The sequence below is a fragment of the Emys orbicularis genome, chromosome 1 (assembly GCF_028017835.1).
Source record: "Emys orbicularis isolate rEmyOrb1 chromosome 1, rEmyOrb1.hap1, whole genome shotgun sequence".
NCBI classification, from domain to species: domain Eukaryota; kingdom Metazoa; phylum Chordata; order Testudines; family Emydidae; genus Emys; species Emys orbicularis.
Window position 1 is genome coordinate 83,474,709 of NC_088683.1, and position 144,179 is coordinate 83,618,887.

Sequence of the window (144,179 nt, forward strand, 5' to 3'; positions counted from 1 at the left end):
ATCGGACTAGCAAAGACTGTTCGACCATCAATCCCTGGATGGAATGCAGAGATCACTGCCAGGTGAACCTTTAAAGACGACACCGCCAGACCTAGTTGTTTCAACAGCTGTTTTAGTCTGAAGTCCCTCTTTTTTAGTCCTTGGTCAGAATCCCTTGCAAATCCTGCACTGGTCTGTCTGATGGCACTTCAAACAGGATTTGTGGGGATCGCCTTTTGGCATAGGTTTATGGCAGGTCCTGCACGGCTTGAACCCTTGGGACCAAGGCATGCCCCGGTCCCAGGGAACAGAAAACATGATGGGGGGGAGGGAACCCCCCAAACAGAAACATAACTAAGTACAGCTAAACTACTATAAAAACACTAATTCTAATCTAACTATTTCAGGTTTCAACAATAGTGACCACTAGGTGAATATTTGCTGAAGCAAGAGAAGAGAAACGCCCAATGACCGTCATGGTCGGGAAGAAGGAACTGAAGAGATGGCGGGTTGGCAGGGTGCCATGAAGGCACAACTCCAGGGGACACCTGAACCAACTCGATGGGTACTGCAAGGGGAAAAACCTTCCGAGGACTGTGCACGCGGCGCACACCCACCTACTTGGAATCAACACGAGCAGGCACTCAAAAAAGAACAGCATCTTAGAATGGCAAGTGTTGGACAACCTTAATAACAGGTGGTGTTACCAGCCCCACCAATAAAAATCCCACCGACGTAGAGTTTTCTGGGTAAAAGTATTTGAGACTTCTTACCCACCTCTCTCTCTCCCTAGGGGTAAAAACTCTCAAATGAACCAAGTAATTCAAGGTTACATAATGCTGTCTGAACTGTAATTTCAACTCAAAATCCTCCTGCCGACACAATCCTTTGATTCAAAGTTAATTCCAGAGCTGCAAATTGTGTCCTTATTATGTAACTTGTTATCTCATGACAGCTCGCAGAAACTCCCTTGGTAATTTCAGTTACCAAGAAGTTTTAAACTGAAGCTACAGGTTGATCCAAAGCAAATGGCTAACACTAAGGGAACCAATTTTCTTCCTGCTGTAATTACATTGAATGGAGATATGCCAATGATATGCCACGTGAACGTGAACAGAATCAAGATTTCTACCACATACTAGGCAGTAATCAACCCAAAGAGAGATTTGCAAGCACAGTATTTTGATGCTGTCTCTAACTTTTACAGCGTTTGGCAAGCCTGTTGTTTATACAACATTAATACTGAATTGACGCTTTTGGGAAACTCCACCCATCAAGGATCAGGAAAGCTTCTTGATATGCCCAACAAGGTAGCAGCCAAGTGCACGACTGCAAGCTCCAAAATATTTTCAGAGGAAAGGGATGGGAGAGAAGACTTGGTGAAAACAGAGAGGGGAAGAGATAAGCAGTGAATTGGTAGACTGAGAATAGGACACAGCAGGGAATCAGTTAAAGGATTGGTAGGCAGGGAAGTAGAGGCTGTGCTTGAGAAGAATAAGAACTATGATCTTATAGACTATGTAGAGTGACTAACTATGATGAATACAGACTAATCCGGTTGGGTGGGCCTGCTTGATGGACAGTCTATCTTTCTGATGAAGCAGTTCTCCTGAATAAGAAAATGCCAATCTAAAAAGTGGTGGTTAAAATACAAGACTAAAAATGATATTCACTGCAAGCTTCTACATTGTTTGGTAACTACTGTGCTAAAAAAACAGAGCTTAAATTGTCACAGCCACTCAGCACTGGCCAAATCATCCCCATTAAGTGCATTTAAGACACCAAAAGTGGAGGTGCAAATAAGTGGGTAGAATTTACACCCTGATGGGCAGACGTAGTTGGCTGAAGCAAGAAAAACAATCAACTGTAGGGTGTTAGAAACTGAGAGATAGGGGAACTAGTGTAAGGGGCTGAACTGGGATGGCTGTCTGAAGCCTGAGCCATCAGTGGATAGCAAAGTAATATGTTTCCATTGATCTCCTACATCTCATTTTCCTATCCACACAAGAGTGCAGAGCACAAATTGCAGAGAATGCCCCCCACCGCCAAAGAAAAAAAAAATCAGAAAATTAAATACTAAATAAACCTCACTAAGAAGAGCGTTTCAGGCTTGCACATAGGCCTCTCTGACTCTAACTGAAGACATGGAGGTCAAAACTGGCAGAAATCACAGGGCAGTAAATTAACTGGCCACAATGGCAGACATCAGGGAGTTCATCTCTGAATTTAAGGCCCTGAGAAACAATCTGATGTCCAAGATTCTAGCAGTAAAGCAGGAAGTTACTGACTTGGGAAGATCATGTCACTGTTCTAGAAAATGGCCTACCAGAAACGAGAGAGAGAGAGAGAGAGAGAGTGAGAGAGAGAGCTGAAGAGCTGTATGGCACTGCTGGAGCAGAGAAAAAGGGAGATGTATCTTAAATTAGACGATGTAGAACAGGGATCGGCAACCTTTGGCACGCGGTCAGCCAGGGTAAACACCCTGGCAGGCCAGGCCGGTTTGTTTACCTGCCATATCCGCAGGTTCGGCCGACCGCGGTTACCACTGGCCGCGGTTCACTGCTCCAGGCCAATGGGGGCTATGGGAAGCGGCACGGGCTGAGGGATGTGCTGCCTGCTGCTTCCTGCCATCCCCATTGGCCTGGAACGGCGAACCGCGGCCAGTGGGAGCTGCGATTGGCTGAACCTGTGGACGAGGCAGGTAAACAAACCAGCCCGGCCCGCCAGGGTGCTTACCCTGGCGGGCCGCGTGCCAAAGGTTGCCGATACCTGATGTAGAAAATAGAAAGAGGAGAAGCAATATCAGAATTAAGAGATTGCCTGAGAATACTGAAGGAGAAAACCAGATCTTGTACAAAAAACTTTTATTTGCAGAAATGATCACACCCAAAGAGATGAAGAACTAATCTCTCATCTGCTAGTAGCTTCTAGGCTACTGACATTTATTCCAATGAAAAGCTGCCCACAATTAGATAAATGTTTTTTTTTAAATATAGAAAGTTATTATAGAAAAACAAATTAATCAATTATGTATCTAGCAAAATAGAGAGAGGACAAATAGATACTTAAATATTTTGTTACCATTTATTCACTATTCAGACAAAATACATTTGTCTGCAGGGGGTGGGGGTGGACCCACCCTCACCCCCACCCCCACTGTTCTATTTTTTGGAATTTTAATGTTTGATAGGCATGTTTGGTTTGATTAATATGAGTTGAGTCAATAGTTTAATTTAATTTAATAAAATCACCAGAAACACCATGTCCTGAGTGGTGTAAAGAAGCTCACTCTTCAATATGGTAAATAATCTGCTAAACAGAGAGATTTGATGATTATATTACAGCCTGTTTCTCTAAACCAAATTGTAAGCTCTGTGTTATAACGGTTAACGTTTTATTTCTGATGTTTACATGGCAATGATTTGTCAGCCCGTTAGAACTTCCTAAATAGTTGCATATAGAAAAAGAAATTATGAGCTAATCAGTGGGTCAGTGATCATTTTATCCTGATCAATAGTTTGTTCTATGTAGGATCTTTCAAATCCTATAAGTAATTGGGTTTATATTCTCCTTCTCTGGCCCTGCCAAATCTATTAAGTAGAAGATACGCATTCCTGGGTATTTCCCTTCTAAACTGCATGTAGAACTCTCAGATACTCAAAATACAGAGCAAAGGCACAACTCTCCCATCTTGAAATTCCTACCGTAGCCACTATTCAACACAAGAAAAGAGGAATAAATCTCAGAGTGTAAATTATGCACGTATAACTTATAATTGCCGAGCAGCGCAGTCTCCAGAGCATTTTTCTTCCGTAATAAAATCAGGGCAAAATTATTGACATGTCATTTGTTATAATTTTTAATTGCATTGGAAAATCCTTATATGTCTGCATGTCTTCCTAAAGTGAATCCAGGAGGATTCAAGTTAAGGGCCCAATCCTGCATGCTCTCCATTCAGTTCAGCAGGAGTTCCATGAGCCAAGAGCTTGAAGGACCTAAATCAGTTAACTAAGAAGCAAAAAACCAATGACTGTTTGTTATGTAGATATCAATAAAGAAAATAGGAATTTAAGTTCTACTTATAAATCGGTCTTTAATTTACCTTATGGAAAAGTTAGTCTTCAATTGCTATTAATTTTTTTGAGTTCAGAGAATGTAGTGCTCAGTATGATGGCAGACTCAACAAAATATTTAAGTATGCGGGTAACTTTAAGAATGCAAATAGTCCCATTGACTTCAATGGAACCATTCCTTCAATGAGACTACTTGTGCCAAAAGTTACTTACTTGTGTAAGTACCTCGTTGAATCAGGGTTATAATATATTAGCACTAGCCAGAATTGAGCATAACAAGTGCTGTCCAAGCTTCTCCAGTGAATCTCACTGCTGTCCTGTAATACTGTGGCTACTCCATAAGTCGTGCCAAAGCATGTGGTGTTTTTGAGATGTAGATAAATAGGCACCAGTTACTGGACTGAGGGCACCAAGTGTGGTTAATTGTGCTTAAATCTGTATTCTATTATCCCGCCGTTGTTTACATTTACTTTTTAACTACAGATTACTGCAAGTGCAAAACTCTCTGGGGAACTGTGAATTTACCAGGATAAGTGTTTGCAACAAATAAAAACTAAGGGCTAAATTCTGACCATAGCAACAACACTGTAAATCTAGTATAGCTCCATTTAACTTTAATTGAATTACTCTAGATGTACTATGGTGTAACTGAATGCTGAATTTGGTCATAAATTAGGAATTTATCCATCTTAAATTGCCCTTTCTCTTTCAAATCACTCTATTTATGTTCTAACCCAAACCCTGGGCTCTGTGCTCACAACATATATTTTAGGGTAAAAAATAAAAAAAAAATGATTAAAAAGCTCCTAATGTGTTAGACAGGTGCTCTCATGAGGAAGAAATGCTGCCTGGAGTATTTTGTCCTTTTCATCTCCCGAGTATTGCATCTTTAATGTTTCGTTTTCCAAAATGTGCAAGATGAAGGTAACATGAAGCAGCAGGCCTTTTGCATGTGACTATTCTGGATTTCACCTACTATTAAAAAAATCAGCTGGCAGAAGGTTTGACAGCTTTGAACATCACATAATTCTATCTCTGACACAGTTGTTTGTAAAGCCCTAATAAATAATGGCCCCTGCAAGCACGCTCTGCTTCTAAATGATTAATCTTATCCCAGAGCTTGATATTCAATACAGGTGTAGGAATAAACACCGTAAGCCTTTGGGTTCCATCATCAGGGCCTGGAAAGGCTTCAGTGAAATTCTATAGTACAGAGACAGGCAAGTTCCTGCTACTTTCCCTTTGTTCTAATGTTTTATCTCTCTGAAAGGAATAGGGATTTCCTCTGGGGATTAGAAGTAGGAAGCAACCTGAGATAGAGGTCATTACAAGACAAAGCACGAAAAGATGAAAAAGGTGACTATATAACAGAAGTCTTTTTTTCCCCCTGTCTTGGCAATTACTACCTCTTTGGCAGCTGAACGGGAGAAGCTGCTGCATTTGTTTTAATCAAGTCTGTAAATCCTTGTTGCTCCTAGGATTCGCAATTGGGATTTTTTTCAAGAAAGTGATCTGAGAAATTTAGTATAGCTGAGGATGTTTTGTTGAATAAGAGTCTGATCCAAAGGCTCTGGACACTGAGATCAGCAGGAGTCTTTCCATTTACTTGAATAGGCTCTGGGTCAGGCTCGAAGCTCCTTTTCTTTTCCCACCCATACCATGATGTTATACCTCCTACCCAACCCCATCACTCCTTTTGCTGATAAGGGCAAGAACTGAAAGGAGGTTGAGAGAAGAGATTTAATTTAATTTTACAATGTAGAGGCAGTAAAGCACAAAGATGAAAATGAACCATTTTCTGATTATTTATAAACACACCTGTAATGTGCATTTATGAATATGTTAAAGGTAACTTGTTTAGTACTGCCCAAGGAACTGCTAACTTCCATGGCAGAATAATCAGAGAGGAAAGGGAAAAAGTCATTTTGTGTTGTATTAGCTGCATCAATTCTAAGTACCGTAGCTCATCAATATACGGTTAAATAAAAGAAGGCCTCGTATCTTTATTATTAAAAAGACACTAAAATAACAGCAACTACATTAATGTGTCATGAACCTGCCTTGTAACACAGAGTAGTAAATGCAGCTTATTTACCATTCACTGAACTGGCTTGGGAAGAAATTTTCCAGCTTAATTTTAAAATCTACAATAAAATCAATATTGTACTTAGAGAGCACCTTTTGTTACACAGATAAAGGGTATTGGGGTTTTGCACCTGTTCTAGGAAGTGAGTCACAACAAATGCAATCTACGTTCCTTGCAAAGAAAAATACCTTTATGTGCTTTTTCCAATTAACAGCTGCCTTTGATTTTCCCACAAAGCAAGGGCTTCTATTGTATTATCTGAAGCATGAAAAATTCCCAGAGGGGACACTCTGACAAATACATGGTGTTCCTGGATCCAGTGCACATAAACGCATTCTTTAACCATTTGGGGCAAAGAGTCCAGAATTTCTCTACTTCACAAAGCTTGCAAGTACATAGAGTAGAAATGAGCGACGATAGTCTGGGGGCTAGATTCTGATCTCACACCATTGCAAATCCAGGAGAGAATTCAAAGAGGTGTGTGAAAGACAATGGTCAGATCAATGGAAAGGTCTCTGTAATAGAATATTTAAGAAGGAAGTTCTACCTGCTTATATGGACAGTAAAAGTCCCAGAGCACTTTTTAAAAAAAAATTTTTTTTTTTTTTTAAAAGGTAGGCATTTGCCCAGATGTCCTTAATCAAATTCCTCCTTCTTCCATACTACTGTGACCTGCTCAGGTTAGTTGCCAATCACCTCTCCAGAGATAGCTGTATTTCAGGAGACTGTGCTGAGTGCATAAATTATTATAATTGAGCTATTTAGTGCCAGATGATGCTCTCCCATGGAAAATCACAAGTAGAAAAATTTCACAGGGAAACTCTAAGAGCTAAACATTCGGAGTTTGTGACTAATCATCATGTCAGAAAAGTGAGGAGTTGCCAGACTGCAGAAGGGTAAAGAGACCTGACCTTTCTATCAGTGGTCGGATTGAGCCAATAGCAGTTTGTAAACTCAACCAACACTTTTCTCCTGGGCTTGTTAGTTTCTTCAGAATTTATACTTTCATTGTAAAAGTTTCTAGTTTTAAAGATTATGAATGTGAAACGTGCAGTGTTGGTCTTAATGAGTCTGCAACTAAGCACAATCAATCCCTAAGAGATGTGGGAGTATCTCATGTACCTTCGTCTCGAGAAATTGTAGCTCTGAAGCCCAAGGATGATAACTGATACATTGACAATCGTGTTGAGTAAATACTCAGGTGCCTTGGAGGAAGAAACTGCTCTGGGTCAATATAATATCTGACACCATATAACGTTTCAGGAATCAGGTTTGCCAGGAGCTGGGTGAAAGATTTTTGGTGAATAATAAATTAGCCAAAAATGCATTTGGGGGGCATTGAAACTATTTGGGTTCAATTCAGCGAATAATTTAGGCAAAAACTAAATGGAAAAACTGTTTCAAAAAAAGCCAGAATTGTTCATTTGGGCCATTTCTAAATGAAATGCATGGAGCATTTTGAAACTAAACATTTAATTTTGACCACTTAGAAACTAGGCATTTGACTTCATTTCAAAATAGTGTTTTCATATAGAAATGTAGCTTTTTTTTTTTTTTTGAAAAGGGTGAAAAACACCCCAAAATGACCAAAAATGAAACATGCCCCCCCCCAAAACCCCATTTGTCTTGGGTCAAACAAAATGTATTTTTTTCCCCCTTTTTGGTGAGAAAATCTGAAAAGTCAGATATGGTCTGAAGCAAACCAAATTTTTTTCCAGATGTTTTTAGTTCGGCCCCTGAACCAAATTTTTCATCAGCTCTAGTCAAGAGAAAAGGCACAGTACGTTTTATTAATGGCATGAACAGTTACCTCAGTCTGAATTTGCTGTGGTATCTAGAAACATCTAGTTCACATTAAGCATGGTTAGAAGCTTAAGATAGGCTGTAACATAGTCACTTGGTGATGCTTCACAGGGGTGATGCACCTTGCTACCATCTGCTTTTAGCATGAGACAGCCTTGTCTGTACCTGCCAAGGGTCAAGCTCTCAGACAACCCTGGCCACAGGCAGCACAAATACTCCCCTCTCAGCCCCTGCAGGCTACACTGTCCCTTTGCAGGCAAGTAATAGGTACACATCAACGTCTGAGCCCTTGAAGCATCCCACCGGAGTGCCCAGCCCCTGGCCCACTGACCACTCACAGAACTATGATCCACTGCTCCCAAAGGAATAGTACACACCAGCTGACTAGTTTTAACTCTGGATCACCAGTCTGCTTAACACACAGAACTTAGATATATTTATAGTGAAAACAAGAATCAGTTTATTATCAAAGAACAGAGATTCAAATGATAGTAAGTAAGAATATTGGAAACAAATGGTTACATTTAAAACAAAATCATAACATGCTTTCTGGAGCCTAAATTTAAACTCACTAGACATTCCCCCGTTTCCTACAGAATCACTTACCCCAAGTCCTTTTCCGAGCGTTTTCAGCAAGGGTGGTTGACATCCCCCTTTCATAAGATTAAGCCCAATGGCAGCTTGTCCTCACAGATGGAAGGATGCCAGAGCATCTCCAAATACACTAGCCCAGCCCTTTGATGTTCATCTGAAAATAAGGTACCTGTTTCCTCCCGCTATTTACCTTTTCCTGTTAATTTTGTTCTGACCTCTCCATAACTACTTCGTTAGCATTTGACTCACTATTAGGGTGACCAGATGTCCCGTTTTTATAGGGACAGTCCAATTTTTTGGGACTTTTTCTTATATAGGCGCCTATTACCCCCCACCCCCTGTCCCCTTTTTTCAAAGTTGCTATCTGGTCACCCTACTCACTATGCTAATAAACTTCTTATGTGAGACGTAGAATACACAGAGGTCCACTCAGGAGATAACTGTCTCCCACCTCCTGCCTGGAGAAGTTTTTCTCCAGGCATGGTACCTTTGAGTGACCCAACTTTAGCTATAAAGCTTAGAGAACATAATTTTCAGCATATATATATAACTTCTTATATATTTTCCATACATACACCTTGCAAGGACTATGATGACCAGTGACACAGGCTTTCATTAGAAATCTTACATGACTTTTTTTTGTGAATCCAGGGGATCCCAGTATCCTTATGTAGGCCTGTGCCCTCTGCCAATTGGCATCAAAAGGTCCTTGGGTCACGCACTCGCATACTAAAACTCCTTTTTGTGCACTTGTTATTTGAGACCTATTCTTGTACCCTCTTTACTTCCTCTAAAGTAACACGATTAACTTTAAAATAACATGTAACTGATCAATATATTTTGAAATATTTTTAAAAAGTCACTTAATTAGTCAATTACAGTTTATTCCAATCCTGAATGTATTTGGCTGTTTTTTTCCCCCAAGACAAACTGCTAACATGACTCACTCCAGTTAGATTATATTGCGGTCTCAGAGAGATGCAACTTGGACTTGGCAACCTCATCATTGCTAGTGACCAATGATTCTGCTTGCTCCAGCATTGACACATGCTTTCTAATTATCTTGACTGTTGCTTAAGGAATCATTTCCCCCCGTTTTTTTTTCCTGGGTCAATAGGAATCTAGGAATCTCCAGTATTTAAGTATTATTATTATTTTTGTGGACACCCAAAGGTGTGCTAAATGTTTCCTATAATGAAAAGAAGGCATGATTCCTGCCCATAAGAGTTTACAAATGTAAATTATTTGACATACCAACAGTGAAACACATAGTACCTAAAGATAGTTTAAAGAAACTTTTATCTAACTTTCAAACTTGTGCTGGGATTACAAATACGTAGACAATATTTAAGGTAATCTAGCAATTTACAGCATCTCTGTCAACTTGGACACAGTTGCGTTCTGCCTTTTTTTAGGGAAATGTAACCACCTCTCTTCCCGTATCTGACAATGCAATTGACTTAGTCAGTCATAATATTGTGAAATTTGTAGCTTGACCGGTGTTTTTCACATTCTTGTTTTTGTCTGTCTTCCCAGTGATAATGTTACTGTGACCGTAAGTAGAAGTGAAATTAACTTAGAAGTGAAATTGCCAAATAGTTTATCAGTGCACTAAACTTCTGAGGAGCCATTGGGCAGTTTAAAATGGACACTTCAATGATTTGTTTTATTTTACTTGAATCTGCAATTAAGCCATTTTTGCTCAATTTATACACAACTACTGTTAGACCAATATGTCATTTCATATATTTCAGTGTTAGGAATAAGAGCTCTTGCTCTCTGCACAATTTGCCTAAATCATTGTATTTTTAAGGCCCCTACTATTAAAACATCATCCATTATAACTTCAGTACTTAGTGATCCCTCAAAGATCTGTGCAATTACTCTTTGAAATACCCCAAGAGCAGAACTAATGCTAAACAGCAATCTCCTCATAGATGTCGACATTTCTGTGGCTGGTTTGGATCTGTGCCGGCACGGATCTGTGCCGGCACAGCCTCTTCTCCCCACAGGCCAGGAGAGCCAATATTGTCTGTCTACTCCAGGCAAGAGCATGTAGCCAGCGCAGTAAGCCGGGCAGTACATTCAATAATGGAGAGGTGCTAGGTCTGCTCACTAGGCCAGGCAAAGGAATTTCAAAAATTCACAGGGCTTTACAAGGGAGGGGGGGCTTCTGCTCTCTGTGACCCTGGGCAGTGGAGTTCACAATGGTGACTAGAGCAGCGTGGGGCATTGAAAGACAGCGGCTGGAGGACAGTTAGGGTCCATATAAGTAACGCAGCATCTACACTCGCACTGCATAGGCCTAAGTACATTGACTGTGGCTCTATGCCAGGGGCGGGCAAACTTTTTGGCCCGAGGGCCACATCGGGTTTCCAAAATTGAATGGAGGGCCGGTTAGGGGAGGCTCTGCCTCCCCAAACAGCCATGCCTCCCCAATCAGCCAGGCGTGGCCCGGCCCCCGACCCCTATCCGACCCCCCCTGCTTCTCGCCCCCGACGGCCCCCCCGGGATTCCTACCCTATCCAACCTCCCCCGTTCCCTGTCCCCTGACCACCCCTGGACCTCTCGCCCCTGACTGCCCCCCGCCACCCCATCCACCCCCCCCTTCCTGACTGCCCCCTGGGACCCCCTGCCCCCATTTAACCCCACTGTTCTCTGCCCTTTGACCGCCCCGACCCCTATCCACACCCCTGCCCCCCATCCCGAACTTCCCTGCCTTCTATCCAACCCACCCCGCTCCCCACCCCCTTACCGCGCTGCCTGGAGCACTGGTGGCTGGAGCATTACAGCAGCGCTGCCCAGAGCACCAGGTCAGGCCGCGGCTCTGCAGCTGCGCTGCCCGGCTGCCCAGAGCATTGCACTGGCGGCAGAACGAGCTGAGGCTGCGGGGGAGGGGGAACAGCAGGGGAGGGGCCAGGGGCAAGCCTCCTAGGACAGGAGCTCAGGGGCCGGGCAGGAGGGTCCCGTGGGCCGGATGTGGCCCGCGGGCCGTAGTTTGCCCACCTCTGCTCTACGCTGCTTGGGGAGGTGGTGCTACTATGTCAGCCTAACAGGGCACTTACATCAGTGGGAGACCAATTTAAGTGTAGACACATGCATGACTAGGTCGACATAAGATGCCTTGTATCAACCTAACATTGTAGTGTAGACCAGGCCTAAGGCAAGAGATTGTTGAGGTGGGGGGGAAAAGAACTCTCTTGCAGACACTGATTAGGTCTATCCACCAAGTTAGGGAGGAGAACAGATGACCTCGTACATGCACTAACAGGTTTACGTGGTACCTTCTTGGAGAAAACAACTCTGCTACACAGTACACCCTCTGAAACATAGGGTGTACTGAACTATGTAGGTGCATGCTGCCATATGCCCCAGAAGCCTTAAAAAGTTTCTCACCGTGATGAGGGGATAAGCCTTTAAGTCTAGAATGAAGGTTTCCATTGCACGAAGCCTTGCCTGAGGTAGTAAGGCCCTGGCCATTGTCAAGTCCAGGAGCCTCCAATAAATTAGATTTTCTATATCAGAGACAGGACTTACTTGTCTAGGTTGATCAGCAGGCCAAGTGCATCAATTGGATCAGATTATGCTTATGCTGGACATCACCTGTGACCTGAATCAACCTCTTATCAGCCAGTTGTCTAGGTAAGGAAAGATATGGACCCCTCACCTCCAGAGGAATGCTGTTACCGTTGCCATACACTTTGTAAATATATAAAGGGCAGCCAAGAGATCAAAGGGAAGGGTCATGAACAAACAATGGCGAATGCTGATGATGAATCTCAGAAACTTTCTGTGGTTCTGATGAATTGCCACTGAAAGTAAGCATCCTTTAAGTCGAGAACAGAATACCAGTCCCCTCGCTCCAGGGAAGTAATAATGGAGGCTGGAAAGACCATCCGGAATTTTGATTTTTTTAGGAAGTTGTTTAACTCCCTTAGACCTAAAATAGGCTTGAGACCCCATTTTGCTTTCAAGATCGGAAAGTGTTGGGAGTAAAAGCCCTTTCCCTGGAACAAAGGAGGGACCTCTTCTATAGGTCCTACCAGGAGAAGCGATTGTATTTCTTGCAGTAACACTGCCTCATGGGAGAGGTTGCTGAAGAGGAAGGGGAGTGGGAGGCAGGTAGAAATAAATTGGAGTGTATATCTCACTTCCACCATGCTTACAACCCACTGATCTGTTGTGATGTGGGTCCCAAGCACAATGGAAGTGGGACAGGTGGTTTGCAAAAATTGGAAAAGAAAAAGATGGCACTCTAAGAACTGGTAGTGAGCTCTTGGAAGATGCCACTTGTGTAGATGACCACCGGTGGCTGCTGAAGCAGAGAGTGCTGGTGGGCATCTTTCATAATCTCTGCTCTTTCTCCTTGGCAGGTCCTGGGCTCAAGGGGCAAACCCTGGGAAATGCTGGGACTGATGAGGACAGAATATCTTCCGCTTCAAATGCCCAGGGATTTTAGTGTTGCTCTAGTCTTTGGGACTATGCAGAGTTTCATCAGTCTTTTCTGAAAGAGCAATGGCCCTTCAAAAGGGAGGTCCTGGATGGTCTGCTGAATCTCTGGAAGGAGGCCAGAAGAACGTAATCAGGACAGCTCTTCATTATGATGGCAAAAGGGCATGCTGCGAGCTACAGAATCTGCTGTATTCAGCCAGGCTTTCAGAGCTGTTCTGGAAACCAACTTGTTCTCCTTTAATAATGTTTGGAACTCCTGTTTAATCTCATCTAGGAGCCTGTCTTTGAACTCTGAAACCATATCCCATAGGGTGAAATCATAGTGCCCCAGCAAAGCATGCTGATTTGCAATATGAAGCTGTAATTTGTCTATGAAATAAAGCCTCCTCCCAAACAAGTCCAGCCTCTTAGCCAATTTATTTTTAGGGATTGATGCCTAGTGCCCCTGTCTTTCTTTCTCATTGGCTGCAGCTTCTACAAGGGAGCCTGGAAAGGGTAATTATATAGGAGTTTGAACCTTTGACGGGGGACATAGTACCTTCTCTCCACTCTTTTTGCAGTCTGAAAGGGAAGCTGGGGTCTGCCTGAGGACCTTGGTAGGCTCTAAAATAGCATCATTAATAGGGAGAGCTATTCTATCTGGGGCTGCAGATGCCAAGATGTCCACCAACCTGTGGGGTTTTTTCTGGAACTTCTTTGGGTGGATGTCAGGGGCCACAGCCACCTTCCTCATCCTAATGAGTCTTAAATCATCAGGAGGTAGAGAAATAGTTTCTAGCACAATTGTCTCATCAGGGGATGAGGAAGGGGATGCCAATGGTACTGGGAGCCAATCCAGTTCCTGCTCCTCTTGTGGCTGCTCGTGAAAGAGATCCCAAATCTGTTCAGTGCCAGGCTCATTACACTAGGGTACTTGTGGCATCGATGCTCCCGATGGCCAGTAGATGGAGCCAGGTGCGGTGACTGTGGGGACACTCTTGATTGAGGGGAGAACCTCTTGGGTTCCAAAAGGGACATTGATACAGCCCCAGTCCCCAACTGTGTCCCCCCCAAGGCCCTTTATGTCTGCACATGAGGTACAAAACACCAGAGGGTGCTCGTGCCACCCCAATGGGTACTGCTCAGGGAAAGACTCTTCAAGAACTGCACTGGAGTGCTCACACACCTACAGTGGAATGGACATCTGCAATCACTCAAAGAACAACAAAATGATTCTGTTGATAAGGTTGATTTTTATTTGTAATAAAGGATAGCTCATTAGGAGAAAATAGCAACTGCATGAGATTTAAAGGGCTACATTTCTACATGGTGGGGTAATAAATCCTATGGGGGGTGTGTGATTTCTATTTCAAACAGCACTTTGTTAAAGTGTACTCTAGGGAACCTTTAGTGCACACCAGCAGGGTCTACATGGACCAATTAATGTGAAACATATTAGTGTGCTTCAGAAATCACACCCTGTAGTGAGCATTGCTGCTCTGTGTAGACAAGCCCTTAATCCTCTCAATCAAATGAGGAAAACTCAGTGTTAAGTAAGAATGTGAAAATATTAAAATATAATAAGCAAAGTACATTGATCTAAAAGCTAGCATTTATGTAGCCACACATTCTATAGTGGTATAAATAGTTGCATAATCCAAGGTCAGATCTATCTTAAACCTATAGATACGACTGCAACAATGACTTTCATTATGGAAGACATTTTATAAGTACATATTTGCACAGAAATATATATGCACCCAGACGACCAAATTGAAAGGCTAGTTCCCTATGAAATATCTCTTCCCCCAAATACAAGTGCAGTTCAAGACCAAAATGTAAATATGTGATCTGATTAGTTTTTTTTTTTATATATATATCGATCGACCAAATTCACAGATTATTATGTGTCACAGATTCCGGTGATGCATGGTCAGAAATGAGTGATCATGACAGAGTTTTAAATAACAATGTTTGAGATATGTTGTTTGCCCCTTTGACCCCAGTTCTGCAATCGAATCTCCATGGGTGTGCCCTTGTGCTTTAGTGATTTCAGTGCGGCTCAACGCAGGAAAAGGGGTTCAGCTATACCAGTGGTCTCCAACCTTCTTACGCCCAAGATCATTTTTTGAATGTAAGGGCAACCCAGGATTTACCCTGCCCCGTCCCCGAGCCCCCACCCCTTCCCCGAAGCCCTGCCCTGCTCATTACATCCACCCCTCTCTCCGTCGCTCGTTCTCCCCACTCTCACTCACTTTCACTGGGCTGGGGCAGGGGTTCGGGAGGGGTGCAGGCTCTGGGTTGGTGCCGAGGGGTTCACAGTGTGGGAGGGGTTCCAGGCTGAGCCTGGGGCAGGAGTTGGGGTGCAGGAAGGGGTGAGGGGTGCAAGCTCTGGGAGGAAGTATGGGTGCAGGAGGGGGCTCCGGGCTGGGGCAGAGTGTTGGGGTTCAAGAGGGGGCACGGGGTGCTGGCTCTGGGAGGGTGGTCAGGGCTGGGGCAGGGGGTTGGGGTGCAGGAGGGGGTATGGGGTGCTGTCTCTTGGAGGGGACTCAAGGCTGGGGTAGAGGCTTGGGGTGCAGGACGGGCTATAGTTCATATTTGTAATAAAAAATCTGCTTACCCTTAAAAAAACAGAATTCCCTAAAATCCCCCTGAAATTTCTTAGGAGTTGGGCAGGTCTTGTCACTTCTCTATGTGTATAATTTCTACCTGCTGTTCTTAAGGCAACTTCATTTTAAGTAAGTCTCACTTAGGTTGAAAAAGCTGCCTTACCTCCTTTCACAATAAATGCCTTCCATCTAAAATTGCATAGTTTGTTGTTCAGTGCTTTTAAAAAAGTTTCTTAGGCCTGGGAAAATATTTAAGTATAGGCTGCCAACTGGTAGAATGTAATGAGGATGAAAGGTTGAGAGGTAACAAACAAAATAAAGAGTGAAATCCTCACTCTATGGATGTCAAAGAGTCACCCAAAATGTGTATTAAAACTGTATTAATCTTCTGCTAAACTGCATTTTATTAAATAGGTTAACCAAACGTTAGTTTGCCACTATATTTTTAAAATATACTGCATGTGCTTTTTCCACTTTTTTCTCCTTACAGCAATAGGTTAAAATAAGAGACAAAATTTGCTTTTTGCTTATTGTGAGATTAAATAAGGCATCATCATTTATTAGTTCCCTGAGAATGTATGAAACATATTCATCAGTACAGATCAACTACATTTGTACTTTTTATTCTCCTTGCCTGGCTTGAAGTAACATTTTGTGTTGATTTTCTAAGCATTCTTTCAGTTTATCTTCGGTCAAAGTCAATCGCTGCTCCAGGATTGAAATAGTCTGCAAGAAGAGGACAGTCATGTATTTTTTACATATTTCTGCAATATCATAAATGTGCACAATGCTTTATTCACAAAAACAATGGCTTGTACTGAATAACAGAAAAGACTATGGATGCAATACTGGCTTTAGATAGTCTCCCATTTAAACCCAAAATTAATACTATGGCTTTTTAACTAAGAGGATTGTCAAAAGGCATAAACCTGCCTCAACAAAACTTACTGAAGGGTATTGTATCCCTGGATAATTATTCATCTACACAAGCTTTAATATAAATAAAATATCATCCATTAATGGAACATATTGTTTGGGTCTCCAGCTACAAAAACAAGCACTGCAGAAACAACCAAAAAAGAGTCTTTTTTTTTTTTTTTAAAGTACTAAATAAAAGGCATCCTCCAAGAATTCATTTTATTTCTAGAAAGGTAACTTTCTAGACTGTTCTGCTTTAATCTACATTATTCCACAATTAACTGATAGCCCTTTTGAGTCTTCTGATAAATTAAGCATTTTCGCTCTGCATTTCTTTCACTACATTTATCTGACTACCCCATTTCAATTAGGCACACTTTTAATAAATTACCAAGTAAAGTGCAATATCTAAAATATAAATTGGCTGGAGCTGAGTTACTGAGAGGAAATGATGAGAATTTTCAACTGAATCAGAAGCCATTGATTAATGCTGGTATTTGCTCTGTCTCACACTGATTTTTAGAATTATGCCTGTGCCTGGACTCTACCTTGATACCTAGAACCTGGAGCCCTCAGGCTGAAAATGTCTATAGTCCTGGAACTACCAAAAGATGGGGATGCTCTTCTCTCAACTGTTCTGCCTTTCTTACTTTGTTCATCCTCTGTCAGAGCATGATTGTTCAAGTTGGAATCTAACACTCTCTAGTCAACAGCAGGCTTCTGGTAAATCAACATTAGCAGTTACTACTGAAAAATCCCAACTTCCCAGCCAAAGAGTTAAAAATATAACAATAGCCTTTCAAAGTTTTAAAATGCCATTGGCAGTTGCATAACAAGAAAAAGCTTTTTAAAGAACCTTCTATGTTGACTTTAATGAACTTAATTCATATGGCCAACATTTCATGAGATTGAAAGAATTCAGCAGGACTCTAACCATCTGTAAAGTCAGCCCACACAACATTTTAATACTTCGGGTTATGAGCGTGGCTCCAGGTTTTTTACCCAGTAATGAGGGAATTACCATATTAATTAAGGAAGCATTACTAGTCCATTGCATACTCACTAAAGTCAAAACATCCAGCTGCTCCACAATGTGCTCTAAAGCATTACCCAGAGCTGGCGAGATGCCTATGCGCTTGTCCACGGTACACACAGCTGGTTCAACCTCGTCCTCCAGCCTCCTTCTTGAGCTTGCGGGTGAGAACAAAGCAGGACGATACCGCAGATCTTCACTGCTCATATCATCTTTGAATGGGGAAACTCCATTTGAAGAGCCAGTTGTCCTTGACTTCATTTAGTTGGAATCATAGGGAAAGGAAGGTATAAAGATCTACTTTTTTATGCTTCAAAAATATATTGGCACATACATAAGCATATACAAAAGGGTCAGTTTTGCTTTCTGTATAAGGTCCAATTTTATATCACATCCATTCATTCTCACCAAGGAGAGAATTTTGGCTGTGGCAGATATATGAGGGAACAAAAGTTCACAGTATATGGAGAAAATTCAGCAATCCTCACAGATGATGTCAACACCAACTACTATATCTTGGGTACATATGACTGAGGGATTAGAGGTTTTACGACTGGGGATTAAAGTCAATGTAAATCTTTCTTTAATAAAAGAGAAAGGTATCCTATACAATGAAAAACAGCCATAGATATTTTTTAGTTACTCATTCAGCTACATTTTCCTGGGAAACTGACTTCCCCAAAGAACAAGAGGAGGAAAAGGTTGAAAGGGTACACACAACCTCAAGTCAAGGGAGAGAAAGGAGATTAAACTATCAAACAATGCTGATATATGAGCATTGCCTCAAGATCAGAGTGACAGTATCAGTTCCTTTCATGCTGCTTTATTTCTGTTTTTCTTTGCACCCTCAGGAGTCCTAATGGCACTCTCTTGCGAGGAGAGGCTGCAAAGTCAGCAGTCACCAGATGGTCACTCACATCAACTTTACCTGGCTCTATCAAGATGCCAAGGGTCACATTCTTTTAATGTCTCAGATATCTTCCCCCAAAATAAACTAATGATAGCAGCCACATTTTGTTTTCTTACACAAATTAGCCTTGTAATATCCATTGGATTACAAAAGAAAACAGAATACACGAGAAGTTAAAATTGTAACTGCCTCTCTAAAGGTTCTTTAAGTCTTGTGAAACGACCCTATAAGCTTAGCAATGGAAAGAGAAAATTCTGATATTTTACCTATCTAATCCTCCAAAATGCTAATAATTTAAAACTGGATACACTTTCAAATTAGAGAATCGTAAAATACATCTTAATTCATAAAAAATCCTTCTCATGACCAACATAATTTTCTAGAACTTAAATCGCTGAATTGATTTAGTGTCCAATTTTCAAAGTTGGGGCGCTAGGTGTTGATTTAGGCAAATTAATCAGTAGTTAGCTAAAAATTGGATCTAAATTCCATTGAAATCAAAAGGCGTCTTTACACGGACTTCCATAGGAATTGGACCGGAACAGTAAAAAAAAAACAACAACAAAAAAACAGAGAGATTTAGGTGTTTAAATAAAGATTTAGGTGCCCAAATGTTAAGCACCAGAGTCTGAAAATCTGGCATTTGGAATGTAGTTTATTTTAAAGTTGTTTGCCAGTCAAGACCTTGTCTGCAAAGCTTGAACCTGCAGCAATTTCTCGCATGTGACTGTTTATAAACTCAGGAGAGAGAGTTTATAAAGGATACACTGTACAGAACTTTCAGTATAGTGTTGCTAGCTGTTGCTACCAGATAATCCATAACATTTATACGCATCAACACTGTATATTTAAGAGTATAGTATTCTAGTTGTACACTGGAGATCTTTAAAAAAAAAAAAAGGTTAGTATCTGTATTTCTCCCCCTTGCTTTTTTCCTTTATTAACCCCCTCTTGGACCGGGGCTGATTATAAAGATCACTTGGCAGCCATGGATATGGCAGGCTTACTGCCATAATGTTACAAGTCTGCAGCCATCTCTGGTGACATCACACTTGAACTACTCCAATTACCTTTATTTTGGGAAGGAGCTGATCTTCTGCATGCAACTAAAGCAGAAAGAAATGGCTCGATAGTTGTCCAAGGTGGGCAGGGGAAAATTTGGGTTCCCACTTCTTTGCATCAGCTGTCTGTTTGGGCATGGATTCAATTTTAGGTTTCAATTCTAAAATGTTCAAAGCCCTTAACTGACTGGGTCCTGAATATCTCACTGCCTTCTGGCTCCTATATAATTTTATGCATAGGCGCCGACTCCATGGGTGTTCCAGGGCTGGAGCACCCAGGGGAAAAAAATGGTGGGTGCTGAGCATCCACCGTTATACATCTTTCCCCCTTCCTCCCAAGCACCTCCCGCCTGCTGGCGGCCCCGCCAATCAGCACCTCCCCTTCCCTCCCAGCTCCTGCTGCCTGCTGCAGATGAGCTGTTCTGCAGCGTGCAGGAGGCGCTAGGGGGAGAGGGCAAGGAACAAGGGTGGGGCACGCTCAGGGGAGGGGGCGGAACGGGATGGGAAGAGGAAGGGCGGGGGTGAAGCGGGGGCATGGAAGGGGTGGGAAGAAGTGGGGTGGGGTGGGGCTTGAGGGAAGGGATGGAGTGGGGGCAGGAAGAGGCAGGGGTCTGGGGGAAGGGGTAGAGTGGGGTCAGGACCTGGGGCAGAGCTCGGGTTTTTAGCCCCCCCCCCCGCCCCCACCGGCACATTAGAAAGTTGGTGCTGTTGACTTTATGTATTTTTAGACATGTAAGAAGAAAATGGGGCTGTTGCAGCTCGAGAATTGTTGTGGAAGAAGGGGTATTGTTCATATCTTGCCTCTGTAGCTTTGGGTATGCGGAATGCCCTTCCTCCAGATCATAAAAGTACCTCAAACTCACTAAGATGTTTTTAGCTTTTTAGGATCCTTAGGAAATAGGATTAATAAGGCTCTTCTGCATGTGTGCCAGCCTACCAACTGGAAAAGTTCTCCAAAATTGGTTAATGGAGAAAAATAAGAAAAATAAATTGTGGTGCTATATACCAAAAATCATTCTCGTCTTACAACCTATTAATATAACAGAAGAAAGAGGATTCTCATGTTTAATTATAACAGGAAACTGCAAGAACGTTATTTTTTTCTGATAATATTTTTGAAAAGCAAATTCATTTTCTTGCTGCATGAATAATACATCTTTTTATGAGATAAAAACGAAAGGATTATAAATGTGTTTAAGCAATATAGAACACAATCCTGGTCTTTTCTGAATGCTTACTGCTTTATAAATCAAGTTTTTTGATAAGCTATTAAAATGATTGCCAAGTAGTTCAAAACAAAACACACACACATATTCATTTTTTGGGCGTGGGGGAAGAAGAATTCTAAGAATATTAGATGCTGACAAGTCTACCCTAAACCAGTGGTTCTCAAACATACTTGATCGTGCCCCCCTTCTTTGGTCTGTAGTAGTTAACGCCCACCCCCCGCACTATACAAGTACATATACTGATTTAAAAAAACAGGCAACTCTTACTAAATATTAAAAACAGTAAGGCATTGATTCAAACAGAGCCATTTAAGTATAGAGTAATATACATTTTAAGTGAGATCTTACTTGCATCACAATGCTGTTACCAGTGTGATGGGTGCACCTGTTTTTTGGAGCACAGTAATTCCATACTGGGTAGTATGCTTGAGACAGCTATCCAGAGATCCCCTTCTACCTTCAATTAAATATCCACACTGCATCGTAGGAAACGGATTAATGTACAGATGGCAATGACTCTGTATAATGCTATGCAAGCTTAACAGAAATCCATCAAAACGCACAGCGTCATCTAGAGTCAAATGCACAGCGCAACCTGAGGACCTGATATATTTGGAAGAATCAGCTTAGCTAGTTATTCATTGCTGTGGGAAAAATGTGTGCAGTACATTTTCCCCCCCTAAAACTTCACGCCCCCCGCAGAATACATTCCACTCTGCCTGCCCCAGTTTGAGAATCTCTGCCCTAAACAGTGACCTACTTGGTAGCTGAGGTTTCCTGTTAGTCTCGGTGCTGATACAACAGATGTATTTTTGAATTTCTGCAGACTGTAAGTAAATCAGACAGAAATTTCATTATGAACTCCCACAACTTTTGTTACTAAATCCAATACAAATGTATCCTTAAAACTCTAGGGAGAAAAAGCTGTCAACTTGAATAAGCAGCATGAGGAAATAAATAAAAAAGATTTTTTTTGTTGATTTAACAACAGAACAATGCTCTAACATTCTAGGACATTAGCAGTTGAATGGGCAGTGGAGAGTGTTTTGCAGCTAGGTACATCAGTGCCTCTGGTCAATTCAGCATGTACCGCTTCCTCAGGCGGAAAGTCTTATACTATCTTAGTGTCTTGAGTAGGACCCCGGGACACTGAAATTGTCTGCAAAGACTTCAGGACATGACATGGCAGGGAAGGGCTACATAAATAAGTGGAAGACAAAGAGACTTAATAGTTGTCAAACTTGAAAGGACCAAATGCTGATAAGAAAACAATCAATGCAGAGGAAAGCCACAAAAATAAGACAAACCAGTTTTCTAAAAAAAAAAAAAATTATCATAAATTGTGCCCAAAGAATCTGTAACTTAGTTATAAACAAGGAAAGAGCACTGGTAAAGGTTTACAAACTTCAATCAGATAAGTTATGATTATGACTACGTACCTAACGATTAATGGCATTAAAGACATCTAGATATGTTTCTATCAAAATATGACCCACATTACATGATACAAGAGCAGCAATCTTCTTCACTTCAGTGAAGGAGCCATAATTGTAGAAATGAGAAATCTTACCTAATTTTCTGTTTGCAGCTTCTCTCCACATTCATTACTCATGGGCCAATGATTCCCACCTGTAGAATTTGGAGGCAGTCCCATGTTGCTGGAGGCTCCAGGACTAGGCCACCAAAAGAGTTCTTCCACAGCCAAAGAAACACTCCAGCAACCAATTATTAGCATTAAAACAACTTGATCTAATATATTAAATTAACCTTAAGGCAACATATGTCTGTCTCCTTTTAGAGAAAAATTTCAGTGTATATTCTGGCCATTTACCAGACTGCCAGGGTGGGTAGAATCCAGAGAGAAGTGCTAGCAGAAAGAAAATCATCACGTAAGACATTTCTCATTCGGTTGCACAGCTTCTCTACTCATTCATTATTCACGGAAAGTAGCAAGCGAATGCCAGAAGGAGGAAAAGGATAAACAGAGTTTAATTATTCCAGAAGAATAATAGGAAGGAACGGGAGCTCCCCCCCGATAAAGCAAGATCTTTATAAATTAAGAAGTTACGTGGAAATCAAAGGATGCTTTCTGCAGAGGAATGGAAACTTACTTTGCAAAACTTCCTGAGATGAGGTTCATATAGTTTTCCACCCAGTGCCTCTGATGGACTTCTCTGAATAGTTTCCCAGAAGCCTAACATGCCAACTGTATCCTTTATGTGAACTGTCTTGAAAGGTAACAAATTCTTCTCTAATCAGGACATTATTTCCTATGCCACAGAGAAGCTGTGACCTATGCTTACTCCCTAGTTTTCAAAGGGATATAAAAACTCATGCCTCAGTCATAAGCCAACCTCTAATGGGAAGTAGGGGGAGACTTCCTCTGCCAGTATCATAATTGCCCATTGTGTGGTTTCTTCCACCTTTTACTGTTGGATCTGGTATTGGTTACTGTCACAGAAAAGATACTGGACTAGATGGGCCATGGGTCTGACCCTGTATGGCCATGTTTGCAGGTTTTGATTTTTTTTTTTTTAAAAGACATCCCAACAGAGGTGTCTAATGAACTAAAATGATGTGTACTATAAGGATGGAAAATTGTCTTGAAAGCATGTTTGCTTCCACAGTGAGTATGTAAGGGTCTAAAGTGAAAGCTGGGTTGGCTTTCAGCATATTGTTTGTAGTTATCTACCCACAAAGGGCATGTCTAACTGCATTAAAAAACCCACAGATGGCCCATGCCAGCTGACTCAGGCTTGCAGGGCTCAGGCTAAGGGGCTGTTCAAATGTGGTGTAGACGTTTGGGCTCGGGCTGGAGCCTGAGCTCTGGGACCCTGTGAGGTGAGAGGGTCCCAGTGAGCCTGAATGTCTACACCACAATTAAATAGCCTTTTAGCCCAAGCCCCTTAGCCCAAATCAGCTGGCACAGGCCAGCCGAGGATGTCTAATTGCAGTACAGACATACCAAAAGAGGCATTTGGATGTTATCTGAGAATATTTAATTTTGCATTGCATCAAGTGCATTATTCTATGTCCTCAGAAGGTTTTGTTGGTTTGGAGAAAAATTTATCTAGGTTTTCTTGGAAGCTTTTGTTCCAGATTTTTCCACCTGCCAGAGTAATCTTGGATACTCTTGGTGTTAGTAGCAACCAATGGATTGCTATGCTAGCTTTGACAGTGAGAGTTGAGGCCTCTCTGCAATCTCAGCTACTAATTTCTCTAATATTTCCCCCAATAACTCCACACCAGCAAATCTGCATTCACAGGATATCTGTTTAGAATGAGTAATGGCTATTACTGCGTATAAAATGGCTTCCTTATAGCCACCAAGTTAGAATCCATTGCTCATCACAAATCACATCAAAGGTTTAACCAAGAGAAAACCAGAGATGTCTCACTCCAAGCCAGGCTCGTACCTTTAGACAATAAGCCACTTGTTTATCACAACGGAAGCTTTCCTTACTAAATAGATGAAAAAGCTTTCATCTGAAAATCTATAGCCAAGGCTTTGAAATTGCTGTGCAGGGTGTCATCACCCATACAGTCTATGGGGTCCTTTATAAGGAAGTCCCTTTCTGAAGGTATGAATGTGTCTTTCACTGGTAAAGCTATTGCTGCACCAATTTTAGGCTCCCCAAATGTACACCATTTCTTTGTTTTTACATAAACATTTTGGTTAAACATTTAGTTTAGTCAGATGTTCACATTTGGATTTTATGATACACCTCTACTCCGATATAACGCGACCCGATATAACACGAATTCGGATATAACGTGGTAAAGCAGTGCTCCGGGGGGACAGGGCTGCACAATCTGGTGGATTAAAGCAAGTTCGATATAACGCGGTTTCACGTATAATGTAGTAAGATTTTTTGGCTCCCGAGGACAGCGTTATATCGAGGTAGAGGTGTACCTTCAAAGGCATTAATAATTATTACTTTCGTGTGTGTATGTGTATGTGTGTGTATGTGTGTGTGTGTGTGTGTGTGTATGTGTATGTGTGTGTGTGTAGGGGGGGGGGGGCGGGGGGGGGGTGATGCATATGTCGTACTATCTTGCCTGGCTGTTTACAGGGGGAAGGCAGGACTCTATTCATCTTGGCATGGGAACCACACAACAGAGAGATACCTGTAAACCTATCTCAACTGGGAAGTAACTTGCTAAATGGCCAGGGCCGGCTCTAACTTTTTTGCTGCCCCAAGCAAAAAAAAAAAAGAGTGCCGCCCTCCATAGCGCCGCCATAACACACCCCCTTAGCACCGCGCAGCCACCCCCCCCGCACGCGGAGCGCTGCACCGCCGAACCCCCCCAGCGCCGCGCTGCCAAACCTCCCCAGCCCACCGCGGAGCGCCGCCGAACCCCCCCCAGTCCCCTGCGGAGCGCCGCCGAACCCCCCCGGCCCCCCCGCGGAGCGCTGCCGAACCCCGCTGCCGAACCCCCCAGCCCCCCGCGGAGTGCCGCCCAACCCTCCCGCCGCCACACACACCTCCCGCGGAGCGCCGCCGAACCCCCCCTGCGAAACCCCCAGCCCCCCGCGGAGCGCCGCGCCGCCGAACGCACCAGCTCCCCGCGGAGCGCTGCCGAACCCCGCTGCCGAACCCCCCAGCGCGCCGCCGAACACCCCCCCATGGAGCGCCGCCGAACCCTCCCGCCGCCACACACACCTCCCGCAGAGCGCTGCCGAACCCCCCTGCGAACCCCCCAGCCCCCCGCGGAGCGCCACCGAACCCCCCAGCCCCCCGCGGAGCGCCACTGAACACCCCCCTCCACCACAGAGCGCCGCGCCGCCGAACCCTCCCGCCGCCACACACACCTCCCGCCGCCACACACACCTCCCGCCGAGCGCCGCTAAACACCCCCCCCGCCGAGCCGCGCTGCCGAACACCCCCCCCCGCGGTGCGCTCCGCCGCGCCGCCAGCCCCCCGAGCGCTGCTGCCGAATCCCCCCACCAGCCGCCAAAACAAAAACAACCTACCCCACCCCCAGCGCTGCCCAACCGTACCCCCCCCCAAAACAAAAAACCCTGAGCGCCCCCCGCTACCCCAAGATTGGCCGCCCCTTACCAGGTGCCGCCCCAAGCACGTGCTTGGTCGGCTGGTGCCTGGAGCCGGCCCTGTAAATGGCCCTGGGAGCCTGAAAGGCTGTCTGCCTGCTCCCATCGGCTGGCTAACACCCAAGAAAGTACTGTAGGAGTAACTTAGTACCACTTAGGGTTTTACTCAGTAAATCAGAATCATTCTGAATATGGGAAGAGATTTCTCACTTACCCCTCTGTAATCCCACAAAGGTGCAATTTTGTTGGGAGTGGGATCCTCATGTGCTGCCCCAAGCAAAAATCACTGATTGCCTGAAGTGCCAGCTTTAAGGAAAAATGAGGTGGCAGAGTTTTCAGACTGTACAAAATTACTCAAGAAAGTTAAGTCCAAAGCTGACTGTGAAGAGTTACAAAGGGATCTCACTAACTGGGTGACAAAATGGCAGATTAGAGAGAAAAGATGGGTGAGGTAATATCTCTTTTTGGACTACTTCTGTTGGTGAGAGAGAGAAGCTTTCAAGCCATATAGAAGCTCTTGCATTACAGCTAAACACAAGGTGGAACAGATTGTTTAGCATAAGTAGTTAGCACATATTGCAAGGGACTATTCAAAGTAGATTGGACTGTTAACACCTCTGCAGTCATAGGACAAAAAAAGGGATTAGCAGTTTACAGATTGTTGTAATAAACCATAAATCCAGTGTCTCTGTTCAGTCCATGATTTTTAGAGTCTAGCAAAGTTATGAATTTAAGTTCCCAGGCTCGTCTTTTGAAGGTGTTGTGCAGGTTTCCTTTGAGGATGAGGACTGACAGGTCAGATATAGAGTGATCGCTTTGTGAAGTGTTCATCCACAGGTGATATGGTGTTTTTGTCTTATTTTCCTGTGTGAGTTCATTTGAGAGCATGGTGATTGTCTGGTTTCACTCACATAGTTGTTATTGAGGCATTTAGTGCATTGGATGAAGAATACCACTTGTTGTGATAGTCATGTGTAGTATCCATGGATCTTGAAAGGTGTGTTGTGGGGGGTGTTGATCACTGTAGCAGTGGAGATATGTCTGTAGGTTTTGCATCTGTTTTTCTGGCACGGTCTGGTGCTGCTTTGAGTTGATGTCCTGGTCTATGGAGAGCTTGCTTCTGATGATGAGCTTGGAAAGGTTGGAGAGTTGTTTGAAGGCCAGAAGTGGGAGATCAGGAAAGATTTCTGTCAGGATGGGGTCCTCATGGAGTATGGGTTGTAGTTATCTGATGATCCCCCATATGGCTTCCAGTGTGGGGTTGTAGGTAACAACTAGGGGTGTGTGCTCAGAGAGGGTTTTATTTCAGTATTGATAAAGTTATTCTCAGAGTATTTGGGTGGCCCATTCCCTGATGTGATCTACTTCTCTGGTGGAGGGTCCTCGTCTGGTGAAGGGGGTTCAAGTGTGTTAAGATGTATATTGCAGATTTACTCCTTGGAGCATATTCTGTGTGATCTGCGTGCCTGGCTGCAGAAAACAGATTTCTTGGTGTATTTGGGGTGGTTATTGGATCTATGAAGGTAGATGTGGTGATCTGTGGGTTTCTTGTATATGGTTGTCTGTATGTCATCTCTCTCACCAACAGAAGTTGGTTCAATAAAATTTATTAACTCATCTACCTTGTCTCTCTAATATCCTGGGACCGACATAGCTTCAACTACACTATGTACAAAAATGACAGATGAAATTCAGTGTTGATAAGTGCAAAGTAATGCACATGGGAAAACATAATCCTAACAAATGATGGGATCTCAATTAGTTGTTTCCACTCAAGAAAGAGATCTTGAAGTCATTAGGGATAGTTCTCTGAAAACAACTTCTCAATATGCGGCAGCAGTCAAAAAAAGCTTACAAAGTTAAGAACCATTAGGAAAGGGATAGAAAATAAAACAGAAAATATCAGAAAATCAGTATAGAAACCCATGGTATGCCTACACCTTGAATACTGCATGCAGTTCTGGTCGCCCCATCTCAAAAAAGATATATTAGCATCAAGAAAGTTGCAGAGAAGGGCAACAAAAATGATTAGGGGTATGGAATGGCTTCTGTATGAGAAGAGATTAAAAAGACGGGGACTGTTCAACTTAGAGAAGAGATGACTAAGCAGGGACATGATAGAGGTCTACAAAATCATTAATGGTGTGGAGAAAGTGAATAAGGAAGCATTATTTACCCCTTCACATAACACAAGAACTAGGGGGTCACCCAATGAAATTAATAGGCAGCAGGTTTAAAACAAACATAAGGAAGTACTACTTCTTCACACAATGCACAGCCAACCTGTGGAACTCAGTGCCAGGGGACATAGTGAAGGACAAAAGTACAACTGGATTAAAAAAAGAATTAGGTAAGTTCATGGAGGATAGGTCCATCAATGACCATTAGGCAAGAGGTCCTTAAACCTCCAACTGCCAGACTCTGGAACTGCATGACAAGGGATGGATCACTCAAAATAATCCTATTCTGTTCATTATCTCTGAAGCATCTGCCACTGGGCTAGATGGACCATTTGGGTGACCCTGTATGCCTGTTCATATGTTTTTAATGTGGAGCCAGCCTGTGGAGCAGGGGAGGGGTAGAGAGAGACAGAGAAACTCATTTCTGCCTTACAGACTCTGAAACTCTTTCCCTGGCAGACCAAGGGTTTATGATGATCAGATGGCACAATTCCCATTCCATTGATTCATGAAATTCGAGCCCCTTTCCATGGCACAACGAGGTTCCTTGGGCTGAAAGCCAGACAGGCACAATTCCCATTAGGATGCAACCTGAGATAGGGCTGCACAGGAAGAACAGGTTTCTCTGAAGCCCAGATTTCCTGCAGGGTGGGCAGCGGTGGTGACAAGATACAGAGCACTGAGAGAACCTCTGTGTAGGAGAAAAGCCCCAGGAAACACTCCCTCAAGGGAGAAGGCAACAGAGAAGGGTGTTAACCTCTCATTTTTGCCCCACTTGTTCATTAACAATATTAATTGCTGCCTTAGGAAGGAAACACAAGCTTTTTCCTTTTTGGACCTGGAACATAAGAATGGCCATACTGGGTCAGACCAATGGTTCATCTAGCTCAGTATCCTGTCCTCTGACAATGGCCAGTGCCAGATGCTTCAGAGGGAGGGAACAGAACAGGCCAATAAACAAGTGATCCATCCCCTGTCATCTAGTCCCAGCTTCTGGCAGTCAGGGGTTTAGAGACACTCACAGCATGGGATTGCATCCCTGACCACTTTCCTAATAGCCATTGATGGACCTATCCCCCATTAACTTATCTCATTCTTTTTTCAACCCAGTTATACTTTTGGCCTTCATAACATCTTCTAGCAATAAGTTCCACAGGTTGACTGTGCATTGTGTGAAGTACTTCCTTATGTTTGTTTTAAACCTGCTGCCCGTTAATTTCATTGGGTGACCACTGTGTTATGTGAAGGGGTAAATAACACTTCCCCATTCACTTTCTCCATATCATTCATGATATGAGACATCTATCATATCCCTCCCCCCCCGCCGAGTTGTCCCTTCTCTAAGATGAACAGTCCCAGTATTTTTAATCTTTCTTCCTATGAAAACTGTTCCATACCCCTAATCATTTTTATTGTTCTTCTCTGTACTATCTCCAATTCTACTATATCTTTTTTGAGATGGGGTGACCAGAACTGCATGCAGTATTCAAGGTATAGGCATACTATGGATTTCTATAGTGGCATTATGATATTTTTGTCTTATTTTCTATCCCTTTCCTAATAGTTCCTAACATTGTTAGCTTTTTAGACTACTGTTGCACAGTAAACAGACATTTTCAGAGAATTTTCCCCAATGAGTCTAAGATCTTTTTCTTGAGTGGAAACAGCTAATTGAGATCCCACCATTTTATACATATAGTTGGGATTATATTTTCCAATGTGCGTTACTTTGCATTTATCACCATTGAATTTCATCTGCCACTTAGTTGCCCAGTCACCCAGTTTTGTGAGATTTCTTTTAACTCTTTGCAGTCAGCTTTGGACTTAACTATGTTGAGTAATTTTGTATTATCTGCAAACTTTACCACCTCACCGTTCACCACTACTTGCCTCTCTCCACTGTGAAAACTGTGGAAAAACTGTGAAAAATATAGTGTCCAAGTACACTATATCCACTGAACCACTCTTGAACACACGCTTGTTGACCTCCTCAAAGAATTCTAATAGATTGCTGAGGCATGACTTCAGTTTACAAAAGCCATGTGGACTCTTCCTTAAATACCACGTTCATCTATGTGTCTAATAATTCTGTTATTTACTATAGTTTCAATTAATTTGTCTGGTACTGAAGTTAGGTTTACCGGCCTGTAATTGCCAGGATCACCCCTGCAGCCTTTTCTAAAAATAGGTATTACGTTAGCTATCCTCCAGTCATGGCCGGCTCCAGGCACCAGCCCAGCAAGCAGGTGCTTGGGGCGGCCAAGGGGAAGAGGCGGCATGTTGGGCTGTTCGGCTGCAATTTGGTGGTGGGTCCCTCTCGGAGGGAAGCACCTGCCGCCGAATTCCTGCCGAAGAAGAAAGCGGCGCGGTGGAGCTGCCGCCGGAGTGCCGCCGATCGCAATTGCGATCGCGGCTTTTTTTTTTTTCTTCCACCGCTTGGGGCGGCAAAAACCCTGGAGCCGGTCCTGCCTCCAGTCATTTGGTACAGAGGGTGATTTAAGTGATAAGTTCCTTCAGAACTCTTGGTGAGTTATTACTGTTTAATTTATCAATTTGTTCCAAAACCTCCTCTATGGACACCACAATCTGGGACAGTTCCTCAGCTGTCACCTAAAAAGAATGGCTCAGCTGTGTGAATCTCCTTCACATTCTCTGCAGCAAAGATTGACACAAAAAATTCATTTAGCTTTGTCTTGGTCTTTGAGTGCGCCTTTAGCACCTTGATCATCCTGTGGACCCACTAATCTTTTGTCTTACTTTCTGCTTCTGATGTACTTAACATTTTTTATTTGCTTAGTTTTTGTTTCTTTTGCTAGTTGCGCTTCAAATTCTTTTTCGCCTGTCTAATTATAGTTTTACATTAAACTTGCCTGAGTTCATGCGCCTTCCGATTTTCCTTAGTAGGATTTGACTTCCAATTTTTCAAGGATGTCTTTTTGTCTTTAACCGCCTCTTTTACTTTGTTGTTTAGTCATGGTGGTATATTTTTGCTCCTCTTGCTTTTTAAAAAAAAATAATTTGGGGTATACATTTAGTTTGAACCTGTATTATGGTGTTATTTAAAAGTTTCCGTGAGCAGAAGGTGGAAGCCTTGTCCTGGAGTCTCCAGCAACAACAGTGGTCCGCCACTGAATTCCACAGGTGGCAGGAATTAGCTCATGAGTAATGAACCCAGAGAGAAGCTGTGCAACAGAATCCAAATTAGTATTCAAATGGCTAAGGTTTGGTGTCAAGGAATGACACCGAATGCTATTAAAGTGGTAAGGGAAAACTATTGATTATTAGTCCATATGCATCATTTTTAGTACATATCCATCATTTTTACTCACTGTCAAGTGATCTTTAATAAACAATTTTTTCAATTAACTGCTTCCATCTAACAGTGCTGTTTTTCATGGGATGGTTTATATAATGAAGTCTGAGTGTCCCCATCCCTTCAAAGCAGCCTCTTTCTTTAGAGCACACAGAATACTAACAATTCATAAACACTGATAATTCAATTTACTGCAAACTACGTTGGGAAATTAGGTTACTGTTCAAACAACTGACTGCTATGTAAGACTTTAGAGAAATAGCTTGTTTTCAATTAATACAGTTGGACTAGGCAAGAATTAGCCGTATTTTGAATTATTACTTTTAAACAAAACTAAAAAGAAAATTAAAATAGGTACAGTATTTCCATTCACTGCCTGTTAACAGTGAAACTGATTCACATTTGAGCAACTTAATGTAACTGACAAATTAGAAGGACAAGGAGCAGAGATAATGAATCAATAGGAAGCTATTTCTATAGCATTACCAAGCGGATGTTTAGTAGGAAATTAAATTTAGACTATGAATGATGTCATAGTCAGCACACGATAATTGATCATCTTCACTTTTTGTCAAGCAAAATGGCCAAAACTCTGTGGGTGGCACTCTGTGAAATCTGTGAAAGGAGCTTTCATGTAACCTGATCACCCTTGCATACCCCTGCATGTTTTCCCATGGAGCTTTGGCACTTATCAACTATAAACAAATATTGAAAAGACTCTCTTTCCCTCATATATCACAATAATTGATTAAGATGGATGTATTCATATGTATAGTTGATCTGATCATGTTCTTGTTTATTGAAAAAGAAACTTTAAAAAAAAAAATTCTTTTGGAGAAAGAATGAGAAAAACACAAACCCAACCCACACAACTGCAAAACATCTGCCTTTAATCTTCTGTAAATCTTCACATATAGAAAGCATATTCAATAGCTTCCTGTGGAATATCCTAATCGTCTTATAATAAGGATGGAATTGAAGGTAGAACTTACCAATGTGACAAGCTTTAATGAATCCCAAAGTTGGCAAGGCCTGTTATTTAATAATCATCCTTTCAGTTATGAGCATATGGTCTACTTGCCTGTTAACATTAAAATAACTAAAAACAATGCGTCACAAACAAGACAAGCCCAAATAGATTAAAGAACAAAAGCATCACAACCTAGTCTTCTATCTCCCACATACAATGAACAACCCATCAATAAAATGGGCTTATAATGAGCAAGAATTTCAATGTTATTTTTGTATTTGGCAGTTTACAAAACTCCCTCCCTCGCATTATTACAAGATCTGGACTATCCTACCCAGTCACATTAATGGCAATCCTGGAGTTCCCAAGATAATGTACACCACAATATAACACTTTAGTTCAGGGGTAGCAACCTGCGGCGCGCAAGCTGATTTTCAGTGGCACTCACACTGCCTGGGACCTGGCCACCGGTCTGGGGGGGGCTCTGCATTTTAATTTAATTTTAAATGAAGCTTCTTAAACATTTTAAAAACCTTATTTACTTTACATACAACAATAGTTTAGTTATATAGTATAGACTTATAGAAAGAGACCTACTAAAAATGTTAAAGTGTTTTACTGGCACGCGAAACCTTAAATTAGAGTGAATAAATGAAGACTCGGCACACCACTTCTGAAAGTTTGCCGACCCCTGCTTTAGTTTATTAAAAGTTGTCGATAAGCTGAATACAAAAGAATGGAGAATATTGTGGGACCTAGGTAAGAGCTAGCTAGATGAAGTGCAGCTGGGGGAAGGGAGGTAAGGATAGGACAATATTTTTGTTAACTAGGTTCATATTTTGGGGTCTTTTGTTAGATTCTCAGTCACTTCTGGATCATCATGCAGTAGTGGCAGCTACATTAAAGGTGCCTGCTTGGCCAGGAAGCTGTGACCTTTCATCTCAAATGCAGATCTTGTCGGCATTATACATGACTTTGTCACCTCCAAAATGGATTACTGCAGTGTGCTCTCCGTGGGGCAAGCTTAAAAGATTATCAACTGCTGTAGTGTGAAACGTGTATCCCCATTTAACAGTTTCTCTCACTTGGAACATATTACATCTGCACTGCACAGACTGCACTGGCTTCTTTTTAGTTTTGTGTGCCATTCAAGGTACTGATTTTAATCTTTAAAGCCCAGTATGGGTTAGGCACTAGGTATCTTACAGCTCATTTACAAAGGCAGTCTGAAATGGGGGAGTGTATCATAAGCCACAGCAGCCCACAAGTTGCCCTCTGAAGTTTTTGCTAATATATTATGTGGTTTAGTTCACTCAATAGAGACAAACCATGCTGTGTTAACAGCATGGTCAAAGCATTACTATGTTATAACAATCCTTCAGCATGGTCAATTTGGCTCTTAGACTGTGTTTTACTTTATGTTCTGTCCAGACATTTGAGACCAGCTACATGGCTCTGTATGTCTGAAGCTGGAGACAGAGCAGGCTTTGAGGAGGGTCCTTTTTTCTGGAACTTGCTTTCCTCATTCACTGGACAAAGCCAGAGAATTTGTTAATCTTCAAAGAAGTGATGCAAGCTGTATCTATTTACCCAGGCTTCTGCTTGACAACATGGCTTAAGAGAAGTTTGTGTTTCTGTTATTGAAGAATTAGTTGATTTTTCTATAGTTGAGTCAATATTGTTAAGTTTTAATTTATTTGGCTTTAGTGATTACCTAGAGAATGTGACAGATGCATTCCTATTTAAAATGATAAATAATGTAAAATGATGTTGGGTCATGGTGGTATGGTCATTAAAGACCCTATAGCACTTGTATCAAGTATAAGGGTAACCCAAGTATCCTAATCAGAATCCATATTAAGTATAATCTGTTGACCTAAACTTCTCTGTAGTTTCATTCTCACTTCCTTCTCCATGTTCCAATTTAGAGATTGCTGCATTTCACTAGTTGGTGAGGCAGTTCGTATATTTAGTTTGTGTAATCAAATCAGTTATTATAGTTTGTAGTCATACCAATAAAACACAAGTGGGCTAAATAATTTGCCCAAAATCTGGCTAGATATTCCTAGTCTAAGCAAAACTCTCTTGGTACCGGACCATAATACAGAAATTCAGGCCAAAAATTACACGCAGAGTCTTGCATGGTCTTTTATCCATCTTAGTCATCTCCAAATCTTAAAAGAGCACCTGAATTAAATAAGTCATAAGAACCAAAAGAACTCTGAACTGTAGGTATATCTCATATTACCCACGCAGAGAGTAAACATTTGGCCTCTTTCACTCCAGTGTGGCAACCAGCACTGTAAGTAGTACGTGTGTTAATTAAGAGCCCAACTCTGAGTGGCAGTATCGGAAACCACAGTCAACAAACTGTAAAGGGTTAACAAACTATTTTCCTTAGTAAAGTAGATAGTTTCACCTAAAATTGCTGAGCACTTTATTATTCATTCAACTAACAAATTCAGCCTTAAGCGGACTGAACTTTTAGAGGTGACTGGGTCATTGGAGAACAAGAAAAACTGGTGGCTTGGTTGTATTAAAAACAAATTTAAGTCCTTGTCGCATCTGCAGCTGTGCTCTGATAAATCAGTTTTATTTATTTATTTTTTTGCCAGGATTACAGCTGTGTTAAATTTAGCACAGCTGTGACAGCATCAAATAGCAAGCTTCTCTGAGCCACGTTCATAGCAATAAGTAGATCTAGGAGTATTCTGAATAGATGTAGTTGCATAGCAGAGGGATTGACCCTTCTTATATGTCTGGAAAGTGCACAGGACATTGTGAGTATTATTGCAAACAAGTATTAAAACTAATAGTTTTCTATTGTTAATTTCCCCACGATTGTGACTATACTCAATACTTATCCAGAAGATACAATACGCTTGCCTATAATCAGTGCATGGTATATTGTGCGATTCCATGCCTGCAGAGGTTACTGCAGAATCCATCAAACAGAATTTTGCTCCAGCTTCCAAGCTTTCCTTACAAAAATTATATTTATAGCCCCTATGATAATGAAACCTTCCAAATGTTAACCAAGTGTAAACAATATTCTCTTCCTAAGACCGCAGGGTATTCACTCCGAAAGCAAATGAGGACAAAATGTTAGCATTGTTAAGTATTTGACAGAAACATCAAGTTGTACTTATCCCATAAACCCAAACTGCACCTCAATTTTCTAGATGCCAAGTCCCTAAGTGTCCCCTGTATCCAGCTACTAAAATCTCCAACTTCACACTGACAACTTTACAATGCAGTTTTGTACAATACAAGACCTGGCAGCATATTGAAAAACCAACATTTTAGGGGGAGAGTAAAACAAATTGCATTTAACATCAAAATATGCAAAAAGTATTTTCATATTTAACTCAGTAAAACGTCCATTTTTTAAATTTTGCTGCAATAGACTGCTGGAGAAATCAGGGGCCTTGTGGTAATGTTTATGTTCCGCTCACGGTAGAGTGCATGAGGTCTAGGTTGTAATGGATACACTAGTACAGTGTAGATGTAGATAATCAAGTATATATAATTTATTTCCCAAATAAAAAGAAATGCAGTTTTGCTTACAAATAGCAAAAACTTCTGTACTCCCTGATTTCTGTTCTCTCTCTCTCTCTCTCTCTGATATACTTTAGGATCAAAGTCAACTTAAAAACAAATCACTTATGTCTGAAGTTTTGTTTTTTTAAAACCTCCTATAGTTACCACTAACACCCACAATTTCTATAGCTGTCAGAGATAGAGTTTCTTTTTTCCCCACTCTTTGTTCACTTTGTTCAACTGACAGCACTTTGTTTATAGCTTGAATCACAGTTTTCCCTGTATATTCAGGCCCCAATCCTGCAAAGAGATCCTCATTCATGGACTCAAATGCTTCATATCAATGGGATTCCCTGGATGAATATAGATTTACACATGCAAATCCCATTGCAGGATAAGGGACCTAGTTAGTTTCTTTTGTTATTTGATTCCATTTCCTTAATATTCTTATTTTCCTGATTCATCCTACTTATCATCCTTGATAAAGTTACTGCAAGTATACAAGTGCTATGTAAACATAGTATTATTGGAATTAGTAACAGGAAAAAAACCCACCATTTTAATCAGATTTCGCCATTTACTGAAGTGTTTAGAGAAAAAACAAATTGGATAAGGTTCCGTTTTCTTCCACCAGCGAAGAACCACAGGTAAAAAAACAAAACAAAAAAAAAATCAAACAAAAAATGCAACCATCACACAGGAGATTGAAACCATTAAAGGTTCCATTTCCAAAGGTGAGAAATTCCCTACCAGACAGTCAATTCTAAATATAACAATTCAGGAAGAAGCATATTGAAATACTTTCATAAATTACAAAAATACTTATGCAGACCTCACAGACTAAAAATAACAATGTGCACACCATGGTAAAAAGGTAAAGGAACGTAGTAAAGGCTGGTCCTCAATTTATCTGTAAATAGCTACAGCAGGAAGCTCTTAAAACTCAGGACAGATAACATGAAACCACTGAAACATTCCCACTATTCACAATCAAAATAAACTAGCCAATTTTAATTTACAGCGAATTATTTCAGACTACATATGTACACATTCAAGGAAACATCTTATAGGTAGAATTAACAGTAAAGCGTTATATGATGAGTTGGCTTTGTCGATATATTGAACTTTGTTCTAAAAAGTGCTTTGAAATATCAGACTCAGCTTACAGAACTTTCTCTTAGCTGTGTGAGAAAAAGAATGTTCTTTTTCCAGTAACTGGCAACATAAGAAAAATATCTGAGTCAGAAAATTATATCTACTTGGCACCAGATCCTAATTTCCAGTACTGGGAATGGTATTTTGTCCTGTCTTGGATATTAGAAAGGGATAAGCTAAAAATAAACCTTAGACCAACTACCACATAGACCAAACTAGACACTGCAAGGAAACAGAGGCTGTTGAGCCAATGATTCATTATGAAGAGACAAACCTCTACATAAAATGTCAACTAATGAAGGGCCCCACTTTGATAACTAGCTAATACTAGGGAAGACAAGCCAGATACAATTCATTCAACTTTATGTTCCAAAGCCAAATCACATAGAAATTAATTTTTTTTAAAAATTAACTCTTGGAGTTAATAAGCTCATAACCTTTTGATTTCAGGTAGCTGGGAAAAACCTGTCTTAACTAGTTTGCACTGTACTTGGAGGGAGGAACTAATGAAATATATGTATCTGGAGCACCAAACCTTAGTGGGGAAAAAGGTAGTAGAAAATCACTGAAGGTCAGTTTCAGCCTTGCCCTTATGTGGGTGAGCAGGGGGTAGGAGAAGAAGAGGACATGAAGAACCTACCCCTCACTTTGCACTGCATGCATAAGGGGGCCAAGCAGAATTGCAGCCCATGTACTCCAGGGAGTGCAAGAGCTCCTCGTGCTCTGCCATCTGTGGAGGGGTATGGTGCTCCAAATGGGGTGGGGAAGAGGTGGAACCACAGCTCCAATCCCTGTGCTTCTTATAAAACACACCAGCAGAGCTGGCCAGCTGCATAGGAGAAGACTAAGTTGCACCCCTCAAAGGGCCATTAGCAGGTGCAAAGCCACTGTACAGCCACTCCAAGTAGCTATTCTACCTCCCTAAGGCAAAATGCCTTCTGGTGCTGCTCCCCTGCCCAAGACCAGGCTGTGTCTAAATTTCACAAACTGAGCCATTATCATGCATATTCAATACACAGCTTTCCCTTTACACTTTATTTTTTCTAAGGACATTTCCTAAAAACATAGCAAGTGTGACTCATCCTGTCATCCTTCTGCTTCTCTGCACCACCAACTGAGCAAGAAATTCACAGCTCAGTTTCTTTCTCTCTGAGGTGCCTGACAGCAGTTGTTCCCTAGCTATTAGTCTACACAACTAATACACAAGTAGTTCCAGTTATCTTAAATAATAAAAGTTTACTTGGTTTAGGGTAGAAAGCAAAGAGAAAAATCAAACATTATATAGCACATAAAACAGCTAGATTAAAAATATTTCCAAAGTCTAGCTAGCAAGACTCCAAGCTTAATAACAGAAGTTTGGACGTTCTCTATAGACTATATATTACTCATCTGTGTCTTCTCTTTTGTAGCCCAACAAACTGAATTCCAATATTTCCCTGAAAGAAGAGGAGCCTTTGGTCTCTAGCCAGTGTCTCTCTCTCTAGCTCCATTTCTCCCCAGTGTATCTTTAAAGTTATGTCCACACTAAGAAAAAGCATTGTGTTTTAAAATGAGGTAAGTAACCATGATTTAGCACAACTTTCCTGGTCTACACTAAAAGCCAAATAGTGTTTAATATCATATTAGTTAACACTTTTAAAACATGATGCTTTTTTCTAGCATAAACATGGCCAACAAGTTTAGGTGTTAGTGTTCATTAACATGTTATATATTAACTTATTCTTAGGCCAAGTAACAGCACATAAGTAGAGTGACACTTCCAACGTATTGGATTCATATTTTCTCCAGATATGCAATGTCTTCCCTTCCATTAATTTATTTGGGTTTGCAGCTGCATTTCCATTCTTTCACCAATTTTCAAAGATGTCTTGGAACCTGTTTAAGTAGTGATTCCTTTAAATTGGATACACAAATGTTCTGTATAAAAACGAATCCAGTAGTTCATATGATTTAACTTCAGTACTGTGGAGCACTTCAAAGTATACGCCACACCTCTTGTGTGTTTGAGGACAACTTCCTTGGAGCAGTTTGCTAGCATGCTAATGAACATTTTCACCCTAGGGATTCTCCCTGTTTCCTTGGTTCCTACAGTTTGGAAAGTAAAAGTTCACAGAAAAAGAATTATATTCTTATAATGGTATATAATTGGATCTGCTACAGCAATTCATTATGTTATTATATATACAAATAACCTGGCTCTCAGTTCCTATGTCCTATGTCAGAGTGGCTCCAGGAGAAGCAACCGTTGGCAAAACCCTGCTCAGCCCCACGTTGCTCAGTTGCTCTACAGGACCAGTCTAGTCACAGATAGGAGCTGTGAGTTCACTGCAGATGAAATTTTCAGAAAATTTAGCAGCCAAAAATCTAACAAGTCTCTACTGATAACACGCAAACACTGATTTTCAGAGGTTTATAGTTCGGGCACATTTGGGAAATTTTCAAACGGATGGCAAAAGGCAAATCCTGACATCAGGGGAAACCCCTGGCTAAATTTCAAGGATAGAGGCATTAGAGTTTCTCAGTGAAATGGTTCTAAGCTTTTTTAAAACCTGGGCAAAACACATTTTCCCCTAATTGTATTCTCAGAAATGGCAGAACTGTTTAAGCTGAAACATAAAAAACAAAAAACCCCACAAAACTCTGCCTGCAGTTTAAAATGGTTTAAGTTTGGCAAAATTATAAGTACAGCTGGGTGAATAATGGATTTTTGTATTTACTAGCAAGAAAAGAAAAAGAAAGAAAAAGGTTAGCTTTGGATTGAACCAAAAATGAAAATCAAATCAAAGAGTAAAAAATAAATTCATTTCTGGTCAAAACATTTTGTTCCACCAGCAACAAAATGTTTTGTTTTGATTTCTAACATTTTTGGTTTTATAGTTTTTTAAATAAAATTCAAGAGAAAATTTTGAAACAAAGTTGTTTGAATCAAAAATCAAAACATTTCATTTCAAAAATGTCAAAACAAAACATTTCAATTTTTTTTAGATTTAAGGTTGGTTTTTCTAGCCAAAATAATTTAGCAAAATCAACAGGAATTTGCTACATGTTTCAGTGTCACCAAATATGCATTTTTCATCAAAAAAAGTTTTGGTGGAAAAACTTCATTCAGCTCTAGTTATATGCAAATAAAAACAGGCTCAATAAGAACTTTAACAGGGTTTTATAACTTTAACTACAGGCAGCACTACTTGCGTTGCTTATCAACACACACACACACACACACACACAGAGTGCTATAGCAGCTGCAATGACACAGAACAACAAAGCATTGATTATCAGAAAAAAGTATGACTCATCACTGAGGCTAAAGTCCATAGAAAGACTGACATTTCAAAAAGAAGCCTTTTGTCATTTGTCAGAGTACAAAAAGTTTGTGAGAAAAATTATAAGTGAGAAAAAACTCCCTTTTTACTTGCTTAGAAAACATGATGATTGATGGCTTAAGAGAATTTTATCAGGCTCCATGAGCAAGTTCACATTTGGGCTGAGAACCAGAAAAACGGTTGCAAACCTCTTCTGTAACTGTTCTTCGAGATATGTTGTACATGGCCAGTGCATTGGAATTGGATAACTTTTTCCCATAGTGGTACCCTTTGGGGAAGAGCATGCACCCTCTATGTGCTTGTGCTGTCTCCTAGTAGCATAAAGGGCAGGCTGCCCCAACCACTCTCACTTCCTTCACACATTGGAAGACCGTATGTGTGATAACTCAGATGAAGAGGAAGAAGGGTGGGTTGTAGAATGGATGTGTGCAACATATCTGGAAGAACAGCAGTTATGGAACAGGTTTATAACTATTTTGCCTTCCTCAAGTGTTGCACATGTCCATTCCACTTGAGTGAATCACAAGCAGTTCCTGATGGAGGAAGGTATCAGAGTCTATCTAAACAAGGACTGCAACACTACTCTCCCAAATTAGCATGGTCTCTGGAGGCCTGGAAGATGGTATAATGCAGGGGTCGGCAAACTTTCAGAAGTGGTGTGCCGAGTCTTCATTTATTCACTCTAATTTAAGGTTTCGCGTATCAGTAATACATTTTAACGTTTTTAGAAGGTCTCCTTCTATAAGTCTAATATATAACTAAACTATTGTTGTATGTAAAGTAAATAAGGTTTTTAAAATGTTTAAGAAGCTTCATTTAAAATTAAATTAAAATGCAGAGCCCCCTGGACTGGTGGCCAGGACCCGGGCAGTGTGAGTGCCACTGAAAATCAGCTTGCGTGCCGCCTTTGGCACGCATGCCATAGGTTGCCTACCCCTGGTATAATGAGTGGTAAATGTACAAACCAAAGACCAAGGGGCAACAATGCAAATGTCAGAAATGGGAATATAAGCTAAGAAAGGTGCTGAAGCCTCTTAAGTCCTTGTGGAGTGACCTAACGCCCCATTAGCTATGTCATAACAAATGAATACAAGTGGAAATCCAGGTGGAGATCCTTTGGGAGGTAAGTATCAGAGGGGTAGCCATGTTAGTCTGAATCTGTAAAAAGCAACAGAGGGTCCTGTGGCACCTTTGAGACTAACATTCTGTTAGTCTCAAAGGTGCCACAGGACCCTCTGTTGCTTTTTGGGAGGTAACTGGTTTTCCTTTCATTCAATCAGCAAATGAAACAAACAGTTGAGGAGATGCCCAAAAAGTCTTTAGTCCTGTCCAAATAGAAGGCCAATGCCCTTTTGATGTCTTGCATACATCTTTGTGAGTGTGAGGCTTCAGAAAGAAGGTTGGCAAACAAACAGTCTGATTCAAATGAAACTCCAAGACCCCTCCATAAGAAATTTTGGGTGAGGACATAGGGCCACTTTGTCCTTGTTTTAAAAAGTTGTATATGGAGAGTCAGTCATGAGAGCCTGGAGCACAGCAACCCTCCTAGCTGAGCTAACAGCTATTAAAAATGCAACTTGGGTTTCAAAGGAAGTCCCATCAATCCTGAAAGAACCTAGGAATGAATTGTATCCTTTACATAAGGGAAGAGTCTGTCCAAACCTTTCAAGAATCTGATAGTGATAGGGTCGGAGGACACAGGCTTGCCAGCTATAAGAGGACAAAATGCAGTGAGGTGTTCCCTCAGTGAGCTAACTGACAGCCCCATCTGTTTTAGGTGAAGAAGGTCATCCAGGACAAACTGGATAGTAGCCTTGGAAGGAGATGTATTCTGTTTTACAAAGTATGTATATCTCAAGGTATGTATATCTTCTTACTACTTAAAAGAATGTACTGATCTGCCACAGAACAGGCAGACTCCAGAGACTCTAACCATTGAGCATCCAGGTGGTTAGATGCAGACTGATCAGGTTGGGATATTCAGCCTGGCCATAATTTTATGATATTATGTCTGGATCCAAAGGAAGGGAAACTGGATCTTGAATGGAGAGGTTCTACAGTGGTTTGAGCATTGGCCTGCTAAACCCAAGGTTGTGAGTTCAATCCTTGAGGGGGCCATTTAGATTTTTGCCCCAGATCCCTGTCTGGGGATTGGTCCTGCTTTGAGCAGGGGGTTGGACTAGATGACCTCCTGAGGTCCCTTCCAACCCTGATATTCTATGATTCTATGAACAGATTTGAAAACCAATTTTGACGAGGCCAGGGAGGGAGAAGTCTGCATGAGTGGTTTGCTGCCCTCAACCAAGAAGTCAAACAGACTACTTGGAAACTGATGGCTGTCCTGATGTAATAGATGTAGGACAGCAGTTCTCAAACTGTGGGTCATGACCCCATTTTAATGGGGTCGCCAGGGCTGTCTTAGACTTACTAGGGCCCGGGCCAAAGCCCAAGCTCCATCGCCTGGGGCTGAAGCTGAAGCCTGAGCCCCACTGCCCGGGGTGGCGTGGCTCAGGTTACAGGCTTCGGCCCTCTTACCAGGGGCAGCGGGGCTCGGGCAGGCTCAGGCTTCAGTCCCCCTTCCAGGGATCATGTAGTAATTTTTGTTGTCAGAAAGGGGTTGTGGTGCAATGAAGTTTGAGAACCTCTGATGTAGGAGGTGGGGGCAGAGATCTCCTTTTAAACTTATGACGTGTCTGAGGTGTCAGTCTGACTCATTGGTTAGTATGATGGATATTTCTGGTGGATCGCAGGCTTAAACTTCTTCTTTTTTATAGCAGGAGTATAAATGCCCAAAGATTTTAGGGTCACCTCATCCATTTTGTCCGAGAACAAACGTGGTGGCGGTTTGCCATTCTAAATTGTAAACTGGCTTTCACCCAAACAAATCAATTTTTTTAGGCTCTTTGTACTTGGGAGTCAATTTTATCTGGCTTTGCCTCAATTTTTTGTTTATAACTGTCACCACTAAAGACACTTGGATAACATGCAAGTCAAAATATTCATGCCCCTGAGCTTGATACCTCTTCTCTGTTCTTTTGGCCATGGGTGCTAAAGAAGAGGGAGTCTGTCAAAGGATTTTGGTGAGCCCCAAAGCCACACTAGTAGGGGCATGAATGGTGGTCATTTTGAACCAACGCACCCTGAATCCCCAGAGAATTCCCCAATCCTCTTCAAAGGCTCCTGGTAAATGTTGTAGTCATCAGTGACAGGAGATGATGACTCAAAGACAGTAGCCTCATCAGGGGGTGTATTAGTGTATCAGGCTGGTTTGTTAGTATAAGAACCTCTGAGGAAGGAAGAAGAATAGCTGTAGATAAATCCTTACGTAGCTGATGGATACCAGAGGCAGTACCAAACTGGGGAACAGCATCTTGTTGGTGAAGCTGGCCTATCATTGGTATCAAGGATAGTCCCAGTTGGGAAACAGCGCTTAGAAGGTGGTCTAGTGTCACATTAGTACCGAGGATGGCAGGACTTTGGATGGCACAGGCAGGACAATCTCGTTGTCCAGTACCAACAAGAAGAGGACCTCAAATCTGGGGGATGTCCCCATAACTTCCAGAAGGGCCAATTTCCTACAATATCATTGAAAAACCTTATTGAATTAAGTTTATGTATCTTTGGGGTCCATTGTAATAAATGCAAAATTTATGTATTATTGTGGGTTAGGATTGTATGTAACCTCTCTAGAGGAGAAAAGTGATCTGAGGCCTGGGAGTTCAGAGGACTATATGGGAAATGTGCCAGAAAAGAATAGATTTTTGGGACAATTAGGTGAAGTGGATTTCCTGGGGAATACCTAGGGAGAGGTTAATGCAAATCCCCCAGCTCTGGCTATGCTAAACCCCAGCCTTCTAAAGCTACATCCTGAGGAGTAGGTCATTGTCTGCTGATTACGTGATCCCTGAGACAAGATCAAAGGCCCAAGCTGCATGAAGAACAGCTGAACTTCCCAGTCTGAATTCTGGTTCTGAATCTGAGACAGTTGTGAACTTGCAACCATGGGGGAAACCCAGTTGTGGGTTTTCAAGGACTGACACCTACTACAGTTGGGGTGACCTCTGGTAAGCCTTTTAGCTCATGGGTATGTTTTTTATTGTTTTTAGTATGCTTTTTCTGTAATGCTTTCACCTTAAGAATAAATACGCTTGCTTAGAAAGAGCTGTGTGATAATTTGCAACTGTTTGCAATTACACTGTTCCTAGCCTTCAAAGAGAAAGCAAAGCAGTGGCCTTTTAGGCAGTCTGGCTGGTTGCAGATATCACAGTGTAAATCCAGGGAGCTGTGCAACTTAGAATTCTCTGGCCAGGAGTGAGAGAAATATAGGTCTTTGCCCAAGAGGTAGCAGTTGGGAGCTGGAAACCTTTAAATAGGTGTCCTTGGTGGGTTATGGAGGAGAGGAATACAGGTGCTGTTATCCTGAAACTGTGAGAGAGTCATCCTGCATGACGCACGAGCAGCAAATGCAGTACTAACAAATGTAAGAGATCCCATGCCACCACTTACGTCTTGGCCGTAGGTGGTACTGATAAAACAGCTGGGGGAACAAAACTCAAAGCCTCAGACAAAGCAGGAAATTGAGTCGTTTTTGATGGTATCCCTTGACTTGGCAGAATTGACAACTTGGTACGGTTTACGGCAGAATGCAGTAAAGGGGATCACCTGGCCAGTGATTCCAACCTTGAAATTGATTTCTCCTTATGGGAGTCTGACAAGAATCTAGCCCTTGAAGGAGAAGAGACTGTGGCTGCACGAAGTGAAAACCCCAGATTTCTTATGGCTAGACAAAGCCAAATCACCAGACTTCTTCAGGTGCTTACATACCACTGGAAATGGGGAATGGTGTCTTCTATCCCACTCCCTTTGGCACAGAGAAGCTGCTAAGTCTGGCAGCGCCCTCTTGGAGGGGGTTTAGACAGAATCTTCCCATATTGAGTAGCTGGGTACTGAGTGAGGGCACATAGTTGCCTCCATCAAAAGATCTCTAAAACAAACCGCTCTGCTGTTTTTGGTTCAGGGTTTAAAAACCTTGCAGATGGGGCACTTATACCGAACAAGGCCCTCAGCCAGACACTTTAAGTAGCTGGCGTAAGGACTGCTGATTGGCATCCATTTACTGTAGCCAGAACAGTGCTTGAAGCCTGGAGACTTTGGCATACCCGGATACAGAGCAAAACTCAATAAAAACAAAGAAAAGGGAGGTAAATGGAAACAATTCTAAGAAGAGCTGTTTGCAAAGTTAAATTTTTAGGAGAAAATTAAAGTTTATTTTTGTCAAAAATTTTCATTGGCAGTTTTTGGATTTTTCCAAAATGCCAAAACTGAGGATTTTTTTTTTCAATGAAATCTGAAATTTTTTGACAGAAACAGAATATTCCTCATGAAAGTTTAATTAAAATGGCATTTTGCATCAGAAAAAAATAGCTGGTAAAAAATTTTCAGCCAGCTCTAGTTCTAAGTGCATTCCCAGTCACAGCTATTTTGAAGCTACTGCAGATTTCTATTAATTTAACTATTTTCTCTTAACACTCCCCCCCCCCCCAAAAAAACAACAACAACCAATCTCTTCCAGAACACAAAGCCTGATTAGAGCCACAACTACATTTAGGAAGACTTCCTAAAATGTGGCGTCTAGATTTGGTGTTTCTGATCATGTAGATGTGCACGTGCACACGTGCACACACAAAATAGTCTTTTGGGTAAGGCACTGGATTGGGATTCAGAACTGTTCTCTTCCTGATATACTAGACACTTCCCATGTGAATGTGACTCTCTACAGTCGTACTATGCTAGAGTGTAGTTTTACAATCTGCCCTGAGTAAGGGGTAGTGCATAGTTGCACCGGCTCAGGAGCAGACCAGGAGTGACTCGGAATCACAATCTACTCTGCATTGGCCAGTACATGGGCGTGGAAGGAAGGCAGGGAGCTAAGGTTCACCTATGCCTGCTCATTCTTCAGTATAGAAAGAAGAACAGCAGCCCTGTGGCTCCTGCTTTCCCTCCAATGCTGCTACTTGTGATATGGGTAGCAAGTGCAGGGGGAATAAGATGGTTCCTTGGATCCCTGCATGAGCAGGCAGCAAGCAAGGGTCACTAGTACGTTAGTTCCTCTTGTGTATAACAAAGATAATACTCTCCCAACACAAGAGTTTTTGAGGATAAATTAATGAATGTTTGTGAGGTGTTCAGATACTCTGGTACCACGCCATACAACAGATAACTCTATAAAAATAAATTCACTGATCATTATCTTTCTAGAATTCATTTTTAGCTGCTGTCAGGAGGGAGCCTGGCATCCCAGTTCCTAACTTTCCATACAGAGAGAGGGAGAGAGATTCCCCTCCCCCCCCCAAAAAAACAACCCATGCTTCTTTGGCAGATCTGAGATTGTAAAAGAGCTATCAGTCTCTCTCCCCTTATGATGTGGGAGGGAGAATTTAACAACAGGAAGCTACCTACAACAGCACAAGATATGTTGCTCTACTTCTGTGGAGAAAAGCAAATCCCTCCAAGTCAAATCATTTGCAAGAATGTGTCATGGAGTAAGAAGCACAAGAAACCCATCTGCAACACAGCCACATGAGACCCCCAGAGACAACTCCAATGCTGCCAGCACAACTGATTGAGGAGTCAGCCAAAGAGCCAGATGCTAGTGCCAGAAAAATAGTATTTCACAGCTTGCCATCTAAACCCCTGACTGCCAGCCAGGAAAATGAGAAATAGTACTATGTAATGGTGACAGCACTTCAGTACTTGACTAAAACTTTATTAATAAACATTACATTTAAAATGGCGGATGAAGTAAGGTTTCAAAAGGACAAAAAGTGCTCTAACAATACTTGTCCGAGAAAACATTCCAAGTGAAAACATGTTTGAAAATTTATTTTGAAAAACTATATGTATATGGAAAAAGACCATGTTAATCCATTTCATTGGGGAGTTTTAGTAATGCATAGACCATTTGGGACATGCACTCTAATTTGTATGGATAAATGTAACACTCAGTGCAGCCTAGTAGAACACAAGGGTGGGATTTTCAGAAGTGCTCAGCACTGGCCTAACCTTGCTTCTACTGCAGCCAATGGAAGAAGAATTAAGCCATTGCCGAAAGTTTTGGAGAATCTCATCCTAAATGTTCAAGAAACATTTCTGTAGGTTGGTCTGACATACCTGGTATATTTTTGACATCTCATTTATTGTCATTAATATTCTATTATACTAAGCTTTTGATACAGTCTCCCACAGTATTCTTGCCAGCAAGTTAAAGTAGTATGGGCTGGATGAATGGACTATAAGGTGGATAGAAAGCTGGCTAGATCATCGGGCTCAATGGGTAGTGATCAATGGCTCCATGTCTAGTTGGCAGCCGGTATCAAGCGGAGTGCCCCAAGGGTCGGGTCCTGCGGCTGGTTTTGTTCAATATCTTCATTAATGACCTGGAAGATGGCATGGATTGCACCCTCAGCAAGTCTGCAGATGACACTAAACTTGGAGGAGTGGTAGATACGCTGGAGGGTAGGGATAGGATACAGAGGGACCTAGACAAATTAGAGGATTGGGCCAAAAGAAATCTGATGAGGTTCAACAAGGACAAGTGCAGAGTCCTGCACTTAGGACGGAAGAATCCCATGCACTGCTACAGACTAGGGACCAAGTGGCTAGGCAGTAGTTCTGCAGAAAAGGACCTAGGGGTTACAGTGGACGATGGATATGAGTCAACAGTGTGCCCTTGTTGCCAAGAAGGCTAACAGCATTTTGGGCTGTATAAGTAGGAGCATTGCCAGCAGATCAAGGGACATGATCATTCCCCTCTATTCGGCATCGGTGAGGCCTCATCTGGAGTACTGTGTCCAGTTTTGGGCCCCACACTACAAGAAGGATGTGGAAAAATTGGAAAGAGTCCAGCAGAGGGCTCCAAAAATGATTAGGGGGCTGGAGCACATGACTTATGAGGAGAGGCTGAAGGAACTGGGATTATTTAGTCTGCAGAAGAGAAGAATGAGGGGGGATTTGATAGCTGCTTTCAACTACCTGAAAGGGGGTTCCAAAGAGGATGGAGCTAGACTGTTTTCAGTGGTACCAGATGACAGAACAAGGAGTAATGGTCTCAAGTTGCAGTGGGGGAGGTTTAGGTTGGATTTTAGGAAAAACTTTTTCACTAGGAGGGTGGTGAAGCACTGGAATGGGTTACCTAGGGAGGTGATGGAATCTCTTTCCTTAGAGGTTTTTACGGTCAGGCTTGACAAAGTGCTGGCTGGGATGATTTAGTTGGGGATTGGTCCTGCTTTGAGCAGGGGGTTGGACTTGATGACCTCCCGAGGTCCCTTCCAACCCTGATATTCTATGTTTCTATTAGAAGTTCTATCAAAACATGTACATTGTCCAGCAACAATTAAAGTGTTAAACATGGTGGTACACAAGCTTGGTAGATATAGAAAGACAAGTTCTGTTTGGTTCCACTAAGACCAGAGAATTCACTGGTAATACTTTGGATGTAATTTTTCAAGGTTGCTGTAAAGAACTATGTTTTGAAGCACTTTTATAGCTGACTAGAGCTTTTTGGGCTGCTATTGTTGAAACTTAAAGAAAAAATAAAACCCCAAATTGAAATAGATACCTAGGTATCAGGAGAAGGGTCATGGTTCCAGCAGCCCATTAAAGAGCACCAGGATGCAATTCAAGTCACAACTGTGACAAGACAGCAAATGTGAGCAAATGTTCAGGGAACTTGTTGGCTACTGGAGTTTGAAAATCAAATTTACATACTAACTAATGCCACTATTGGTATGTTTAGGAAGTTTTTGCCTAGCTGAGGTGCCAACATTAGGGAAATAATATTAGAGACTAAGTGTTAGAACCCCTCAGTTACTTTTAATATTCAAGTTACAGTTTTAATATTCAAATTATCTTGCACATATAATCATATAAGCAAATATAAAAATATGTAATTTTATTGCCCATCTAGAAGTAATTATAAAATGCTGTTTGTACCCCCCCTCCCCCTTCTATGTAGGGAAACGTATCACTGAGTGGACTGGTTTATTTTCTAACTGCCAACATCTGACATTCATAAATTATACTTGGTAAACTGAGAATAATTCTTTTCAATTTTGTGAATTAAAAAGCAGTCAGAGTGTGCATGTTTTTGGCCTGAGAGGGAAAAAAGTTAGACCATAATCCCTATTAACTAAGTAAAAGACACAATGGTCACAGCCATTTAGTGAATATAACCTTAATTAGTTCTGTTAAACTCAAAGAATAATACTGGTGAACTACCCTCAAAATAAGTACAAATGTAGACTGCTAACATGTTTAAGGCTTTGTGCGCTTTTCCACATCCATAAGTGGCACTGGAGGAAAGCCAAAATATGCAGACATGGGCCAAGGAAACGGGTGAGATGGGTGAGGGAAGAAATGGGTCCACAAAATGGTGCCCCTTTTCTGAGATCTTGTAGAAGCCCAGTATGGAAACTCCAGAGGGATTCAGACCCGCCACTGATGTTGTGAGATGGCTGGACTGGCTGCAGTGTGGTCTCCTCTCTCCAAACCCAAGAAGAAAAATCATGCACAAGTTCCCCTTCTCTCTGCAACATGGCAACAAAGTTAGAGGAAGTCCTGCCTCAGGGCTCCTACAGGAGCCATGCTGTCATAGAGCTGCAGAAAGGCAAGAATTCAGTTGATAGAGCAGGATAGTGATCCACACAGATAGTTCTTTCCTCCAGCAGATCCCCAGAACTCCACAATTTTAATGAACTGAAACATAGGTCTCAACCCTAATGTAAGCATAAACAGGAAAGTCCATGTTTTGAAATGTGTGGGGTTTCCATTCCCTTATGTGGTAATATTCCACATAATAGATATAAATGGGATGCTACAAATAGGCATTATCAGGGATGCTGCAGATTTATAAAAAAATTATAACCAACACAGACATTCCCATTCTATCATTCACCAACATGGTAATTATGTGGTAATTTAGTGCCACCATTAAAAAAAAAAAAAAGATTAAAGAACAGATTCACTGTGGATTGATTAGTATTTAGAAATACACTATATATTCAGTGTACCTTCCACATAATTAAATGCGTGTAAATGTAGCGTATCAATTAAATTGTGTGCATAATTTTAACTGTGTGGCAATATTGCTGTTAAGTGAAAAATTTAAACCTTATTACCTATAATGTAAATGGCATAACACTCTGTATTGTGTAGAATGAGAGTGTGTGTGTATGTGTATATATATATATATATACACACACACACACACACACACACACACCATAAATATAAACTTAAGTACACCTCTACCCCTATATAACGCGACCCGATATAACACGAATTTGGATATAACGCGGTAAAGCAGTGCTCCGGGGGGGTGGGGCTGCGCACTCCGGTGGATCAAAGCAAGTTCGATATAACGCAATTTCACCTATAACGCGGTAAGATTTTTTGGCTCCCAAGGACAGTGTTATATCGAGGTAGAGGTGTATAAAGAAAATAGGAACACTGAATAGAATGCTTATCATTTAAAGCTAAGGTACTATATCTAATGCAATATTATAGATGTGTTTTATTCATACCACTTACCCAGGCAAATTCACTTCCCAAACATTGCTGCAGATCTTTTACACAAAACGCCAGCATCACAAAATAATAAATATATCACTGGACAATTAACAACTTTTGGAGGTTAGGGTTTAGGTAAACACACAACTACAAAGAAAAATACAGTATTGGTATAAATTAGCATTCCCTTTGTGCTCAAAATAGAAAACAAAGTTAAGTTTATACACCACTATATTCACAAACGTTGCTCAACCCTTGTAAACTCTTCTGTTGCTCCACAATACAGTGGCATGCAATGTTATATTCACATCAGTGACCTCCAGATAGGAACTGTCAAGACTTATATTACTCAATGTCAATTTTTATTAGCTAGGTCTGCACAAATTGGTGCATCCCCCTAAAAATGCCATGTCAAAGCCTTGACAAAAAATTTCAGATCGAACATAAATCATTTTTTCCAGTTTAAATGAACTTACTTTTAATGTGATTAATTTACATTGGCAGCTGAAACACAAATACAGGTACATACCGAGACTAGGATAGAAAGTCAAAGTGTGTGGTACCTCATATTTGAGCTTTGTACAATATGAGTTTCTTGTATTGGTATACAATAAGAAACAACTGGAGATTTGGTCTAGAAAATTGTGCTCTGATGGTTAGAACAGGACAACTGGAGTCCTGAAACTTGGGTTCTATTTCTAATGGGAGCTTTGCCACAGATTTCAATGAGTGTGGGATAAGGCATCTGTAAAGTAGGATAATGCTCATCCATCTTTTTATAAGTACAAGAGCCTCTGATGAAACTAACTATGTAAGTGCAAGGATATTATTCACAAGAAAAGCACATTAACCTTGGAGTGCACTGTTTTTGAATTAATGCAAAAAGCAGCAGCTGCAGCATGAAAGACTCAAGAATTTTAGGTCTGGGCTACTGATTTTAATTATTTTTAAGGCTGGTGCAGACTGTAATGCTATATGCCATCTACATGCTTCCCTATATCAGAAAGTAAAATACACTAAGCACTTTTTTTAAAATGACGATGAAACATACGCAAAGACCATCTACAAAGATCAGATTAAATGCATAGCTTGTTTACACACAAGAACTTGTTGGTACAAACATTGGTCCAGATCCTGCCATTCATTTGTGTAAGCATAAGGGTCCACCCATGTAGCAGTACCATAAAAATGAATGGTCTCTGCACAGGCACAAGGGTCTGCCTGTGCTGATTAGAATGCAGGCTTAGGGTCTCATTTATATTTAAAAGACATTTTAAAGCTGAATGTGAGATCAATATGTCAAGGTGCAATTAAGCATGCCAACAACATTTAATTGCTTTACTAAAGTAATTATATTAATAGTACATTATACATCACATACTAGGGGAATAACTAAGAGAATCATTAAGATCGACTGTGGTAGAAGACAGACATGCATTAACAGGAACATTATACTACTCCCCATTTATTACTACTTTTCATTTGTTGAACGCTGACCATGTTTACAACAGGACCAAATAATTAATTTGAATATTGAATCAGGCTATCAATTTTTAATTATCATATATGTATTGCATGGCATCAGATGTTTACTTTAAAAAAAAAAATCACCCAAACACTACAGTAACATCATGAAAAATGTTTTGTTTTTACTTAGCAATGTGGGAAGAGAGCCTGCTATGCTGGATCAGCCCATCTAGCCTGATATTCAGCCTCTAACAGCAGCCAAAACCTGTTGCTTCAAGAGAATGTGAAAATGATAAATTGCACTTATCTAATTTTGTACATGGAGAGAGAACTACTTCCTGATCCCCACAGATAATCAGTTCACATACTGAAATACAAGATTTTACTACCTACTTCATTGCTGTAAATTGCAAATGTATTCTGATTTATTTAAAAGTTTAGAACTGTAGGTGCCTGATATAAGTTGAGAGTTACCTAGAGGTGAAATATCAGGGGCTGAAAATAAGCATCTAGGTTCTGGTTTAAACTGTAAACAAGATTTCTTCATGTCTTGTCTCCACCTGCCCACTTCCAAGTTAACTGAGGAGCCAAAGTCCTCATAAAACCCCATCCCATAACCCCTGTAAATGTCAGCACTGTTCCATCTTCACAACCACCTGAAGGTGGCCAAAGGATGCAAACACCACAGCTAGATGCCAGAATGGAAACACCCAGGGGAGACTACAATGGCCATTGAATCATCCTACCTACCCAGTTCATTTCTCAATCTCCCTGCAAGCACTTCCCAAACAAAATAAATCACACTGCCATTGATCTGTAACCTCACCCCCATCAAATCATCACCATCAAATACAAACTCCCCTCTGTTTGAGATTCCAGAACAGGAACAGATTACTTTTAACATCTATATTTAAATTGAAGGGAAATTGACAGCTTTTGTCCTTCTAAGTTCAGGCCTTTATGGTGTGTCTACGGTGCATTAAAAGACCTGCAGCATGGCCGCAGCTGGCTCCCATCAGCTGTCTCATGCTTGCGGGGCTCGGGCTGTGGGGCTATGAAATTGCAGTGTAGACATTTGGGCTTGGGCTGGAGCCCAGGCTCTAAGGCCTGAGCTTGAATGCCTACATTGCAATTTCATAGCTCCGCAGCCCGAGCCCTGCAAGCTCAAGTCAGTTGGCCCAGGCTGTGAGATTCAGTGCTGTGGATGTTTTAACACAGTGTAGACATACCTTGAATGCAAGTCTTCACTCAAGAATTAAGTCAAGTTATCTACTGTTCTTGAGTTAGTCTACCTCAAGAGAGAGCAACCACACTGTGAAACACTCACATTATTGTGTCCACACTGACATGGTATTCACTTGTTTGTGGTGCAGATCCTCTGGCTCTTATCACTGCAGTAAGCTAAGCTGCTTTTGAATTCTTTCCCAGTAGCCTATGGGGGAACTTGTCTGTCTTTTTGGTCACATGGGTGGAAATTGTGGGATGGCATTAGAGGGCTTGCAGCACTTGAGTGGCACTGACCTTTGTCTACATTAGGATGCTTGTGTTAGTAGCTGAAAAGTTGTGCTCACTTAAGTTTTAGTCTATACCCCTTTTGGACTGGCCAGCTCAAATTAATAGGACCACAGATCCTGAGTTAAGGGTTTTTGTGTGTAGACAGCACTGAAGTTAGGAGCAACAGTTGTATTAACTTTGCAGTGCAGACAAGCCCCAAGAGTGTTGTGTATGTTTGCTTTTTGTTTTTGCATCTCCTGCAACAGTTGTTGATATCACTAAAACACAAAGCCTGCATCTAACAACAAAATAGCAGGGTGATGGCTGCTCTCCCTCCTGCTTTCACAGTTCCCCACACAGGCTTGGTAATTGGCTGCTTAAATCCTGTCATGAAGGACAGTGCAATTCCAAGCTTCTCCTCCCCTCTCTGGGGGCATGGAGAGGTACACACATGCCCTCTACAGAGTCTGGAGATAAAACACTCTCTACTGGTCAGGAGATGGTATCAGATAAACCCATACAGTATGTTACAGAATACAATGATTTTTAAAAAGCATTGTTAAAATGATAATAAAAAGAAAACCTGCAGTCCCCAGAAATAGTAGTTGGCACTATAATCTCAGATCAACAGCTCAAAGTGCCACTCTGCTGGCTGGGGGCCTAGTGCCTTCATAGGCATTATAAAGCAATAATATATTATAAATATAAACAAAGGGGAAGTTGACATGTAGACATTTGATACGGGAAGCTAAAGGTATCAAGGAACATGTCTATGGCTATTAGGGCAAAGGACAATAAAGATTTTTCTTAAATATTCCAAAACAAAACAAAAAAAAATAGTAGACATAGTATGGCAGTGTTAAGATTGTTAATAATGATGCACAAAAAGCATGTTTTTAATAAGTGTTTCCGTTCTTTATTTTGAAAGATGGATGTATATTTATATCTTACAGTGGTAAAGAAATAATTTCTATTCCAACAATAACTAAGGAGAGTGTTAAACAACATCTATGTTTAAACATTTTTAATTCTGGGGAACTAGATGACTTGCACCCCAAAATCTTAAAAGTTGAACCAGTGAACCACTGATGTTAATTTTTTAATATATCTTGGAATACTGTTTCCAGTCCTCTGGAATTTCTCCAAATCTAATGCATCAATATTTAAAATGGGCAAACAGAATGACCTGTGTAACTTTAGGTAGGATAGCTTGATAGTGATGTCGGGCAAAAAAAAAAAAAAAAAATCAAGTGAACAGCTGATATGAGATGCAATCAATGAAGAATGGTAGCATAATTAATGCCAATCAGGGAGCTTTAATGAAAAATAGATCTTGTCAAACAAACTTAATACTCTTTTTTGATTAGACTGTAATCTTGGTTGAAAAAAAGGAAATGTGTTGACAAAATATACCTAGACTTCTGTAATACATTTGATTTCATACTGCACGATATTCTGATTAAAATTAGCACTATAGAAAGTCAGTGTAGCGCATGAAATAGGTTAAAAACTGGTTAGTTGATGAATCGTCAAAAGTAAATGGAGAATCACCAACAAACGGTGGTGTTTCTAGTAATTCCAGTAGAATCTGTTACTGGCCCACTGCTGGTCAATATCTTTCTCAATAATCAAGAAGAAAACAAAATAATTTCTGAAAAAGTTTACAGCTCACAAAGATGATGGAATGGTAAATAATAAAGACAGGTCAACGCAACAGAGTAATATGGGTCACTTGGTAAGCATGGCTCATTCAAACACCATGAATTTTAATATAGCCAAATACAAGGACACACATCTAAGAACAAATAACGTAGATCAAACTGGCAGGATGTGGGAGTGGATCTATCTTGGAAAGCAGTGACACTAAAAAGAACTAAGGTGTTATGGTATATAATCAACTGAACAAGAGTTTGCAGTGTGATATAACAGCTGAGAGTGCAAATGTAATCATTGGCTGTATAATAAGTAGGGAAATATCAAGTAGGAGGATGAAGTTGGTATTAAATATGTATTACTGCATTGGTAAGACCATTGTCTGATTACTTTGTCCAGTTCTGGTGTCCACACTTCAAAAAAGGACGTGGAAGAACTGGAAGAGGTTCAGAAAGAGAGTTACAAGAATGATTCAAGGTCTGGAAAACTTACAGTGAGAGTCTTAAAACACTGTTTAGTTTAATGAAGAGAAGATTAAAACAGTTCATGTGGTCTGGATTCATAAACACCTAAAAGAGGAGAAGTTTTCTGATAGTAACAGATAAAAGCATAACAAGGGATTCTCCATCACTTGAAATCTAAGTCAAGATTGGAGATCTTCCTTAAAAAAACATATGCTCTAGCTCAAGCAGATGTTAGCTTCATGCAGAAATTAGTAGGTGAAATTCCATGGCCTGAGATATGCAGGTGGTCAGCCTGGACAATCATAATGGTCCCTTCTGTTCTTAACTATTAATAAGTACTTTTTCCTCATGCACAGAAACACAATAGGCACTGCAATGCTGCTTTTATTGCTAGTTATTGACCACATAGGGAGTACCAAGACAGCAGCAGGGAGAGCCACTGTAATGGAGCTGACATGGACATAAGTCACTTTCATCATTTAAAGTGGAGCAGGTGGCTGCATTCCTTGACTGAACGAGATGTTAGCAGTGTAGTCAGTAACAGGATAAACAGAATTCTACGGCCTTGACTTGAGAGCTGTCAGATAAGCAAAGGAGGAACAGCTTTTAAAACAGTTACAAAGAGAAATACACTTTAAAATAAAGTGCTTTATTACTCATTTTGAATCTTAAATATTTTTATTTTTTGTTTTGTTAAATAAGCATTTCAGTTCACATTCAAATTTTGCAGCACACATGGCTGTCAGCATCCTGTACCAACCTCAGACTCGTGCAATGGTTAGGAATAACAGGGTAAGTCAAGGGCACTGTTCCAGACTCAATGTCTTGTTCCCTAGCTTTGTGTCAGTTTGGGTCACAGGCTTAGCACACAACTTCAGATAAAATATAACCCATTAACTTTTAAGGGAAGGGGGAAAACACATATTACACACACTATAAACACAACCACCACCAAACATTTTCATCATTTTTAAATTCAGTTAAATTAACTGAATAAAATATTCAACTAAATTCACTTGTGCCACTATATCCAAAACAAGAGGGGTTTTAAAGATTTACAGAACTGGTGAATACTAGGTTCTTTATTTTCCATTGAACTAACAGACTCTCAAATGGCATTTAGACCAGTAATAAATCATATTCTATGTCAGCAGAAAGATCATTACAAGCTGACAGTCCAAGTGAAAGAAGTGCTTTTCTGAAAGCGCTTTAGTAGTTATTTCCTGTGTGAAAGACTAGCTGCTGGTTTTTGCATTCCTCAGGGTACAGTTCTTCTCAGAGGATGTTACTCTTCCACAGGAAGAGGAAGGAACCAGTTGTTATTGGATGCGTGGGTTGATAGCTGTCGGACATTTTCTACATGCCTCAGAATCAGCTGCGAGAACTTGGATAAACAGCTTAGATTCCCAGCCTAGGGGGAAAATTACTATGACAGCTTACAAGTACAGTATCTCAGGAAGTTATGACACAGAAATAATACCTGGAACTTTTACACATCCAGTTCCCAGAAATGTGCTGATTTGCTAAAGGAACTACAAAAAAGAACAGACTGACTTGATAAACTTTCTTTAACCATTTCACTTAACACTGTGTTTTGCTGCCACATTAAAAAAAAACATTTATGACTTTTTTTTGCCAGCTCTAACACATCTACTAGAAAATAATCAGTTAATTTTACAACATGAAACAAAATATTAAGAATTTCATTATTAATCACATTTATTATAGTATTGCCTAAGGGCCAACCAAGAATAGGGCCCCATTGCCAACCCTGTCTGAAAGAGCTTACAATCTAAATAGATAAGACAGACATGGGTGGGGAAAGGGGTATGACTAGAGGCGGATTTTGTGGGGCCCTGGGCCAGAGCAAGTGGGAGCCCCTTCCCACCCCTTCTGCCTGCAGTCCCCCCCGACCCTCCCATATGTTCCTGTTGGAAAAATGGGGTCGGGGTGCGAGGGCTACGCAGCACTCCTGTTGGGGAGCAGAGTTGGGACACGGGGGCTTCCCTGGCAGGAGTGCCGGGTGGGGTTGGGGGGCACCCATTTTTCCGGGGCCCCCCTTATTTGCCCAGGGCCCCAGGACATGGGCCCCATTGGCCCAGTGGCTAATCCACCACTGAGCATAACACACAAGCAGAGTGAACAAGATGATGGTGGCAAACATGTCAGTTCCATGATTCTTTCCACCCTTTGGGTGGGATTACTTAGGAGGGGATTGGCTAAACGGAAACAAACGGAAAGGGAGAGGAGGAAGAGGGACAGGGGAGGAGAGGGTAAGAGGTGCAGGTGCCGAGTAAAGCTGTGTGTGTGGCAATAGCACTGTACATTCACACCCTGGCACAGGCTGCATACTATATCTCCACCTGGACAAGCCCTGACTGTCCAGAGATCCCGGCTTTGGCTGCTACTCTTCTAATGGCTTAACTTTGGATAATGGGATCGCAGGGAGTCCATTGCCAAGAACGTGGGGTCAGACATAAGGTTTGCACCTGGTGTGCCTGCCTAGAGGCCCAAAGCCAGGGACAGTGCCTAAACTGTGCCCAGCCCCAGAACACTAGTGGTATATGGAATGCAGAGTTTGGATTCCCCAGCAGCAGTTTTGCAAGTGTCCAGCCAAGGGAGCTTGACTACATCTGGTACAGTCCACTACTCTGCATTTGTACAGTGCCTAGCAAAATAGGGTCTTGGTTGGCCCTTAAGCACTACTGTTATAAACATGATTAATGACTTTACATATTAACTAATACTGTAGCTGAACTAATGTAATTATTGGGCACAGGCTATATACTTAAAAATAGCACAGGAAATCTTCCTCTCCAACTATCTAGGATATTAAGTCAAGTTCAGTCTTCAATTCACTCAAAGCACTATTAATGAACACCCTGGCATGTATTATTACTTAATTATGCAGCAGTGCAACATACATTCCCAATTCATTCTTAGTATACTAGTAGTTATATGTCCTGTTAGAATATCCTTATAAACAGTGCAAAGAAAGGCCATTAAGATCACATTCCTCCCTTATTACATATGTATTACTTCTCTCTTGTGTATAGCTAATTTTTAGATCCATCATCAATTGCACTAGCATGCCCCTTAAAGTCAGGTACACTGCACATGTCAAGTAATTGTGATGTGACTGCATTCCAGAACAAGAGAATCAAAACCTGTGACAATTTGGGGATTCTTTCTATGTACAACTTATGAATTCTGATTGATGAAATTATTAAATTGTTGGATCATTAAATGTCTCACTGCATGTACAGTCAGTCATGGGGCTGTATTATGTATTTCCAAGACCAGGGACAATGGACAGGTGTTAAAGCTAATGACTGTACTCCAGTTGAGAAACTAGCTCAACCAAGTTTGTCTGCAGAGGGGGTAGGATTTGGAGCAGTAGAATTTTCCCAGCAGCAGAACAAAGGAACCGGGTGTTAGTGGTAAGACTTATAAACTCAAGAGAAAGAAAGAGAGGGGCATGCTATCCTGCGAGGAGGGCACAGGGAGTGCAGGGGCTGTTTAACTCTGGAACGAGGCAAGGTAAAAGGAAGCTGACTTGGAAGAGAAGGAGAGACTCCATGATTTGGAGGAGAAGGATTCAGAACTCCTCAGAGAACTCTGACATAAGCAAAGGAAATGCTCCAGAATGATGAGGAAACTGAGGCAGGAAAGTGTGTGTAGGGCTTTATTATATTTTTCTGGATCTGTAGGTCTTCTGTGCTATCTGAGTTAAAAGAGTAAGTGTGCTCGGAAACCTTTGCAAGGCCTATCTAGGTGTCTGTTTGCTTCACCTATCACATGCTCCAGAAGAGTTAAACCATAAACCTAGAGTGACTACACAGTTGGAGCTGAGGGAATGAGTGTGCTTAAGTTACTGGGGAGGGTGGGTGGGTCAGCACTGGTCCTGGGGCCTAGAGCAGCTGGGCTGCAGGATCCCATTTTCTTGAAGGAGTAACAGAGAGAGCTTGTGCCCAGGAAATGTGCAAGAGAGGCCAAAGAGAGAAAGACAGTATTGTAGCCTATACTGACCAAGGGAAGTTTAAGAGCACGCTAATTTAGTGTATTGTACAGGTCAGGCCGGGGAGGAGGAGGATGAACAGTCTGATCCCTGTTCAAAACTGTAGAGAGAGGAACAGAAGGGTCCCTTCTTCCTTCACTTTTTCTTAGAGGAAATTTTCTTTGTCCTCCTCTGTTCCATGTAATTCTGATGCTGCATTAAGCCAAGGAAGAAAGATGGTGCCCCAGGCAGAGGTATCAATGGCAGCTTCTTCCAGTAAGGTAGGGAAAGAGCTGGGGAAGACTGCCTGTACATTGGGAGGAGAAAATGGTGCAAAATCTTGCTGCCATATTGGCTACTACTTGCCTACGTGGCATAACTGACAATTCATCTATACTGGTAGTAGTCACATCCCAGAATGTAATTTCAATTGTGTGTAAAAAAAACTGCTAGAGTTCTGGATAGGCACCTTTCTTGGGAGGGGTTGTGGGAGAAGAAGGGGAGTCTATGTTAATGTCTGTGAAAATAAATAAAACAAAATCTTTTCTGCTTTTAGCATCGAGAAATCCAGACACCTACTACTAAAGGGGCATGGACTAGTTAGCAATATTTCATCTTTCTGAATAATAATTTCTGAGCATTAACTTTGTTCCTAACCCCTTCTTTAAAATGTTACGCTGTCTCCAAAAAAAATGTTTGATCACTTAAATTTTTTTTGAAAACCTTCTAATTAATCTACTCCTCACCAAGCAAAAAGGAACAATGCTTATCCCCCCCTTAAAATATTTAGCACACAGTCTTAGTTGTAGAGTCGATATTGTGTACGAACAAAAAAATACATCTTGCATTTGATAAGTATCAATGGAGGATAGGGCAGCAAATGTGTATTACAGGCAGCATTGCTAGTTCAGACTTCACACTGCTCTGCTTCCTTCAAATCCTGTTTACATGAGCAAGGTCAACAGATGGAACTAGAGAGCCTTCACAGTGATTTCCTGCTGCTGTCAGAACAGCTAGCGAGACATCAACTTACCCCGGGGTTTATCATGGGACCTGAGGTTAACTGTGCATTGGTTTGCACATTTAATTGAAAAAAAAAATACACCCTAAGCAAAAACCAAAGGGTGGGGCAGAAAGAAACAGTCCTACAGGGAAAAAAAAGTCCTTTCCAACTTTTACTTTTTGGTAACTCAGGAACACAAAGACAATACTAAGATGTCTGTAATACATTTAGGGGTGGGTGGGAGGGAGAAGGCAAGTAGTGTTTTGAATGGAAGAGAGAAAGCCACCTTTATAACAAAAAAACTAAATAGTCTGAGATTCTCACACATTAAAGAACTGTAATCTGTGATTCTATATCTTGCCAATGAAGAATGTTATTATCCTGAAGATCAATGTGTTTTTAATGAGCTATGTTTACTATTCATTATAAATTTAGCAGATTAATTACAAATTACTGGCATTATTTGAGGGGGACAATAGGTGAATTACTTTTTTCCACATTGATTTTGAAGATAGTACAACATTTAGTTTTTAAACTTTTACATCTTTATAAATTGTGTTCTTTCAAGTAGATTTTTCCAAACCTCTGTTTACATAAGTAGTTAGGAAGTGGCTCTGAACTGGTTTTGCAATGTTGTCTAGTAACTAGGATACCCCGGTGTCACAACATTTACTGAAATATTTTCTCTGTCTTCACAAGTGAACTCTCTCTTCCTGAATATATTTTGTCCATAAAATAATATTTCAGTGGTCCCAAAAAAATTTCTGGCACGCCCTCTCCCCATCTGTAATGGAACTTGTCTGGGCCCCCCAACCCCCCAGGAACTGTGGTTGGGATCTGGGGTTGGGAGCAGAGCCGCAGTTGGGGCCGGGAGCAGGCCTGCGGTTGGGGCCAGGAGCGCTGGAGCTGGGGCCGGAGCTGCAGCTGGGTGTGGGGCAAGGTGGTGCTCCCTCCCCTCCCCGCCCCCTGTGGAGGCTAGCCTGGGCCCCACCGTGTCCCCCTGAATGTTCCTTCATGCCCCCCTCCCCAGTTTGTAGTATTTATTGGCTACAACAGGACTGCAGGGGGGAAATATTCAGAACTGGCAGTCTCTTCTTGCTAACAATGGTGCAAATTCCAGCTATTCTATTATTCTTGTATGAACAACAACAAAAAACCAAACAAACAAGGAAAAGCCACATCTAGGGATTGCTTTCTTTCCTAATTTTACTGAAACAGACAACAGAACTAACAATCAATAGTCCAAAGTGCCCAAGAGTTATTTCAACATATAATTCAATAACTCCCAAAGCTTTCATAATTATAATAAGGCTGCCAGATACTCCATAATTAAGGTTATTGAGACTTTTCTCATTAGAAGGCTAATTCTGTCCCTTAATCTAAAATACACAAAAAAAGTCATATCATTCTCAAAGATGGTAGGATAGATCTTGGTTCAAGATAGAATTTTTCCACCAAGTATAAAGTGAATTAGAATACCCTAAAAAGGTGGTAGTTCAAAATTTAAAAAATTAACATTTTTTGACACTTTGTAGCAATACCCGCCCCCCAAATAGATAGAAACATTCTTCCTGGAAGGTTGGGGCCCTATTGAGTTTCCTATGGTTTACAGGGCCCCTATACAAGGGTCCTAAGGCAAGGTATACAGAAGGCCCTCAAAGCGACAAAGGATTAGGCTCGCCGTGGGAAGGTTTAGTGAGAGCTCCACCAAATAATCTCCTAACATTTGTAAGGATTTTGGGGAAAGAAGCCTTCTGTAGCTTTCCAAGGGAGGGAGCATTTTGTTTCATTTTTCTTTAAGAGATGGAGTGGGTGTCCCAAAGATAGCAAGGGGCTGGGGTGAGATTAGGAATGATGGCACAAGAGGGAGGAATGGGTGACAGGGAGACGGTGGGTGATGGAAGGAAGGTGGGGCAAATGTCATCATAGGTGAGGGGGAAGAGGAGGGTGTAGATGTGGGATCTGGATTTGTGCTGGTGGGGAAAGGAGAAGGTGGGGACTGTAGGAGGTAAGGGGAACAATTATGTTGAAATGCAGCCAGAGGGAGGAAAGAAAGGGGAAAGCACAGATACTATGATGCAGAAGGGTGTGGTGAGAGCCATGGCTGAGTGATAGATGGACAAGCTAACCCATCTCACATTTAGTACATTATTGGCAGAGTCATATAGGTGAGTTTTGTAGTTATATCTCTTATAATAAAGATGACAAAAGGCTATAAAGTGAAAGGGATGCTGTCAGCAATCAAGGGGATGCTACCAGGGATGTATCAACGCTTCATTTTATTATTCAACTCCACAAGATGCATTCTGGACACAAATGTTTCATAAAGAAGTCATAGATCAGGTAAACAAATGAGTGAGATTAACTTGATAAAATTATGTGATTGGGGGCGTTATAATATCTCTCTTTGTTATCTATACATGTACACTTGAGTCCTGCAATCAGTGGTAAGATTCAGATGCAACACACTTCAAAAAATTATTGAACAGCCAGAAAATTCTGGTCTGTTGAGTGGCCATACTGGGTCAGACCAATGGTCCATCTAGCCCAGTATCCTGTCTTCCAACAGTGGCCAATGCCAGATGCCCAGAGGGAACGAACAGAACAGGCAATCACTGAGTGATCCATTCCCTGTCATTCACTCCCAGCTTCTGGCAGTCAGAGGCTTAGGACTCCCAGAGCATGGGGTTGCATCCCTGATCATCTTGGCTAATAGTCATTGATGGACCTATCCTCCATGAACTTATCAAATTCCTTTCTGAACCCTGTTATACTTTTGGCCTTCACAACATCTTGTTAACGAGTTCCACAGGTTGACTGTGAATTGTGTGACGTACTTCCTTTTGTTTGTTTTAAATCTGCTGCCTATTAATTTCATTGCGTGACCCCTGGTTCTTAGGTTATGTGAAGAGATAAATAACACTTCCCTATTCACTTTCTCCACACCATTCATGATTTTATAGACCAGTGGTTCTCAAACTGGGGGACGGGACCCTACAGGGGGTCCCGAGGTTATTACATGGGGGATCGTGAGCTATCAGCCTCCACCCCAAACCCCGCTTTGCCACCAGCATTTATAATGGTGTTAAATATATAAAAAGAGTGTTTTTAATTTATAAGGAGGGTCGCACTCAGAGGCTTGCTGTGTGAAAGGGGTCACCAGTACAAAAGTCTGAGAACCCCGTTATAGACCTCCATCATGACACCCCCCCCCCGTCATCTCTTTTCGAAGCGGAACAGTCCCAGTCTTTTTAATCTCTCTTCATATGGAAGCTGTTCCATACCCGTAATCATTTTTGTTGCCCTTCTCTGCTGTACCTTCTCCAATACTAATATTTACTTATTTATTTAGATGGGGCGACCGGAACTGTACACAGTATTCAAGCTGTGGGCGTACCAGGGATTTATATAGTGGTATTATGATATTTACTGTATTATCTATCCCTTTCCTAATGGTTCCTAACATTCTGTTAGCTTTTTTGACTGCCGCTGTACATTGAGCAGATGTTTTCAGAGAAGTATCCCCAATGAGTCCAAGGTCTTTTTCTTGGATGATAACTGCTAATTTAGACCCCATCATTTTATATGTATAGTTGAGATTATGTTTTTCCATGTGCACTACTTTGGATTTATTGATATTGTTGTCCAGTCACCCAGTTTTGTGAGAGCCTTTTGTAACTCTTCACAGTCTGTTTTGGACTTAACTATCTTGAGTAATCTGTATCATCTGCAAATTTTGCCACCTCACTGTTTACCCCTTTTTCCAGATCATTTATGAATGAACAGTACTGGTCGCAATACAAATTCCTGGGGGACACAGCTATTTGCCTCTCTCCATTCTGAAAACTGACCATTTACCCCCACCCTTTGTTTCCTATCTTTTAACCAGTTACTGATCCATGAAAGGAAAGGTCCCTCTTATCCCATGACTGCTTACTTTGCTTAAGAGCCTTTAGTGAAGGACCTAGTGAAAGGCTTTCTGAAAGTCCAAGTACACCATATCCACTAGATCACCTTTGTCCATATGTTTGGAGAGACATCATTTCCCTTTACTAAAGCCAAGTTGACTAGTGTCCAAAATATTGTGCTCTTTTATGAGTGTGGTAATCCTGTTTTTTTACTATATTTTCAACCAATTTGCATGTTACTGAAGTTAGGCTTACAAGCCTGTAACTGCCAGGATCACCTATGGAACCTTTTAAAAAAATTGGATGATAGCTAATGTGCTGCCAGTTATCTGGTACAGAAACAGATTTAAATGATAGATTACATAACACAGTTAGTAGTTCTGCAATTTCATATTTGAATTTCTTCAAAACTCTTGGGTAAATACCATCTAGCCCTGGTGAGTTATTACTGTTTAATTTAACAAGTTGTTCCAAAAACTCTTCTACTGATACCTCAATATGGGACAGTTCCTCAGATCTGTCACCTAAAAAGAAAGGCTTAGGTGTGGGAATTTCCCTCACATCCTTCAAAATGGAAACCGATGCAAAGAATTAATTTAGCTTCTTCACAATGGCCTTGTCTTCCTTGAGTGCTCCTTTACCAACTCAATCATCCAGTAGTCCCACTGATTGTTTGGCAGGCTTCCTACTTCTGATGTGCTTAATTTTTTTTGCTGTTTCACTCTTGTGACTGTAACTTTTAATTTTCACTTAAATAGCTTCCTCGTTTTTGTATAGTTAATCTTTCTGAAGTTAAATGCTACTCTGGTGGTCTTTTTTTGGTATTTTCTCTCCCACTACTTACAAGAGTTATAAAATAAAGACCCAGTAAAGTGAGTGGATTATTTTGACCCCAGCTAGGTTAAAGAGCTAAATTTTCTTGGTGACACTGAAAACACAACAGCAAAATTGCTAAGGAGATCAAAGCATCTGAATTACAACAGCCAAATGTTATGTGAGGATTTCAGTTTGGTGGGGAGGAAAGGGGGTTAAACAGCACTAGAACCTCTACACAGCATTTCATTCAAGGATCTCAAAGCACTTTTAATACATTAAATAACTCTTACCACACACCTGTACGTAGGTGTTACTACCACCATTTTATAGATGGGGACAGAGAGATCAAGTGACATTCATGGTCACACAAAATCTGAGGGAAGACAAGGAGCAATACACACATCTGTTGCACAGTCCGGTGTTTTAACCATAAAATCATCCATCCACTCTAGCCAGATGAAACCTACTTATGGTGATTACCATTGCCTTAGAAAGCACACTCTTTACAAATCCTGTCATCTAATAAATTCAGTGGAACAATTTCAGAGCTAATAATTCAGGGGGAGGGAGAGGGAGGGAGGAAACATTCTCATCCTAGAAAAGGATTTCTCATTTTAACCTAACTCTAGAACAGTACATCCTTTATTATCAAACACCGAGTGTGCATTTTTCTCCTCCTACGAAAGCACCATTTAAATATTGCCTTTCTTTCCTCCCACACACCACTGTTACATGAAAGTGAACACTAAAAGGAACTAATCCTATCATTCCTTCTTAGAATGATGTGTGCTAGCTGATACCATAAAAGGAGAAAAATCAAATCATATCATTATTGGCACTCTTTATCAATAAGAAGACTGTTCTTTGTTTTCCAGTACATGTCTATTTGTCTGCAACTTAAGTTAGCAAAATCAAATATTTCATAAATTAAATATTTACACAGAAACAATATTATGTGATTTTTCAACAGCTAATTATGAGCTTCTCTTCAGTACAATAAAAGATTAAATCTCTTAAGCAAAGTGAAAACTTCACTCTTGCACCATCTTCTGGTTAACACTGAATTGTGGAAGGAAATTTAAACATGGCGGCTAAGAAGTTAAGACTCTCTTAATAGTAAAACTATTTATTGGACTCTGACTACATTTTATCAATTTAGAGAAGTCCACATTGCCACTAACCTATTAATTTAAACTATGCTTTGTCCTTCCGAACATGTCCCCCCAGGAAACTTACCGGAGAACTGAAATACACGGAGGAACTAATATCTACGACAAGTGGGTCAAGCGTTTGTGTATCTGTCACATCGAAGCTAGGATCTATCTGTCAAAAACAAATTTTGCTGTTAGTATTTCTATATCAAGAGAAAATGGAAACAAGACTGAGCCCACAAAGACCATATGTTAAATGAGGGCATGCCTATCAACACAGCTACAGGTAAGGGTAATATATTCATAAAAGAAACTGCTTTCTTTGAAGCCTTTCCTGTTATCATAATCATAATGTATTGGTAACCACACACATTAAAGAAACCAATTATATTAACGCAGGTCACATCAAATAGGTCTACAGTCCATACTTTTGTTATAAACCTCAAACACCCCCCAAAAATAAATTGACTCAAAGGTTCTTATCTTATTCTTAGCACAGGAACTACGAATCAAGAAGTTAAATTTTATGATAGAATATGAAAATGTAGGAGTGGAAATAGCAACTAGAAAATTGATTTAATCAGGGCAGTTAACATTGATGTTACCCAAAATTTAAGCCAGCTGCTGATCTCCAATAGAATCACTAATGACCTTTGAAGAAATGCATTCCAGGAAGCTTTTTTCCAAGCTTCCAAATGTGGCCTCTATATATTTTCTCATGTGATCTGAAGCCCAAACTAAAAGGGCAGTATGTAGTTTTTGCAATCTATTCTTCTGAAGATTCCTTGTAAAATTTCTGCTATGATTTAATCTTTTTACACTCTGGAAATATGATTGCACATAGCTAGACTATGAGTACAATTTTCAAAAGCATCCAAGTGATTTAGGAGCCTAAGCCCTACTTTCAAAAGAACTCTAATTCTCATTTGCAAATCATGTTTGTTTTTTAGGTTATGAGGCAACAGTGGTTTCTGTGGTAGGTCAAGCGTCTGAATAGAAGTCACGATATCTGAAAAAAATGCAAAAACTGATTCATGGTGAGCTACTATATGAAAGTGATTGACTATGAAGATCTGCATTCTGCCTGAAATGCATTACATAGCTACACACCACAAATATCAGAAGTCTGTGCTGTCAGGATACTAAATTATTTGACGTTGTTTGGTTCTATAAGTTTGAACAGAAGTTAGAAGTGCTTATTTGTACCTTTTGTCATGGTTCTGAAAATCTTCTTTATCTAAAATGGGAGAGCTAAGAGAAACATTAATGTAAATGTAATTAAAAAACCTCATGAAAACATAGAAGGAAAATCCTTCTTACACCTATCATAAGATTTTATGACTGCCAATTACCATAGTATCTGAGCATCTTGCATGTAAAATACACATAATAGTTTATTGTGGACTTCAGGGTGATTTTGTTTTTGAGTAAAAACTCTAGTTGGGGGAGATTTGTCACAGGCTGGCTGGCCCCTTAAGGGGCGTTGGACGCAGCCTTGCCTGTGACAGATGAGCTACTGTCCCAGCTGACCTGACCGGCTAGGAATCAGATGGCCCTGTTTAATTATTAGACCCAGTTGGGAAGGGAGCATAGGATACCTGTGAAGAGCTGAGAGAGCTCAGTCTGGAGAAAGAAGCTGCAGAAGGGCAAATGGCACCTCTGGCAGGCCCTGGAGAAGGATAACTCCCAGGCAGACAGCCTGGAAGAGGATGAGGGAAGACTCCCACAGGGGAAAAGCCCTGAGAGTCAGAGCTCTACAGCGGATGAGGAAACAACTGAAAGCTGAGCCCAGATGGTGCAGAACCCTTTTCTCTATGTTGTCCTATATTGTCTAAGTTTGTTACCAGCACTAGGTGGTGCTGAGAGAGTTACTGTCTGGGAGTTTCTGGGTGAAGGGGGCAACTGAGTTGTGTGTCATCAGCATACTGTTGACAGCTGAGTACATCGCATCTCACTGTCTTTTGCATTGATTTCATGTAGATATTGAAGAGAGGAGATAATATGGATCTCCATGTGCAGCCCTTGGAGAGAAAGAGCAATTACCCATCATGACACAGAGCTCTGTTGGAGAGGAACAACTGGAGCCACTGAATGCTGAGCCCTGTACTCCTGCTATGTCATGTAGGTCATATATTATTCCAAAATATGCTGAAGACTTTGATGCATAAGGGGTAAGTTTCCAATGACTCATGAGTGTCAAACTCAAAATTTTTATAAAACCAGATATCTGCTTCTCTTGTGTATTACAGTCTCCCTCTTCCTTAAAATCCCTTCTTAAAATCCAATTTATATAAGCTTGCCTATAACCCATAGTTTTAATTAAATCTAAACCACCACCAAAACATACATCGTCCCATGTGACTAATATAATCTTTGTGTTCTCACTGCTTCTTTCTCCATCCTTTCCCTTTGTTTTCCCCTCTTGCTAGCCTTTTGTTTATTTTGGCTCCAGTCACACAAGCTGCTTCATGTTGACGGATCCTAACACCCATGAGGAGCCCCAGTGAAGTTAGTGAGGCTGTACATAGTAGCAAGGGGCCTGCCTACATGAAGCAACATGCAGGTCAGGACCTTACACTACGTTTTTCAGGTTAGGGAATCTATCTTATTTATGTGAAGTGCTATGCATGTCTGTGGAAGCCTATGTTTTTATACCATTTCCATCACCTTGTTATCTGAGAATCAAACCCTCTGATATGTTCTTCAATTCAAACATGTTTGGTCCAAATATGTTCTTACAGTCCAAATATTTGGACTGGATAAAAAGTAGAAGAGTGTGTCATAGAGCTAAGGAATAGTAAATGAATTGCATGCCCAGTGTGAGGAATAGGGTACCTGTAAAAAGAAAGTATCTTACAGTGTACATAATGCAAGCCTTATTGTACAACACGATTGAGTTGAACGTATTAACTATTAACTTACAAAATACACTTAAAATATTGAGGGAATAACTCTAGAAGTTGCTTTGAATTTACCCCAGTGTATATGAGATCAAAATTTGGCCCCCCAACTGTAACTGCTCAACCAATCTCTCTTCTCACGATTGCTTGTAGCACCTTTACTTTCTGTCAACATACATGACAAACCACATCCATAGTTTAATTTCAATCCCAAGGGCACACTATTCAATACAATCTTAAAGCAAATAAAATACAATAAGCAGCACATTTCACCACCTTTTTCCATTTTCCAAGGGCTTTACAAACATTAGGGATACTTGCTGTGATTCACTGAGGAGAATTACTGTCATTAGTTCAAAACTAACATTTCAGCAAAGGACACAGAGCTATTTTACAGAAGTTATAGTGAAACTAAACTATTTCCCATTTCAAGGCAGATGCAACAATATTAAGCAAAGAAAATGAATCTATGTACAGAGCATAATTTGCACTTTAGTAAAAAAATGATATTAGCATTTGTACTCAAGTGGCATTTTAAAATTATCTTATTTTAGTTTGATTAGACTACAGGTATCCTATTACACTTATGTAATAACCAAAAATATTGCAATAACCATCCACAGATTTATTTCTAAAGTTTTTTCAGCAAAGATATCTAGAACTTGTCTACACACAGGTTACATTAGTTTAAATAAAGAAAGAATGTAGTACTGATTTAAACTGGTACAACTTTGTTTAGAGCAAGCTGTAGACACCAATAAGAATGAAAAATGTAGGCATAATTTCCTGTTTCTCTCTACAACTGTAATCTCCAGTAATATGTGAAGATAGTGGCTTGCATGGATGAAAACAAGTAAGATCAAGTATTTGGTGTTTTCCTTCATGTGGCTTTTTACCAATGATAGCTATATATTCTGTTCTGTAACTGTGCTGTACAGGATGTAGAGCAAGGAAATTCAGTTAAAAAAAAAAGAATCCCTAGCCATTTATAGAGTAAGGTGAATCATGAGCAATAGGCAGCACAGACTGATAAAGAATAAGCACTGCCAGACAAACCTGATTGCATTTTTTTTAATAAAATCACAAAAATCAGTTGACAACAGAAGCATACTGCATGTAATATATTTGGGTTTTAATAAAACATTTATTACTGTTTCATGAAAACTTAATTAAAATTGGCTTAGATAAGACCTTAATGCAGTGGACGAAACCTGGCTTGAAACTGTAAACAAGAGGCAACTCTAGACATGAATGACTATGAACTGCTGCTGTGAATGACAATGAATCACCTGCCCATGGAAAGGGCAAAAATTATTCTAGACCCTGGTGGTTAGGACACTCACCTAGGAGGTGAGAAGCCCAAGTTCATGTCCCTGCTCTTACACACCATGGAACAGCTTCAACAGGACAGACAGAGAGACCCACAACAGAATATTCCATAACCCAGTGGCTAGAGCATTCTCTTGCCAAGTTCAAATCCCTTCTCCACATCAGGCAGAGGGGGAACTTAAACTTTTACTTCTCCAATTTGCAGAAAAATAAAAAAATATTGGTTTTGGTTCAACACAATGATTCTTTCCCATGATTTTTCACGAGTGCCAGCAAACTGAAATATCCATTATTCACCCAGCTCTACTTAATAGGGGGGAGAAATATGGGAAGTGGTCATCCTGAAAGAGACCTAGAAGTGATACTGGAAAGCCAATAGATACGTGATCTGACTAAAGAAGGCAGGGGGACTTAGGACTTTTCATGCAATAGCAATCTCATCTTGGAACAGGAAGGCAACAGTCTCTCTTTATGTGAGTCTGCAATATGCTTTCTGGGCACATCAGAAAGATACTGACAAGGTGGAAAGAATTCAGAGAACCAAAAAAAAAAAAAAAAGGGGGGGGGGGGGCTGCAGAGCCTGTCTACAAGATAAAAAAAAAAGAACTAAATATGTATAGATAAAGCAAGAAAGTAAGGCGGGCAGGACATGAAACAGTGTACAAATATTTCAAGGGTATAAATACTGAGGATAATTATTTAGTGTAATACATATAAGCATAATCTGGAGCAATGGAATGAGGCTAAGAGAGAATATTTAAGACAAATCTCTCAAAATATTTCCTGACATCAAGATGAATTAGATTGTAGAATAGTCTCCCCAAGGGTATTGGTGGAAATTTCATTTAACTTTTTTTTAAAAAGAGTGAGACTGGCCAAAACCCTAGAAAGTACAGTGTATCAAATAATTCTCCACTGACAGGGTGATTGACTAGAGAATCTTCCTTAGTTAAAACAGTACCTAGTCAATTAGATTATAATATTAAACATGTTCATTAATCTACTCTAATAATTTCTAAAGGAATATTAACCTTTGACCTATGCAATAAAAAATAAGCACTTCTACAGAAGTTTCCATTCAAAGATCTCTCAGCACTTTCCGAATATTAATTATTAAAAGGGAATTTGGTCTTAAAGTAGAGGATAATAGCTAAAGAAAATGAGGTACTGAGATTAGGTCATTTGCTGAAGATCACAGGGAAATGGTATGGCAGAAAAAATTACTAGAATCAAGGTCTACTGTCTCCTACTTCTGTGCTTTAACCACGATTGTTATTTTACTGACCTCCATTAACTGGCTTGAAGAGATTAATATAAAAATATTGTTACACACTATAGTTTTATAGTGTGTTTAATCTGAAAATCTGATTTTGTGCTGGGTTGACGTCCTCAAGGTAAAACAAACCAAGAAAATATTCTCTGATTTTTACTGCCACCTAGTGTCGATTAGTAGTCTGTTCATCTAAGAAAAATGCTGATTTAAAATTACGCAGAAAATTTAAATGTGCAACTGGACAAGCAAAACATATTCAAACTCATGATACAAACACAATGCACTTAAATATAACAGAATATTACATTCAAGTTTGAACATATTTTTAAAGTGATGTACTAGCTCAACCTTCCATCCATACGGAGGATTCAATTAAAGCAGAAATACAGAAAGCTCAAAAAACACAATTTAGTCTCTTCCAGAGTGGTGCACATAACTTAGCATATTATACTACAACTGTACCCCTGAATAATTAAACCTAAAGCAAACCTTGCTATCTCCAGATAAATAATACAACTTATGTTTTCACAGAAAATCCATTAAACATATGGCATGAAAGACAAGAAGTCCCTTATGTACAGAACATGTTCTTCCCGTTAAAAGTTTAACTGTAAATCTAAGCCAGTTTTGTATTGTGTAGATTTTAATCTAGTCTTTTTATTCAGTGTTTCCTACTATAACTCTAGATTATTATCTAGATAATTATGATGTTAATTACTGCACATATAGCAGTTTATTTGGTTACTCCCAACGCCCATATGTATTCCATAGCATAAGGGGACCAAATTCCATGGCAAGAATGCCTAAATTCTACAGTAATGTTAAAATTACTCTGTAGTACAAACACTCTTCTTTCCCATCCAGTTATGCCTCGAAAAACATTCAGTGGCAATTTAGGGATTTACGATATTCAGATGCAAAGTAAGTCAATGCTTATTTTCAAGTATGGTAACCCAGCTCCAATTTGTGGGCCTCAACTCCTGCAGAACCATCTACTAGGTGGCCTGGCTCAGAACCTTCTTGTCTCCATTTAGGCCAAGGAAGAGAGTAGCTTGCAGCTGGCTTCAGCAACTCACTTCTCTAAGCCTTGACTTCTGTGTTGTTCTCTAGGTAGCTCAAACTATATTACTAATTTTCTCTGTTTACAGGCTGTAAACTGGACTCCAGCTCTGGCTCCCTAACTTCCTAGCTCCATGGACCTATAGTCTGATCTATTATGAGAGATTCTTAAATTGTTTAGTTTATGAACATGGAGGGAGTGTCGCCTGTAATCCAATAATTCCTCCTTGTGGGGAAGATGGGTAGTAAGAGGCAGCAACAATCAGGGCCCAGGTCATGGAGACAGAAAATAAAATATCAGATGCTTGCATCAAACAAAATGGTAAATTTTATGGCATATCTGAAAAATGCCAATATTTGCAGCTACACAACCAGGAGGTCTTGATTAAGATGAATGGGACAATTCAGAACTATTATTTCAGGCTCCTTGTTAACACAGGAAGACAACACTGGATCTATTTACACTCTGTAGACATTCTCAAGCAGGGCCAGCTCCAGGTTTTCTGCCGTCCCAAGCAGGCAAAAAAAAAAAAAAAAAAAAGCGGCAGCGCGATCGCGCCACTCCACTCTTCGGTGGCAATTCAGCGGCAGGTCCTTTGCTCCCGGACGTGCCGCCCCAATAGCAGCCAGAGTGCCGCCCCTCGGTATTGGCCGCCCCAAGCACCTGCTTCTTTAGCTGGTGCCTGGAGCCGGCCCTGTTCTCAAGACTATCTCAGCAACTATGGGTATGTCTACACTGTATTAAAAAAACCTAAGGCACTGAGTCTCAGAGCCAGAATCAGCTGACTCGGGCTTGTGGAGCTTGGGCTGAGGCACATCTCCCTCACAGGGTCTCAGTGCCCAAACTCCAGCCCAAGCCTGAAAATCTACACCCGGGGTGGGCAAACTTTTTGGGCCGAGGGCCACATTTGGGTGGGGAAATTGTATTCAGGGCCGGGGCAGGGGGTTGGGGTGCGGGAGGGAGTGCGTGGTGTGGGAGGGGGTGTAGGAAGGGGCTCAAGGCAAGGGATTGGGGCAGAGGAGGGTTGCATGAGGGGGCTGGGGTGCAGGAGGGATGCGGAGTCCAGGAGGGGGCTCAGGGCAGGGGTGCAGACTGCAGGAGGGGGCTCAGGGCAGGGGGTTAGGGTGCAGGGGGTTAGGGTCCAGGGTGCGGCGGGGGTTCAGGGTAGGGGGTTGGGGTGCAGGATGTACGAGGTGCTCCGCATGCACTGCCCTTGCCAGGCCTCCAGGTGCCTCCCCTGAAGCGCCCATTGGCCGAGAACGGGGAACCGCAGCCAATGGGAGCTGTGGGGGGCGGTGCCTGGGGGCCGCAGGGAAGTGGTGCCGGACGCTTCTGAGAATGGCGCAGGGCCCACGGCGCCATGGGGAGCAATCCCCCGGGCCAGATCCAAAGTCCTGAGGGGCCGGATCCGGCCCACGGGCCATAGTTTGCCCACCCCTGATCTACACTGTACTGTTATAGCCCCACAGCTGAGCCAGCTTACCTTGGCCAGCCATGGGTCTTATCACATTGTAGACATATTCTTTATAAGTTTTTTTTTTTTTTTTTTTTAAATGAAAGCTTACTTTTGAGAACTGCAGAATACTTGGAGCTCTGGTTACTCCTAATCTCAAAAATCAGACTGGTCATTTTAAATGATGTTAATTTATCGAATCGTAAAATTTTATAAGCCTTAAAGATGGAATTTGGTGCCGTACATTAAGACACATAATGGATCTGAATTTTAAGCAGGATTGGATAAATTCCTCACTAGTTCTGATTATATATTATTATAGTAGCTACCAGTTAAGCTTTAGAAAGTAGAGTGATCCTCTGGAGGATTCAGAAAGATACCTTCACTAGTGCCATCATTGTGTACAACATTACACAGTCATCAAGATGAAATCTGGATGTACTCACACCTTCCCTGGAAGCTTCAGGTTTCTGTCACTATAGGAGGTAGAATACCATGAGATGGACCAATTATGGAAGTCCCTAAGATTCATACGTTGTGCTTTTTTTTTTTTTATGACCTTGTTTGATTCCCACACACAGTCATGCATTCTTAGGGTATATCTATACTAGAGTGACTGCACCGGCACAGCTATGGCTCTGCAGCTGTGCTGCTGTAGTGTAGACACTTCCTACATTGACAGAAGGGGGTTTTCTGTACATATAGGTAATCCACCTCTCTGAAAGGAGGTATCTATGTCAACGGAAGAATTTTAGATGTAGGCCAGGCTTTAGTATTTTTTTCCTAAGGCAATTAAATAGTTTTCATGCCTGCTATAGAGGTGTCTAGGTCTCTTTCTTGACACATTTTGTAGTAATATATTCATCCCTTCTTGAATATTCAATCTTCTTCAATCATTGAGGGGCCCACTTAGGGATCTGGGGCAAAATCAGTACTTGATCCTGCTAGTGAAGGCAGGGGGCTGGACTCGATGACCGTTCAGGGTCCCTTCCAGTTCTATGAGATAGGTATATTTAATATTGCTAGATTGCATTTCTGTCTCCGTAAAGGCTTGAAAGGTCATGCATTCTTTTATTACTGCCACTTAAAATTGATTAACCTATTTGTGGTTTTGCCCTTAATGCTTGTATACATTCTAAAGCATACAAAAAGCAGCTCCTGGGGCCTCTTAATGTGGTACAATGCCCAGCATCACTGAGTTAATTTTAAATATATAAGCCTCAGATTTAGTTAAGGACTAATTTCTCCCCCTGCCATTCCCCATAAAATATATCATTTGTTGTTTGTCAAAGCTAAGCAGCTCTGCATTTTGTTTAATGTCTCCATTTACTTGCACACTGGAGACATGAGTTACTAGAAGGATTAAGTATCATAACCAGATTGTCGTACGGCTGAAATACACTACATACCCCTATTTGTTGGTGGGGAGAGGAAATGGCAGGGCTATTTCAGGGGCAGGAAATGAAGTATGAACAAAAGAAGAGTGCAGTTATAATCTGAAAAGTGACTCTAAAATGGCATAATGAGACACAGGATGATACATCTTCCAGGTCAAGTTTACTCAGTTTAGAAAAAACTTTTTTCTGAGACATGCAAACTGAACATGGGATATGAAAGTCAATTTGTGTTATTACTAGTTCGTGAGCAGTGAACCTTACACAACTGAGGTGCTTCAATTACACAATTGATTATACCTGCTATATAATACACCTCACTTGGAGGCAAGGCTTACTGGTAAGGCATACTCAGAAAAGGACAGCTTGACTTTCACATCTTCAACTTAGTTTGCAAGTCTGAATGTTCTTAAAAAACAACAAAACAATTTCTTTCACATATAAACTGAGTACACTGGATCTGGAAATTTTCAGAGATGGTAAATGCTTTTACTAACAAATGCCACCTCGAAGATTTAGCTATTAATTGGTCATTCAAAATTTTAAGGCAACCTCTTGCTATCATCGGCATTATTGTTTGCTGCTCTGATGATTCATCAAAGACCATTTATATCATATGAAACAGCTGGAGAGAAGTTACAGTACTTCTTTCATTATTATCTATTGGTGACATTGTAACATTATTTTTTAAATTTTGCTGACGGAATGAGACATTAAAATGGAGGACTTAAATCACAGAAACAACAACAAATTGCCAAAGTTATTATTGGTCACCTACATATTGTTGCTGACTGAGTTTATCACATTTTTTATTTGTGCCATCATGCTGAGACCACTGCTTTTTAATATGACAAAATCTTATAGCTAGCATAACTATCTGCAGAAAAGAAGAGTAAGCGGGGAGGGGGGGATTTGATAGCAGCCTTCAACTACCTGAAGGGGGGTTCCAAAGAGGATGGAGCTAGGCTGTTCTCAGTGGTGGCAGATGACACAACAAGGAACAATGGTCTCCAGTTGCAGTTGTGGAGGTCTAGGTTGGATATTAGGAAAAACTATTTCACTAGAAGGGTGGTGAAGCACTGGAATGGGTTACCTAGGGAGGTGGTGAAATCTCTATCCTTAGAGGTTTTTAAGGCCCAGCTTGACAAAGCCCTGGCTGGGATGATTTAGTTGGTGTTGGTCCTGCTTTGAGCAGGGGATTGGACTAGATGACCGCCTGAGGTTTCTTCCAACTCTAATCTTCTATGATTCTTTCTGTCTGATTATAAACATGAGGGCCAACAAAGTGAAGTACCACAAACTTTCAAGTATAGTTAGTGCTAATGAGAAATGCCAAGAGACAGCATTCTGCACTTAGTTGCTCACAAGAACACAGAGCTTGTATCCAAAATATACACCCAAATCTTCCTCACTACGATCAAGAATTTGCAGTGATAGGAAAAAAATGGATCAAGCTACACCTGATAATTTACTTTAAACAATTCTAAATCTTTACAGTATTCATTGTTTAAGTTTTCATTAATGAGAGGGAATAATTTCTGAATTACAATAATCATAAAAGTCTTATTTTCATGTTATGAAAAATGAGGATGTCAATAACTTTTAGAAAGGCTAATAAAGATATTTCAATACATTCAGTGTCTGTTTCTAAAAATGTTATATTCTTTGAAACAAAAAAGAAAAATGCTGATACGGATAATAAATGACAAGAAATTGCTTAGCACTGCATTATCTGGTGCCACACAGACCTCATCTCAGTATAAATGGTATTTTGACAGCCAATGTTAGTTAGAGAGAAAGAAACTGTAAATATTAGTGTGGATAATCATGGAACTTACTTCAGTTGACTGAGATTGCCCATCATGGGGATGAGGTGATCTTGGATAAATATCAAGAAGGTGAGGTGGGTCATCAGTATGTATTCTTCTAATATGTTGTTTAAGAACTTCCTTATAGTTAAATGAATCAAAATTGGTCTTCCACAGTAATACCTGTAAATCAACCATCAACCTTATTAAAATTGAATAGTTTTTTTAATAAGGAAAATAACTCTTCAAAAGGAAAACTCAGGAACTTGATTTTCAAAAAGTAATGGTACAAATCTTCTGCTCTCCAAATTGCAATACAATAGCTATGTGCAATTTCCATAAAGAACCTACAATATCATTTTAAAGGCAAAATACTGTTTAAAATAATAAAGGTTCAATGTTAGGAATTTTACTTTCAGCATATTTTAATATCCAAACCATAACTGTTTAGTGATATTCTGTTGATTACAGTTAAAAATACAAGCACCTCAAAATTTGTAACAGAAAAAAAACAACCACCCTAACAAGTCTTGGCAATACAGTATAAGGTTTTGGACTTTGAATTGAAATATAAATATAAGGGTTTGTCCCCTGACAAACCTATGCGTGCAGAAGATAAAGAAATGTTAACGAATTATAGCATATGCTCCAGACCCCACCCCGATTCTAATAGATTAAAGAATAAAACAGGGTAATATACTTATACTGAACTAGAAAATGAAGGATTGTTAAATAAGATTAAGAACTATGATATAGCTATATTTTACTAATTTGTAATTATGAATAATTAATTATAGATAAGCTAACACTTAGGTCAAGCCCTTGCCTAGCATGAGTGTGGTTTTGTCAATTCTTTGATATAAAATTGCTGAATTGTTTAAGATGATGTTATTTGCTGTCAAGATAAGTAATGTATTGTGTTGGAAGATGCAAGTAAGAGGTATACAATCATGTAATAATAAATAAAAAACCCTTTTTCTGGGAAGATCCAGGAACATGGTGACACAGAACAACATGATCCAGAACCTGCAAAACTATCCGGAAAAATGCAGAAGTTGGGTAACTGAAGGTTACTCATATGTAATGTATGGATACATATAAAAATTAAACAGGTGATGTGCTAAAGGCCAATTGGATAAAATGAAGTAATTTGGAACGTAGAAAGATACAAAAGACCTAAGTGAACTCTGCCCAAACTGTAGAAACACCGAACCAGAAACTGAAGTACTGGACTAAAGAACCAGACCAGGATATCAGAGGAGGCAATGACCATCATGGAAGGTGAAAGGACTTCCCAGTGCCCCAGAATGTGGTAACTTGGGTTGTTTACAAATTCTGTCTTCTCTGTTATTATTGCATGGCATAAATATATGTTCAGACACTGTAAGTAACAATAATTTTGTCTGAAATTGTATAAAGGGAAAAAATTGATTAAGCCTAAACCACCACCATCTTTGGTAAATTGTTCCAATAGTTAATTCCATCACGGTTAAAAAATTTCACTTTATTTTTAATCTGAATTTTTCCTAGCTTCAACTTCCAATCATTTGATCTTGTTATATGAATCTGTGCTATACTGAAGAGCCCTCTATTATCAAATTTATATTCCCCGTGTAAGTACTATTGTCAAGTCACCTCAACCTTCTTTTTGATAAGCCAAAGAGATTGAGCTCCTTAAGTATTTTCTTATAGACACGTTTTCCAATCCTTCATTTAGTAGATGGCTCTTCTCTGAGCCCTCTGATTTTTCAACATCCTTCTTGAATTTTGGACACCAGAACTGGACACCATATTCTATCAGCAGTCCCACCTGAGCCAAATACAAAGGAAATAGAGCTGCTCTGTTCCTACTCAATATTCCCTCATTCATGCATCCGAGAATTGTGTTAGCCCTTTTGGCCAAAGCATCATACTAGGAACTCATGTTGACCTGATTATCCTCCATGATTCTAAATTCCTTTTCGGAATCACTGCTTCTCAGGGTAGAGTCTCCCAACCTGTAAGTATGAGCTACATTCTTTGTTTCTTTATGTGACCTTACATTTGGCCATACTGAAATGCATTTTTGATTGCTTGGTAAGCTGGACACAATCTAGATCACCTGTATCAGTGACCTGTCCTCTTCATTATTTACCACTCCCTAATCTTTGTGTAACCTGTAAATTTTATTAGTAGGATTTTATGTTTTCTTACAGGTCATTGATAAAAATTAAATAGCTTAGGCCAAGAATCAATCCCTTCAAATCCCCACAAGAAACACAACTCATTGATGATTCCCCATTTACAATTACATTTTGAGACCCATCAGTTACTTAGTTTTTAATCCATTTAATATGGGCCATGTTAATTTTGTATCGTTCTAGTTTTTTAAATTAAAATGTCATGCAGTACCAAATCAAATGTCTGTTTCCTTTAAATTTCTTTAGTGGAAGGACTCCATGTAGGACTATAGGCCTAGTTTTGGCCTCAATGAGATATTGTTTTAAGTTGGATTTAGATATTAGCATGAGTGATAGGCCCAAAGCATTTGACCAAAAAGAATGAGATCACAAGAAAGGAGGATTGTTTGCATTAAAGATGTAATGACCCGTGCAATACCAGTGTTATCTTATTTAAGGTTTAGGTTGAAGTAACAGAAATGAAGAAAACATGGTCAATTGGGTGCTAGGTCCAGGGCTCAGCCCAAAAATTCCTTCCCTTGGCTTTAGCTAAGGCCCAATTACCAGCAATGACATCACTTGTTTATTATAGTATATAAAATCAGGGTTCTTTAGGAATGAATGTCTTCATGAGAGCTTTTCCTTACCCCTCTGGAATCATACCATGATGGGAAGGTATCACCCAGGGCCTGATCCTGTTGTAAGTATTTTGGCCAATGCTTATAACTGAATTGTTAGTAGGATACAGAGAATAAGTGTGTATATAGTTATATTGTTATTTTTGATGTAACCAACACCAAATGGACTCTGGAATACGAAAGAAATGTTTGTGTGGAAAAAGAATCCTGGCAAACCTTGATAAATCTATTGGGGAAATTATTTCCAACATGCCAGTTTGAACAAAAGTTGACAATTATGTAGCCTCTCTCCAAATTAAGAAAGATTGGTATGGAGAAGATACAAGATAGTGCCCTGTTCACATGTTCATTTTATAGCTGCTTGACTAGCTACTCAAAAGTTATTTGTTGCAGTCATGACAGAGAACACCAGGGAAACAGTACCTAAAATGTTTGTGGGGAGGAAGTTACAATATCTGTGTGTATAGCAGGAAAAGAAAAAAAAGGGTTGATGGAAATTCAGTAATGTTAACTATTTGACTACTCCCTTGACTGGGGGCTTTCACAGAACATGCCCTTGTCAGAGGCAGGTAGGATACAGAGAATGCGCTCATCACTTATTAATTCTTGTAAGAAAGACTAAAGTAGTTTTTGGGCAGTTCAACCTTTACTCTATTCCCAAATAACTGGACTGTTATTGTTACTTTTGACTGTTAAAAATCTTCGTTACATGATTGTTTCAAGTCTCACCTTTTCCATACTGCTGCTTCTTGAGTGGAAATCTAAAGTGTTAACTGTACAAAACATTTGAAAAAAAAACTCTGGTCCTAGAAGGTTATACATTCCTTATGGAATTGTTCCCTGTCATGGCCTCTCGGGGTGGCCTCAGCTTCACCTAACTGCCCTCCCCCCATTAACTTGCTATCAGTGAGGTCAGTGTTTGGACCCGTACATTCCTTAAAGCCTGTTACTTCCTAGGTGCGTCTCTCTGCTAGTCTCCTGGCTGTTTTCTTGGAGGCAACCTGGTGCAAGGCTGTCACCAACTTTGCTACCCCAGGCCTTTCTGCCTCCCCTTCTTTCTCTGCCCTCTTCTCTTTATAGCAGACCCTATTTCCTTTATTGGTTGCAGCTGAGGGTGCCTGCCTCCATCATTGGCAGGTCTGGCAGCTGCAAGGGGTTGTGATCAAGATGCTTGCTTGTAAACAGGAGGGACTCTCCTCCCCCCTCTGTCTATGTTCAGTATGGGGTTTGTAGACCCCATTACATTCCCCCTTTCATCTCTGTGGGTGGCCACTCAATTTAACTATGCCATTTCCTCTTCTCACCGGAGAGAATTTGGTTAACACTGTTCATGTGAATAACTATAGCCTGCTACTCTTAAAAAAAGAAAAATGAAAGATTCCATGGTCTGTTGTGCCAAATTTTAAAGATTAAGATATATTAATGTAAATTGTAGCAAAATACACAGGACACCAAGAAAATGATAACCGGATAGAATTATGATTGGGAAAGAAAGAGAGCTCTTTGAAAGGTAAATAAAAACAGGGTAAAATAGGATTGACAGAGAGACTTTATACATTTTACAGAGCAATAGCCAACATGATATGGAGTATGTTCCTATGAAAAATCTTCACAAAAATGCCACGTAATAACAATACCCCCCAAATCAAAAAGCATGTGTTATGCAGGATTCTCTTGCATTAAATTAAGTTCTCCCTTAAGAACTGAAAATATCTACGATACAGTGATTTATGCGAAAGTTAAAAAATATTTTTTAAAAAGCCTTTAAGAACACAACAAGAGATGCCAATACTATAACATATAATAGCTTGAAGACAGACAGCTATAAAGAAAACACTATGTAATGGGGGGAGGGGAGTAGGATTTCAAGATGATGTGCAAAAACATCACTCAACCATGCTCCTTAAGCATTTTAAAAGGAAAGAAAAAAATCCAAAACAAATTCCAATTTAAACCTCCATATAGACTGGAAATGTAAGCAAGTGACATCTGATTGAGCTTTATCTATTCCATGTAATCTGACAAAATAATCCACTTCATAATGACAAATTTTGGAAAACATTTTGTTCTATTGTCTTTACATAAAGTAGCCTTTTCAACAGATGACAAATGTTACTAGATCTCCTAAGGCATTACTACAGGGAAATCTGTGTCCTTTATGTGCATCATCTGTGCTACTAACTGTAGCTATTTACTAAAAAGTTTTAATAATTACCTCAAGACATCCCCTAAAATGAATACATTTAGTAGAGATTATTAGAGAAGCACTATAGCAGTTCCAGAAAGTTGAGTTGAGATTTCAGCTTAGACCAGGAATTAAAAAACTCTTGTAAGAATTATAGAAGGGTCACTGGCTGGCCAGTGCACCCTCCCATGGCTGAGCATAGTTTAGCAGTCTCTTCTGGTGCCCCCATCCTTGCTCACTCCGAGCCCGAGGTAGCTTGCACCCCTTTTTCTGACTCAGCCCTCCGGTCGGGTCATCTATAGTCCATCCCTTCCAGGGTAATAAAGACTCTAATAAAGCAGAAGTCTAATGACCTGGCAGCCCCACCGTAGGTTTGATAACTTTGGAGGATCAGTGTGGGAACCCAGGCCTTCCCTCTTCTCTGGGTTCTGGCCCAGGGACTCTATTAAGCAGCTAGAGTGCTTCCATAGACTTCCTGCTGTCAGGCTGATGCAAGAGGCTGCATGCTGCCAGAGTGCCCAAGGGGACTCTCCCCTTGAGTTCTCTGGCTGCGTGCAGCCCCTTGCACCATGAGCCTTCTCCAACTGTTTGGGAAGTCTCTTCAAATTCTTTTTCCTGGGAGTTCTCCTCCCTGTTCTCTTCTCTTTTATTCTGGATACTCTTCTCTCCAAGAACCGCCATTTATCTCAGCTGTGGATGGTCATCTTAGTCACAGCTTGGGAAGTAACTGTTCTGCCCATTCACCCCTTTCTGGCTGTTACAGTGGAGGGTTTATATGCCCCTCACAGAATACTGGACTGTATCCCCCGTAGAACAGCACTTATTCTTTTTAGTAAGAAACACGCTCCTCAGAATTTCCATGTAAATCTGTTAATTAGTTTATGAATTATAATTATTTTACAATGAGCCCTTTAAGAATTGTTTTTGCTAACTCTGTTTTGGCTCCTTAATGCAAATAAAATTCCTAGTAATTTTTCAGATCTGAAGTCTGACTTACTTCTCAGGCGCAGCAAAATGTAAGGTATAGGCTACTTTAATTTTTTTTTTTAAATTAACATTGTTATTTTTAACCATTTCTATTTCAATTGAAATAATGGAGTATTTTGGTCATTGAATAAATGCTCAAGAAGCTATAGATTAAAATGTTTCTATCCTTCATGGTTGTGAAGAGCTAATAGCTCCAAGAGATGCAAAGTGCCTTGAGATGTATGGATGAACAAAGCGTTGTGTTACTTGACAGGTAAATTCATAAGAACTTTTTGCCTTTTGAAGACTATTAAGCTTACCATAACAGTTTCACTATTCCACTATTTGGTGTACTTTTTTCACCTCCAAACTGCACTCTTTAATTAGCACATAGTAAAGTGAAAAAGCATTTGCACGAATTTGGTAAGATTTCCTCCTTTTATGCTCAAATATTTTAGTTGTGACATCTAGCTTCATAATAATTTCATAATAATTTCATTTATTGACCACGTGTCTTTCTGCAAATCTTTTACATCTCAAATTTCAATCTTTTTTACTAGCAAAATCCTCCAGCATCAATATTCTTGCTTCAGTCAGAGTTTATTTCTCTCCAATATTTGCTAGTCTTTTGATTGCTGTTGCAGATTCATTGTCATGTCAGCAGTTCTTTTATTTCCTTTGAGTTTCCCCAACTCATTTCTAGAAAAGGTGCCACGTGAAGCTACATCTCTGGTTCTTTGCATCTCATTGCACTTTAGAAGTAAGACAGTGGTGTCTTCTTTCTAATACCACCTGAGTCTTTAGTTTGAACTTTATTCCTTCAAGTTGTTTTTTCTATTAGTTGTTGAGTAAAATTCCACCCTTTTCTTCCCCCAACAAAATATGAAACATGTTTGTAGTAACTCCCCGGAGTGTCACTTCCACAAAGCTGTTCTCTGTGCCTACATCATGGGCTCCCAAAACACATTTTGTTCTTTTTTTTGTTATTGCCACATAATACTGAGGAAGCATTTTATAGACTATAAAGTTCTAATCCAAGTGCTAGATGATTTCTATTTTCCTTAATTGTGCCCCTTTATTCTTTTACCATGTAAAGACCTGGAGAAGCAGCTCTAAGACCAGATATGGTGGCATTTCATAGTGACCAGATTTACCCACAGTGGCACAATCTACTGCACCCACAGTCGGGATAAGGATTAATTATATGACACGCTGGTTTAATAAAACTTATTTTGCCTGGAATTATTAAACTGATACTCTGTATGAAATCTAGTGCTTTGGCTAATTTAAACTGGCAGAACAACAATCTAAACAGATTTTGCCCTATCTCAGCCCAAATTTTCTAATATCTCATTAATTTGTGCACTAACAGACTAGGTACCTTCCTCTAATTAGAAGGGACAACCTAGCAAACAGAGCATGTATGTAGATATATATATATCCTATGTGAATCATCATCAAGATCATCATCTTTAACCAAAGCACACTAGTAACAGCAAAATTACTTTCCTGCTGTGCACTTCTGAATAGAAGAGATTTGTTTGAATTGCTGTATTATGATCCACATTGTTTCCCTGAACTTGAATCATTACTTCTGGTGTCTTTCTTATGATATGGGACTCAAAATACAAATGGAGTGCAGTCCTGTTTTTTACTGTAATACTCAATTGGAACCGGTGAATGTAAAAATGTAATTTTATTACACAAAACAAATAGTATAAGATATCGCAAATTAAACTTGCATATAAGCCTACCTAGAAACAATTACTAAAAACATGCAAAATGGATCCAATAAGTCTACTGTAATTCTCATGTTTCAAAACACTAACTCATTCACTCACTGTAATAAATACTGAAAGAATGATTGTTTTATATAGAACATCTAGTTTTTAAACAAACCTGTGCATCAGCTCCACCTGATGCAAATTTTTCCCCACCTTTGGAAAAGGCCACAGAAAGCACAGGTCCCTGTAAAATTAAAAGCAAGTTCAGTAATGTGCTAAAATAATTTATTTCTATTACAGTCTCTCTCTTTACACTGAAATATAGATAGTCATCTGTTGTTCAACAGAACTCCAGAACTACAACAACTTTCTAATGCTAATGAATAAGATAGACAAAATGGATGAGGTAATATTTTTATTGGACCACCTTCTGTTCGTGAAAGAGACAAGCTTTCAAACTTTCTGAAGAGGAGGAGCTCTGTACAGCTCAAAAGCTGGTCTCTTTCACCAACAGAAATTGGTTCACTAAAAGATATTACCTCACCCACCTTGTCGCTCTAATATCCTGGGACTAACATGGCTACAATACCACTGCAAACAATTAATGAGAAATAGTCCAATTGCAATGATGATTTCTACAAAATTAAAGTTGAGTGAAAGATGAATACTACAAATCACAGGAAAATATTAGGTCATGATTATTGCCGTATTACTTATTATTCTAAACAATACTATATTTCCCATATCTATTTTACTTTATATTTACTTTGAATTATTTATGATAAAAATATCAAATATATAGTAATCAGAAAGTAGGGCTTGCTGCATATTAGGGAGGAAGAGAGAAAAGGAAAGTGGTGATAGGAGGTTCTTGTTAAGACTGTCACACACTCCTCCGTTAACTACAGAAGGTTTATACAGCACATGTGCTTATCTAGTAGATGATTAGTTGTTCATCTGCAAAATTACTGAAGAACATAACCTTCTTGATTTCAGATATTAATTCAGTATGAAAACGGTTACCCAGCATTAAGCACATACACTGTAGTGGCATGACTGTCACTTAAGGTTATGCAATTTCTGTCAACTTGTGAGAAGCTGCATTACTGCAAGAGTTTGTTTTCCATTGAAAATGTTGTGCATTGGCAAATAACTGCCATCATTAGTGCACCACGCAAGTGTATTATTTCTTCTCTAATGACGTTATTAAACATATCGATATGATAAAATCTACTAACATTTCAGTTAAAAAAGAACGACTACAGTACTGCTATACCTTGTGTCCATGAAGCGTATATATAAGTCTTCCTTCTAAGAGATCCATAATTTTAAGGGTACCATCAGTAGAAGCAGTGATGAGATAGTTACCAGAAGGATGGAATGATACACAATTAACTCCTCCTCTGTGAACTAATTCACAAGAGACAAAATTCAGACATTGATACTAACTATTGGAAATAAAATCTACGTTTCTTATAGTATTTGCTTTCTAGTGCCCAAAACAATAATCAACTCCCATTATTACTGAGAGAAAAGAAAAACAAATGTGAAAGAAAGCAGTTACTCAGTTCCATGCTAATACAACAGAAAAATTACAAAATGAAGAAAAATTCTGAGATGCTAAAGTAATTAATGCTTTTATTAAAATAAAGGATGCAGACTTGTTTGCTTTCCAGTTAGCGGGGGAATTAATTTAAATTCATTTAAAAAGATATTAATTTAACAAAGAAAAAATATCTGAGTATAATTGCAGTTATAGTAATCCTAGTCAATTCATTGATTACAAAAAGTATTCATGGTGTAGGAGGAGCTTTGTTGACATCATGTATTAAATTTACCGAGACAGAAATAATTCAGACGCTAACATATAGCATGTTAAAAATCATGATATGAAAGAGTTTGACAAACAAAAAATATAAAGCAATTCAAAGCAAAGGCTATTTTCTGTGGTTAATTTCATACTGTTAAACCTAAACTTCTTATGATCACATACCGGTGAGTGTGTTTTCTGGTACCTAGACCCAATAACATGAGCTTAGGATGATAAGAAAGCCTTAGCATTGAATGTCCCATCTTTTATTGGCCAAACTCAGATGGTTAAGCTGACTTTCACAGCATGGGGCTTTTTAAAATAAAATAAATATGAATTCTTAAGATTACAGCAACTTCTCAGAGTCTGTAAAATTATAGGACAGTTTCAAAGGGACCAAGTTGAAATACGTTGCAGTTTTTAACTCAAATGGCATTCTTCTGAAAGCTAAAAATGTAGACAAAATGTAATATTGAGTCACTAAAACATATAGAAAAGACATATTTAATAAATATTAAATGTTTACATTATTGTTTTCTGTACTGTCAGTTTCTGTTCTTGGAGAAGAGGGACTGAGTCATATTAATCACACTGTCACATCCTGATGTAGCAAAATACTTCGGCACATAGCTAACTTCAATGGAACTATGCACAGGCTTAAAGTTAAACATATGCTTAAACATGTGCTTCACTGGATCAGGGCCCTAGTCAATCAGGGCCAGATCTTGTGAGATGCAGAGCACATTCATCTCCTATTGATTTTCCTTGGATCCTACTGACTTTAAACCAACTGCAGCTGGACAATCAGCACATTGTAAGACCTGCCCATTACCGAGTGGCAACAGACACTGAATGGAGCCAATTCTCCTATTTGGTCATAAGGATGGTGGCCCAGGCATAAAAAAACAGGTTAAGAATCTCCTTTCCTTGCCCCAATAAACAAAGTATCACACTAACTACAGCTCTTTTTAATCATTTTTAAAATTTGGCTATTTGGTGGAAAATATTAGTCTTTGCTACAAGCTAATGGCTTGGTGAATTTCAATTTACAAATGGGTAGTAGCTATTTTTAATAATTACAAAAACAGAAAAAAGTTGTTTTATACTAAACTCCACTCACAAAAAAGCCTCTTTGAGCAGTCATGACACTATAAAAACTCAAAATTATGATTTTTAAGGAAAAATTGTTTTTGGAGGAAGAAAAGGAGATGTCTGTATTTTAGCTGTTTTCTAAACACTGGAAAATAGATTTAGGGCATGTCTACACTACTAAGTTAAGTCAACTTAATGCAAGTTGACACTCAGACATTGCAGTAAATAAGTTGGTCGGTTGTGTCAGTGGAGTGCATCCTCACTAGCAGCGCTTGCATTGATGCACAGAGTAGTGCACCACGGGTAGCTATCCCACAGTGTAACTAGCTGCAGGGGGTTATGGGAAGGGCTTGCAACACCTCATGGGACCAAAACATTGTCACAGGGAGGAATGCGAACATGGCTTCGGCCTCCCATGATCCCGCTTCCTCCATCCCTCCCCTGATATCAACGGCAAACAACCCATATTTTCTTGTGTCTTTTTTTGAAAGCCTGGCTTAGCCACACATATGCAATAGCCCGAGAAGCAGGGACCTCGCTCAGCTGTGCATTCTTGTTGTGAGCATTACAAACACCTTGTGACTTATCCTGCAGTATTTCCAGAGCCGAGATAGGAGCCACAGTGCGGAACATTGCAATGTCATTCAAGCAGCCCAGCTGCAAGCCATAGAAAGAAACAATTCCTGGTTGCTTCTGGCAGTCGCGCAGCAGCTGAGCACAAGTGGAATGCCGTTTCTGGTCCTGGGAAACAAGAACTGACTGTTGGGATCGCTTCGTTATGCGGCTATGAGATGATGAACAATGGCTACAGAACTTTCAAATGCAGAAGGCCACTTTCCAGGAACTTTGTGCAGAGCTTTTCTCAGCCCTGAAATGCAGCAACACCAAAATGAGACATGCTCTGACAGTGGAGAAGTGAGTGGTGATCGCTCTGTGGACGCTTACAATGCCAGACTGCTACCAGTCTGGGGGAAATCAATTCAGAGTTGCTAAATCCTCTGTGGGAGCTGTTGTGATCCAAGTGTGCAGGGCCATTAATCAACTTCTGCTAAGAAGGGTCATGACTGTGGGCAACGTGCGGGACATAGTGGATGGTTTTGCACGGCGGGGCGATAGACAGAATGCATATCCTTATCTTGGCACCAGATCACTTAGCCAAAGAGTATATAAACCGTTAGGGATACTTTTCAATGGTGTTGCAAATGCGGGTGGATCACAGGGGGCGTGTAACCAACATCAATGTGGGATGGTCAGGAAAGGTGCATGACGTGCGCATCTGTAGGAACACAAGTCTGTTCAGAAAGATGCAAGCAGGAACTTTCTTTCCAGATCACAAAATAACTATTGATGACATTGAAATGCCAATAGTGATCCTGGGAGACCCAGCCTACCCCTTGCTCCCATGGCTCATGAAGCCATACAGTGGCCACGTGGACAGCAGTAAGGAATGGTTCAACAATAGGCGGAGCAAGTGCAGACTGCTGGAGGAATGTGCCTTTGGCCATTTAAAGGGTCGCTGGCACAGTTTGGTTATTAGGTTAGACCTCAGTGAAAGCATTTTCCCTATTTTTAATCACTGCCTACTGTGCGCTCCATAATATTTGTGAGGCAAAGGGAGAGAAGTTTCTGCAGGGGTGGGGCATGGAGACAGATAGGTTCACAGCTAATTTTGAGCACCCAGATACCAGGGCAAGAAGAAGAGCCCAGCAAGGAGCTCTTCATCTCCAGGAGGGTTTGAAAACCTCTTTCAGTAATGAGCCACAGTAATGTGCACCGCTTATCTGCATTGTGCCTTCCCATACCATCCCCCAGTTGCATCAGTTTCCCTGTTCCCCCCTCCCACCCCCAAGTCCCCACGATTGGAATAAATAAAGAGCATTTCATTCTTGAAGCATTGATTTTTATTGCACAAGCATAAAGAAACTGAAAGACTGGGAAAATAATTTAACCTTGGGCAAACAATGTGATAAAATTGGGAAGGAAGAAACCAAGTCAGCTTGTCTGTGAAAGCACAGTAGTCTTGCCATCAAAGGTCTTTGAATGGCTGCTGTTTGTTCTTAGTACCCTCTCCCAGAGTTGAGTGAAAGGGATACTGAACTTCTCCCCCACCCCACCTCCTGGAACGTTTGCAGGAGGGGGATTGGGAACAGGGCGATGCTTTCAGGCAGTTTTGCAGGGGCTGCAAAGGGAGTCTAGCCTCAAGCTGTTTTTCTTGAAGCTCAACCAGATGCCTCAACATATCTGATTGGTCCTTCATAATCAGCATCTCATTCTGCATGCCATCCTCATGCTCCTGGGATGCTCTCCATGTCCAGTTTTTCAGACAATGAAATACTCCAGGCTCTTAGCGCCATGTCAGTGGTCCCAGAGGCATTCATTATCTCGCTGAACATGTCATCACGTGTTCTCTTTTTCCGCCTTCTAATCTGTGAAAGCCTCTCTGCTGGTGTGGAGGATGTGCTGAAGGGCAAGCTTTCTACTGTAAGGCACACAAAGCACAAGGCAACCATTGTCAGTGCATACCATGAGTCTAGCACAAGGTTGCTATTTAAAAATCACTCCCTTATTACACTCAAGTTCAAGCCAGAACATAATCAGAATCCCTAGCTATTTAACGAACCGATTTGCTGTTTCACCCATGGTGAGCACGGCTCAGTGGCTTGGGCGCAGGCCTTGTGCTGCAACTTGTGGGAAACCCACATCAGGAGCACATGTGGACCATGCCCCTTCCCCCTAGCAACATGGATGTTGCTTTGAGACCAGGGACCAGCGTTAAGCCTCCCAAATTGCGGTCTTTGTCCATGGAGGAGGGGCAGGGGTTTGTGGCCACAAGAGAGCACAGAAGCCCACTCCCCACTTCTCTTAATGCTGCTGGTAATAGTCACCCTGTACTTGCAGAATGTGAGGTCAGCACCGATCCCTGCCAACAAAACCACCAGCATGTTAAAGGAAGTGTGGTTGAGGGACCCAGAAGTCACCATGGGTGGTGGATCACATGCTCTAATATTTGCGGTATGAGCACTCGTAATGAAAACTTCCACCATCTCCCCTAGGTGACCTTATGTGATATCAGTCTCCTGAAGGAAACAGAGGTGGCAAGAGAGCAGATGCTGCAAGCGTTTGTGAACGGACCCGGTCCTTACATTGCTATGCTGTGTATCGCAATGCCAGCAGAATTAATACTGGAGTGCCATGGGAAAGTGTCCTACCGTGGTAGAAGAAATTAGGCAGCCCTCCCCAGAAAGTTTCCTAGAGATCTCCACTGAGGATTCCCGGGCCATCCCTGTGCACACACAGTCTTTTCTGGAGGGCACTCTCTATGTAGCTGGAGCAGCCACTGTGAAGCAGATATCCACTGCCCCTCACTTTTTCTTCAGATTAAACAAAATATAAGAGCATGTAACCCCAACAGTTTGATTGGAATTGCATACTAACCAGAGGTGCCTTCCCTGGCATCACGCTCAGCCACCATGTTGTCCTGTGACTGGCTGGGCTCCGAGGTTAAAAATAGCTCCTGGTTCTTGAGGCGAATGGATCCACTCCTTGCCTGTCTCCCATTCTCCTCCTCTTCCTTGTCCAGAATGTCCTCCTCGTTGTTGCCTGAGGTAGCTCGGGACTCAGACTCCTGGGAGGTATCCACGCAGTGTTTGGGGGTAGTGATGGGGTTGCCGCTGAGAATCTCATGCAGCTCATTGTAGAAGCGGCATGTCTGTGATGCAGAACCAGAACAACTGTTTGCCTCCCTTGTCTTCTGGTACGCCTGCCAAGTTCTTTGATTTTTACGCGGAACTCCTGCGTGTCCCTGCTGTAGCCCTTCTCTCCCATGCCCCGTGCGATCTTTGAGTAGATGACTACATTTCTTCGGCTGGATCGGAGCTGTGCCTGCACAGACTCTTCTCCCCACAGACCAATAAGATCCACCACCTCCTGTGTACTCCAGGCTGGAGTGTGTGTGAGGTATTGAGTCGCCATGATCAGCTGGACTGGCAAGCTCTCCACGCTGATCAAACAGGAAATGGGAATTCAAAAGTTCCCAGGGCTTTAACAAGGGAGGGACTGTTTCCTGTGTACCTGGCTCCTGTGCAGTGCAGTTGAAAACAATCTCCAGAGCAGTCACAGCAGAGCATCGTAGGACACTTCCTGGAGACCAATTCAGTCATCTTATACAACACTGTGTCTACATTGCCTCTCTGTTGACCCATCAACATTGATGTAAGCACTATGCCTCTCATGGAGGTGGAGTAATTAAATCGATGTTACAGGCAAGTTAGGTCAGAGGAAGAAGCCTGGTAGTATTGACGCACATATTAGGTCAATGTAAGGTGGCTTCCGTCTACCTAAATTTGTAGTATAAACCAGCCCTTAATAGGAAACTGACATTCTATAAATATTGATTTATGCTATTAATCACAGATGTGTATGTTTTCTAAAACTTTCATACTGTAATATACTGAAAATCAAAAGGAGGAAGACAAAGAAAAATAACACCTACTTAATAAGATTCACGGATTGTCACTGTAGACTAGAATGTCTGCAGAGTCAACGCAAACCTGGAAATAGCTACAAACATGACTGAGGACCCTTTTTGTTCAGAATATCACCAGGTTAAATTATCACTGAGTTTCGCGGTCTGTTACCATCCAATTTTTAAGTTCTCAGCCACTCTTGTTGGTGCCACTAGGCATAGCTACCAGGTAACTCGGGAGGGTGGAAGGCCATATGTGCTGATGAAACCCCCCTGCTCTGGGTCTAAGTGAGCCAAAGTAACTCCATCTTGTGAACTCTGACCAACCTAAATGCTAACACCATAGAAGCAGAATATGTAACAGTCAGCTTTTTTAGCAGACAGCTGCAGTTTCGCTCACACTAGCAAAAGCAGTAGTGATAAGGAAGAAGGGGGGGGGGGGGGGAAGGGGGGAAGTCTACATGTCTCTGTGCCTGCAAGGCCAAAGATAAACATGTGGACGAGAACTTTTCTAACACGCCACAATGTAGTGCCTACTGTAACTGATGTCGGGAAGGGAGGGGTAGAGGGGAAACAGAACAAAGGCTTACTCAAGCAGCTTGGAATATAAAATGGGAAACTTGCTTGTATTTGTTGCGCTTCTGATTTGAGACATGCTGGGTCTCCTGAGTGCCTTTTCGAGATCTCGAATAAACTTGGTTTGCTTCTCCACCCTGGTGTGTTTATCAGTGCGGCGCACACCGGGCAACGAACCCCGTTGCCCCCTCGGGCCCTCTGGGCCGGCAACACTCTGACTTTACTAATTATAGTTGTGCAGTACAGCTATAGTAAAGCATGTGTCTATGGTACTCCAAGAGACCTACACCATTGTGATATCAGAGGTAACTCAACCAACTGCCATCCTTACACATGGTGTTCAACCTTTTTTCATTTGCAGAGCCCTAAAAAATTTTTGAATGGAGGTGTGGATCCCTTTGGAAATTTTAGATATTGTCTGCGGACCCTGAAAGGTCTGGGGACCACAGGTTGAAAACCACTGTGTTACAACTAATTTTTATTCAACACTTTAATTGGTTGTATGAGGAAGACTGCACAGACGGTGGATTACTTGGCCCAACTGCCAGTTTTTCCAAAACCACTTACAGAACAACACAACCAACACACACACAGAGACCCTCACAGCAGCGCACGCTGCTCATTTGCCACCTGCACAAAATCAACACAAATCTTCCAGGATTGTCACTCTGTCTGTGTGTCACTCTAAAGCCTAGCATGTCTGGTGAGTCACTCTAAAGCCTAGCATGTCTGGTGAGTCACTGTGAAGTGGAACAGCTAGAACCATAGCTGATGGCTCTTTTTTATTTGGAATATCATGAGGTTCAAGCATCAGTGGGGCTGTCAGAACCAGATGGAATGCTGGAGTCCAAAGGTTCCGTGGTGGTTGGAAAGTGACAGTTGATCAGAGAAAGTGGGAGTAACAGCTATGTGGGGTAACAAGGAGATGGTTTTGCTGTCAACCAGGGGGCTGCTCTGTGTACAAACTTTGGGGAACATGTACAAACAGCAACATTGCTCCCTGCAACACAACACATGGAAACAAGAGCCCTTTTTATCAGCTTTTTGACACACACGTTTAGGAATTACACCCATGCAACAGGATGAGCTTTCAGCTACTAGTTCTAAATAAAAATTCTGAATAGTATCCCCCATCGTGCATCTGTCTCCTCCCCATATCTCCAGTCTTTCCTAAATTTGTATCTTCTCACGATAGACTAGAACTTGAAACTCAGAGTATTATTTCAACGTAACATGAAAACTACTTCAACATTAATTTTCATGCCATTTATTTCTCCCACATTCTGCCTTATTTGAATAATAAAAATACTTATCTTTTCATAACTATTTTCTAGAGCACTTTTCAAATGTTAACTATTACTTGCAACACCTATATGGAAAGCCAAACACTGAAAGGATAAGTAACTTGTCCAAGACCAGAGAACTACTCAGCGGCATAATTAGCATTAAAAGACAGAAGTCCCATGCTCTAACTCCCAGTCTCACGCTCTAACCACTGGACCACACTTTCTCCGAGTTAGCTGTTATTAAGCAACAACTTTCTTATAGCTGTTTATTGTCATTGAGGAATCTAGCTCATATGTCATTTTCACAATGGCCAGGTAGAAGATTCTGCATTAAAAACTAGAAAACAGCATTTGTCTTCAAATCTAAGAGGCAGTGGGATTTCCTGCCAAGAAAACCTCACAAGTCAACTGTTAAACTGAATGAAATCAACCTTGTGCAGCCACTTTATAATTCTATTTAGGGCATAATTTCATCAGTCTTCTCTCAAGGAGAATTAGCAGAAGGAAAAGGAAAAGGAAAAGTATTCTTAGCAGTACAAAATGAGATCAAGGTACACTAAAATGTAAATAAAGGATAGTTAAGGGAATATTTCTTAATGTTACAAGACATTTTATTGCTTCCATTTTAAAGAAATTCTAATATAATTTAATTTATAATATAATTACAGAAGAATTAAGTAAACAGGTTTAGTTACCATGAGCTATGTAAGCTTTTACCTCGGTAATGCTGCAGTAACTTGTTCATTCGAATATCCCAGAGCTTCACTGTATGATTAGAACCTGCAGAAACTACACATGTACCACTTGGATTGAAATCAACATAGTTTGCAAACCTAGATGGAAATTATGAAAATAGATTTAATGAGTTTTGCTGTTTTAAAAGCAATATCTAGAATTCAAGAGAATTAATAAGAATGTAAGAACGGCCATACTGGGTTAGATGAATGATCCATCTAATCTAGTATCCTTTCTTCCAACAGTGGCCAGAGCCAGAAGCTTCAGAGAGAATGAACAGAACAGATCAATCATCAAGTGATCCATGCCATCATCTACTCACAACTTCTCGCAATCAGAGGTTTGGGACACCCAAACCATGGGGTTGCATCCCTGACCATCTTGGCTGAGAGCCATTGATGGACCTATCCTCCATGAACATATCTAATTCTTTTTTCAACCTAGTTCTACTTTTGGCCCTCACAACATCCCCTGGCAATGAGTTCCACAGGTTGACTGTACATTGTGTGAAGAAGCACTTCCGTGTGTTTAAACCTCCTATGGATTTCATTGGATGCCCCCAGGTTCTTCTGTTATGTGAAGGGATAGGTTACACTCTCCTATTAACTTTCTCCACACCACTCATGATTTTATAGACCTCTATCATATTCCATGTTAGTTGTCTCTTTTCTAAGATGAATAGTCCCAGTCTCTCCTCATATGGAAGCTGTTCCATACCCCTAATCATTTTTGTTGCCTTTATCTGTACTTTTTCCAATTCTAATATATCCTTTTTGAGATGGAGCAATCAGAACTGCATCTAGTATTCAAGCTGTGGGCATACCACAGATTTGTACAGTGGCATTATGATATTTTCTGTCTTATTATCTATCCCTTTCCTAATTGTTCCTAACATTCTGTTAGCTTTTTTAAAAAAAAGCTTCCGCTGCACATTGAGCAGATGTTTTCAGAACACTGTTGTCATGGAGTAAGGGGGGACTCAGGGCCCTGCACCCCCGGCTTCCTGCGATTCACCATGACTCTCAGCCAGCCAGTAAAGCAGAAGGTTTATTTGGATGACGGGAATACAGTCCGAGACAGGTCTTGCAGGCACAGACAACAGGATACCCCTCAGTTAGGTCCATCTTGGGGTCCCCGGGCACCCCAGGCCCCCTCCAGAGGTCAGAGCCCTCCCTGCCTCCAGCTACCTCACCAGCCAGCTTCCCAGAGTCTGCCTTCAGCGACCCCTCCCACAGCCTTTGTTCAGTTTCCCGGGCAAAGGTGTCACCTCGCCCCAGCCCCCTCCTGGGTTCTCAGGTTACAGGCTCAGGTATTTCCCTTCAGTCATTCTCCCATCCCCCAATGGAGACCATCCTAGCCACACTCCCCTGTCAGCACTTACAGATCACAGTAAGGACAGTCCCAGTTCGTCACATCTCCCCCCTTCGAGACCGAACTGAGCGGGGTCACTTTAGCCAGTGACCCGGGGAAGTTCGAACCTACCCCCGTTCCCATGGATGCCCCAGCATCCCTCCCATTCCTGGGTGAGAATTACACCAGGCCCCTCCAGTTTCACTCCCCCCCTTAGGTCGGGGGTGCTCGAGGGCATTTGCAGTTCGCATGGGGGAAGGGTTATGCGGCCTGTGCCCTTTTCCCACCCCAATACCCCTGGGGTTCCAACTGGGCTGCGGTCTTCTCCCAGCGCTCCAGTCTGGAGGTCTGTGCTTCGGGCTCTCTTGGTTCAGAGCCCCCCTTTTAACCTTGGCCACCCTCTGGAAAGGCTCCTCTATGCTGGGCAAGGGTCCTAAAGCCGTTTTCCCCTTGTCCCGGGCCTTCCTTCCCCTCTGACAGGGGTCACAGGATCGGCAGTACTGCCGGACAGTAACAAAGACCCCAGGCCAGTAAAAGCTCCGTAGCAGCCTCTGCTGGGTACGCCAGGTTCCCTGGTGCCCTGAGAGGGGGGTGTCATGGGCCCGGTACAGCAGCTGGCAGCGATACTTCTGGGGTACCACCAGCTGCCTCCTGAACCCCCCTGACTCCATTTTCCCTGGGGGAGCCCATTCTCGGTACAGGAACCCCTTCTCCCACAGGAACCTTTTCCGGCCACCTCTCCCCATGGCCTGTACCGCACCGAGGTCGGCCAGGTCCCTTATCTTCCGTAAGGAGGGGTCTTTCTGCACCTCGGCCTGGAACTCAGCAGCTGGGACAGGGATGGCCACCTGCTCTCTCTTGCCGGCTGGGTCTGAGGCCGCAGCCTCCCTGAGCCGTGTCCCTGGGCGTTCCCTCCCCACCAGGTTAGGGTCCTGCACCTCGGGCAAGGCACCCTCCCCAAGGCCAGGGCGCAGTGCCCCTCGCCGGCTCTGATGGCGGGTCACAACCAGTGCACTTGGTGGGTTGCTTGACCAGTCCTCCAGGTCCCCCCCCATCAACACCTCAGTGGGCAAATGCGGGTGTATCCCCACATCCTTGGGGCCCTCCTTGGCCCCCCACTTCAGGTGTACCCTCGCCACGGGCACTTTGACTGGTGTCCCGCCCACCCCCGTCAGGGTCAGGTAGGTGTTGGGCACCACCTGCTCTGGGGGCACCACCTCGGGCCGGGCCAGCGTCACCTCTGCGCCCGTATCCCAGTATCCATCGACCTTCCTCCCATCCACCTCCAGGGGAACGAGGTACTCTTTCCGGAGGGACCGCCCCGCGCCCACCGTATAAACCAAAAACCCTGAGTCTGGAGCATCCCGCCCCGCAGAGGAGCAGGCCTGGAGCTCTCCTCCCTCCTTAGCAGGTGGTACTCTGCCAGCCCCCCTTCCCTGGGAGTGCTGCCTCTCGCCCGGCTGGGTCTCTACCCAGTCAACCCTCTGTGGGTTTGGTCTGCTCAGTCTGTCCCTGAGCCTGGGGCACTGGGCCCGTATGTGACCTCTTTGGTCACAGTGATAGCAGACCATGTCCCAGGGGTCCCCTCGAGTGGGTTGGATGGACCTGACGCTGGATCTTCCCCTTTGGTGGGGTTTCTCCGCATTTTCCCGCTGGGATGGCCCATGGTGACTCTCGCTCTGCGTTGAGGTGGGACTGTTCCTTTGGGACTCCTCCCTGCCAGCCCCTGACCGGCTCTTTACAAACTCATCGGCCAGCCGGCCTGCATGTCGCGGGTTCTCTGGCTTTTTGTCCACCAACCACAGCCTCAGGTTGGATGGGCACCGTTCATACAGTTGCTCCAGTACCAGCAGTTTAACCAGGTCCTCCTTTGTCTGGGCCCCAGCAGCCCACTTGCTGGCGTATCCTTCCATGCGGACGGCTAGTTGCAGATATGAGATCTCCGGGGTTTTATCCTGACTCCGGAACCTTTCCCGGTACATCTCAGAAGTCAGCCCAAACTCACGTAGCAGGGCCTTTTTGAATAGTTCATAGTCCCTTTTTTCCGCCTCTTCCAGTTGGCGGTACAAGGCCAAGGCTTTGGGGTCCAGTAAGGGGGTGAGAGCCCGGAGTTTGTCTGCAGGATCAACCTGGTGCCGCTCGCAGGCCGTCTCAAAGGCATCCAGGAAGTCATCCATGTCCTCCCCCTCCTTACGTGGGGCCATGATGCACTTATCAAAGCTTCGTGCAGTCCTGGGTCCCCCCTCACTCACCGCAGCCGGGGTCTCGCGGCCCTTCAGCCTCGCCAGTTCCAGTTCATGATGCCTTTGTCTCTCATTCTCCTCCCGTTCATGCTGCCTCAGTTTCTCTTCATGCTGTCTCTGTCTCTCTTCATGCTGTCTCTGGTGTTCACGATCCTCCAGCTCTCTCAGTTTTAGCTCTTTCTCCCATTCCAGCCCATTCCGCTCCACGGATGCTGCGCCTGGCCGGGAGGATCCCCTGCTGGCCGGCGAGCGTTGCCGGGAGGATCCCCTGCTGGCCGGGGGGGTCCCTGCGCCCTCGGTATTTGCTGGGCTCCTCCCCACCCTTCCCCTAGGCATAGGAAGGAGGGGTCTCGGGAAGCCCTCAGCAGCCGGCTCACCACTCCCAGATGGGACAGACACTGGGGCCTGCGCTGCATCTGCCAGGCTGCTTCCCTCAGAGACAGGGATCAGTTCATTCGCGCGATCTCCCTTCTCCAGCTGGGCAATGAGCTGTTCTTTGGTGAGCCTCCCAATGCGCACCCCCCTCTGCTTGCACAGCTCCACCAGGTCGCTCTTAAGCCGCTTGGCATACATCTTCCTGCTGGCCACTCACAGGCCTGTGTGCTCACCGCTCCCCACAGTCTCCAGGGAGACCCCTAGTGTGCCAGCCCTTCTCGAGGTCACCACCTCTCTGCCAGGGTCGAGCTGCAGACTCCTCCGCCCCTGGGACCACTCGCTGCGATCCCCCGGGGGACCCTGTTACTGCAAAAGTCCTTCTCGCTGGTCACACACTCCCAGGGGTGATAACCGTCTCTCTCTGACTCCTCAGCACGCCTGGTCCCCGTCAATCCCCCTTCGTTTTACTTCTCCCCAGTCACTTACTGCAGGAAGCGCCGTCCACGGGGTGCAGTAGATCCCACCGCTGCCACCAGTTGTCATGGAGTAAGGGGGGACTCAGGGCCCTGCACCCCCGGCTTCCTGCGATTCACCATGACTCTCAGCCAGCCAGTAAAGCAGAAGGTTTATTTGGACGACGGGAATACAGTCCGAGACAGGTCTTGCAGGCACAGACAACAGGATACCCCTCAGTTAGGTCCATCTTGGGGTCCCCGGGCACCCCAGGCCCCCTCCAGAGGTCAGAGCCCTCCCTGCCTCCAGCTACCTCACCAGCCAGCTTCCCAGAGTCTGCCTTCAGCGACCCCTCCCACAGCCTTTGTTCAGTTTCCCGGGCAAAGGTGTCACCTCGCCCCAGCCCCCTCCTGGGTTCTCAGGTTACAGGCTCAGGTATTTCCCTTCAGTCATTCTCCCATCCCCCAATGGAGACCATCCTAGCCACACTCCCCTGTCAGCACTTACAGATCACAGTAAGAACAGTCCCAGTTCGTCACAACTATCCACTATGACTCCAAGATCTCTTTCTTGAGTGGCAATAGCTAATTTAGAGCCCATAATTTTGCAAGTATAATTTGGATTATGTTTTCTCACATGCATTACTTTGCATTTATCGACATTGATTTTCATCTGCCATTTTGTTGCCCAGTCATCCAGTTTTGTGAGATCCCTTTGTAATTCTTCACAGAAGCTTTGGACTTAAGTAATTTTGTATCATCTACAAACTTTGCCAGCTGACTGTTCACCCTTTTCCAGATCATTCATGAATATGATGAACAGCACTGGTCCCAGTACAGATCCCTGGGGGACACTGCTATTTACTTCTCTCCACAATGAAAACTGATCATTTATTTCTACCCTTTTTTCCCTCCTGTCTTTAATCAATTACTGATCCACGAGAGGACCTTCCCTCTTATCCCATGACTGCTTACTTTACTTAAGAGCCTTTGGTGAGGGACCTTGTCAAAGGCTTCCTGAATGTCAAAGTACACTATAAACTCTGGATCATTCTTGTCCACATGCTTGTTGAACCCCCTCAAAGAATTCTAATAGATTGGTGAGGCATGATTTCTCTTTACAAAAGCTATGTTGACTTTTTCCAACATATTTTATTTACCTATGTATCTGATAATTAATTCTTTGTGTGGTACTGAAGTTAGGCTTACAAGCCTGTAACTGCCAGGATCACCTCTGGAACCTTTTTTAAAACTTGGATGATAGCTAGTATGCTGCCAGTCATCTGGCACAGAAACAGATTTAAATGATAGATTACATAACACAGTTAGTAGTTTTGCAATTTCATATTGAATTTCTTCAGAACTCTTCGTTGAATACCATCTAATCCTGACTTAGCACCATTTAATTTATCAGTTTATTCTAAAACCTCCTCTACCGACACCTCAATCTGGGACAGTTCCTCAGAATGGCTTGGATATGGGAATATCCCTCACATCCTCTGCAGTAAAGACTGATGCAAAGAATTCATTTAGCTTCTCTGCAATACTCTTGTCTTCCTCGAGTGCTCCTTTAATACACAGATTGTTCAGTGGCCCCACTGATTGCTTGGCAGGCTTCCTACTTCTGATGTACTTAAAAATATTTGCTTTTAGTTTGTGCCTTTTGCTAGTTGCTCTTCAAATTCTTTTTTAGCCTACCTAATTATACTTTTACAATTGACTTGCCAGAGTTTATGCTCCTTTCTATCTTCCTCAGTAGGTTTGACTTGCAATTTTAAAGGATGTCTTTTTTGCCTATAACCGCCTCTTCTACTCTGTTGTTTAGCCACAGTGGTATTTTTTTGGCCCTCTTCCTTTTTTTTTTTTTTTTTTTTTAAATTTCAGGTATACATTTAGTTTGAGCCTCTATTATGGTGTTTCTAAATAGTCCCCATGCAGCTTGCAGGCATTTCACTCTCGTGACTGTTCCTTTTAATTTCCATTTAACTACTGTTGTGTAGGTCCCCTTTTTGAAGTTAAATGCTACTGTAGTAGGTTTCTTTGGTATTTTCCTCCCTCAAGGATGTTAAATTTAATTACATTATAGGTACTATTATTGAGTGGTTCAGATATATGCACCTCTTGGACCAGATCCTGTCCTCCACTTAGGACTAAATGAAGAACTGCCTCTCCCCTTGTGGGTTCCAGGACTTAGCTACTCCAAGAAGCAGTCATTATATGGTGATTTGCCACCTGGTAATTTGGGTTCTTCGCATTCATCTAGTTCTAGCCATGGATCTAAATTCACCTAATCAACAGGAAGAAATAGGGGAAAAAAGAACACTCCTGCTACACTAGATGGCTGACTGTTCAGTTAGGGACTTTGGACTTTCAGAGCAATTAAAATGCTATTTATTCTAAAGAAAATACTTAGACAAAAGACAGTCCTAACTCCGCCAATGGAACGGAAGGTTTCGGCTGGCACAGAGACTTGGAAAACACAAATTACAACTAAGGAACTGACGTTATCAAACATCCCTTCAAGTCTCCTCAGACAGTGGGAGCACACACAGAGGTACCAAATGAACAGAGTAGACCTAGGAAGAGTATCTAGAAAAATAGAATAGTTTACAATTTGCCTTCTCATGGCAGCATCAGCAGTGATAAGTGTCCCTAACATAATCACCAATCGTAGCAGCAAAAGGAAAAAAATTAGGAAAAGGGATTTCCCTCCTGCATTCCCTCCCAGCTTCTAAACTCTTATTGTTACACCAAAGAAAAGCCCCACTCTACCTTGCCCCTCACTCATAGCAGGCTTCCATAGCATCAAAGGTCTAGGTAAGACGCTTGGGAGCCCACCATTCCTGTTCCATTACAGTGATTGCTTCAGAAAAACATGATCTATCCCTTGCACAGAAATATGAAGGACTGTGCATTGAACAGCAATGGGTCAAATCATCTTGATTATTCAAAGAGTTGATGTACTAGCAAATGTCCTTATAGAGAAAGGTTAAAATTATTTTGTACAATGTCAATGGCTACAAAGTGCTGGGGGTTCAGCTATAGAATTTGTAGAATTTTGGGAAGTTCCCAAAATTTTGTCCAGGAACTCGCTTATTTTAATAATTGTAATATTTCTGAAAGATTCTTCTGTTGACTTATATTTATATTGAGCATCTACTGCAAGATTAGGGACAAAGACAAAAACAAAAGAATTCCCAAAAGCTCAGTGAGGTCTGACTGTTGAGGAATCTGCCAAAGCTCTGGTTATGTATTTGTTTACACTTATTTTTCCACATCTGAACATCATTGGTATCAAACAGCAGATGACTAGAATAAGCAGCTTGGACTAACCAAGAATGGGGGAAAAAAACAAAACATGCTGGCGGGGAGAGGGGGGAAATCATCTGGTTTCCTTTCTGCCATCCTACTAAGGATAGGAGTTAAATTTCCTTCATTGAATTCAGCAACAGGAAAAAGCTCTCCATTAAAGGAGTGCTTGAAGCCTTAAACCTAGAAAACTCATTTCATTCTAGAAAGCAAGTCCCAAGCTCTCAATAGTAAAATTGAAGTGCTGTTGCTGCTATACATGCAGGAAGACTGAGATAGTGACAGGCCGCAGAGCTCAAAGTACTTTTCAGCTCAGACAAAGGGTAGAGAGATAGCACTAGTGAAACTAATAAAGTGCATATATTGGGCTCTTCCAGGAGGTTCTTTGCATCCCAAAAGCTCTGACTCCCTTTATGTTTAAAAGAATATGGGATAATATGAAACCAAAGTATTTTCTACAGCCAAAGAAGGCAGAACACACTGTAGCTTGCAGAATATTAACCCCCTTATCAACTAATTAATGAGTATGAGGGGGAAAATTAAGAATTCTTCACTAACAAACATCCTACTCTAAATTAACAGAAAGGAAAGTATTGGGGAAAAATTCAAAGATAAAAGTAGTCAAAAGTCTAACCCAGTCATCTTCTCAAGACAGGTTTGGTCTCATCTCCTGAAGACAGAAAAACAGATGGGCACATTTAGACAGCCAGCTGGCTTCTTAAAAATAAAAAAAATCTTTGCATTTCTTTGATTTCCATCTGCTGGTAGAAAAGTTTGCATCTATTTTCAAGTATTGCATAGAGATGTTGGTGAAATTTGATTTAAGGCAGCACAAAAGATGAACTTCATATCATGTTAAATATATTTCTGTATTCTTCTGTTGCATGGCACTTACCCTTCATAGTCTGTAAAGCTATCAATGCATATTTTATTTGCTGCATCCCAGATTTTAACAGTTTTATCCTCACTGCAAGATGCTATTAATCTTCCATCAGGTGAAAATCTGTAAAGTATAAAAAAGGTTTCTATTTAAGAAGTAGTATTAAATATTCAGTAATAAAGATAACTGAATAGTAAATAAATATTAAAAGGTATTTTCTAGGACAATCTCAGTTTTCAGTTTAAGGGTGTTATACTTACTGAGAAACCTCAAGTTTGCAAAACTAGGCAGAAAAGATTACCTCTTCCTACATCATTTATATATATATATATATATATATATATATATATATATATATATATATATATATATATATATATATATATATATATATATATAAAAAAAACCTTTTCCACCCCTGAAATCTAAAAACTAAAATATATTTTTAAACACCGATACAGCTGAATGGGGGAGGAGGTAGAAGAATGACCTGTAGGCTGAATCCAAGTATGAAAGTTTCAGCTCTAAAGGAGAAATTTGCAGAAACATTACAAGTGAATGGAAACAGAGTGTCATACTAGAACTCTGCATTTAAATTTTAAACTAAGGCTTTCTCTACCATGAATATTTTAATGGTATTAAACGTACACATGCTTGCGAGTTTTCACTAAGTAAGTCTTTCTAAACTAACAATGATCCATCAATAATTACCCTAAACTCTCCCAGACTGGCTAATCTGATTTTTTTTGTTTCTTATTTTTAAAAGCAATTTTTCATGAATCAAAGTCAAACTTATTAGTCTAGTTTCTCCAGTACTCATTACTTCTCTTTTTTAATACAGGTGCAGTATTGCACTTCTGTAATCCTCTGGGAGTTTTCAAATCTGATTGCCTTATGGTTCTGTTCTTCTTTTCACCAGTTGAGTCCTCTAGTGAATTTCATTATGCACTGCTATCAGAATATATTCATATTTTTCAAAATTCAATATCAATGCTGATGTTAATCAAACAATTGATGTAAATTTTCTTTAGAACCAAGCAGAACAGTAATGGGCAATTCCCCTCTCACTGTCCTTGGAGATTTGCTCTGTCTTTAAGTAAAAAGAACAGGAGTACTTGTGGCACCTTAGAGACTAACAAATTTATTTCTGAAAGCTTATGCTCAAATAAATGTGTCAGTCTCTAAGGTGCCACAAGTACTCCTGTTCTTTTTGCGGATACAGACTAACATGGCTGCTACTCTGAAACCTGTCTTTAAGTAGTTAGCCAGCCCTATTGTTTGCTTTATTTAAAGAGAGAGACCAGGTGAACGAGTTATTGTCTTTTATTGGGCCAAATTCTGATGGTGAAAGAGATGCACAGAGCTCTTCTTCCTCTGAAGTGCGCTGTGCAGCTCGAAAGCACGGCTCTTTCACCAAAAGAAGTTGGCCCAATAAAAGACATTACCTCATCCCCCCCCTTGTCAGTCTCATATCCTGGGACCAACACAGCCTCAACACTGCAACCAACTGTACATTTAAAGACATTTTCTGGTGCACTATCCACTTCTGTAAGTCATAAATACAACCTGCTTTGTACTTTGGCTTGTAACCATCCCTATATAACCTTACTATCTGAAGAGAAAAACAGGAATTTGAAAGAAACTGTATGTATGTGGAAAAGCTAAAACATAAGTTTCAAACACAATTACACTCACATACGGAATATAGGAAAAACAGGATAAAAATACAGTAAGTCTTACTTTTTCTTCAAAAAAAATTCCCATATATATATTATTATTTTTTCAATATTTGTTGTGTACAGTGATAAGTAAACAACTAGATACATTTAAGTATTATAGCCCAGATATTTAAAGGTATTTAGGCATGCTGAGCTCAATGTACAAAGCCTAACTGATTTAGGAGGCTAAATTTCATTTTCAAAGGGGATTTAGGAATTTAGGAGCCCAAATTCCAGCAACTGGCAAGGGGATTTTGGCTTCTAAATTAGTTAGGCATTGTACACTGAGCTCAGCAACACCTAAGTACCTTTAAAAATCTGGGCCTATAGCACTAAACTTATATCATTTTAATAACATACCTTATGATACATCATTCACATTTAACAGCTTTCTATCATTTACACATTTTTCTGCATGCTTGTTCAGCCTCTGGAAAATAAAATGCCTTGTTTGAAGTTCTAAACAAGGAAATTGGCATATAATGCTCCTCCTTTACGAACGCACTATGAAAGAACACAATAACACAACACTCACTTGGCACAGCGAACCCAGTGTGTGTGCTGGGATAAGGAAAACAAAAGGCGCTGCCGGTGGACACTCCATACTTTTACTGATTTGTCATTGGACGCTGTAACTAGGAACTGGCCATCATGTGAGAAGTTCACACTACGGACAGGTGCAGTATGGGCTTTCAGGGCTGAAGATTCTCCATGACTGAAAATATACGTTAACATTTTACACAATATTAACCTTGTAGAGGATATAAAACTCAATAATAATCTGACACTGATTAAAAGATCAAAATTAATCTATTTCTCCCTTAATACACCTATACACAAGAACAATCTCTCTTGGTAAAACCTGATTATGGACTTTAGACAAAGCCACACAGACATTTTTGAAAAAACAGGTTTTCTAATCTAGCAGAAGTTTATTTATCTAGACGACTAACTCTAAAACATAAAAGTACTTTGCCTTGCCAGCATTTGCCTTGCTATTTAGTTCAGAATATGTAATTAATGAAATAAAAATATTTTAATATACTGTAATAATCTAACAATCTTAAGAGTGAAGGTAAACACTAGCCTCTATACTGTAAAATGTCTTTAAAATATTTTTTGTTCATAATCACTACCATTTTTCGCTAAAGGAACAGACAAATTTTGATTGAATGAATAAAAGTTGCTGTGTTGTCTTGGCTTCCTTCAACACTTACCCCCAAATTGCAAACGGTTGCACAGAATTTTAGCCATACAACTCCCATTTAAGTAAATGTATCCTTTGAGTTTGAAAGAAACACTGCCACGTGAATTTAGGCCTTCCTCCTCCTGCCACCCACTCATTCTTGCCTGCCTTGAGCTAAGGCCTCCTAATTTCTGTACTCTTATAGAACTGCAGAGGAACCAAGGAGAATGAAGAACCTTGCTTCCAGCTGCCCGCAGACTCCCATTATCCCTCAAGTCCACCTGATGTGGGAAGGGGGCAATAATCTACAGATCTGAAGTTTCTCCTATATTGGTACTGCAGTATCAAAATATATAACCAATACACTTCAGTTATACTCACATACAGGGAATCCATAGTCTAACAGTCCGATCCTGAGAAGCAGATGCCATGAGGTGCCCATCTGGTGAAAACTGTACACTGGTCACAGCTTCCACGTGACCCACAAATCTGAAAGCTCTGGACTGTGGCTTCAAATTCCATATCATAAGAAATCTATCCAAAGAAGATGAGGCTGGCAAGAAATAATTTGAAAGCTATTTTCTGTTAAAAGCAAACAACTACATCACTTGAAATGATAAGAATTCTGATAATTACTCAAATTTAAAATATACATAATAGCTACATACTTAACTGGTGACAGTACCTTAAATTCCACTATCATTAACAATCTGTTAATTTTTAATATGGAAGTCAAATGACACAAAATGCCTACAAAAACAATGACTGCGGATTTTGTCAATGCCACTGAATTTATTATCTATTTAATGTTTCGAGAGAAAGGTTTGGTCTAGTGGCCCTAGTACAAAGTCTGGGAGCCAGCCAGGAACTCCTAAACAGACATTTTGACACTAACATTGGCTCACTGTGACTTCAGACAAGTCACTATAAATTTTCTCATCTGTAAAATAAGGACATTATATTTGAGGTGTATTGAGCAAATTAGGTTGCAAAGCACTTAGAAGATGAAAATACTGTAAATATTCTAATAATTATAACACAGGTTTGACAATGCTGAACAAAATTTAAAACATCTGGAAACAGGCTAGCGAATACTGCCTTTTCTATCTGCAGCTATTTAAAGTCACAGTGGTGACATGAGCCACATTTTCACAGATGGGTGCCTAAAGTTCCGTCTCTACTGTGGGATTTTCAAAAAGCACTAAGTGTTGGCCTAACTCCACAGAGGTAGGCTTGTGCTAAACCTCTACTTGAAAATTCCACTCCTAATATCTGTTTCAGTCACCTAAATTGGAACAAACGTGTCCAAAAAAGTAATTAGGTATCTAAGTACTCAAGTTTGAACATTTTGCACATTCTTTGAGTTAGTGTGAATTTAATGGGAAACTGTGGCTGTTGGTTAAATAACAGCAAGCACTGGAACATATTTGTGTGTCTTTGCAGTCAGAACAGCTGCTCATATACTGGACATAATTCAGTATAATGATGTGTTTAACTTTTTAAGCAAAATGTTTTCCAGACTTTGCCTGGAAGTTTCTGAGCAGCTGAATGAAAATGACCAGTCTGGTCAAGTTAGGGTTACCAGATAGCAACTGTGAAAAAACAGGACGGGAGTGGGGGGGTAATAGGCACCTATATAAGAAAGAGTCCCAAAAAACGGGACATCTGGTCACCCTAGGTAAAGTTCTATGTCAGTGCTTGGAAAAGATGAAGGCAGGGAAGGCATGGGAATGACTTGTGTGTAGCGAGTGGGGATGGCGTAATCAGAAAGGGAAAAAAAAAAGAAAGGAGAGAAGAAACAAATAATTCCTTCCTCACTGCAAGTGGAAAAGAGGGGATGGGCGAATAGGATCTCCCTTGCAATTGCAGAAGATGTGAAGAAGTTAATACTTCTCTGCCCAACTTGCACCAGTGACGGCAGTAATTTGGGAGGCAAGAGATGAGGAAGAAACCTCTAAATTTAAAGAGACATATACAGCACAAGGCAAGACTAGTACATAAGATGATGAGCCCCCCAGTAGAGTCTACACAGTCCTCTCCATGGATCTAATCCCCGCTTTTCCCAGAAGCCAAGGAGAAGGGTAGTCTCTGAGGCAAGGTGTTATCCCTGGATCCCCTACTTTGGAGGGTGTGTGGTTTGTAGCTATGTGATAAGTTTTTCTAAATTTGAGAGTACGTTATTTTATAGTAGGCCCTTTCTGATAATATTTTGTGTCTTTTTTTGTTTTTTGTTTTTTTGGCTGTAGGAGAGAGAATTTGAGTTCACCACCTTTGAAATAATGGGACAGATTATTTATTAGGCCACTACTTCCTAAACTAAATATAATCCACAAACCACCAGCAACCCATGGAGCACAAGCACATAGCACTGGCCCTCTTCCTTACTTTCAGACATTAACATATTTTTAAATTGCATTCTAACTCCTTCCTTTTACTGCTTTACTACCACAAATAAGTATTTGTCTATATTAAGCTGGGGAAAAGAAAAAAAAAAGGAGACCGAGAGGTAGACATGAGATGAGCACAATGAAAAGAAAGGAAATTCTGAGCTGAAGCTCTCATTCCATCCTTAACTAGGGCCCCAATTCTGGAAAGAGAACTGAGTCCCATTAATTTCAATGGGATCCTGAGACAGCCTGAATATTTCTGCTTCCAGGAAGTGGGACTAACTGTGGTGTACCTTCTACATAAGATTTCACACTATCTTAAACCTCTGGAATACCTTAGCACAATAAGATATTTCAGGATTTCTTTTCTTATTTGTCTTTTGTGAACACAACATGGTGGGAAAGAATTACACCTCTATCCCGATATAACGCGACCCAATATAACACAAATTCGGATATAATGCGGTAAAGCAGTGCTCCGGGGGAGCAGGGCTGCGCACTCTGGTGGATCAAAGCAAGTTCGATATAACGTGGTTTCACCTATAACGCAGTAAGATTTTTTGGCTCCCGAGGACAGCGTTATATCGAGGTAGAGGTGTATTATAAATACATCTATGGTTAATGTTGCTAACAGCAACAACTTCTCTCTTCAACAGTGGTGTTGAAACCATATTAGCTGCAACTGAATTTAAATTATTCCTTATCTGTAACAAAATGCACTTTATAAGTGATTAATAATTATTACCTTTAAATGAATACTTCTGTTTCTTTATTCCAGTTTAAGATGGTTCTCTGAGTTATCCAAGCAAAGTATTTCACAGAATTATTTATAAAATTGTTTCCCTTTTTGCACCATGTTTCCCCCCCCCCAATAAGATATTATAAATGCATTAAGTTCTACAAAATTCAAATAAAATGTTAAAATACCTATTTAAACATGGCTCTTCCCAGGCAGGGGCTAAATATGATGTCCCAAGCCATTGTAGACCAAGCCTAATTGTAACAAAATGTGTTACTGGATGCATCAACACTGGAAAATGTAGTGTGGTATAATGCTGTCTGATCTTTATATAGGTATGATACATTGCCATGTTACACCCTTTAAACACACTAGGTGGGTCCATAGACTAGTTTTGTAAAACAGTTTATAACACGAGCAGGTCTGGTGTATGCACTGCCCACAGGAGATATGTGAACACCTTTCATGTTTGAACATGGTTCTAGTTAAGTACCCGCCTACACTAAAACAATCATGTTTTAACAGGGCAAAAACTTGACTGTGCACAAACCTCATGTCATAACATTGTTGATTCTTGTCTGCATACAAAAAACAACATTACAACCACAGTTTTACTTAAGTATCTAATGATACAGGCAATAGAAATAGAAATTAACAATAGATTTTTCTTTACATATTTTGCTTTTCTTCATATGAATCAAAGACTTGCACATCCAACAATGGAACGATAGTCTATGCAAACACCAGGTTTATACATTTCTGGGCTGCAATTATTAGTAAAAGGGCACTCAATCAAGGATACTTCTTTGGCAGTAAATAAAGACATCTGGACTTACTTCTCTAAGTATATAGGCTTTCCCCCACCCCTCAATACTGCCAAATTCAGAATAAAAATAATTGGCCATATTGATCACGTCTATCAAAGACAGTAAGGTTCCATCTAGAGTGGAACTCCTACTGTACTCGACCCCCCTCCCCCCGAACACCACAGCAGTGCTGATATTGTTAACAAGATTTAGTAGGACTGAACTGTGCTACAGCTTTGACCTTTTGTAGAACTGCTAGACAGTTAAACACATCTACTTAATGCTCAACTATATCAGGAGGCTACCTTGCTGTAACCAGGTCATGCAGTAAAATAGGAATTACAGTGTAGATGTACTTAAATATTCAAATCAAATGGGGACATTAAAACAACTACGTCTCTATCAAATATTCTTTCATCATTAGTTACAGTGGTAAATACATATACAACAGTAATTCTAAGGAGTTTCTATTTGATGATAAATAAATTTCTGCCAAAGGGATGGAGAGGCTGCTTAAATTCAGAATCTTCATTGGGTATTAATTAAGCAGAAGAGGTTTAATATTATTAACCTTTATAAAATGCCAAAATACTGGAGTTCATTCTAAATGTAGTGGGCACTAACATAAGTGGCAAAGATCAAAAACCAAACAAAAGCCAGAAAACTAACCAACGTTCAATTATAATTTTTATTACTGTTTTAAAAAAAAAATTACATTTAATCAATGTTAAATTTACATAGTTTCTTTTGTCATTTAAAATCAGTAGTTTAAAATCCACATACAGTAATTTTATTTCCCCCAAAATTCTCATAAAACTATGATAGAATTAAAAATAGATATATTTATACCTTTGTTTCTCAGAGTATCAGATTTTCCAGAAATCTGTACACAGAATTAAAAGATTACAGTAGCAATGCTTCAGTTATAGTTGAGATTGCCATTTCCAAGTTCCTATTAGATATTTATAATATTATAAAAATTGCTCCGATTGGGCAGAAGTGTTGCATTCTTAGTCTTATTTTTCTGTTTAAAAAACCTGAAATATGGGATAAGAAAATTCTCTTGAATTGTCTGTCAGTTATAAGTGCATTGAAAAAAGTGTAATATTTAAGAAACTTGTTCATTCTTATTTTCTGCTCAGATAGCTCAACAACTTATTTTTAAACTTCCAATTCATAAAATAGTCCTCCAAGAGGAACACAATATTTGCTAGGTTTTAAAAAAATAATAAATGTTAGAATTGAATAAAAATTGCATAGTCTGCATGCACAGTACTTCATTTCCCTCACTAAATAAGTATGCCTGGCATACAAGGTAGATGTGTATGCAAGCATGAATCCATTTGGAAGTGTGCATGCTGAAACAAATTTATTTATGGTAAGGCTTTCACAAATACATGTGACCATATAAAGCTTGCTCTTTCAGAATGTCATGGGCTGTAGTCTCTCAAAGGAGTAGGTCTACAAATGAATGCAGAGGTATTCCTTGGTACATCAGGTTTGGTGAATGTGCCAAGGAGTGCCTTGCTGATCAATATAATGTTACAATTCCCTTATTCTGTACCAATTTATACAAATCAGATTTCAAATTAGTCATTTTAAAATAAATTACAGAGACTTATAATGCCCAGTGCCACAAAGTGGCAATCATTTTTAGTATGGCCCTGCACTACACCACTAATCCAGAATCTTCCTCATCTAGTCCCTCTTTCAGCCCAGCCCCAGAGACTCTTACCTCAACTTGCTGGCCACTTCTTTCCCTTCCTCCCTCCAATCCTTCAAAAGTCCTTAGAAATACCCCTGAAACACACACCCTTTTCCCTCTTGCCTCACTATTTCTAGAAAGTCCCTAGCCCTTTTACGACCCCACTTTCTCCCTCCAAATAGCCATCTCCTTTCCCTTCTGCCTAGCCCTGGCTGTAATGAACCAACACCACCTACTATATCCCACTAGACCTTCCCCAGATTTTTATTGCTCACTTCTGTCATTAATTTGTGACTATCTGAAGGTAAGAGCTGTCAGTCCAAGATCAAGATTTGGTATCTGGTGGCTACTGATAGACAGCACAAGATGAATACAGAAAAAAGAAAAAAAAAGAAAAGAAAAAAAACCACCCTGGATTTGCCAAAGCTTAAGCCAATGCCTCAAAGAATCATGTAGAGGCCCCAACATGCTTGGTACTGGCATTGTACTTTTTCTAGAATATGCAATCCAATGATCACACACCTAAGAAACTTTATTTGAACATCCTATCTATGATCACATATTTAAAGAAACACCTTAATGCAATGGTTCTCAAACTGCAGGTCGCTTGCGGACCAATCAGCACACAGCTGCAGCCCATGTGACATCCTCAGGGCCACACAGGCCGTATACATATTGAGTGAATGTGGCCTACATAACACATAGAGAGCTGCATATGCAGCCCGCAACAGTAAATAGGTGGAGAACCACTGCCTTAATATCATTATGAAAAGACCTACACAAGCACCTCTTTCCTTAACCTCCTAACATACTGGTATAAAATATTACATATATTTAAAAAACAACAACAAACAAACAAAAAACACAAGAAAGAATGCAAAAGATTATGTAAACATAATGGTAGTGTTGAGAATATAAACAAGTGTCCAGAAATTGAGTACTAGCTAATGCTTACAGCACTCAGGATGTGCATACTAGTTCTGAGAATTCAAAGATGAGAAACAGATGTCAACATGACATCCATCCTTTTCTCTCTCACACTCAAGATAAATGCACCACACACACTCTATAGTCTCCCACCCCTAACCATCTCCTTCCCACCCCCAACCTCCACCTGGCCAACATTCTCATACTGCTAGCCCATCTTCCTAGTTCCACTACCTCACTACCTCTAGTATTAGGGCGGGGGGAGAAGGGGGGAAGGAGGTGTTGAAGAACCAAGTTGCTTTCAGGAACTAGGGCAAGACTGAAGAGGTGTTCACGTGTGGAGGGGGATATGAATTAGGGAAGGAAGCACGGCCAGTCCTAATGTTTCCCGTCTTCCAAGTAGTTAGAAAATAGAAACTTTCATTCCTTTCAAAATAATATGACCTCTTCAACACCCTTAGGAGTTGGCAGATCTCCAATAAAGTAAACACCTGGATGATTATACAACGTACTAAGGATTAAGGTTCGACTTCCCACACCAATGTTAACTCAGCCATGTACTACTGTATTATTTATTCTGTGAATTTAATGAATCAAAACTCTACAAAAATAAAAACCTTAAGTCACTACAAAAAGGCACTTTTAAATATTAATTCCCAGTATTTGCCAACCCACTTTCGTAAATTTCAGCATAAGAGATTCAGTTCCTAAACTACTATAGGGAAGGCTCTCAGAGGACATCCACGTATCAAAGCATAGCCAGCCACTAATTTACTCTGAAGTTCTTCAGATAATAACTATCATCAGTGGCTATTTTATTTCTCAAACTTCCAAATTTGATTTTTATCTGCAGCACTACAAGTCCTCATTTGCACATCAGGCCGACCCTCAGAAGTACGATAAGCACTAAGGCACTTTCCTGAATGAGGATGATAAATAGTCCCATCCTCTTTAAAATGCCATATGATATTTTCTGGGATAGGGGATCTATCTTTTGGGCAGTTCCTCATGCCAATTAAATCCTTTTGTTCAAGGACTTCAGCACATAGTTCAGTCACAGAGTTAAACCTAATTTCTTTACTCGATGTATATTCAAAGAACTGATTGCCTCCTTGACCATGACATCCAAAGAGAGACACGTAAGTCCCAGTAGGATTATGTTCAGGTGAATTGTAGTCTAGACATTCTGATGATATTCCCATACTGTGGATAGCTCCATGCCAGCCCGGACGATCCTCTGGTACATGTAAGTTGGAAAAAATATTTTTCAAATACCAGTCAAAACTCTTACATTTCAAACGCTCTCTTACTAGTTTTCTTTCAGAAATATCACCATAATTTTCTTTTCTTGCTGGAGGATTTCTATTGTAAAAATGTTCTTTATATTCATCCATCCACACTTCGGCAGCACGTGCAGTGTTCTGAAGGAAATTTGGCCTCGCATATGGAGCCCGCTTTGGAAACACATGGCCTACATGGGAACAAGGATGGATCTCCAACGTGCCGCCACATTGCCACACCCTGAATGATAGTTCTAAATTCTCCCCACCCCAGACATCCATCCCTGTGTCATATGTACCAAGATACTCAAAATACTTCTTACTAACTGCAAATAGCCCACCAGCCATAGTTGGGGATCTAATTGGGTCAGTTTTAGATTTCCATCTTTGACGTTCATGTTCAGGCACGGAATGCCACTGAAATGTCAATCGCCAGTCAAATCCCCCAATCATGGGCTCACCCGTCTGCATGTAGAATTCAAATGTATTCCAATCAATGGTATCTATAACAGGACAAATGATCACAGTCTCGTTCTCAGCAATCCTCTCTAAAAGTGGTTCCAGCCAACCAGAGTTACACTCACAATGACAGTCTAGAAATGTGAGGACATCACCAGTAGCAAAGGTAGCTCCAATTAAGCGTGCACGAACCAGTCCTTCTCGTTTGCTGGTTCTTATCAAACGAACTCTTTTCAGGTTACTAATGTACTTTTCAAGTTCAGCCTTCAGATATATTTTATCGCTCAAGTCATCCACTAGTATAATTTCTTTTAGAAGTACTGCAGGAGATGTTTCAAGAACGCTGTGAATTGTCCGCAGTAAGGTTGACCAAGCTTCATTATAGAAAGCAATTATAACGGATGTAGTTGGAAGTTTTCTATAGTTGTAAGATTTGGCTTTACATTCATACATTCGATTGTCCTGTATGTGACGATGTAGAGATATTTTGTCACTCAAATAAATATTAATTGCATATTTTTCAATCAGCTCTTCTTCAAGTTTCTTTTCCTCAGGAGTCAATTGTGGACGAGCGGCCTTACCCCATTCTCCTGGCGCAGAAGAATCAGGAGGGGATTTTTCATAAACTGGACGAGCCAAATCCTCTGCTTTTTCTGCTCTATTAGAAAAGTGCCTCTCCCATCTCCCATTGGTGACGCTGTCTCCGGTGGAGGAGGCATGGAAGGTAGAAACAGACAGCTCCACTACGAAGTAGGCAACCATCAAGAGGCCAAGCAACAGGCAGCTTCTGACAAGCCAAGTCCATCTTCTGGCCAGACGGATCCTCATTGCAAGCGATTAAACCAGCCGCGGGCAGACGAGAGAGCTGTAAGTTCTTGCAACGCTCTGCCCCTTCCTGGCACTGCCGGGAGCCACGGACGGGCAGCAGTTCCGGGCTCAGACTGCTGGGGAGGGGGGCGGGAGGGTTGCAGAAGGTCCTCTTCTTCCCGGATATAGAGTCCGGAGCGGGGATGCGGAGGAGCAAAAAAAACAACGAAGCAGCGTCCCTCCCCCGGCCCCTCCCCGCCTCCTGTGCAGAACGCCCCCGCCACAGCTCTCTCGTGCCTTACTTCCTCCTCTCTGTCCCCAGGACAAACCCCTCCCTCGGGCACTCTCCCTCCGCCTTGTGGTTTGCTTAAAAAGTTGTCGCTTAAGAAAGGGGCAGGGAGCCCTTGGCCCGTCCGACCCAGAGAAACGCCTCTCCCCTCCCACCCTGTGCGCCAGCCCCGCCCCCGTCAGCCCCATCCGACGGGGGCCGGAGCTAGACCCGCAGCCACACAAGCACGCTTCTCCGGAAGCCGCTGAGAAACTTTCCTCAGTCATCCCGGAGAGCAAACACCGCCTCCTGCCCAAGCGACAACCTGTAGGGGCCACCCCCCCCCCGTAGCCATCCTCTCGCTCTTCCTCCTCCGTGTGCTCCAGCGGCACTGTACCCTCCTCCCCATTGAGTACAGTCCCGTAGCAGGAGCTGGGCGTCTGGATCCTACGCAAAGCGTTAAGCACAAGCTGGCACTCTAACGCGCAACCAAAGGTAACAAACTCACCAAGTGCCGTGGTGGTCGGGCTGAAGTCAACGCCGGTGACTGCAGCTTTATGGCCTTTAAAGGGACGAATTAAGATAGGATCCTCCTGGAGAAGAAGTTGTAATATCTGAGAACCCTCTCAGTTTTGAGTCACCACCTGATTTTTGTTCTCTATGTCAACCCGGAACTCGACATGTTAAGATCACACCAAGATCAATATTGAAAGGAGGTAGCTTCTCTCAGATACAATTTATAGATTCTGGGAAAGCAGCAGCGCCTTAGCCCAGAATAAAACTTCCTTCCATTATAATAATAGTGGGGAAGGAGAGTACTGCAAAGCATCCTAAAAGCTAGAACGCTGCTCAAGGTTGCATTACTCTGAGAAGTGCGGTGACAGCCAAGAGGCCCAGGCATAAGTGCTGGTCTCTAGATGTTGACATGGAGAAAAATCCCGAGAAGACAGGCCCTACAGAATGTCCCTATAGCACAGATGTTCCCGAGCAACAACCCGCCGCCCGTGTGGAATCCGGCCCTGGATGGCAGTAAAACGCCCTGCAACAAACAGGACTGATATAGCAAATCATATGCAAGGCCACCCTCCTGCTCCCCTTTAAGGGAGTGTAACTTCTCTGACAAATCAGAGTGAGAGGGCGTTTTGAATGTGTTTTGATTTGGTTACCGCAAACGAAAACCCTGGAACAGCTGTTGGACGCCCCCCGCTCTCCCTGTTTCAAGGGCAGGGGTTTTCCATTGGCAGAGCGAGCTGTGACAAACTTTTCCCCGTTCTCTTTGGGCTCCAGGCCCCTTTCCAGTTGGCCAGTTCGCTCACTGAGGAGCGTCCATCACCGATCTGCCCAGCTCCCCAGACGCCCATCACCGTGACAGCTGAGCGCTGCCCTTAGCGGTAACAGCAGGAGTAGAGGAAAAGAAGGGGCACTAGCGGGGCTTGTCGCCTCCCCTGGGAGCGGCGGGTGGCCGGGTTACGTGCTCCAATGCCGCGGCGCTGCCCCGCACGCCCCGGGGGGCAACTTGAACCCAGAGCTCGGCCCGAGACAAGCGGGTCCCGGTGGAGAAGGGGCAGCGCATGGGGCGGGGCCAGAAGGCGCGGACCCCAGCCTACTCCGCCGCTTGGTGCCCAGCTGGAGACACGCTCATCAGTTCGGGGCCTGGCGGGCGGCTGCCCGGGGCTCCCCCAGCGCGCACAACAGAGCGACCGGGTCCCTCTGCCCCAGGAACGGGGCTCGGCGGGCAGCGTCTCCCCAGGCCCGCCCGCTCCCTTACCAGCACAGACGCCATGGGACAGGGGTCCGGCGCGCCCGCTCCAGGCGCTGCGATCCCCTGCCCTGAAACACCAGCAGCCGCGCCGCGGCCCAGTCAAACCCCCCGCGCTCCAGACCCGACTAGCTGAGTCCCGAATTCGACCCCAGCGGCAGCCCCTGCCTGGCTGCGGGCCCCATCCAACCCTGTAAGCGCGGCGCCGAGTTTAGAGCCGCATCCATGTGATAGGCACTCGATTCGCCCTTAAAGGGACAGTGAGCCCCCCCTCCCAGTTGCTTGGTTACCATGAGCGTCCATGTCCCACTCTCTGCGCAGGCCTCTCCCTCAGGACCACGCCCCCAGAGGGGCACGCGCGCTACAGCTCTAGTCCCTGGCCTGCCGCCGCCCTCGCTGCAGCGCGGGCTCCTCTGCCTCAGCAGCACGAGCCCAGCGGGACTGAACGCCCAACGGTGCGTGCGCTGCTGACCCGCCGCCCGGGGGAGGAGCGGGCCGAGCCAGCTTTGGGGAGCTGCACTCAGGGGGGAACCACCTTCCTTCCTAGCGCCTTAAGATTCAGGGAGCGTTAGAGTCAAATCCCCTCGTATTAGCCATGCTCCATCCGTGTTGTGGAGAGGGAGCTGTTGGGCGGGGAAAGGCCCTTTCCTGGGGGCTGGGCCGTGGCTTCCTCGCCAGGCTTGGAAGGATGAGATTTGTACGGTAAATGTGGGCAAATGTCGGTGAATTTAAATTTCACGCGCAGGGTTGAAAAAAGACATTCATCTGCACCAATCAAAGCGTAGGACAGGCAAAGTAAGCAAAATGCTGCTTGAGGACAAGAGCTTAATTGAAGGCTATTCACTTTGTATATTTTAACAGGTAGTATTGACAGTTTGTGTTTTAACAGTTATAAAGCTTTAACTTTTAAAATCTCACTGTTCATTGTCATTAAATAACTGTCTTCCCCCATAATTTCCCACAACTGTGAAAATTGTATTCAATTTTTTAAAAATGCTTAACATTAAAAAAAAATGAATTCTGCCAAAACTACTTCTACCTGAAGAAGTATGATGCTGAATGAACTCCACATGGGAATCTGCTGCGCAGTAGCCGATTTCAGGGGCTTGCAGGTTGGTTTCCCCTTATAGAAGAAATCAGTGATGCAGAATCTAAGTATTTTAAATAGGGTTACTTATTTTAATTTACACTAAAATCAATATCTCAAAGATTGAGGTGATCAGAAATTACAGTAATAGAGGAGGGCATATAAATCCTCAAAGACAGATTTACACCACTCCTTGAACAAAGGCAGTCAAGCAGCACACAAGCAACCCCTTCTTTCACCAATACCCAGGGAGAAATTCTAACCCAAAAACTGACTAGTTAGAGACACGAAGATAGATCAACCTTTCCTGCTGCTTGCTTTCCTGCAGCTCCTCCCCAAAAGAAACATTGCAAAACTAACAGCAGCAGCATTTCTTCAAGACTGAACAGTACTTGTCCAATAAAAAAAAACATTAAACCTACAGGTAACACTCCTAGCTACTGACTCTTGCCATAAAAATATGTATAGAAATGGCTGAAAATGGGCAGAATCCAAAATTTGTTTACCCATCATTTAATGGGCTATGGACTGAATCAGATCACAAAAACTCCTTCTCCCAGATGTTGCATTCCTTAAAGCCAGACAGGAAGAAATGGATAAACCCCGAATAGAGCAATCACGAAGGAGACTGCTTACTGATCTCAAGGAAAGGAGAAAACACTTACAGAAAAGGTAATGTAATATAGGCTAGCTTAGTACGCTTTTATTCTATACGATTTACTTTTCTGTATTTTCTATGACAAATATTATTGCTCTGTTTAAGTAATTGGAACTGGTGGCTGTTACTGAGGAGATTCCCCAACAGAAGAAATGAATCAATGCTAAAAGGAGGAGGGGTTGCACCTTGAGCATTTGATAAAGCATAGATAAAGGGTGAGATGGGGCTTAAAATTGTTCTGCCAGGATATGGGAAGGCTAGGGACCAAGAAAAGGGCAAGATTTGGGAGGACCTTGGGTTGCATCGTAGTTTCCTATTGGTCATTTTATGAATCTCATTTTCATGGTAAACATTTATGAAATCTTTGGGGCTTCTGTAAACAGATTTGGCAAACTTTCATATTTGCACTGAGAATTTTAGTTAGAAGCTCTTTCTAAAATAACACATTATTTGTTATTTGATATTTTGGTAGAGACAAATAAGGTGAGCTTATTATGGAGTGGCAGTAACCACTTCATAGTTTGGGCTAGTTTCCAATTACAAGCCTGATTTTCAACCCCTTCTCTCTCCCCACACACAGCTACCCCCAAAAAAGTTAATCCTCCTAAAATTTCACATACTACATCTCATCCTAGTCAGGAAATTTAAATTTTGGCTCATATCACTACAATGGTTTGGTCTATAAACTTCATGTTTCTTTCAATTTGTTGACCTTGGTGGGCTTTGGGAGTGGGTGGTTGTGGGGGAGAGCAGAAGATACCAAAGGCCAAGATTTTCAGAAACTTTTGATTTTCCTAATGATTCTGGGTATCCAACTTGAGACCTTAAGGGATCCAAATTGTAAGAAAGGGCTGATCACCTCTCCTCTGAAAATCTGGCTCCTTTAAAAGGTGTCCCAAGTTGGATACTAAAGCTCATTGGTCACTTTTGAAAATCTTGGTGTCATAGTTATGGGACTAGCTGCACTTCAGGCCTCTGAGTGCAGCCCCACAAACAGTGTACTGTAGCTCAAAGCCTGGTCTATAAACCAGGCTTGCCCTGCAGGGCTGACAGTGTTTGGGTACCTGCACAGTTCTTCCCTTAAGGAGGCTGTAGTTGGTTGTATACAATGAGACAGCCTTCTTAAAACCAGAATATTATTTAATAGTAGGAACAAAGCAGTTAAAATTTTAAAAAGGATTTTAAGAAGACGTGTAGACTATTGATCTTACCTAAAGGCTTCCGTTCCCATCCCCTGATTGTATCCTAGGCAGGACTAACTTCTTCAGGCCCCCTTAGTGGAGTGTCACGTGTCTCAGTCTGTTTCCCCTAAACAGCTACCCTGGGTCGAATGTTCCCTTTTAAACCCACCAGAGTTCTTTTGATTGCCTGGGATCATATGCCTTTTCCTGTCCTGGTCCAAAGCACTTTTGTAAGGTAGCTAAAGGGGAGGCAAAAATCAAAGCTAGTAGTCTAGGCATTGTCCCTTAACAATTCTCCCTTCACCTTCTCCCCCTATACCCCCCGACACACTTTAGCCTCCAGCCCTCCACCCACCTGCCAAGTTTTGTGCAACTCATGTCTTATCCCAGTTTCTGCTCGCTGCAAGGTTTATTGGCCTTAAGCTGAAGTTTACAGTCATGTGCAAATTATTTCATGAGCTAATTTACATAAAATGTTACATGGATCTGCATAAAACTTGGAAGCTATGAATATGACTAGGAAGCAGAGGTAGGGGTCTTAAGGAGTAGAGGGAAGAGTGTTCCTTCTCGAGAACTGGGAAATTGTATTCCCCTGCTCAGCAATGGGGATCTGTCCTCTTACCTCCTAAATTTCAGCTGACTACAGAGAAAGGAAGAGAAGTAGCAGAGGAGAGTGGCTGTTGCAGGCCTCACCAGTGGTGTAGTGGTAAAAAAAAATAAGTGGGTAGACTAACAAACTCTGTTTACCTGCGTTTACCTATAACTACAATACTGTGCCTCTCAACTTCACCACCACCCTGCTTGCAGGCTATTGATTAGCGAAGCATCTCAGTAGGCTTGAGGCAGCAGCAATGTCTCTTGGCTTGCCTCTGTCTGCCCTTCCCCTCCCCTGGTAGGCAGGCAGGGGGTTGAAGAAGCGGACACTTGTTCACAGCCAGCTCAACTCTTACCCTGCCTGAGCTCCTCTTCCCTTCCCAGCTAGCTCTGTGTCACAATAGGGCAGAGTTAGGAACCTGCCGGCTGCCTGAGTAGACAATGAGCTGTGCAGATTGGAGAATGGAGTCCCAGCTGCTGGCCTGCCAGCAGGCCGCAACTTCTTCTCCTTCCCCCTTGGGAGACAGATACAGTGAGTAAGTTGGAGAGGAGGAAGCCTTAGGGATGGGCAAAGCATGGATGAAGAGGGGCACTTGGGAGACAAAGCCTTTGGGATGGAGGTGCTCATTTGTGTGAATAGATGGGGAACAGAAGGTGTAGGCGAGGGAGATTGGGCAGGGTGGGGAAGATCTGGAAGAGTTGTGAACATGGGTGTCTGGATTGACCCCGGAGCCCTGGGAGAAGCAGAGCAAAAGAAAATAGGGAAAACATGAGGGACAGGGGGGGTCATAAAGCAAAGTGAGATCATGGGAGGCAGAGTGGTGGACCATCATAGGTGTAAATTTGAACTCTTTGGGGTAGAAGAATATTAGGTGTTGGGTAGAGGGACTGGAGGATTTTGGAAGCTGAAATAGAAGGATAGCTGAAAAGAAAGACTGACGAGGAAAAAGAGCTGCCCCTCCCTTTCCCCTGCATGGATGGCACAGATAGTTTCCCAGTCCACTAAGGAGCAAGGAGAAGTATGTCCTGAACAGTGAAGAAATGGGTTCCCTCAGCCTCCCAGTGCAAATGTCTGTAGAATAAAAAAGGCAGTCCTTAGCTTTCTGCACAAGGTCAGAGGAAGGGGGAAAGGGACAAATTCCTAAAGTCCCTGTGAGACTGGCTGTAGTTCTATCAGAGTTGAGGTGTTTGGGTAGATAGGGGCCTCCACGGTCAGTTCTTATTGCTTTGAAAGAGACACTTGGTCCAAAATTCAGAAACAGCAGGAGCTCTGCCTCTTTTACTGATAAAAACTCTTTCAAGGCCAATGGGGGCAGCGGGAAGCCGTGGCCAGCACATCCCTCGGCCCGCGCTGCTTCCCGCAGCCCCCATTGGCCTGGAGCGGCGAACCACGGCCAGTGGGAGCCATGATCGGCCGAACCTGCGGACGCGGCAGGTAAACAAACTGGCCCAGCCCGTCAGGGTGCTTACCCTGGCGAGCCGCGTGCCATAGGTTGCTGACCCCTGGTCTAGGGCCTTGAATGTGCATGTGAGCTCCCCCAAAGCAGTGCATGATAGTAAGGTAAACTAAAGTTATACACAAAGAGCTGGCAAATATACATAATAAATGAAAGTATTTGTTCCCCTCTCATTTAAAAAAAAAAGAAAGAGTAATCAGAGATTATTGGTAACAAAATTTATAATAATTCTGTCAATTCTCATATTTGCCTATGTCCTTTTAAGGTTCAGAATGATTCTTCTGTGATACAAAAGTGCCATCTACTGTACCAAGTTATTGCACAGCTTCGATGGCAGTAATAAATGATGCCTCAAAAAATAGCATCAAAATACTATGTTTCAGTTGGCAGTCACTCCAATAGCTGTGTGGAAGTGCCTCAGGTACTGAGTGAAAATGGTTCGTTTTTGCTAGAAGTGTTAGTCCAACATGAAAATCCTCATTATGAATGAGAAAGTCACCACGTAAAAAATGTCTTTTCCCAAACTTGGGAACAAAAGCATTGTTTTAATGGCTGACATCCCTAGGGAAAACTGTATTTTATATATAAACATTCAAAAAAACTATGCTAAATGAAAAGGTTGCAAAGTCAAACACTCAAGTTAGGAAAGAACAGAACTAAGGTTGCCTGTGTAACCTTACATTTTGCCACCTTATGCATATACAGTAGGATAAAAAATGTTAATTACTGATCACATACTTTTCATGTAATTAAAGACTACTATAATACATACCCACAAGGTGGCTGAATTAAAGTTGCAGAGGCAACCTTAAGTCAGTCCTTTCCTAGCTTGAGTGTTTTACTTTGCAACCTTATTTATCTTTTTATAGATTTTTTTTAACTGTAGTTCCCTAATTTTTAAAACAAAATTGAAATATCAGAAATCCTATTATGTGGAACCATATTGACCCCCAAATTTGGTCACCAGCAGGGGTCAGACCTTTAGAGCGCAGCATAGTTTTAACAGAGTAACTGGTAGCAGCAGTAGGTTGAGTATATGGTTAGGCACTAGAGGGGGTGCGACGCGCTTTGCCAGTGAGTTTCAGAGCTGTTTGCTGACAAAGGAATGCAGAGATTCAAGACTCCTGGGTTCAGTTCCAAGCTCTAGAGGGGACTGTGCACTCATGGTTATAGACCCCTGGCTCCCTCTCCCTTACTCCCAGCTCCTATGCTAGTTGCCCCACTCCTGTATACCCCTCAAGTCCCTGGCTGCTGCTCCTTCTCCTGCCTCTCATCCTCTGGCTCCTACATATAGAATTGAATACAGCTATCAGAGCCCGGCTCATTCCAGATATTTTTTAATATGCCACACATGTCAGTATCATTTGTAGCTCATGGTTAGCACACACACACACACACACACACACACACACACACAGGCCATTCCCCTGCACAATTCTCCTCCACCACCCTTTCTCCTCCATTTACAAAGTTTAGGCTCCAATCCTGCAGTGAGCGCCACGTGGGCAGATTCATGTGTGTTCCTGCAACCCCACTGAGGGCCTCAGTCTGTTAAAAGAAATATCTCTTATTTCTTCTCATTTTCTTCTGATATGGTACTGGAGATTGTTTTTTAAAATAAAAGACATCAGCTTGAAGACAAAGTTTCCATTTCAAAATTGCATGTAGTAGTATTACTTGTAATATCTGAGATTTTTATAAAACACAAAAAACAAATTTTCTCCTCCACCCCAAGTTTGTTTTCTTGCTTTGACATAAAGTGCTGTCAATGCAGTTTCTCTATTATGTCTTGCATTGCTCATGTGCCTCTTCTGGCCAGGCCCTGTGAAAGGGTGTTCAACAGCAGAAGAGCTGAAACTGAAAAAATAGCAGGTAGGTGTATGCAGAGATGAAGGGGAGGGAGAAGCAGGTGTGCTTCTGAACATTTGGTGCTGCTCCTGTCTAAAAAACCCTTATAAACATCAGCATGAAGCAGGAAAGGAGATTTCCATGTTTTGAAAAGGTCAGAACATACTATTTAAAGGGAGCTCCCTGAACATTTATTTTTGGAAATTAAAGAACTCCTGTTGACAGTGTCCCTTTAAGAGTTTTCAAAAGGGAATGGAATTTAGGCCATATTTCTTCTAATTCCCCTTTCACAGCTGTTTTGATGGAGGGTAAGTAACTTTCAGCCTTAACATTTAGGCCTTGTCTACACTGGCAAGTTTCTGCACGTAAAGCAACTTTCTGCGCTGTAACTCCCAAAGTGGACACACTGCCATGCAGTGTGCAGAAACTATGCAGTTGTAGCGCTGTAAAAAAACCACCCCAACAAGAGACGTACAGCTTTCTGCGCAGGGGCTACAGTGCTGCAGTGCCAGTGTAGACACCATGGTTGATTACAGTGCTGCAGTTGGCCTGTGGGAGGCCCACAATGCCTGTTTTTGCCTCTCTGGTCATCGGTTTGAACTCTACTGCCCTACCTTCAGGTGACCAATCATCATCATCCCCACCCTGTAAATTCCTTTGGAATTTTGAAAGTCGCCTTCCTGTTTGCTCAGTGATGTGTGCAGTGGTCTCAGCGCATCTTTCCAGGTGGCCATACCTGCTCCATGCACCAGGCAATCCCCCACTTGGAGCAATGCCGAGCTGCTGGACCTCATCAGCATTTGGGGAGAGGAGGATGTCCAGTCCCAACTGCGCTCCAGCTATAGGAATTATGATGCCCACGGACAGATTTCACGATGCATGACAGAAAGGGGCCATGACCGGGACACACTGCAGTGCAGGGTCAAAGTGAAGGAGCTGCGGAATGCCTACCACAAGGTATGGGAGGCAAACTGCCACTCCGGTGCTACATCCACGAGCTGCCGATTTTACGACGAGCTGGATGTGATGTTTGGCAGCAACCCCACCTCCACTGCGAAGATCACTGTGGATACTTCGGTGACTCACGTGTCAGTCGAAAGTGGACCGAGGCAGGAGGAAATCTTGGATGAGGATGTGGAGGGGGACCCAGAGGGAGAGGATGACTCTGAGGTCAGAGATGCATGCAGCCAGGAGCTCTTTTCTACTCCGGAGGAGGCTAGCCAGTCACAGCGGTCAGATGTTGGCGAATTGCAAACAGGAGAGGAGGCCCCTGGTAAGTGGATTTGATTTTGGGAATCACTGAAGCGAGTTGTTGGGGGAGGAGGATTGCAGAAAGCAGGCTTGTCTCCCACCGCGTGCCTAGTCGGAGTGGCAGAACAGGCTGTTGATTGACTCCCTCACTTCACGGGAATCTCCCGCAGAGATCTCCAGAAAACTCTCATGCAGATACTGAGCAATCCGCTGCCACAGGTTCTTCGGCAGAGCTGCTTAGTTTCTTGGTAACTTTCCTGCGCCACCGTGCTGTCACGGGGGGAGGGGAGGGGAACCATTGCTGCACACAGGCGAGCCGTATAAGGGCCAGGGCGGAAGCCGCAGTCTTGGAGAAGACCCTCCCTTGATTCACTGCCTACCCTCAGCAGTGAGATATCTTCCATAAAGGTCACATCCTGTGGAAAGTCTGGGGACAGGAATGATTATCAGGCCCACCCTACAGTGCTGGCTCTCCCCAAGAGCCATGTGCCCAGTGTACAGCAGGATCTGGGAAGAGTGATTTATCCTGCCCTGCCCTGCAGCTACTCACATTTTGGGGGTCTTGTGGCTCATGTGTGCTTGCCTGGGGTCAGCCAGTTAGTGACAGGTGTGAGAGTACTGCCTGTGTTTTAAATCACTGAATCAGTGTTGTGTGTGTGTTGCAAACAATATTGCTTCTGTAAATGTTGCATTTAAATTTCACAGAGATGACATTGGGAGTCCTGCCTCACTCTTTGATATCAGCAGCTGAATGGCTGCGAAGAATTAGAAAGCAGCCAAGAATAACTAAGGAGGACTTTCTGCATGATTTTATGATGCACTCCACCACCGAGAAACAGAAATTGAAGGAGTGATGGGACAGTGAGAAAAGGGACTGAAAAGAGAACGCGGTACGCCAGAATGAAGCCACAGAGCGACTCTTAAAAGTTATGGCGCGCCAAGCCGACACACTCTAGGTGATACTAGCTCTTCAAACCGAGCAGTTCCGTGCCCACCCTCCGGTGCAGCCGCTGTCGCAAAACTCTTTCCCATGCTCCAGCCACCGCCAACTCTCTTATTAACCTCCTGGCTCCAGTCTATACCCGCAGCATTCCACTCCTCCCCTCTCACAGTCCAGCACTGGGGACTCCCACTACCCACTGCACTTGACACCCATCCCTCTGCAGTTTGGCCCTGCTGAAGTACAGTACCCGCTGCATTGTACTCCAAAGGAGAAGTTTGGATACGATCCATAGACATACACAAACCTTTAGCCGCCCCGGGACCCCACCTCCTCGTGGGACCTTCCCTTCCCCCACCACCCTCGGTGTTTATGGGTTTTTTGTTTAACTCTCTCCTCCAGTAGTTGTTTTTTAATAAAAGAGTTGTATTGGTTTCAAAGAAATCTTTAGTCTATTAATTGAAAGCAAACAGAGCCCTGCAAAGCAACGGACAATTATGTTAAACCTTCATATTGCATCATCTGCACCAATCACAATCACTTCCTAGCATTACAAGCACTGCACTCCCGAGCATAGCAACAAATATTAGTGGCTTTCAGTTTCAAATTGCTGCCTCAAGGCATCCCTGATCCTTATGGCCCCGCACTATGCCCCTCTAATAGCCCTGGTCTCAAACAGCCTCCAGGCGCTGAGCCTCTGCAGTCCAGCCAACTTTCACCCTTCCCTTCACAAATATGGAGCTTACAGCACGCGGCTATAAGCATAGGAATATTGTCATCAGCCAGGTTCAGCTTCCCATAGAGACAGCGCCAGCAGGCTTTTAAACAGCCAAAAGCACACTCAGTCATTCTGCATTTGCTCAGCCTGTTGTTGAACCGCTCCTCAGTGTGAACACACAACAGTGGTTTCCCTTCAACGCTCTCTGAGCGGCGCTGTAACTCTGCCAGTGTAGACATGCCCTTATAAATCAATTTAGTTTAACCTAAAACTAATGTGAACTACATACACCATCTGCGATAGGACAAAAAGTAAACTGCAAAACATGTTTTGACTATCAAAACATGGGCGTGTGGAATTGAGAGACATTAACGGGCATTTTTTTTCATGCTTGTCCTAATCAGTGAAGTCATAAATGCTATAGTAGGAGCAGGAAAGACACAGAAAAATAGAACAGAGGTGCTAGGACAGTTAGAAGGAATCTGATGCCTGAAGCCACTGGAAGGATTTACAGCATGTCTGACAAAAGACTAATCAAATGGATGCCACCTACTTTTACCCTACAGATTTTAACAGCTTTGAGATGTGTCCTTTGGCAGAATAACTGTCAAACTGTCAGCTGCTAACTCTACTGTTTATGTTATTTGGCTTATAATGCTGCTGTTTAATTACATTGGTGCTCTTTTTTCCCCCTTACACATACTCAGCTGAGGTATCTTAAAGTCTGAAAATTGCCCTTCATCTGAAAATTAATAATATCAAACCATCCATCAGCTATAAGTTAAACTTCCTACAGTATACGCTGCTTTACACAGCTCTGAGATGCACTGAAGCTGAGCAGGTCCCCATTGTTTACCCTTGTTTATCAGTGTACATTGTGGCTCATAGACTTGGGCAAGTTCAGTTGTTTGTAAAAGGGCATTTGTTGCCAACTTTCATCAATAGAATAAAACAGATGTTTAAGGAGGCAAAGCTTCTGATTTATTTAGCCAAACCACTCTTTGAGATTCTTAATGTAAAACTTTCAGCTTCTGATCACTTAGAAACTGCATGACTAATAGAGCCACCATGTAATATCGAATAACTTTGATTCCAGAAAAAACAAAAAAAATATAAGGTTGTTTTGGGGAAATATAGTTTTATTATAGTGGAGTTGCAATAAAGTAAGGCTGCTATAGTTTATAATGGAAATATGGTAATAGGGATTGGAAGAAGTTTTACTATTTCCAAATACACCATACTATGATATAATATAAATTTGTATTCTTGGCTGCCATTTATTTAAGAGCATGTAAAAATTGTCTAAATTCAGTACATTGATTCTGTGCCTGAAACAGGGTGTAGAACCTTTCGCACCCAGGCCTTTTGTTTAAATATGGCCCAAGCTGGTAATGATGAAAATATTGGTGAGTCTATCATATGTAAAATGAATTGGCCACAGGAGAGTCCCTGATTGACAAGGATCCTACATCACAATTTATGCTGTTGTCAATTATAACAGAATAGCATGGAGGCTTCACTGATATAAATATCAAAAGTAACTTCCTCTTTCCACAGTGTTCCTCCTTTTTTGCCCAAACACCTGAAACAACTTTGACATAAAATTGACGTCCATGGTGGTGTTAATTTCTTTCATACACCCGATGTGCAAACGTTTTTCATTGTCAAGGTACAGAATCTTAAATTCTCCATAGCTGGATAGATGAAATGTTGCATCTGAGACACAAATTTACCAGCTGACAAATGTGCTACCAGTAGCATGGTAATTAGAGCTGGGTGAAATTTTTTTGATAACTTTTTTTTCCTATGAAAAATGCAGATTCAGATCAACCAAAATGTTTTGCAACTTCATGTCAATTTCAGTGAGCTGTTTTGGTTCAAACAAACAAGAATTTTAGAAATGCCAAAACAATTACATTATCTACATTATTCTACATTATCAAAACAAAATGTTGAGATTTTTTGGGGGGCTAGATTCACAAGGGGAAGTAGGTATCATTGACAAAACCAGGGAGGAGACAGTGTCCCCTTATGCCCAATAGCCCCATGTTAGGACAGTCACCTAGGATGCGGGAGATTACCAGTTTGACTTCCTGTTCTGGAGAAGGAACTGGAACCCAGGTGTCCCATCTCCTAGGTGAATGCCCGAATCACTGGACCGTAGAGTCATTTGCTCATTCTGGTCCAATGACTATTCAAGTATTTTATACAAAGTGGAACAGCTTTAATAGGAGAGACCCATACCAAAATTGCCTATAACCATTTTGCCAAGGCAGTAACCTAGGAGTGGGGTGACTTGGATTCAAGTCTCTGTTCCAGAGCAGGGATCCAGACTTAGGTCTCCCATATCTCAGGTGAGTGCCCTGCCCACAGGGAATAAAAGAGGGCTCTACCTCTGCCTCAGTTTCCTGAATCTAGCCCTTCATTTCCTTTGCTTCTATTAAAAAAGTTTAAAATAATTGAAACTTAACATTGTTTGATCCAAAACAATTTTTTTGTCCAACTTTCAGTTAATTCTGCTTTCTGTTTGACCCCAACTGAATTTTTAATTTTTTTTTTCAGAACTGCCAGTGAATTGAAAAATCAGTTATTCACACAGCTCTAGTTGTAATGCATTCTAAAAGCTGTAGCTACTTCCTGGCTGAAAGGACCCTAGCCTCAATGTGTCTGATGGAGGTTGAATGTAGATCAAATACTACTTCTATACCTGTCAATTTCAACTGATGCAGCCTTAGGAAAGAGGGTGCTGAAGTCTACAGTTCCTAAATAAAATCCCATTGTTTACAAGGGGTGAGGCCTGGTCTACACTAAAGAAAAAAGATAGGTTGACTCAGCTATGTCACTCAGGGGTGTGAAAAATCCACACCCCTGAGCGATGTAGTTAAGCTGATGTAACCCCTAGTGTAGACCATGCTAGGTTGATAAAGAATTCTTCCATTGACTTAGCTACTGACTCTTGGGAAGATGGGTTACTTATGCCAATGGGAGAACCACTCCTGTTGGTGTAGGTAGTGTCTGCACTGAAGGTAGTATCTATACCTACCCATTGATGTAGGTATTCTACCTCCTCAAGAGGCAGTAGCTATTTCTTCCGTTGACCTAGCGCTGTCTAAACTAGGGTTAGGTCAGCTTAACTACGTTGCTCAGGGCTGTGGATTTTTCACACCCGAATGACATAGCTGGGTTCACCTAACAGGTCTAAGTCAACAGTCAAGTGAAAGCATCGTATACAGTAGCATGCAATCGGAGTGCGCAAAGGGCTGTACATATAAACCTTGAAATCTTATACTGTATGTGCACTGCCTGCACCTGTCTGGACATTTGCTACCACTCTGATTCTTTTCTGAACATGGGATTGGCCTGAGTAATGGAATTTTCTGTGGATAAATCCTATTATGATTTTTTTATAGCAGTGACATCACTATATGATTGTACACCCACACACATTTCTAAATTTAAAAACTCTTCCTACTTCCCTTAGAAAATACAGGAACCTACATCTAGCAATCGATGGCAACACTCTCTCCAATACTTGCAGCAGAATAGCTATATCTTATGCATTATTCATCATTAACTCAGTTCTCATTGCAACAAATTTTTTTCTAGCTCTTCCAACCAAAAATTTCAATTTTGCATCTTTAAAGAACTGAGCAGTTCTGTTGTTGCCAAATTAGGTATTGTACTGCGTTGATGTCGATTTCTCATCGTATATAGTACCTAAAAAGGTAGCTTAACAGATTTGATTGACTAAGGATGCTTATTTTAGAATTACATGTACTTATGTTAGAAGAACAACTCTGATTTTAGATGTCTTTTACCTGAGCACAAAAGAACCAACAGTTAAAGCAAGTTATTCATGCTTCAGCTGTTGCTATATCCAGTTTGATACAATAACCCAATTTAGTACAAAGCAACAATAGTAAACACTAGCATGAACGTGGATATTGATTTAAAAATTGAGTATATGGAAATAAAAAACAAAAAAGTGACAGTTATATTAGGTAAATATATGAGTGGAGAGAGAAGAGGCAAAGGGAAATGAGAGCTTAAGGAAAGAAAAAAAAAGAAAAGAGAGAATGGGATCTGAGTTCATTCATTCAATGTTAGGCAAGACTGCTTTGTCTGAAGCCCAGGCTTTTGTGGGCCCAACTTTTGGCTCTTTGATTAACTTAATTAATAAAAAAAAGGAGACAAATCTAACAAGCACTGGTTTGAAGTCAGGAAGAAAGCCTCAATATAAACATTCTAGTACTTTCACATCACTGAATTCATATTTAACTGCACTATGGCATAAGTTAGTGATAAATATTTTCCATCAAACTGCACTGAAAAATGCAGTGAGGGGCTCAATGCTTAAATTGAAGATAAAATTGAAGAATCTAGAAGTGATAGCACTTTACCAGACTATATAAACTTTACTTCATTTTCACAAGAAAAATCCAACAAGCATTAGAGCTGGTCAAAAAATTCATGGAAGTCAGTTTTCACTTGTTCCAGTTATTAGTATTTAGTATTATTTTCCAGTAACGTAAAGCGATGTTAGGAGCTTCACAAATAAGGCACATTCCCTGTTCTGAAGTTTGCAGTCTAAAAGTAAGAGGAGATGAAACACATGTCATCCATACTTTGTTCACAAGAAGGAAGGAAAGGGAGTTTAAAAGATTATGTAGTTACTAATATATGTAGTGGGCACAGTTCCTAATTATCCAGTACTTACTTGTTTTACTTCAATAGGTGAAAGTTGAGCTTGAGTGACAAGTGAGAGAATAAGGAGAAGGGGGATGATGGTGAGGAGGAAAAGGTTGGAAGACAATGTTAAGGCAAGGAGGAAGAGGGTGGGAGGCATAATAAGGCAGGGCATACTGGTGAGGACAGACTGTCATTGGCTGTTGCTAATAGAGACTAGAGCCCTGGATTGTTTAGTACGCTGTTGAACTTGAAAGAATGGAGGTTGAAGTCTGAGGCAGGAGAGTGTATAAAGGTGCTGCTGTAGGGATTCCAGGAAAGCTGAAAGAGCTCCAAAAAACTATCTTCATTTTAAAAAAATGGTAGTAATAGGTAATTCATCGTTATTTAGTGCTTTGTATCCATAGATCTTGAAGAATTTTCTAAGTGTGGGCAAGCTATTTCATCTACAGGCTGGGAACATAAAAATAGCTATTTCTCTGTCTAAATACTTCAGAGGAACTCATTGTGCAGTCATGGAGGCCATCTAAAGATCTAGAAGAAAATTCCAATTTTAAAGAAACTAAAACTCAAAAAGGTTAAATGAAATGTTCAAGGCCACACAAGCAGTTAGCAGCAAAGCTGGGAACAGGACTCATACCTGATTTCCAATTCTGGATTCAGAACTGTGAAATTACCATTCTATGATTCAGTGGTCTAATTAAAAACAAATGTTACTTACATATATCAGATTAAAACAGTAGCAGTATGTATAATATGTTATCTGAACCTGAGCAAAAACTAAGTCACCTAGGTACATCTTAGGCTTAGTTGTAGGGAAGCAAAAAACCATCTTACATTTCTAATAACTTTTCCCCCTCTCTGATCCACTTTGAAATGGTACCAATCCGAGACTCAGTTACTGGTTTCAGGAGTCTTGTTTCATACCTCCTTTCGATCTCAGTTCCTTACAATCTTTAATCAGTAGTGTTAAGTGTCTGACAGTCACTTAATTGGGTCAAGTTTACATCAGCATGTCAACAATGTAATGTTTGATCAGGTGTGCCACCTAGTGTCTATTTTGCATGATGGCTGTTTTCAGCACCCATTCTATATAGCTCTGAAAGTACTTTACCAGTTTCCACTCTATCTAGCTTTTTAAATGCCGCTTTAAGGTTCAGGCAAAATCAGTCATCCTAAACTGTCAAGGCAGCTGGAGATCCTGGTTTGTATATTAGTTGTCTTTGGCTGGAGATGTTAGTTTGAGTAATTCAAACTTTTTTGTACTGTTTCCTTTTCCCAGTATTTCTACTCTTTATCAACTAGGAATTGATAAACTAACGTACTTCCATAAAACTGGCAGAAATGAGGAGTGCCTGGGCCAGCTGCTGACAAATTAGTGTATTGTTGTAAGACAGAAAGCTACAAACAACCCTTAAACAATGAGTGGTGGTATCTTGAGTAGCCTACAGCATAGTCAACTTTATTTATTGCTCTAGCTACCCTTTCTTAGAAAGAGTGAGCTGGTGATGGAGATGGGTATCTCTACAGAAGAGATGGGGATTGGAGCTGGGGAGAAGGGTTGGCTAGGAGGAGATGGAGACAGACATGAGCAGAAGGGCATAACCACTAGAGAACACATCCTCCAGAACATGGAATTGAATCCAGGAGTGCTGTGTCACTATGTTCAGCTGCTATCAGCAAAGAGCTGTAAAATGCACTCACAAAGTGAGTAGATGTGATGTGCATTTAAACGTTTGAAACTTGCCGGTGACCGAAGTTGGGTGCCAATATGGTTCTACATGATAGAAAACCTGCTTTTTTTTTTTTTTTTTTTTAAAGGGAAAATATAAAAAAGTTCATTCAAAATACCTATGTTAAAAAAAATAGTAAGGCTTCAAAATCAAGCAAGCAAAAGTTAGGCAATTTTACTTCTGGCATTTCCTGTGTAAATTTAATTCACCCTTCCTTGTGCATATGAATTATGATACTGTAATTACATGATCACATACTATTTTCTCCAGAGAATCCATGCCTCATTCAGTAGACAGGATGGCCCTGCTCTGAGAGTGAATTAGGGTTGTGTTATGAAAGAGGCTGTTGTTTTTAGGACCCCTGCTTCATTTGTTGCAGCAGAATAGAAGGTGTGTACTAATTACAAGTACTGATACAGGCAGATCTAGATCTTCCCCCTCACCTGACAGGGAGGAGCCATTGGACCCAGGATGCAACTGAAAACTGGGGATAACATGAAAAAACAGGGACAGGAGTGAGAACAAAGGTTGACAAATCAGGGAACCAGAGGGGGACACTGAGCAGAGAACCCCAGACAGTGCCCCAAGGAACTGTAGCTGGGGACACAATTGAACTAGGAACCAGAAACAGGCCTGACAGTCACAGAATGCCCTCCTGGACAGCTTCTCCTTCTGGTGTGATGGATGGCTGTCTTAACCAGCGCCAGGAGGAAGTTAAGAACATAAGAACGGCCATACTGGGTCAGAGCAACAGTCTATCTAGCTCAGTATCCTGTCTTCCAACAGTGGCCAATGCCAGGTGCCCCAGAGGGAATGAACAGAACAGGTAATCATCAAGTGATCCATCCCCTGTTGCCCATTCCCAGCTTCTAGCAAATAGAGGTCAGGGACACCAGCCCATCCTGGCTAATAGTCATTGATAGACCTATCCTCCGTGAACTTACCTAGTTCTTTTTTGCACCCTGTTATGATCTTGGCCTTCACAACACCCTCTGGCAAAAAGAGTTCCAAAGACTGACCATGCGTTGTGAGAAAAAAAATACTTCCTTTTGTTTTAAACCTGCTGCCTATTGATTTCATTTGGTGACCCCCTAGTTCAGGGGCTGGCAACCTTTCAGAAGTGGTGTGCCGAGTCTTCATTTATTCACTCTAATTTAAGGTTTTGCGTGCCAGTAATACATTTTAACGTTTTTAGAAGGTCTCTTTCTATAAGTCTATAATATATAACTAAACTATTGTTGTATGTAAAGTAAATAAGGTTTTTAATTTTAAATGAAGCTTAAACATTTTAAATTAAAATGCAGAGACTCCCGGACCGGTGGCCAGGACCCGGGCAGTGTGAGTGCCACTGAAAATCAGCTTGCGTTCCGCCTTCGACACACGTCATAGGTTGCCTACCCCTGCCCTAGTTCTTGTGTTATGAGTAAATAACACTTCCTTATTTACTTTCTCCACATCAGTCTTGATTTTATAGATCTCAATCATATCCCTCCCCCCCTCCCCCGGCATCTTTTTTCCAAGCTCAAGTGTCCCAGCCTTATTAAATCACTCCTCATATGGAAGCCATTCCATATCCTTAATAATTTTTGTTGCCCTTTTCTGAACCTTTTCCAATTCCAATATATCTTTTTTGAGAGGGGGGCGACCATGTCTGCACACAGTATTGAGGAGGTGGGCGTACCATGGATTTATATAGAGGCAATATGATATTTTCTGTCTCATTATCTATCCCTTTCTTAATGATTCCCAACATGGTTTGCTTTTTTGACTGCCGCTGCACATTGAGCGGATGTTTTCAGTTGACGCGGTCTTGTGAGGAGTGTGAAATCAGGAGGTGCGGGGAGAAGTGCAGCCAGAAACCCAGCAGGAGGTACTGGAACAGCCAGCAGATGGGCTGCAACTCTGCATAGAGGTGTGCCAGCATCTCCCTCTCACCGCAAAAGGAACAAATGTTGGGGGAGTTTGTGAACTGTGCCAGGTACACTCCTGTGCTTATGGCTCCCTGAAGGAGCCACCAGGTAATATTCCCGCCAAGCGATGGGACCAGAGTGGAATATGGACTGAGTCAGGGGACTGCAGGAAGAGAAAGGATGATCCATGTATAAGGCAGTCACATGATACCCTGGATTCTATCCCTGCCTCTGCTACAGAGCTCCTAATGTGATGCTGGGCAAGACACTTAACCCATACTTTTCAAAGGTGATCACTAATCATGTGTTCATCATCTGATTGCTCAATGTGAAACCTCAGGGGTCTGATTTGTAGCAGGGTTGAGCACTTTGAGCTGCCACTGCAGTTGATTGGAGGAGCTGTGCTTTGAGCATATAGAGTTATAAAAATCCTGAGTAGTGAAATATCAAGCTGTAAGTACCTCAAGTTGGCCACCCAACACTTTAGCCATAATCTCTGTCTCTATACCCTAGCTGTAAAATGGGGATAAATACCACCAAGAGGTATGGTGAAGATACATTCAATGGTGAAAGCACGTTCAAAGTTTTGAATTGAATGCAGGAGTTCGATGCAGGGGATGGGTTTAGTGGGTAAGTCTGGTGCCACATAAGGGAGGATAAAAACAAAACAAAACTATTGAATGGTCTGTGTTTGTACAGCACAGTCCTGGTCTATGACTAAAGCTCCTAGGTGTTATGGTAATACAAGTAACTCATTCACTAAATAAGGCCAAGTTCCTGTGGAAAAAATAGTATGTGATCATATAGTTAAAGACTCAAATTAATGTTGCCCAGATTACCTTAATTCTAGCACTAACAATTTTGAGTACTTGATTTCGCAACCTGTGTTTTTTTACAATCTCTAAAACATAATGCTCCACCCCCTTTCCTCCATAAATCGCTCTTTTTAAAAGAAATAGACTCAGTGGACTCAGAGGCCTTGAGAGGGATATTCCTAATAAAGAAATAGTGTAACAAGCAGAATCTCCCTTTTTTAGCAGCATGTTTCAAGTCTTTATACATGAGCAAAAAAAGGGCACAAGTCTGACTGCAGTTTGCACAAAGATTCAAAGATCCTAGCGATGCATTTAATGATGCAGCATAGTCTCTTGCAAATCATTTATCTTCCCCTTCCTACTGGGCTTGTCCTCCACCATTCCTGTGTGTGCAACGTTGCACAGCTGAGGCCACAGCCAATGTAGTATTTCAGTGAAAGGGAGCAACTTCCACGTGAAAGACTCCAAGATAAGGCCCTGGAGCCTAGCCACGAAGCTCAGCAAATAAATCAGCCCTGCTTGTTTTTTAGAATAACTAATTGTGTTCAATGCTCTCCTTCAGGAAGGTTTGGAAAAGCCAGCCTGCAACTGAAGCAGAAGAATCAAACTAGGAGGCTTTTCTGGCGGTGCAGGTAGAGTACACACTCTTATGTGGGGGACAGATCAGTTTCCCCCCTCCCCCATTGACTAAAAGTTGTAGTCAATTGTTTGACTATACTCACCATTCATTCTTAAAAATGTTTAAGAGACCAAATAACCGAACTTAGCCAAATTTGTCTTAAAACTAACAGTGTAACACAGAAAGGAGACATACAAACCCTCCTGGGAAGCAAATCCTCAGCACATGTTCATCTTACAGACGGTGTCCTTCAAAGATAGGCATTTCAGCTAGCAATATTCATAGTATGATTTGACAAATTATAAAACTTGTTACACATCACTAAAAGTTTAAGCTTGATCCACTTGTTTGTGCCAGCTTTGTCCTTGGTACCTCCCTCTACTTCCCCCTATCTCATTTTGAACACTACATTCCAAGTGTTGATGAGCCATGAAAGTACTCCTTAACTGTGCTTGGTACAAAGTATTCACGCAGCTTTGTAAAGTGTTGTGGGATGCTTGACATGGGTGAACAGAATTGTGGGATAATACATTCAGTTAACATAACTTCGCAGCACTTACTATAATTACACACACCCCATGTGCATAATACCCATCAATATGGTGTATACTATGCCTAACATATGTGTTGGCAAACAACTGCAATGCTGCAAAAGCACACTGAAGACTGCATAAGGTCCTGTGGGTTTTCCTACACATTCTAATCCTGTTATTTTTAAAAGGTTTAAAAAAAACCCCACACATTTCTAAAGCTTTCACACCTGCATAAGACAAGCTTTGTAGAAATCCATTTAAACTTGCTGTTAAGAATCATTGTAATGTCAATAGAGTCAGTGAAGTTTTCAGTCAGGTAGGTCATTCCTTAATCAACAGACTCAGGCCATGTCTACCCTATAAAGTTCAGTCAATACAAATTATGTTGGCATATAACCATCAACTGTAGTATGTTGCTTATATGTGTACATACGTGGGTGCTTGCATCACATGCACAACTAGGTTGATGCAGTGCTGTCTGTACCAAATTTCATCTTGGATCAATGTAAGCTCCTTGTTACTCTGATGCAATAAACACCACGTCTTTGAATGACTACACAGCCATGGTCAACTTACTTAGGGTTGACACAGATCATGAAATGTCTACATTCACATTGCATCAACTTAACAGCCCTTCAGCAGCTGTCCCACATTTCCCTTGTCCCTGTGACAGTGGCCACTCTGGTTACAATTTGGAATTCCATTCACAAGGGTCACAGACACTGGAAGCCTGCTCTCCCTATCCCACACTCTGCCCTTAAAACCTTGCACATGTTTTTGAAATGCCTTTTCCTGATTGCCCACCAGCTCACTTTTGTCATTTGCATCTGATTGTCCAACCATGCTGGCTCCATGAACACAGAGCTGCTAGAAGCGCTCCTGCCTGGAGCAGACAAGTAGTATTCGATCCTCTTGGCCTGGGGTGAAGAGGCTGTGCAAGCACTGCTAGAAATGTTGCCATCTACAGGCAGATTGGGTGGAGGATGCTGGCAAAGGGGCATGACAGATAGCAGAAGCAGTGCCACATGAAAGTGAAGGAACTTCACTAGGCATACCAGAAGGCAAGAACAAATCTGGCATGGCCCCACAGACCTGCCGCTTTGGTGAAGAACTGCATGCCATACTTGCTGGGGACCCCACCAGCACCCCATGTACAACTGTGGGCACTTTGCAGGAGTTTGAAGTGGAGACCCCTGCCATGAATGGCAAAGGCAAGGCAATGCAGCAGGGGACTCAAAGCATGCTGTGAGCCAGGAGCTATTTGAAACTATTCTGGAGTCTAGCCAGTCCTGCCACCCGAACACAGACGATGCAAGGGAAGGAGGCTTGGGTAAGTTTGTACAGGAATTATTCCTTGTATTAATTTTTCCCAGAAACCTCATCTCCCTCCCTTTCCTCACGCCCACTGCTCTTCTGTGATAATAAATTATGCATTTCCTCCCATACAGGAACAATGAAGCTCAGGCCCTCTTCACGCCTCTGTAACGTATTTAAGACTTTTCTGCTCTTTCATCAATAATGGGTTAATACCCTCCTCCCATCTGTGCAATTCAGAGGTGGTCCAATATTGCTGGAGGTTCCAGGACTAAATCCTGGGGGGGGGGGAGGAGTGAGTTGTTTTCGGGCTACCAGCATAGGTTGACTGAGGAGAAGTTGCTAGCAAAAGAAAAATCTGGTAATAAAGTTTTGCCTTCTGCAGCACAAAGCTTTCTGCCCCTCATAACAAAGGGGAAGTTGGGGTGGGTGTGGGGGAGAGAAGCAAAGTATTATAGTACAATAGGTAGAAATGGGAGTGGTCTCCCTCCATCCCCACTCCACCCCCGCATATGAAGCCAGAGCTATATAATTTAAAGAACTGTTGGGAATCAACTCAGTTGCACCTTCCTAGCAAAGGATACTTCTATCGAGGACTGGAAATCTATTTTGCAAACCTTTTGGGAGGTATTCGGTCTAGTACCACATGACATTGATTAAAAACAAGCACTATACAATAAAGCAGACATTAAATCAATTAAGAACTGGCTATTGGACAGATGGCAAAAAGTAGTTTTCAAAGGGGTATCATTGAGTGGGGGGGATTTCTAGTGGGCTCCATGGTAGTCAACATTTTCACCAATGATTTGGAAGTAAATATAAAATCATTGCTGATCAAGTTTGCAGATTACACAAAGATTGGCAGCATAGTAAAGAATGAGGAGAGGGCAGTCACACAGTATTCTGGATCATTTCATTAGTTGGGCCCATTCAAACAAAATGTATTTTATTACAGCCAAGTGCACCGTTATACACGTAGGAACAAGGAATGCAGACAATACCTAGAGAATGGGGGGCTATATTGGAAAGCAGTGAATATGAAAAGGTTCTAGGGCTCATTGTGGACAGTCAGATCACCATGAGCAACCAGTGCGCAGTGGTGTGACTAAAAGGGCTAATGTGATTCTTGGCTGTGTAGACAAGGGAAATGATTTTCACCTATATTTACGGCATTGGTGAGAGTATTACTAGAGTATCGTGTTCAGTTCTAGTGTCTACACTTCAAAGAGGATGTTGAAAAATTGGAGAAAAGCACAAAAAAGTGGTTTGAGGGCTGGAGAAAAGCCCTTATACTGAAAGCCCTAAAAACCTTAACCCACTTAATAAAAAAAGATGGGTGAGGTGACTTTGAATACAGTGTAAAAGTACCATCAAGGGGGGACTTGCCAGGTACTAAAGAACTCTTATGTCATGGAGAAAGGCATAACGAGAACCAGTGGCTGGAAGCTGAAGCCAGACAAATTCATACTGGAAATAAAGGCACTTTAAAAAACAAAAACAAAAAAGAGGTAAGGTTGATTAATTACTAGAATAGGAGACTGAGGAAAGTGGTGAATTCTCCATCTCTTGAGGTCTTCAAATCAAAACTGGATATCTTCTGGGAAAATATGCTTTAGTCAAACCCAAGTTTGAAGAAGGTTTCTAACTATCAGAAGAGTGAGGTTCTGGAACTGCTGCCCAATAGGAGTAGTTGGAGCAAACAACCTGTCTTTTTTAAGAGGGAGCTCAATAAGTTTATGAACAGGATTAAGTGGTGGGGACGCATGTGATGGCAGAGGACTAACCTCAGTGACCCAGGAGGAGCCTTCTGGTCATAAATTAATAGTCTGAATACAGGGCCAACTAGATAAAGTTTAAGGGCTTGTGAAATACAGGAGGTCAGACGAGATGATATAATAATCCCTTCTAGCTATAATCTCTGCAAAATAAAACTATGGAAGTGTAGGTGGTCTGAGTCCAGATGGAGTCATCCCTTCAAGAAGTCTGGTCTTCTGCCAGCGCAATGGAGGATCCTTGGCTGTTTATCAAGTCCAACAGCATATAAATACTCACACATTACTCGAACGCCAAGTTAACAGGAAGTAGGAGGAAACTTCCTACGAGCACCATAATTGCCTAGGGCATTGTTTGTTTCTTTTTCTGATGCAGCTGGTATTGGCCATTGTCAGACAGGACACTGGACTCTATGAACCATTGGTCCAATCCCATATAGCCATATTTTGTTATTATTCAGCTGTGTCCTTGATAGAGCTCTCAAAGTGAATTAAAAGGATGTGTTCTGATATTTGGAATTGGGTCTTTCAAGTATGCGCCTCAACCTGCGAGGCTTACTTTCATCCTGAGTATGCAAGAGTGTACGGTGGAATTTGGGTTGGCATTCAGAATGAGTTTGTACTTACCTGCCAAGAAAGGGGCAGTGATGTGATCCAGGAATGGAGGTTAATTTTGCATTGTACAAGGTAAGCATTTCCATGTTCTCAGAAGGAATTTCTGGAGGCACATTTTGAGAAATCCCATTCAGGGGATGAAGGCTATGCATGGCACTAGCATCCTAGCCATGGGAGATAACTGCCTACTGGTGACCACTGCCAATACGACTGTTGCAATGACATTTTGGATCTTTACAAAGCTTTACCATGGTGGTAAAAATATGGCCAGAGCCATGCCTGTTTTGAATCCTGGGTAAGCAATTCTCTGTAGTGGGTCCAGAGGTTCTTGATTTTGCCGCTGGCTAGTGCTGAATGGGTCTTTTTCCCTGTACAGGGTGCTGATTGATATGTTGTCTATGAATGGGAATAGATGGGTGGAGAGGGTGGATCACAGGGAAGAGTCTTGTGCAGGAATTAACATTCTCATACACAAGTGGTCATTTGTCTTGCTGAGAATTTAGTTGGTTTGGGAGGAATTTATCTTGGTTTCTTTGTAAACATCAGCTTGAGTTTGTTCCCTCCTCCCTCTGCTAGGGGGAAGAGTGCCTTCTTGAATACCCTTGAAGTTGGTAGCAACCAACACATTGCCATGTTGGCTTTGATAGTGAGGGTTGAAGCCCCTTTGGGGAAATGTTATTGAAATTAATAGCTGGGATTGCAGACAACTCTTCACCTGTGTGTTTGGATGCACAAGGTACCAGTTTAGGATTATTGATTATTTATGGGTGCTTCACCACTTGACAACCTCATCATTTCTTTGTAGCCACCGAGTTAGGAGTCAGAGCTTATCACAAATTTCATGAAGGATTGACACAAAACAGAACTTGAGACCTTTCACTCCAAGGAAGATTCATACCCCTGGACAACAAACCATGTATATTTTCCTTACGAAGTATAGGATTTTATTTTCTGAATGGTTGTGGCTTTGTGGGCCAGCGTAGTAAGTCCTCCTCTTGTGGACTATGGGGTCTTCTGGAACGAAGCCCCCTTCTGAAGGTGACAATGTCTTTCACAGGTGGCGCTTCTGCTGCATGAAGCAGAGGTTCCCAACATACGAGGTTGCTTTGTGTTCTTGTGTAACATTTAATTCCTTACAAGCCATTTGCTTCATGTCCTGGAAATCATAGAGGCTTTATTTTGGTGATGCACCTGTGGTACTTCCCCAGCTCTTTACAGGAAGGATATTGATCCTGGCCTGGGGACCACTCAACCATGAATAGGTATGGTTACAAATACCTCAATTGTGGGAATAGCTTGCTCGATGTCCCTAGGAGCCTGAAAGGCTGCCTGCCTGCTTTGCCAGGCTTGCTAGCACCTATGTGATTACTGTAGAAGCGACCCAATACCATTGGGGGCTTTACTTAATACAACAAGAGTTATTTTGAACATTGCAAGACATCTCACCTACTACTCTGATATTTACATGTCTCTGTTCTCGTCACAGAATGCCTGATGTGCTCCTGATGCTTGAGTATGGAGCCAGCCTATGGAGTGGAAGAGGGGTGAAGAGTGACCCCTTCCCTCCCTTTCAGACTGTGATCTCCCTTCCATGGCAGAGCAGTCTGGGGGCTGAAAGCCAGACACACGATTACCATTACACCGCAGCATGAGGACAGGCTTCACTGGGGTAACATGCTTAGCTGCAAGCCCAGACATATTGCCAGGTGAGGGAGGGGCAGTACACCCTATAGGAGCACTGGGAGGCAGCTGGGGTCCTCAGAGGTGGACACTTTCCCAGGCTGGGAAAAGCAAGGGAGAGTTTAATGCCTGATTTTTATCCCATGACTTGTTCATTAACATTAATTTGATGCCTGGCAAAAGTCATGCTTGGTTTTGCCTTTCTGGGACCCCAGAGCCACTGGAGGTTGCAAGACTTATGCCTGAGCATCATAAGAATCCCAGTGCACAGTGGGAAGAAGGGGAGTGTGGAGCCCTGCTTCTTCTTCCAAGGAATTAGGGCTCCACTCCAGTCTTTTGGGAGTGGGGAGGCTTTTGGATCCTTTCAATGGTTTCCTCTCCCTAGCCAACATCTGGAGTAGGACTTATTCCCAGAGCCAGCTGGAGAGTGTCCTCGTCCTTAGACTCTTTCCCCAAAATGCTCAGAAGCCCCAATTTGGCACTAGA

General features: G+C 41.7%; 2 protein-coding genes across 2 annotated transcripts; both read right to left on the reverse strand.

Moving 5' to 3' along the window:
- Nucleotides 1–16,128: 16,128 nt before the first annotated feature.
- Nucleotides 16,129–107,698, reverse strand: POC1B (POC1 centriolar protein B). Its single transcript, XM_065400269.1, has 10 exons — nt 107,527–107,698; nt 106,495–106,674; nt 104,257–104,364; nt 95,615–95,730; nt 86,945–87,078; nt 85,844–85,912; nt 78,027–78,179; nt 66,865–66,951; nt 17,557–17,781; nt 16,129–16,301 (listed from the first exon to the last, which is right to left on the reverse strand). Exons 1-10 carry the CDS (start codon nt 107,670–107,672, stop codon nt 16,197–16,199), a joined length of 1,323 nt encoding a protein of 440 aa, XP_065256341.1. The 5' UTR covers nt 107,673–107,698; the 3' UTR covers nt 16,129–16,196.
- A 6,586-nt stretch (nt 107,699–114,284) lies between these two features.
- Nucleotides 114,285–116,470, reverse strand: GALNT4 (polypeptide N-acetylgalactosaminyltransferase 4). Its single transcript, XM_065400268.1, has one exon. The coding sequence runs from the start codon at nt 116,274–116,276 to the stop codon at nt 114,525–114,527; it is 1,752 nt and encodes a 583-aa protein (XP_065256340.1). The 5' UTR covers nt 116,277–116,470; the 3' UTR covers nt 114,285–114,524.
- Nucleotides 116,471–144,179: the final 27,709 nt, after the last annotated feature.

Bases quoted from the DNA above. Each gene is read 5' to 3' on its own strand.
- POC1B (XM_065400269.1), bottom strand. From the start codon at position 107,672: ATGATATGGAATTTGAAGCCACAGTCCAGAGCTTTCAGATTTGTGGGT. The intron at 85,913-86,944 runs GTATAGCAGTAC...TTAATTTTACAG, and splicing joins ATACGCTTCATGGACACAAG to GGACCTGTGCTTTCTGTGGC. The intron at 66,952-78,026 runs GTAAGTTCCATG...TGTTTTTGACAG, and splicing joins GGCAATCTCAGTCAACTGAA to ATAGATCCTAGCTTCGATGT.
- GALNT4 (XM_065400268.1), bottom strand. From the start codon at position 116,276: ATGAGGATCCGTCTGGCCAGAAGATGGACTTGGCTTGTCAGAAGCTGC.